Source organism: Diadema antillarum, unplaced genomic scaffold, assembly GCF_040938485.1.
Source record: "Diadema antillarum isolate AM-2024a unplaced genomic scaffold, OU_Dant_1.0 scf00000139, whole genome shotgun sequence".
Lineage (NCBI taxonomy): Eukaryota > Metazoa > Echinodermata > Echinoidea > Diadematoida > Diadematidae > Diadema > Diadema antillarum.
Window position 1 is genome coordinate 1,551,162 of NW_027271028.1, and position 144,179 is coordinate 1,695,340.

General features: G+C 39.6%; 2 protein-coding genes across 4 annotated transcripts in view; one reads left to right on the forward strand and one right to left on the reverse strand.

Moving 5' to 3' along the window:
- The first annotated feature begins 9,067 nt into the window (after window positions 1-9,067).
- LOC139721165 (uncharacterized) lies at window positions 9,068-101,905 on the forward strand. 3 transcript variants are annotated; one of them, XM_071632493.1, is made up of 5 exons: window positions 9,068-9,183; window positions 39,925-40,047; window positions 86,351-86,476; window positions 98,203-98,360; window positions 99,654-101,905. In XM_071632493.1, exons 4-5 carry the CDS (start codon window positions 98,254-98,256, stop codon window positions 100,732-100,734), a joined length of 1,188 nt encoding a protein of 395 aa, XP_071488594.1. In that variant the 5' UTR covers window positions 9,068-9,183; window positions 39,925-40,047; window positions 86,351-86,476; window positions 98,203-98,253; the 3' UTR covers window positions 100,735-101,905. The 3 variants fall into 3 exon arrangements, with proteins under 3 accessions (XP_071488594.1, XP_071488596.1, XP_071488595.1); XM_071632495.1 differs by lacking the exons at window positions 9,068-9,183; window positions 39,925-40,047; window positions 86,351-86,476 and adding an exon at window positions 97,725-97,774; XM_071632494.1 differs by lacking the exons at window positions 9,068-9,183; window positions 39,925-40,047; window positions 86,351-86,476 and having other exon boundaries at window positions 98,202-98,360.
- Window positions 101,906-129,413: 27,508 nt separating this feature from the next.
- The window catches only part of LOC139721131 (synaptophysin-like), a 21,305-nt gene continuing 6,539 nt past the window's right edge, over window positions 129,414-144,179 (reverse strand). Inside the window, exons 3-6 of the mRNA XM_071632461.1 lie at window positions 140,075-140,187; window positions 135,894-136,083; window positions 131,215-131,418; window positions 129,414-129,557 (exon numbers count right to left, since the gene is read on the reverse strand). Of these exons, the coding sequence (XP_071488562.1) occupies window positions 129,414-129,557; window positions 131,215-131,418; window positions 135,894-136,083; window positions 140,075-140,187 (651 nt within the window). The remainder of the gene's footprint in view (window positions 129,558-131,214; window positions 131,419-135,893; window positions 136,084-140,074; window positions 140,188-144,179) is intronic.

Consider the following 144,179-nt stretch of genomic DNA (forward strand, 5'->3'; position numbering starts at 1 on the left):
TGTATGATGTTCATGATTCTCATTAGACTGTGACGAGTTTAAAGAGATAGCTTAACTGTGTGTAAAAATAAAGCAATAATAAGGAAATTTTAAGGGAATTTGATAACCATGCCTATAATAATTTCATACAGGTACTAATAGCTGCCTCATATTCGTGTGATTGATCGTCATGGCAATAGCAAACTGACAACGTACGATTAATATATTATACATTAAACAACTGTCTTTCAAATCCATATCGATGTTTTCTAGTTTGATGACGTCATCATACTTTAAATTGTGATAAAAGTAAAGACACAAAATCGGACAAGTTTACGTGTTATGTCTATGGGAGGTGATTTTTTTTAAAACCATGCATTGACTTGACAACGTTTAAGCACCTCTATCTCAGCTGATTTTGCTTCATTTCCTCTGAAACTTTAGTATGTTGTAGCTGAGACAATAAGCTGCAGTAATCATGCATTTTATTCTTTGAAATTTCCTCATCAGATTGACAATTTTGCAGTTTAAAACTGAAAATGAAAATGGAATGTGGACAAAACGATTCCTCATGTATCTTTCACATACATAAGTTTACGTTCCCCATATTTTCTCGTCGAGACGTATGGCCGAGTGGCTAAAGGCGACGTCTCAGAGACGTAAGGTTGCGGGTTGGAACCCCACAAGATCACGAAACAAAATACTTAGCTATTTTACTTTTTTTTCTTCAATTTTGTATTACATATTCGTCCATGTAGAAATCACGTTCGTATATAAACGCACCTATACACACACACAGACACACACACACGCCATATCCCTCTTTTTTGTGTGTTGGAGACCACATTGCTTCGACTGCAGCACAATTTTGCAGGTTGACTTTGTCAAACCGATCATAGTATGTAATGATGACGACTGAGGTGTTGTACTTTGAACAATTGTCTTTCAAGACGATGTCATTGTTTTGTAATTTGATGACGTCATTACACTGAAAATTGTGATTAAAGGCAAGGTATCAAAACCAGCCGATTATAGGTTTTATGTCTGCGGGACGTATTTTTCCCAAGTTGCCAGAAATGGCATAGCGACCTCAGTCGTTACAAGGCCGCTTTTCCGTCTAGCAATGCAATAGATGTTCACATACCACGGCCACGTTGGTTGAGTGGGCATTGACTTTCCCCCTGTTATATCTATACATTGTTTTTTTTTTGTCTTACCATTTCCGTGGATGACCCGTGGCCGAGTGGTTACAGAAACGGTTTCGCATGTACGTTCAATATAACTTTAAGGTGCCTATAGATTATCACATTCTTTTCTTTGTCGATCACAGATGACTGTCATCAGCTGATGACCACAAGCGTATCACCTAACTCGTCCTCAATGTGACGAGTTTTCATGTCTCGTTCATTTTATTTTCCTTTTTTTCTTTGTTTCTAATGGGTCATATCATTTCTGTCGCCTTCACTAGAATTCATCAGTGCACATTAGATGTCCCTAAATCAGGCGAGACACAAGCGAGTGGAGGTCATTGCCAAGGATGTATTTAGAAAATACGAAAAAAAACAACAAACAAACAAACAAATAACCAACCGACCTGTCCAACCAACCAACCGAAAAACATGCAAACACACACACACACACACACACACACACACTTCATTTTTGTGTTTGTATTGATGACATCCTCCTAGCATGACATACCATATGCAATTATGTTGTGTGTGTGTGTGTTTGTCAGTTGAGATTAGGAATATTTTGTATATTGTGTAAGTGCCCTCTTCGGCAATGCCAGTCTGCACATCACATTTAGTATTTTCTACCTGCCGAATTACTCAGAACACCGTAATTCCAGAAAGGTTTTAAGTCAGTTAAAATGTCGGGGGAGGGGGGTTCAAGGTCAAGTTCAAGTTCTTTATTCGTTTTTCCACAATAAAGAATATAAACATAAATCTCACTTTCTTGAGTGATAGAAACAATGCATGTAAATTTGTACAAAGAAAACAATAATGGGAAAAACTAACAGTATCAATACATTGCAATTGTCAATATGCACTGTGTGAAAAAACGGAGGGACCCACTAAAAAGACAATGCTTGTAGAGTGTACCAGGCCCCTCTTGTATTAAAAGCTCGATGCAAAATTTGACTGAATATAGCAACAAAGCAACATGGTGAGTTTGGCATTAAAAGTTTAGCAGCCCACTAAGAGACAGACGGACAAACAGTTACACACAAAACAATAAAAAACAAAATAATGAGCATGAGACAAGACTAGGACAGCAACAAGACTACTTATAGGGAATGAAAACTGACTTGACGACAAGACAGGAAACAAGACTATAGCGCGACGAAGAGGTAACAAAGTAGACAGGAATATGCAACAGAGACAACGATCCTCGAAGGTTTGAGGAAGAGAGAGAAGAAGAAGAAAAGAAGAATATACAACAAACCCTTCAACTGCGAGGTATAAGTTAAAGAAGATCTTATCATAATCAAAGCTTTTATAGGCAAAAGTATAAAACATTAATGAAAAGAACGGCAGTAAAGATTTTGCGGACGGGTAGCAAAATAAGCCTATGAACTAATCTGATTCTGGGGGTCGTCCTCATATTGGATTGCAAAAGAAAAAACTTCAATCTCCTTTTAAAGGGTGGGTGTTAGACTTTATTAAAATCTTCAATAATTCGCTATGATTAGCTATTTGCCTCGTGTGAGAATATATTATCGGTCGGAGCTATAACAGTTGCCCTTTCTGTTTATGAACAAATTCGAGAGTGTAGGCCGATATGTCATTTTTCGATTGGTTCGGTTTGGTTTGGTTTGGTTTGGTTTGTTTTTATTTCTGCATTGTCTTTCTCCATGTACATTGACAAATTGATATACAAGTTGCACAGAGTATATGGAAAAACGTAAAACATACAAATCAATACAGAAATTATCAATTCCATAACAACATTGTCCCTATACATAAATCATAAAAAGCAACCTTACATAATAATGCATACTGTCGTCGTATGTGTGAAAAAGAGAAAAAATACAAAACAACTGGACATTATATTCACATATGATTATGGAAATGAAGTATACGACAAAATAATAATAATAATAATAATTGCATTTATATGGCGCTTCATACTGACGTTTCTAAGCGCACTTTGCTACTCATACAAATAGACCAGAAAACACAATAACATTAACAAAATTAACGTTAACAGTAACAAAAGAAGAAGAAAGAAAAGAAAAGAAGAGAAAAATACATGTGATACAATGGTACAATAATTGATAACTGTGTGCGCCTCCAGAAAAAAAAAAATATATATATATATTACAGCTGATTAAACAGGTGAGTTTTAAGAAGAATTTTAAATGATTCGACAGATGAGGCATTCTGAATATAAAGAGGAAGTTTATTCCAAAGAGTGGGAGCAATGGTATGTAATGATTGGTGGTTAAAAAAGACGCACACTTTGCATAAAGGATGTGAAATTCAGGAAAATAGTGACATAGGGTGGCAACAACTAAGAACAATAATAATTATGATAACAAAATCATCAACTACTATACAATTAATCATGAAAAAAAAATGAATCTTAGCGGTCTGAGCGGAACCAAAACAATTCTTTGAAAAAAAGAAACACCCAACATGATTAGGCTATATCTTATTTCTTTGACTTCGTTTCACTTCATCAAGATGATTGTCTGAGTCACGTGATTTCACAAAGCTATACAACTAAGAGAAGAACTTATTCCTATTTGATAATTTGATTTGATGAAATTCTCTTGCTTAATATTTTTTAGAATGTTTCTCTTAATGACTGTAGTATGCAGTGTTTCTGTTCATTCACCATGCGAAACAATATTCAGTGTATTTTATGGTTTGTTTGTTTCTTGTGGATTTATAGAGATTTTTGTCTTGATGACGTTTTAACTGAGAGTATATGCGGCTTTTAGAGATACAAACTATGCTATATAGGGAGAGTGAGAATGTGAAAAAATCTATCATCCTTTGTTTGTTTGTTTGTGTGTTTTCTTTAAGCGGAAGCTGCTTGGTAACGTGTTGTTGTTGGTTTTGGACTTCGATGCAGTTGAGTATCAACTGAACTTTGTAACAACCGGTAAAGAGTCTTATAAACATCGTTTATATAATCTTCTCAGATGAACATTTGTAGGCCCTATAGACGTTTTTTCTCGGAAAGAGAATCCCACACACACGTGTATATCCATACATCTTGAATTCACTCCTTACAGTATAACAATGAATAATAGTATATACAGCCAGCGTATATGTCATATAGGCCTATTAATTAACAAAGTTATTCACTTGCAAATTTCCCTCGAAAGATGAAATTCAACTAATGGAGGGAAAAAAGAAGAGAGAAATAGAGAGAGAGAGAGAGAGGGAGGGAGGGGGGGGGGGGCGAGAAGGAGAGAGATAGAGAGCTATATTATTTTGATTGATCGAAAATTTTGGAATGCGACAGAAGTTGTTCATCCAATTTGATCATTGCAGTCCAGAGTGCTATCGCTTGTTAAAATAAAAAAGTGTGAGTGAATTATTGATGAAGACCGCCGATGATCTATTTTGACAAGAACTCTGTTCCGCTGTAATGATCTTGGATGGGTGAACAATAACTATATAAAGAACGGAGGCCTCAGTATGGGGCACTTAATAATAAGCAAGTGGAGAATCTTTTCTATATATACTATGCATGAATAAATTCTTGAACAAGGATGATTATATCAAGCATTTCCATCTCGGTTACAGTTGGTTAGTTCGCGCCCTCTGTTCATTTTCGGACTAACGAACCTTCGGAATAACGGACCTTATTTCATTTTCGGAATGACTAGAACCTTCGGAAAAATGCCACAAAATATTCGAATAGATGAACCCCTTTTCATCTTCGGATTAACGAACATCGCATAGGTACAGAGTCAATATAGGGAATTTGTGTGTTTCGGAATAACGAATCTTCGGAATAACGAACCTTATTTAATTTTCGAGTTAACGAACCTTCGGAAAAACGGACCTTTTAATAACGAACATCATCTGCAGTTTTTAGGCCCTTGCGTTGTTACTCATTAGCTCAAGTTCACCTTGAATTGCCAATTTACTACTGGTCTCTATAGGGCAGAAATTAATGTCAATAACTGCTATAGAGTAAGTTGCTGGTATACAGTGGTTTTCAGTAGATTGGGAGGCAATTACAGTTTAAAGCGATAATGTATCAATATATGGCGTATTTAATCCTGGATCTGATGGATGATGTACCCTGAAAAAACTCTCGATAGAGTATATAACACTCAGCACATGGTGATGTGATGTCTTGTGCAACTAATCACAGCGCAGTTGGTACTGGAGCGCATCCTTGAATGTATTGGAATTTAAATCTGTTTAATAATAATTACCGGGCAGTGCATTCCAGTCCATCACTGTTCTGTGAAAAAAAAACTTATAGGTTGCAAGTGTATAATAGTTGAAGAGCCATGTAAAATAGAATAACTGTTATTAGGATGATAATTATTCATTATATAATCATTCAGGTTGTCATGCCTCTCGGTGCTTGAGTTCGTTGGGCCGATATAATCCATTATGGTCCTCCAACTTTAGAATAATGTTATACCGTGCTCAATCTTATGATTTATGCATTTTTGCATTTTTGATGGGGACCATACATCAGGACTAACCGGAACCGCTTGGCATCGGGTGGCTGTAACGCGAAGCGCTTGTCGTGACACACTGTGTATATTCATATCGAAAATCAGTTTTGGCGGAAGTGCAGAGGCTGGTTATTTCACAGTAAGAATACCAGCAAGTAACTGTGTCCCAGTATAGTGACCCCAAAACTCGAGTCAAGAGAGATCATTGAGGCCATATCCAGGGTACTTGGGTCGAGAAATTCAGTAAGGCGTTCCCACTCTTTCTCGAGGAAGTATAAATCAAGAGCACAGTAGAGAAGTTTCTTGTGTCGCTTTTCAAGCATATTTCCCCATAATACTCTTGCTTATACTCGACCCAAAATAGAATCATCAGAGACTCGCGCAGGTATATGGGTATAGGATCATTGTCAAAGCCGCGAAATGATCCCCACGTTGAGCTCATTAAAGAGAAAGGATGAACTCGAAGCGATGGTGTAAAACTAGCTGCGCAGGCTTACTACAACAATATAGCACGTCCACGTTACCATGGTTACCAAGGTATACGGTCACATTGTAAGACAAGAGACGGCTAGAGCCTGAACCAGACCGTACGGGAATCTTCCCAATTTTAATGTATAAATGTTGGCAGTCTTGTAAACCACCCCTCCACACGTTACCAAGGAGGTATCCAATGAACCTTTATATGAAGATGAAGCTCCTCCACCTGCATGTATTTTAAAAGACTCATCGTAACGTGATCGTGAACACCCAATAGAAGACCCATGTCATGATGACGCAAGATGAAAGATCTGTTTAAGTCTTACTATCTAATCAGACTAAAGATAAAAAGAAAGTAAAGTACCCCAAAACACATTAAATCCGAGGGGGTTTAAATATGATCGCGACTGAACTTTTTTTTTAATGAAGAGATATAGATGTGGCATGTCGTTCACTATTATTATTTGAATAGTTTCATTGCAAAACAGATTAAAGCCATTTCGCCACATTTTGAAGAAAATCCATCGTCAGATAGAGCAAGATAAAACCTTATTACATAGCAATGAATATCATGGGAGCTAAATTAAAGATTTCCCATGCATTTTCTTTGTAGCTTCTCTGTTTGTTTCTCAAGTTTAATCGCAAATATATTGTCGTAGTCCGGCTTTCACGTGGGACGGTAAAACCACTACACTTTCACTCTCATGTAGGATATAACTGAATAAGCTGAATTTATTTACAATTTGAAAACAACAAACTCTGGATCAAAACTTGTAACACAAAGACCTAAGACTGTGTTGACGACTGTCAAACATAAACTGGTAAACGCTGTGGTAAAGTCTGTTTCGAAGACTGCAATGGACCGCTTGAACACTATGGTAAACACGTTGACCTCTAAAAGAGACCACGTCCACTAAAGGAGATGATCCTCTAAAAGAGATGTTCCTTTACACAAGAGACGACGTCCATTTAAAGACTGCGTCCTTTAAAAGTTGACATCCAAAGTTCTCGTCCACTAAAAGACGAATATAAGACAACGATCACTAAAAGAGACCATGTCCACTAAAGGAGATGATCCTCCAAAAGAGACCTTGTTCACTCGTAAAAGAGATGACCTCTAAACAAGAGAAGAGACCTTGTCCTTACAATAGACCCCCAACTGTCTCCTCATCGCTCTGGTTTTCCAACCAGCTGAGTAACCAAGTCCTTCATTCAGCTCTCCTGAGCTCCCATGGGAGGTTCCACCTCTCAGTACTTGGCTACTACTCAAGCTCTCCCAGTGTTCCATATTACTCCACAGAGTGAACAGTTCATCTTGTACAATTAAACTTCTTTGCATTGTACTCTAAAACTCCACTGTTTCATATAAACTCTGTAATATAAATCAACTATTGTATACAGATGAATCATTGTTTACCAAACAATAATTCTACAAACTTATGAACACACAACCAAAGAACTTAGTTTTTGTGATGTATGAACATTTATGTTCACACTTGAATGACTACCCTGGGAGTCATGCATATTCATGAGGATGATGAATATTCATGCATTTCATATCAACACACAAATTCAGTAGTCAGCTGATATAGGTGTAGAAATGAAGAGCACACTATGCTTCCACTAACATGAATATAACTCACAATTATATCTTCCCCAGAATATAACCAACACTTTTCCTTAATGGGAGAAACAAATTTATCATTCTATTACTTGTACTCCTGGATGGCAAAATCGATCAACCATTCATAAAATTGTCTTGTTAAAATTTGTGAAAATCATTCACATTACCACAATATCTCAAATGGAGAATGGGGTTCAAGCTTAAACTCTTCACTTAGTTTCACTCTTTTGCCCTCATAATAATGTTCAAAAGGACTTTATGATTACACATTCACAATAAAAACAAAATGAATAAGAACGGGCATAATAGACGATATAAGACTCCGATATTTCCAAGACTAAAAGAAAAATCACTAATTTTTTGTTTTTATTTAATTTTTTATTTGTTTGTGTGTGTGTGTGTGTGCTTGTTTTTTTCAATGGTAAGAATTGGTGAACCGTTCTTCAGGACTCAAGTTAGCATGAAATGTAATGATATGAGTTTCTTGGAGGGAAACTTTGCTTGCATGGTTTTCCAACGCGATTGTGTATAATTTTTTGCGACAGTTAACTTGAAATGTAACATTATAAACATCGTGCCTATCAGAACTTCTCGACTTCTTGAAACGCGCTCAAAGCGAGAGCGAACATTGTCGAAGAGGGGCCCACACCCTACAAGACTTGTCTTTTTAGTGGGTCCCTCCATTTTTCGAATTATCCACAATGTTTACTTACTTCAAATCACTTGTGTTTTATGATAATGTGTAATCATCGCAAGGTGCTACAAATATTATTGTAGGCCTATATTCTTTTCATCCTACATAGTTTTACGCACCTGATTTTCTGTTACCAAAAAAAGAAGTGAGTTTATATATTCTTGTCGAAAAATGAAACAAAACATTGAATTGAATTGAATTGAATTGAAGAGCCCCTGTTGTGTGTGTGAGCAACCGAGATGCTACTAGTATGCACCTGCACCGCACGCAAACTGATGCGTACTCATAGTACTCCCTCTCCCGTTGGCTAGCTGGCTTCACACGATACCACACGCATGCTACAAACAAACACACAACACAACCACAGCGCATACTTCCGTTGTATATATATCATTGTAAATATGAAAATAAATGTAATTTGCTTTTTTGTAAATAATTTAAAGTAGTTTAGGTTTTTATAATTAAATTTCAGGCATATCTGAATAATTATATTTTTTGGAGCAAATTGCCCACCCGGCAGAGAGCTCCACAATCTAAAACAACAACAACAACCACAGCGCAGCCGAGACGAGGTAAGCCAAGCCCATTAGCAAGGTTCGTAAAGCTCACACAGTATGTAAAGCCAAAACCTGAGCGAAATGCAGTGCTAGTTGCTCGTCAGCCTGGACCTACAATACAAAAGAGTGGACCGAGTAAGGTGCATCTCCTAGTATACGAACTCTTTTTCCACGGAAATACTGTCTTACTGAGAAGGTGAGTAGATCAGAGTGCTTGTGATATTCACTTTGAGGGATATGTACTAGTATGTCTTCCTTCAGTAGAAGGCAAGGTCACGAGCTCGAGGTGGTACAGCAGAGGGGAGATGCTGCCGCTGTGAAACCCACGGCCAAGGCTAAGGATGGCTTATGGCTGCTGCTGCAGTGCTGGTTGACCGGGCAATAGCGAGCGAGTGAATTGCCTCACGGAGCGCAGAGAGTTTGCCATGGGGGTCTTCCTGCACAAGCTCAAGAGACAGCTTGCGTTACTCATAGCTACATGCTAGCATGGCCCGATGCACTGTTGATTTCGCTTTGCGTTGGCATTGTGTCGTGATGTTTACTTTGAATAGTAAGACTTTTGTAAAAGCTTGTGATGCTGGATTAATGGTCGTTGCGCTCTAACATGTTAATGTAAATTTTATGTTGTTGTCACTCTTCTCTGTGATGTAACTGGTTGTTCGGTGCTGCATGATGAGATTTCAACCCAGGATAGGTTTACCACGGGGAATATCCCCGCCATGACCCCTGTGTGTTGACATCCCTGGCTGGGCTGGGTGTGCACCGGCACCTGGGTTGTGTGCAGTGCAGTGCATCTATGATATTATGTAGCCTGCAAAGTGTAGAAGTCAATCTACAATTCAAATGTGCCTGAGAAATAGCACCACTTCAAATAATCTACCATTGCACTATCTAATCTAGTAGTAGGTATGTGGGCTGTGATGTTGCATTTTATACAGTACCATCATCACACACCAGTGCAGTGACCCTTGTGAAAGTAGTAGGTGCTAAATGCTTTTGAAATCCTTTTATCTCGATGATTGACTACACGCCGTACATGCCGTACTGGTACCGGTTTATTAGATAGACTGCACGATTGCGGATATAGATTCTAGCAGGTGCGATAACATGAAACAGTGAGTGAAACCATACAAAACATTATTTGCTGTAAAACTCTGCTGATCTCGTACTGAATGGAAATAGAATTTTAAGACAAAATGCTGAGTGCTATGCCCTTGAAAGGTCATCAGAAGGATAAAACGAAATGAAAACTGCTATTATGCATATATTTCAGCATATAAGGCCAAGTAAAAAAAGAAACCAGTTTCTCGTCCTCGCGCGCATCGATTTTGGCCGCCGCATCGATTTTTTTACTATTTACTATTTTCAAAATGGCGCTGAAAATACCAAGAAATTCATAATTTCCGTCCCAGCCCGCTCCCCGCCCGCATCGATTTTCAGTTGCCGCATCGACTTGTTTGATATTTACTATTTTTTCGGCCGCCGAAAAAAAAAATCAACAATTCACCTACCAATCGTGATGTCTTATTTCTAATTACGCCTTGCGTCCTCTACTTAGCTGTAGTACAGCTGTAGTTTCTGTAGTGCGTATGTAATAACGCATGCATTTCACACTGCAAGCTCGGCAAGAAGGAATGACCCACAAAGCAGTTGAACTGTCGTTGGATGGGCGGGCCTGGGCTGTTGTGATGTACAGCGCACTCGGTACGTCGTGATGTTGACAGGACGTTGAGCACCTTCGGTACATTTCTCTCGTGCTGTTGCCCGCTTCATGTGCTGCTAGATTGATTGCGCAATGTAACCACAAACCCCGTTATAACGAGATCCGTGGGACTGGCGATATTACCTCGTTATAACCGGTACCTCGTTATAACCGGTACCTCGTTATAACCATACTCATTAAAAATAAAAAAACATAAGCATGACGTCGTACACCCATCAATGAAACTTAAACATATCCTTTGCGTTGTTATTACACAATTATTGAGCGTTATTATTGAGAGAATAAAGGGAGATTATTTGTGAATTAGACGAAGAAATAGAGGCTGAAATGATAAGTTAATTCTTTATTGTAATTCTTGTTTGTTAAGCTTTTTCTAAACACCAGCGCAAATATGGGGGCAAATATATGTAGAGTAACATACAGGCCTTGTTTACCGTAACTTGCTAGGTATTTTTACGCTGTTGGTGCCCACCGGGAATGCGATGATTTCATGAATCATTTAGGCTGTAATCTTGTACACATGTACAATGTACACCTGTATGAGCGTTGCGCCCAAATGGATTAAAAATGCGTTCTTTATTTTCTTCCGAAAATCTCTTCGCGTTTTGTACGACCGTTCTTGAAAATATGTGACAGGATTGAATGTGGGAGGTTGCTTATCCTGTTTACGCAAATCTGTACCAGATCTATTCAAACTAATAAATGCGTTTGTTTCTTTTTCTGATTAAGGTTAACATGCGTCATTCAACTTTGTTTTACGCTACTGTCACCTGGCGAGATCGCGATGATTTCAGAGTAAATACGTGCGTTGTTTACCGCTAACTTGCGAGGTATTTTACGCTGTTGGTGCCCAGCGGGAATTCGATAATTTCATGAATCATTTGGCTGTAATTTTATACATGTACAATGTATGATCGTTGCGCTCGAAGGGATTAAAAATGCGTTCTTTATTTTCTTCCGAAAATCTCTTCGCGTTTTGTACATCCGTTCTTGAACTGTTGAATGCGTTTGTTTCTATTTCCGAGCACCGATTAAGTAGGTTAACATGCGTTATTCAACAATTTTTACGCTACTGTCACCCGGCGAGATCGCGATGATTTCACTCATTATTTCGGCTTTAATCATACACACTCATATTTAAATTATCATTCGTTAAATGATAATGAACACATCCAGATCTATTCAAACTAATACATGCATTTGTTTCTTTTTCCGATCACCGATTAAGTAGGTTAACATGCGTTATTCAACTATTTTTACTCTACTGTCACCTGGCAGGATCGCGATGATTCCACCATTTCTGCTTTGATCATACACACTCATATCTAAATTATCATTTGTTAAATGATAATGAACAAATCCAGATCTGTTCAAACTAATAAATGCGTTTGCTTCTTTTTCTGAACATCGATTAAGTATAGGTTAACATGCGTTACTCAACTATTTTAACGCTACTGTCACTCGGCGGGATCGGGGCGATGATTTTATTATTTCGGCTTTAATCATCCAAACTCATATTTGCTCAAAACCAGCAAAAGAACTGGAAGTCGGAACTAAAATTGGAAAGGATATAATGATGAGTTGCACACGCATTCCAATTGTCCATTTTTGGTCAAATTTTATTGTCGCTACATGAAAAGTTTTTGAATGCGTTATCTATTTTTTTCTCGTTGCGCTGTGGTCTGACATCATATCACGCACGCGTTTCTCGCGAAAAAGAAAAACCGAATGATTATGTTTAATAATTAGTAGGAACATCGGAAGGTGTTCCTGTGTCTTATCGTGTGATTAAGAAGAAAACATGGAAGGAACGGTTCTCTGCAAAACGGGAAAAGACGTGGATAGCGAGATTTCGGTTTCCAATGTTTCATTTGTCGCGTGTTTGAAAGCGGCAATTTGGTCAAGAAATGGAACCTCGTTATATCCGATCAAATTGCTTATGTTTTTCTCTATCATGATTTACCGAATTGTCCTCGTTATAACCGGAATCTCGTTATAACCGAACACGTTATAACCGATTCGTTCTGCCATTACACGCAAAGGAAAACGGGACCGACGCGATCACCTCGTTATAAGCGGTTCCTCGTTATAACCAAACTCGTTATAACGGGGTTTCCCTGTAGGAGAGAAGACCAGCCAGCCAGCATAGCATGCGTTCTGGAGCTCGAAAAAAAAATCGTGGAGTGATGGAGAGAACAGATCTCAAGCGCACGTGTGCACAGCGAACGGCTTTAAATAGTGAATATAGTATTCAACTGGTTCGTATTCTGTCTTTCAGTAAAAAGGAAATCAGGTGGTTGTTTCACAGGGTTGACAATTGGCAGTACTGTCTGCGGCATTTTAAATTCTTGAGCGAATACAGCTGTAAGTTTTCATATGAGAAAAGATCTAACTCAGTAAGTTTGTGTTGTGATGAAAGGCAAAAATAATGCTATGCATTTCCCGAGGTAATGGTTGGATTCATAGGTTCAACAAGTGATGCATAAATGTGTATATTTTATGTTTAAAAAACATGTTTTTTTTTCCACACCATTGATATGACTGAATGAATACAGTCACAGTGCAGTTAAATTGGTATACTTGTCATGCATAAACAGCAATATACGCAGATTTGGTATTAAATTGTGCATCACTCAAATGATAAGTGGTTTATATCACACATATAAACACATATTACTTTCATTTTGACAATCCTCGAAAAAATAGTAAGATATCAAATAGTAAGGACCTCCCTCATCGCCTTGCTCAAAAAACCCGGACGAGAAACTACTTTCTTTTTTTACTTGGCCTAAAGTAAAAGATGTGTAGATCTAGCTATTAATATTTTTTTGGGATGTATTGTACACACATGTAGGATGGACTGACTTTGCTACAAAACGCATTACCCACAGGCAATTGCCCAAGTATACTCGGGACTCATCCTCAACGGGTTAATTTTACGAGTGCTAATTGTGTTTACTGTATTGAAAGGAGCTGAGCGGTGCATGTAGACGCAATAACCAAGTATTTCAAAATCTGAGTCAAAAGTATTAAATGCAAGTAGACCCTAGAGTTTTGATAGTCTGCTGTGCTTGTGAGAAGATTGTTATTAAATGTCTTGTGATTTCTTAGTGAACTTGACAGCAAATACACCGTACATTTTACAAGAGTACAGCCGTCGTATGATGGAGAAATTGATATCATTTATCATGGCCTCCGTATCAGTTTGCCTTGTGATGTATATGTACTGTACTGCTACCTGTCTGAATCCAGCACTGTAAGAGACTTCTGTTATTTTTTTGAGGGTTTAATTTTCACGAATTTGCAAATCACTGTTGGGCCATGAATTTAACAACACACATGTATAAGTATTGCAAATGCAGAGGCAGATCCAGGGAGGACCGCAACCGGCGCACGCCCCCCCCCCTTTATTTTTTGTTGAAACAAAAAAAAATAAAAATAAAAAAAAAATGGGGGGAGGGGTGCGTGCGCCCCCCTTTAATTTTGTAAACGCGCCCCCTCTTTACGGAATTCCTGGATCCGCCCCTGAAATCGACAGGTATTAGTGCACTTAATGATAGCCTTGATGTCAAATAGCAAAAACAACATCTCACAAGAACGTCTGTGATCTCCCCATTTACAAAAATATCTGTCCCGGTACGTGAAAATATTCTTTGAAACAGATTTTACAGTATTGTGTGACATTCTGGTTTATAACGCTAATTGGTTTAACTCAGGGTTCATACGGGTCATGGAAAACCTGGAAAGTCATGGAATTTGGCCTAGTCGTTTTCCAGGCCTTGAAAGTCATGAAAAACTGATATTTTCATCAAAAGGTCATGGAAAGTCATGGAATTGCAAAAATTATAGAAGTTTATCTGTTGTTTGTGTGAGATGTATGTATTCCCTTTACTTCGTTTTGATTTGAGATCATATTTTCAGTTTAATGTGTTAAAAAATAAGAATTATGTAAAAGTCATGGAAAGATCATGGAATTCTGGCTACAAAGGTCATGGAAAGTCATGGAATTTACTTCATGAGAAAGAGTATGAACCCTGTAACTATACATTTAGGTTCTTTCCAGTGGGTGACCAAAACTTACCAAATCTCGGCCAATATGATTGTAGGTTGAAACACCAGTGTACAGCATACAAAATGTACATAGGCCTACATCCCCTCCTAACATTTTTGTTGAGATACTTTGTGTTTAGCTTTATGAATACTGCCTTGCTGTTTAGGCTGAGAAGATTCATAGAAACACAGTTGCCTGGGCATTTAGTGATGTTTACAACCTAAGTTTGTTACCTCCCTATGTCAAGGAGTGTATATTTTTTTACTGGCTTTTGTTTGTCTATCTATTTGTCGGTTTGCAAAATAACTCCAAAAGTTGCACAAGAATTTGGATGAAATTTACAGGAAGAGTTGATAATGAGACAAGGGGATGTTTCATAAAGCTGTTCTTAAAGTTAAGAATGACTTAAGAACAACTGGTGATCAGTTCTTGTGCTGAATTATGGAAATTCTGATAAGTATAGCACATCAGAAGTGATCACCAGTCGTTCTTAAGTTGTTCATAACTTTAAGAACAGCTTTATGAAACACCCCCAAGGAACAGATAATAAATTTTGATCCGGACCATGGTCTGGATCCATCCAGGATTTGTTTTTGTTTTTTGTTTTGTTTTGTCTTGTTTTGTTTTGTTTTGTTTTGTTTTGGTTTTTTTTGGGGGGGGAGGGGGATATTTTTGAAAGAATTTTATATTGACAAATCGGGCCAATGAACGAGGGAATTTCAAACTGTGCGTATTTGAGGTGCGCATGTGTACACTGAGTGCACACAATAAGAAGCTAAGGTAGAGACACAAAGGAGGATTCTTCATCATTGGTGAAAAGGCCCATTTTGGGCATTATATGGGTGGAAATGAGCTGCTTTGTGGAAGTCTGCACTCTCTGAGTGCTTTTCTTATAATATGTGAATTTACTGGGTTGGGCTGACAACAGAAATCCAAATGCTACGCGCCAGTGATGGAGTCAGATAAATGTCCTATTCATAGTGACCTTGAGTTTTCATGAAAAGGCATCATTGAGCTGTTGTAATGTAAGATGTACACTGTAAATCATATAGACAATATAGGAAAATGGGGGGGGGGGAGAGAAAGTTTGCAAAAAATTTGCTGATACTGATAATACCACATCAAAAATGATGCAGAGCATTGAATGTAATAGAAGATTAACGCTTTTTAAATGTACACCTTGTACATAATTATGCTCGGTTACTCTAGGGACGAAGCTTGCATTTGGTGTCTGGATAATTTCAAATGCAGTATACACCTGTACTGTACATGTAGGTGTTTAAAATCAGGGCACACTTTCTCTTCTTTTTGAACATAAAAACTTTGGGAAAAGACGTATAAGTTACTTTCATGTATTCCATGTTATGACATTAGTAGTACTTTAGTATTCATAAATAATTTATTTGAGCTGATATTCTATTCCATTCACAATTTTCTTTTTTATTAAACCATGGCAACAAACTTTGCTCAGACTTTGCAGAGAGCTGTAACCTTTATGACTTTCAATGAATTGACTTGTTATTGTATTTTTCACCCAGACTTCTGAAAATAAAATCTACCCAGTACAGTCATATCAATTTTCCAGGTCATAAAGTTGCATCGATTTAATTACTAAAGAACATGTTTTTGGATTCAGAGGGGAAAAGATATTCAACCATCCTTCCAAGGTTGCTTCAAGAATGCTCTACATTCATCACTGTATATTTAGTCATGTTATTTTCAAACACTGTTTTCTTGACCTGAATATGATCGTTTGCTTTGTGATGGGTGTGTGAAGTTTTGCAAGGTCAATGTTATCCCCAGGTACTACATTGTACCAACCCAGGGGTGTATCATTGCTCTGTTGATAATCTGTTGTTTGGCGGTACCTTGGCCTCATCAATGGTATGACTTCAATGTTTGTTTATGCCTGGGCTCACTCTGTTCCAATGCTGGAATGGGAGCTGAAAACAAAGAATCAGATCTTTCCCAAGTGGGAAGTAATCAGTGTATATTGCAACCTACAAATCGGAGAGGATTGGTTTACGCTGAAACAGTCAAGACTTAGACTCAATAAAGGAATCTTGGTGTGTGTTATCAAATACAAAGCCTTATTTCATAGTGAATGTTTGTATTTGATATAACTTGTGCTTATTTTGGGGAGCTGTTCAGAAGCATGATCTTAATGTCTTATATAAAATGATCATTGAAAAACATTAGTTGTATTACTGCATTAAAGTCTGTGTCCCTCAACAATCACTGCTGAAATGAATGATATGTTTTTTTTTCTTGTTTTTTTTTTTTCTTGTGCCAGATGCATCAGTAGTATCTGCAACAATTGCTTTAAAATTTTTTTTTTCAGGGAAAACCATAAAATAATTAGAGAGCATGTTTATAATTTTCAAGCTTATCAGGCTGGTATCAGAAAATATAATGTGCATTTTTACTTCTTACTTCTTATTTCTGATGAATACTGGTGATTGATGTGTTTAATTTTGTTCTATTTGAATTCATTTAAATGATATTTATAAATAAATGCACTACATACTGAGTCAAGTGTATCTGCTGAACTTTTTGAAGTGGCGTGATTGATAACTGATAGGCCCTACTCATCAGTCTTAGGTATACCACTACATGTATGAAGTATGGAGGCTTTATCAATTTTAGATTTGAAGTGGGTAACCAGATATCCATCATTCATTTTCGATGATCGTACTGAACGCAAGATACTACTAAATGAACAATGAGAGATATACGGAAGCAGGAAACTCTTGAAATATTTTTGCTGGTACCTGTAAGCGTCATTCATATTGAAACTATGGAATCAATTAAAAATAGTTCATGAAAGGGTAGATTTTTTTTTTTTTTTTTGGTACTGACTCAGATTAGTGTTCATTTTCAGAGCATATGATACACAAGTTTGTGTTGCCGCTGTTACTTGACTGTTCAGCTTATATCCCCTCATCCAATCTTGGATCTTGATGGTCGCATCCATCCAGAGAGCCTAATGCTTTTGAGCTGTTAAACATAACCCATGAATTATGCATAAAGTCCAATGGTTTGAGCACATCGGGAGGCCAAGCCCAAGTTTCCCTTTTCCCTAGGGGATGTATTTATAACGATCATCAACCAAGTATGTCTAGTAAAGCCCTTTCTGAAACATAATAAAAGAAGACAACTCATGAAATCCCATATCACTAAACACATTGATACTCATGTTGTACACTGTAGCTTCCATTCCTTTGAACAAACTTCTTTCTTAAAATCTTGTTACCAAATAATAATGTCACATCTATGACTATGATTATTACCTTCATATTAATGACAGTAATCCAAAACTTGAGAGATTACAGAGCTCTACACTGACTTCTTTTTCTGGTGGCCAATTCAAGCCTCTAAAACCTTTGAATTTGAAATTTTGGTGATCAGAAAATAAATGAAATGGCCTGAAATAACTGGAAATATAAAAATCAATTTTAAATTTTAGGTAGCTGATCAGGCTACCAAAGGTTAAACACCCTGGGTGCTGTCATTCTGTATCCATCCCTGGGTTTGTACAAATGTACAAGCCTTGAAAAATGATTAAACTTTATGATTTCTGCAAAAAGTTTTGAAATTTTATCCGAGGTCTGGAATATACACACTGTAGAAAAAGTTTGGCACAAAATGAAATACTCATGAATAATCCTTAAAAAGTAATTGATTTTCAATTCCTTGTACTTAAAAAAACTTATGGTTTTATGATTTACCATGAAGAGTTGATGACCGTCATTATTTTTTCCCTCAAGCAATGGCCATAAATTTTTGAAGTTTGCATGACCTGGCTTGTTTTCACTGACCTTTCCGTTATGTTTATTTATAGGGCATTTGTGCCATGTAAACTTCAGTGGAAATTTCTCCTTGGAAATTCTTTCAATAACATGATGGGTTCAGTTTTCCATAAGCCTTCCATGAGTCTCGAGTCTCTCTCCAAAGGGTTGGCACAAAGTAGTGAGGACAGTTACATTTGTAAGGTCTATTTTATTGAAGTATTAATTCTTTTGCATAAATGTCACATCTTTATTGCTCTCATGTTAGTTCTGAATAGTGAGGCACAGTCAACCTCAACCTCGACCTCGCTTAAGTCAAATAATCGCGTAAGTCAAAGTTGTCTTTTCAAATTCTCTTGTCTTTATATTCCACTGATTTTAATCCCTTATAAATATGTACATGCATTTATAAGTCAAATTTTCTCCAAGTTGAAGTTTCTTAGTCCATCTTTGGCTTAGGTGGGGTTGACTGTACTATGAGCAATCATTGGGAAGAAAGGTGTAAAATATCAAATTCAATTACATCATCTTTATGTTGTATGGGCAGACATTCACATGCTGTGTGATTGCTCAAATGTTGAAGTCCATTTTGAATTCCGCATGTACAATTATATACATAAATGGGCTCAGGATGCCCCCTAAACATACAGTAGAACCTCAGTGTACTTTTGTTCACCAAACAGAAAACTGTAGATTTAACATTTTGTTTTTGTTACTCTCTGATCAATATAGGCTTACAATTTTCATGGCTTGTTTTCTCACTTCTGTGATCACGAATATTTTTTACTTTTCGTGTATTTATAGCCAACCATGGGAACAACAAGTCTTAGTACTTTGTTGTAGTGTTTGCATTTTTTTTTTTTGTTGCAGTCCCCTTTTTGTACCATAATTCACTTGGCCATAAAAGTTTTCAGTTCTAATTGCTGTGCTGCAAGGTCATAGCTGATACCAGGTCAACAAACAGACCTTCTAAAGTTCTATATGTTATTCTGCATACGTACTTTGTGAGAGCTACAAACAACCAATGATCCAGTATTCCTTTCATTTCTTTGCGGACAAAAACATGCCGAGGGGGAAACTCCAAATAGATTTGTATTGCTCTTCTGCAGTATGGAATGGCATGTACATTATATTGTAACATCAGACCTTGTGCATGATGCATGTTCCTGTTTTCAGGGAAAGAAGTGTTTCCTACAGTAGCCACTTTGTCTGGACAAGAGCCAGATAGGTTGCTATACCTATTGGAACATCACTTTGTAGCAGAACAAGAAGACCCACGTGTATGTCATATGCAGTGATAAATCTCTGTGTCTTTCATACTGAATCAAGTGAATTTGATAACCTAGCACAGTTTGTATTTAATGTACAGTACCATGGTACCCATTTCATGCATAGCAGTTTTCATCTGAGATCTCCCGAGAACTTGCAGGTAATGCTGTAGCATGAAAGGTATCGTGGGTAAACTCCCAGGTGAAATGCCAAGTGACTTTTGTGAAATCGTACCATCGAACCAACCCTGGTAAACTGGCAGGCGTCCCCGAGAATTCCTGAGTGACGCTGTAGTATGTTATATTATAGGCATTGTGGGTAAACTCTCGGGTGATAAGCGATGACATACAAACAATGTCTTGCTGGCTGTTTTGGGCATGTGCCATAATGTGTACTTGCTTTGCAGCAGAGTAAAAGGGAGAAGTTCAGGTGGGAGCTCATTTGCTAGCGTGAAAGAAATTTTTTGTGGGTGTTCCCCGTTGAATCTTCTGGGTGATCCCCCTCAGTGACTAGCATGAAAGGGGTACCACAGGACTGATACATGTACCTCAGGTACAGTGTAGCGTTCAGATAAATCTGAATTCAAGTCTGTCTGTTCATCCGTGAACTTGTCTTGTAATATATCTGCTCACTTTTGGTTTTCATATCTTGTTGTTGGCAATTGACATTTTACACCGTTGTGTGGGGCATATTTAAGCTCTGATCATTGGGTGTTGCGTCTCTCCTGATGTACAATGTACACTGTATCATATACAATGTTGTGGCTACTCGGCCTTTATACTGAATTCCATGCTTATTCCTACTGTACTGTAATGTTGCAGCTTCACCAATGAGCATTTCTATGGTATACAAACTTTGAGTTAAGTGATTTTATCTTGCTCTGAAGTTAATCTCCCACATCGGTGAGCAGGTACAATGATTATGGAGAAGAAGAAAAAGAATAAGAAAGAGGGTGGGGGAGAGTCCAAACTTTGCAAAGGCAAGTAATACGTTTTCATAACAAAAGAAGAAATTATTTGGTTAGGGGCATTTCACAATGCACCCCCATCCCTTTGTAGGTCAACAATTGGCACAAATCTGAAGACAGTAAAGTGGAGCCCTTAGTGGTGTGTTACATATGTATTCTCATCTAGAATGTCCTTGTCCCTTAAATATACTGAAATATACCCATTAGGCCAGCCAGCTGATAGTGGCGTAAATAAAAAAGAATCCCTCTTCACTACTCTACATTTTCTTTCTTTCCATAGTAAATTGTGTTCCTCTTTGACATTTAATTTTCTCTTTGTCTCCTTGTCTGGTTTTGTTTCTTTCTGTTTTTTCCCCTATAAAAAAAAGGGGGGGTGGGAGGGAGGGGGAACAGGCACATTGTCATATGTGGAATGGAAAGGGCCCCCATAAAGGGTGGTCCTTCTTCGGTATGCTTGCGAGTGCAAGGAGAGTCCTTAGCAGCATTCACACACAAGAGCTAACGGTTTTTGCATCGCAATGCAAAACTTGAATTTATTTGCCACTATTCACACACACACTGTGCAGGACAAACTATCATGATGTTTCAACAACAACAACAACAGCAACAACAACAACAACAGCAACAACAACAACAACAACAACAACAACAAAATCAACATTAATGGGAATGTGACCCTCAGCTTCCAAGTGTGTGGACCTGCTGTGATGAGTTGCATTGTGGGATTAAAAAAAAATTGATTTTTTTTTTTTTAGTACTATTCACACACACTGCTCAGGGGAAATTAGTGCGACATTTCCCTCGCCCCCCCCCCCCCAAAAAAAAAAAAAGATTGGGTGGAAATGATTTTTCTTTAATGATGCGTCCACACACACACAAATTCAATGGTTTTTGCAATTCAATGCAAACTCAAGTTTGAGAAAAGGGTTCATTCTGGTGTGTGTGAACATTGCTTGTGTTTGCCCATAGTGGGGGAAATTGGGAGGCAGCTGGGGGAACCCACCTCCCTTGTCCAAAGATTGATCAGAGATCCAGGGTGCATTTATCAACTCACTTTCTAGCGTAGAATTGAGGTTACCAAACGACTTTCCGGGAGATTTGGACAGTTGATAGATGCAAACCAGTTTTGATTATGGGGTTAGAAACGCATTTCTGAAACACCGAAAAAGGTGTGATTGCATATTACTGCATTTGAGCCAGAAACATTCTGTGGAGATGATAAACGCAAAGTTGCTTTGAAACATGTTTATAGCCCAGTCCAACCCGAGCAAACCACTGCCAACTACATGATCTCCGCCACACAGGTCAAACTGTGCAATGAAGCTGCGCAGTGACAAGGCCTCCCTCTCAACTCATGACAGAGATGATGAACGCAACAACTCAAGAACCGAAAGGCCTTTGCAAATAGTTTTGTTAGTGGGCACTAAAAAACATGTGTCAAACATGGGAAAGATGATAAGTGCAGGCCAAGCCTTTCAAATTGTTGCATTCCCTGTGACCATTATTGATATCTTCCCTGGTAATGATGAAGTATTTGAAATTGTTATTATTGTCTTACAGTATGAATGTCATTGAATACCCAGTTATAATGTAAATTCCACAGACATTGTAGAATTTTGAAGGAACATGTGAAAGAGCTGCTTACATTCTCTGTAGAAAGATAGGGCAGTGACAGAATCTCAGATTGTAGAGATAGATTGTGTAGTATCATACAAGAGGGGCTTTTATTTAAAGAAAAAATCACTTTCAGAAGAATCTACAGTACATGTATATCATTGTCTCCCTGGAGTGCTGTTATGATACCACATTTTAGTACTTTTGAATACATATGTTTTTGAAATATTCTATTCATAAAGTCTGCTATGTGCCACGTTCAGCATACTGTACCTGTGTATTACTGTGCAGTGGCATGATTGTACAATGTACATTGTACACTGTAGCTCCCATCATAGAAGCCTGTAGTGAATGCTTGTTTCCTCATTCCGAATGTCTAGCACTGTTCTTCCAGCCGTCCTTTCAAGGCATAACTACTGCCTTTGTGTCCTTCTTGTATCATGATTGAAGGATTATCTGGCTCTTTGTTCAGCGGCTCGACAACAGATCTTGCTTTCGTTTTCGTCGTCACCTTAAAGAAATAGGGATCTTCTTTTTCAATTTTGCAGATGCAAGGGTGTTTTGCATAGTGTGTACCTGGTGTAGGAGTGTTGAAATATTTTCTGTTTTGTCTGAATTGATCTACAGCGAGGCTCTTTGGCCTGTTAAGATTGCTGTTAATGTCTCGAAGAAATATTTGTCTGATTTCATTTTATCTACTGTACAATATATAGTGAATGGTCAGGAGTGCAGTGGTATTTGTTTCGATTTTCTGCTTTGTCTGTTATTGTTTCACAGCAAGGCTCTTCGGCCTATTTAGATTTGTGTCTCCAAGAATTGTTTGTCTGTTTGTCTGATTTTACTTTATTTATAATATGCAAATAATGTATGGTCCGGAGGTCAATGGTACAAGAACTCACACAAGGTGACAAATTGGGCACTGTTTTCAATGAGTCGAAGTTGATTTGAACATTGTGCCTTATTGAATGCGATATCTTGTTCCATTGAACAAGTAAAGACCATGCATTATTTGTTTTATACAACACCTTGGACATCAACGACTGTGGTCCACACAGATTCTTGAACGAACGACAGAAATGGCAACCATTTTTTTTTTTCATGAAAGACGAATGGTCTGTACATGTACATGGCATTGTGGCACGGATGTATGTGAAAGCTGTCATTTGAAGTTCCTGACAATAAAATGAGTGACTGAATGTGCACAGTAACTGATTGAGATTGACTGAGCAGCCAAATTACCAATATTGTGATGTCAGAGGTGTGCAATGGTGCACAAAACTTTGAGGTAACTATGAGCCTAATATAGGAGTAAATGTACAATAAATGGGTTGACGTCAGCAATATCCACAATTTATCGACAAAAATTGCACGCTGAACAACGACAGCGTGCGGTGGTGCTTCTACAACTAACTGCTTGTCTCGTGAGGAGCAATCACATGAGCAGTGGGAATCTTATTTGGTCAGGTTTGGTCTATTGAGTCATCAAGTGGTTTAGGTTCAAGTCATCAAATGCCTCTAGATGTCCACAAAATATGAAGTTACAATCGGTGAAGAAAAAGGCGTTGGCTCTTCTTTCCTCCTTCCTTATGACCATGATCCCATCTTGCCTGTGATTCCCTTCATTTTTATTCACGGAGAGAGAAAAATAGAATTACTGATTTTTACCCATGGGGGAGATGATGTGTCACAGATTTCGTCAAAAGAAGCTGATAACTTTAGAAACCTGAAATTGAGTTTACAAAGGAGTTGAAAAACTGTGCTGCAGGAGGACTTTAATAGCAAAGTGCATTCATGGTAGAGCCCATATTTCTCTCCCCTCCCTCCTCAAGCTTTGCCCTATTTTCTCCCTACTTTGGTCTTTGTTGGTACCCATTCAGGTGTAAGAAATAGATTTTGAAATGGCAGGTGCAGACCGCAAGGTTTTAATTTTTAGGAGAGAGGAAAATCTTTTGTCTATTAACATATTTCGCTTTTTCTGTGTGTTTGTGTGTATATTTATAACTCAATGCTTATTAAAATGCTTTTGGCTGCAACCATGATTTGAGAGGGTGTACTAAGACTCCATATCCTATTAAAGTCTGAGGCTTTTTTTATGCCCCTTTTTGTTACACCTGCTGTATACGGGTCCTTTGGAAAAGCGCAAAAAGAATAATAAAAAAAAAATATGGCAGGAGAATGCAAACGCCCTGCTGTGTTAACTGCAACTGCTCTGAAGATTAGTGGTATGCCAGGCATACTTTGGAGGTAATGACTGACTGTTATGACCACTAGAGATGCCCAGGTGGTCTGGTCATAGACTCATTGGTTTGTGACAAGAGTATTGAAATTTTGTGTGCTTTTGCTTGTATTCTGCTAATACTGTACTTGGCAGTTTAGAATATGCAAAGAGTTTTAGTGGATTTTTCTGTAGATAGGTGGTGAGATATTAGGGTAATAAACATGATAAACTTTACCATTGAGAAAACAATGTCAATAAAATGCTCCTGCTACTCTTTTGGTTTGTTATTAGATTGTAAATTTGTGTCATAAGTATTCCTTATAGATTGCAAATACACATGATGCATAGAATGTTTTTTACTTACTATTACTGACAACATTTATAATTAAACCATTTTAGATGGTAATGATGTTTGTACAAGATTTTTTTTTCTGACCAATGTTCATTGCCCCAAGTATCTGTTCATCCAAGAAACTATGAATGTACATTTTTATCATACTCATAGTTGGTTGCCTGTGGCACTCAATTTGATTGAAAAGGAAAGAAAAAACCCCAACAGTATTTAAGCAGATATTTTTCACAATGGAACATTTGAACTATAAGCTACAGTGTACCTTGTTGCAATTTCACTAGTAGCAATTAGTGGGCTTGTGGAGTAAGCTTCAAAAGAATGAAAGTTAGTATTTGTAGTAATAGAAATGAAGTAAATACTGGACTGTCAATGCATTTTTGTGCTTGGAATGTTACACTATGTTTAATGAGTTATACATAAGGGTGGGTGCAATTGCATGCATAAATTTATGAAGAATAGTATGCGTATCTGCATCACAGGCTAAAAGGTAGGGTTTGAAACTTGAGGTTAATCTGGAATCTTGTGATGCACCCCTTCCATAGAACCGGGACACAAAAAATCCACTTACCACATTCTTTGCATGCACTAGTTACATCTGCAGATTGCATCTGGCACTGGGCATACCAGCTTGGAGTGGGGGAAAGGGAGCTAACTGTGGCTATATAGGGGTTACTCGCAGTGACATAGATATGAAAACCTGGAGAAGTGAACGCATCCATTTTGAGGATGACTGCCTGCGTTGGTGATCAAGCCCGGTGACGACGGTCGCTAATGATGACAGAGGTGCTCGTGTGTCCGAGTCCAAATTCGTGAATCATTAGGGCCCTTCTGCCAGCACTGGCTGAAAATAGATCCAAGAGCAACCAACCAATGCGTATACCAGAGGGCACAAAGTGTTCGATTCTGTCAACCGGTAGCAACTCAAACCGAGAGTGCATAGTGCACTGTATGATGCTGTGATGCAAATGTCCCTTTACAGGGAAATTGCATGGAGAGCAAAATAAAACCTGAATTATAATCAAACATAAAAAGGGCACGGTTCATTCTGAAGATTTTCCACAGTGTCCACATGGATACTTTTGGCTGTTTCAGTTGATAAAAGTACGTGTGTACCTTCTATGCCCTCTTTGTGTTAAAACCTTTCACAGAGGTTGATACAGTGTATCATTCTCTTTGCACGACACACTCATTCCTAAAGAGAGAGTTCATAACAACATTGGCCTGCTGCAATGTACCTTTGCTACCATGGGATTATAATCTAAACCTCTTAGGTTTTGTGAATTCTGCATTTAATTCATGTTGGACCTACTAAATTTAAAAATGATGATTCTCTCTCATGGTAAGCAGGAATGATGAACAATATCATCACCACCCCACATGTTCTGTGGGTGGTTACAAGCAGAAAATCACTCTCACTTGTGCAGAACAAATCTATCCCAAAATGAAAATCCACTGATGAGTCATGACATGACTTCTATGCAGCAAGATCATGGGAGACTCAACTGAATACAGGGGGCGCCTCTACATCAGGAGGTCAGGTATGATGATACACCTGTTTCTATGAGGAAGATACTGGCTTGTTCCTTTTTCAGTTGCATCTTGGTCTGCGGGGAGTCATTCCTTGGGCATGTGTCTATGGGAAATGCGCGTTGCAGCAAAATCAGTCCATCCTGAACGGGTTAATAAAGAGCACAGTACAAATTCATACATTGTCATACAGTATATTCTGCAGACAAATACTATAGATAAAAATCATGATAAATGCCACACCCTACAAGAGTAAAGCTAGATTTTAATCCTTTCGTTGACTTGTTGCTTAAGTGCTCTGTTCTGTAAAAATCAGAGACGTTATAATGATGAAGTGTTTGTTGGCTGTTATTCTCTGTGATTCAGACTGTACCTTTCGACCATTGTAGCTCCCAAAGGCAAGACTGTCATGCATAATGACGATGGGATTCCTAGGCTGCAGTTACAGAATTCTCGGATGTAGTGCATAATTGTTGCAAAGTTCTAACAAATCATGTGTAATCAGAACAGTGAGGTACTGCTTGGAGGAAAAAACAAAAACGACCCCCCCCAAAAAAACAACAAAACAACAAAAAAAAAAATATCAATCCAGCAGTATCAGGTATATTGCTTTTTGGTATTTTTTGAATGGTAAGTGAATAAATATTTAATATATATTTGAAAGAAAAATATTGCACACTGCATGTTTATATACTGTTGCATTGCAACTTTGAACCAAATGAAATGAGGAATGCTAAAGCTGCAAATTGCAAAGAAGAAGCTGATTTGTTCAGGGAACTAAAGCTTCAGAAATCTATTTGTTTTGATTCTGCTCCCCATGTTCTAGTGTCTGTGCCAAACCATGTCATATATACCTACATCTATCCCTCTTTTGTTTATAATCTCAATTTACATTTGTTGTTACAGGGTTCAAGCGGGTCAATTTGAAACTGAGTCTCCCCAGACTGCTTGAACGTGTCAGTTTTTTGGGTTTAAGCCAGCAAATGTACATGAGAATATGTGTGAGAGCCAAGATTCAATCCAGATATCATACTGGCCAGGGAACATATCATCTGCTTGTAGTTCCTTTTTTCTTTTGTACTTTATACAGAAAGTTTATTCACTGTAAATAATTGCAGTGCTCCATACTGTTGTCTGACCTGTGCCCCCCCCCCCCCCCTTTGGTATCAGATTTGACGTTCCTGGTCTATGTGAGTATAATAGGACACTTGTGTGGCTGTGAGTAAAATGTAATGCTAAATTTAGAATGAACATGCATTGGTGTATCGAGTAACAACAAATTATAGATTTAGGTCTATGTATATCTGGTATACATGTTACTTGAATTTGCTGTTCTGTCACCTTAAAACATTAGACATGTTGGTGTCTTTAGTGAATAGAGTACCAGTATTGAAGTGATAATATGACTGTCTTTTGTTTAATGTTATGTACACGTAGCATGGGTTGGAACCAGTTGTGTGCATAAATGCCCGGCCAGAGAAAGTTGTTTAAAACAAGTTTCCATAGCGATGAATGGCTACGACATCACCCTTTGGTACTCTGTACAGCCCTAACAACCCATCATTTAGCTAAATGTTAGTAAAGTTTGTAATCACTTATTTTCCCAACATTCTTTTTTCCAGATGAATGACAAATGCGTGCTGTATCAGCACGCAAGTGGTACCGCTCTCTGAAATGAGCAGCCAGACTTATTTTCGTCCACTAAACTAGAATTGTGTCATTGCATGTCAAATAATTGACGAGGGATGGTGCCCCAGGGATCGTGGAGTTTTTAAAAGATCCATTTCACGACTTGTGTCTCCCCCTCCCCAAACATGAGATATGACAGTTGTGATAACTGTACACAAAGTCAACTTTGGCCTCAACAACCAGTAGGAGGTTGTTATTGTGCTGTTCGCAAGGGATAGGAACCCCCTATGGGAAGCTTAACCTTTTGTGCTTTTTCACGAATTTGACCTTTAGATGTTGATTTGCACAAGAATGCAAATACAATACCAAAAAGAAAATTGCTTTCTTATTCATGGTTGAAATATGAAAATATTCTTATGATTTCTATGTGTTTTGTCTGGAAGCTAAATTTTCCTTAGGCAGCATAAGATAACTCGATTTTGGTAGTCAGCATTTTGCTATGACTCTGAATTAAATGGTGTGATGTGAACCCAACTACACCCAAATATTCCAGTCATCATTCAGAGGCATAAAAAGCATATATCAGGTTGAGACCTCCCAGGTCGATGTTCACTTTCCGATAGCAACATTGATTATGAAGTTCATTTTTCCTCATCCTCAGATTCTCAGATGCTATAAGTTGAATACTTGTATGTTTCAGGATCACAGAATTTCTTTACCGCTGGAGCTCTATAGACCAAACTATGGGAAATTTAAAGGAGAAAATGGGAGTTGGTCGAAATCACGCCAAGAAAAGTGCAACCACATGCTGGTTGGAGGTTCTGAGAGTTCAGATCCCACCACATTCCCAGCATTTGTGCCATACCTGGCTTCAAATTAGTAGTTTCCTACCACCGTGGCTGATGCTGACACGCAGGATGACAAATTCAGCTGGATGTTCCTCCCCCCACTCAGATTTCTAGGTCAGATGCAGTCATGGTTTGGAGCGATCTGTCCTTGTCGTCAACATGACTAACCTTGGGGTGAAGTGGGAGCTGTTGAGTTCTGTGGATTGTCTGTCACTCCCGGTTCATGGTCACACACAAGCACTGCACACAGGGAAGTTGCTACATTTTGTTGCCGTTGCTGTTGTTGTTTAAATTCTTATCAAAGGAAGCGTTGCTCTTCACAGTGACTTGCAGCTTGTCTGTCACTTTCCTGTTTGACACAAGAGCTGCAAATTCTTGGGAATGGGCAAGCCATCTTCGAAGACAAAATGGATGCAGTTGAGAAGAGATAGATGATGACTATTCCTTCTGAGAGGGTGTAGTTCTTGGAAGCTGCCAGAAGAAGAAAATGTTGCAAAACTTTGCTCTCTTCACCAGAAAGCTAAAGGTTTATGATGTAACTTATTAGCATTCAAAAGTGAGACCAAGTACAACTAGTACAATACTTTCTTAAAAGTTATTACTCTGACTTTCTGAAAACTAAGTCTTCATATGACTTTCTGCAAGAAAAACAACAAATTATTTTGATGTAGTCCCATCACTGTTAAGTCATTTTTCCCGATTTGACTGGCATGGTCTTCCGAGAGGTTCTGCAAGGCCATAATATATAAGTTATAGTTGCCTATTCCTAGTAATCACATTTAAAAAAAACCAAAAACACAGATTTTCTTCTTTTTCATTTGCTGTTAATACTTCCTGAATAAGAGCATGTAGGCCTACATATTTAAAAAAAAAAAAAAATCAATTAGCTGACACTACATTAATATTCCAATCTGCAATTGACTTTTGATCAAGTTTAACCATGATTTGTTGAGTACTTGTAATGTCATATGATATCCTCATAAATCCAGACTGTAGGCCTAAAGTTTACTTGACCAATGTACATGATAACAAGATACAATGTCATATACTGTAAAACGAGGAATATTCGCGTGCATTTTAATTTCACAAATATTGTGAGCGCCAAGATTCGCGAAATTAAAATGCACGCGAAAGTTTTTTGAATGCCAGTGGCAGTTCGCGAAAATTTCATGCCGCAAAAAAGGCTGTCGGCTCCAATTGGCGAAAAATTCATGCCGTGAATATATCATGTTTTACAGTATGTGTTTTACAGCGCTAACCTGAATAGTTGGCCAGCAGACTATTGCAAAGTTGATCGATGAGAGTTTTTAATAGCGTGTTGAATGATAGTAGAATATGGGTGAAGCATGTGGTCTTCCTACATAGGTAGCCCTGGAATGAAATGTGTCGTAAGCGGCCTACCACAGAAGACTCTGAATTACTGCAGTACCCCCAGGTCCCAGTATGGAAAATCCATGCGGCTGAGTGTGAGAGGTATTCATTTTGTAGGTGGACAGATGGTAGAAAGTGACCACTGTTTGTGTCAAAGCGCTCATCTTTTGACCCTTTGTGGGGTGTTTATTGAAACAGGAAGAGAGCGGTGCCGTGAGGTGAGTTTCAAGGACTCTGCTGCATCTTGTCACGAAATACTACATCCTAGCCGGTATAGATCCGGGACCCCTCGCCTTCTCCCCTGCAAGACAATCTTGGACGATTGCCAGCTCCGCCCCTGTAGTACCTCTTCCACCCTTTGACTCCTATCTCCATACATCAGGCTCTCACTGTAACCATGACCTTGTATCATATTGAGTTTCACATTAAACCAGGATTCAGAAGCCAGCAACTCCGGATGGTATAATTTTATCTGTTGCAACTAAATTTCATTCTAGGTATGCACCTTTGTAGATAGATGTTGATTCCATGCAGAGGCCATAGTTTGACATTGATAAAATTAACTAACAAACACAGAATAAATGTGTTTTAAATTTTTTTTTATTAGTATTATTTTTTTTTCTAGTCTTGCCAGTTACTTGGCGTATAGTTCATGGACGGAAAATAATACTGAAAACATAGGCAGTTGACTCTTGTAAAATATGATTCAAATAGGCCTATAAGATTCAATTGCTCTGATGTTGAGTAAGCCTATATCTTTACAAGCCTGAAATGACACGCTGAAGTCTTGATATGTGACCCTGCACCTCAAAACAAACAAAAAGTCGCCAGACATGAATTTTTAGTTAAGACCATATTCTGAAAGAGCAGACTTTAAGCTTTAAAATGATGTATAACTCAAATCAAATTGACTCTCCTAACCTATCTAAATATTGGAAAGAAAGCACAAACTCAGGAAAAGTGTGAACTGGGAAAAGAGGCTCTGAAGTACAGTGTCTATTCAAGCGCTTAATCTTTACCAAACCGTGCTGGCTGTGCGATGAATGGGACAAAAAACAGGAAGTAAACCACCAGAGTAACAACAATGAAGGCATTATCAAATTAAACTGAAATTAAGCATGCCTTATTAACACATTCTGTCCATAATTAACGCCAACTTTCAAAGCAGTAGCACTATCCTTTCGAAAGTTATTAGAGTTGAAAATGAAGAGTGTGGACAAGGTTTTTCAGAAATGAAAAAGGGATTCTAAAGACACACCTAATCACACTATTCTACCAAAAATGTTCGAGATAAACTGCTAAAAAAACACACTTTCCTGCCCATTTTATGATACCAAATTTTAGCATAATGTAAAAGAAGACCCGCTTTTTCAGAAAATATGAAAAAGTCAAGTTCGGCTAGGTTGACCCATTTCACTTATTTTCAGTCCTCACACAAAATCAGTGTGTGCGACTTTATGTTCGTTTTGAGTGCACGGTCACATATATACTATGATGGAGGGCTGTATCGATTTCATCTGGTTCACCCGAATTTGAGTTGGCGAGTCATACAATTTCAGCTGTTCTTTCCTAGATGATGGCATGCCAGCAGTCATGTAAAACCATCAGATCAGACATTTAATGTATAAGTGGTTGACCCGGTAGACGGTCTGCCCTGCCTGTACAAATGCCATCAAATCACGATTTACAATTGTATAATACATAACCACTGCAGTCTTGTGAAGAGCATTTTTGAGTAATCTGACCAGGTAATGTACAGTGTACAGCTATGCAGTCTCTCGTCCTTTCTCTAGGACGGTGTGTTTCTCTATCATCAAGGAGGCGAGATACAGCCAAGAACAATGAAATTATGCATGTCGGCTTGTATGTTGTGGGTGTGTGGGTTATGTACATGTATGGAGGCCCAGAGAATGCAAAAAACTTGGCAAGCATATCATGTTTCGGTATAATGAAAGCAGCTCCTCTGATTTATTGTGCAAGTGTATCCTGTGTCCTAGAGATATCATGCTGGAAAGAGGCAGTGTCCAAAAGGACATTATTCAGTCATTTTCCTTTCTTGTAGAGGATATTTCCATAGTAAGCAAGGATAGAGCAGCAGTAGGCCAACAGTTTGAGGTGTATTACAAAACTGACATTTATTTTTATTAGTGGAAATATGAGCAAAGAAAATGGGATTCCATCATGATTGTTTCTACACATACAAAATGTACATGTACACAGATTGTATTGTCTTGATGCTATTGTTATATACAATGTACTCCTGTATATAACAATATACAGGAGTATATTGTTATATACTGTAGGCCTATATACTGTGGATAACAATACACAGGAGTATATGGTTATTATATACTCCTGTTGAGACGCCACTTCAAACCTGTACAAATGTATTGTATAAATGTGCTTATGAACATACCGTGTGTGTGTGTTTTTGTCTTGTTTGTGTGTCTGTTTTGGTCTTGTTTGTTTGTCGTGTATGATGTTTGGTCGAGGGGGTGGGGAAGTACCAAAATGAGGTGCCTGTATTTGAAGCACAGGTGTGTAATGTTCTGGGTGTTGTTTTTGATTTCCTTTTGCCTCAATCTTTTAGCAGGTGCCCAGTAGTTTTGTTCTCCAGTCAATGACATTGCAACCCAAACCATACACCCAGACTTTGGTGAAGCAGGATAGCAGAGAGTTTCATTCCATTTGGGAATATGTTTGGTATTAATGTCCCAAGATTGGATATACAATCAGGCTTTTGTTTTCAAAGACAAGTACACCATTGTTGTCTTAAGATGTGGCCAGACCCACTGTCTTTTTTTTTCATGCACAAGTTATGGAATTTTCGTAAGACCCATGTTGTTAATGTATTTCTTTCACAAATTTCTCTAGGAGTATACCCAAAATTAAAAATAGTACAAAAGGCATGACAGGAAGAGATAAGTGTAATGTTGAATGCGGAACAAGAGTTTATATTTGAGATAGACCCAAAATGTGTGTGTGTGTGTGTGTGTGTGTGTGTGTGTGTGTGTGTGTGTGTGTGTGTGTTGGGGGGGGGGGAATTCTGTTGCCCTGGGAACTCTAGGGGAAGGCCCACTGACACTGAGGTTGATACAAGGCCAGGAAGTGAATAAAAGGGGACATCTCTCAGGTACCAAACATATGAGTGCATCATTGCAGCTATAAATGTATTATCACAACACAAATTAATTTATTTACTCAAATGAAGTACTTGTTTGTTTTATATCACAATATTAGCAAACAGCCCCTTACTGGTATGTGCATAATACTAGGAGTGTAACTATTCCAAGAGGTAACTGACAGATGACACCAATATTATAGGATGTATAGCCTATCATTAAAGGATGCTTGCTCCATTTCCATGGTGAAGAGGGGATTTTTAATGATATATGGAACAGTAACATACACTCTTTTTAATGCCATGCAAGCACCAAAAATTGTTAAAGGTGTTTTGGTAATCAATGCAATGAAAATTAATGAATTGAAAAGAGAAATGCTTCAATAAGCAAACAGAAAATATCTTACATTCTGGAATCATGTTTAACGTATTCTTTTCACCTAAATGTACATTTCTTTACGGACTGAGGTGATACGTTTGTATGCATGGCATAAATGTGGATGTATTATTATTGTTATTATTGCTATCTTTTTACTCTATTCGCTGAATATTTCATTAGGTTTCTATTTTTGCAAATTTCGCAAATTTAAAAACATGCAAAATTGTTAACTCTGATCTCGACATGACTGCGACATGCACGCATACATCATCTGTACAGTACATTCTCCATTCAGTACTGAATTTCACAATCGTGAAGTTAGCCACTCGCGAAATTTTCGGGAAGTCCCGATTTCGTGAAAAGATAGACTTGCTAAATATGTGGCGTATACAGTATGTGACAGTCATGATCACTGATTTTTTTTCCTGTGCAGAGTGGAACAAGATTATGGTGGAGCCCTGCATTTGTATTTCATGGTACGATAGTTTGTACTGTATGAGTTGATGATTGTATGAGTGCTCGTTCTCTCTGTCTCCCTTCCCCTCTCTCATCCTGCCCTGTCCTGTCACGATCCATACTCCTCCGCATATATGTGAATAAACGAGAGAGATGCGGGGCGATGCAGACCGCTGTCTTCCAAGAGTTAACGAGAGTCTTCGATATCATCTCATGGGGCCATTGGCAATCACAAAAAAGAGCATCGTTCCTCTCTGCCGAAGAGGGGCGTCTGAGTGCCGTGACTCATACGCATAAATTTTGATGCGGCGGCAAACGGCAATCAAATTTGATATCGTTTCGTCAAAGATCCCGGTTTTTTCGGCTCCGGTGTGTGCCCGGTTTTTCCTCCCAGGGACGGGTGTGCGTTCTCGAGATGGCGTGGTGTGGCGTGCAAAATGAAAATGGACAGCGTTGCTTTCTGGAAAAAACATAAAGTGGTGGCCGCTTCAGAATATAAATGCATCGTGAAGCCATGAATTTTACAGATTTTTCCCTTGAATGGGTTTCTTTTGCTTGCCTCCTGGCACTTTTTTTCTCTCTCATTCATGTGGGCTGCTTAGAAGTCAAATAAGTTCAATCTGACCTAGAGTAGGTATAATCGTTATATTGAAAGCTGCTTATGGATACCTGCACATACTAATGAGGTACAAGTGTATTTAGCTTTTTGAGTTTTGGAACAAGGAGAGCTGAAGACAGCGCCTGCCCTATCTCCTCTTATCCCATTATTTGAGGGAACGACAAACCAAGGGGCTTCGATCCAGCGGAAGTCATTGTACACAATGAGATGTCTATTTCTGTGGTGGTCAAGTAGCCCCCCCCCCCCCCTCAGAATACACCAAATATGATAGCCATTGTGATTGCACACCTTGATTGTGTTGGTAAAATGATCCAATCAGTTACTATAGGGCTTTTTACACTTGTAAATTTTTGCTTAGTCCCGTACCAACGGTGGGGCTGGGGGGGGGGGGTCTTAGCCCCACCGTTGGTACGGGACTATCCTTAGCCCTCTATAGGGCTTTTTACACTTGTGTTTCTTAACCCCGGACTTTCTCTGACCCAGGACTATCGTTAGTCCCGTACCAATTTTTTCAGCTTTTTACACTCGCCAATTAGTCCCGTACTATCTCTTGTCCGGGGCTAAGGAGAAAACTGACCTTTTTACACTCGTATTTCTTAGCCCCGGACTTTCCAAACCACATGAATATTCATAATTACGCTGTGTACTGTACACGTACACGCACGCACCGGCAGCACTTGATTACCTCGTTTCTGATTGGTCAGTGAGGGTCGGACTCCGTCTCCGTCGCTTAGCCCAGGATTATTTTTTCGTTCTGTTTACACTCACTTGCTTGGCACCGCAATTGCGGTGCTAACCCCTGCTATTTTGCAGGGCCAGATAGTACCGTACTATCGGTGGGGCTAGCCCACTTTGGCAAAAACGAGTGTAAACAGAAAGTGGGCTAAGGATAGTCCCGTACCAACGGTGGGGCTAAGGCCCCCCCTTAGCCCCACCGTTGGTCCGGGGCTAAGCAAAAATTTACAAGTGTAAAAAGCCCTTTTCTGTTTACACTCATTTTTGCTAAAGTGGGCTAGCCCCACCGATAGTCCGGTACTATCTGGCCCTGCAAAATAGCAGGGTTAGCACTGCAATTGCGGTGCCAAGCAAGTGAGTGTAAACAGAACGAAAAAATAATCCTGGGCTAAGTGACGGAGACGAAGTCCGACCCTCACTGACCAATCAGAAACAAGGTAATCAAGTGCTGCCGGTGCGTACATGTACTGTACACAGCGTGATCATGAATATTCATGTGGTTTGGAAAGTACCGGACTAAGAAATACAAGTGTAAAAAGGGTCAGTTTTCTCCTTCGCCCCGGACAAGAGATAGTACGGGACTAATTGGCCAGTGTAAAAAGCTGAAACAATTGGTACGGAACTAACGATAGTCCTGGGTCAGAGAAAGTCCGGGGTTAAGAAACACAAGTGTAAAAAGGGCTTATCAGACCCTGTTGGCAAATGCACTCAAATGAATGGATATTCTGCCATGAAGACAGATAACTAATCAACCAGGCACATTGTGCCACATGCTTGAATGAGCTGTAAACTAGAAAAGCACTTGGAGAGTGCATGAAAACCACCTCCAAACAGCTCATTTTTACCCATTGATATAAGACATAAATATGCTGAAAATGGCTCTATTTCCTCCAGTGATGAAGAATTCTCTCTATTGTCTCTACCATTACCTTCCTGCTGCAAATCAAGAGTGCTGTCAATGTGCATATTATGTGCACCTCAGGTACCTGTATGCGCAACTTCAGTTCCCTTGTTCGTTGGCCCTATTTCCCAATGATAAAGAATCCTTAAAAAAAAAATGGAAAAAAAAACCCCTGGAGCCAAACAGTGACCTGGATCACTACTAACGGTTAGTCATCTGTTTCTTGTGTCATCATCAACTTCTTCTCTGTAAAAATTTCATCCAAATCTGTTTACAACCATTTGGAGAACTTCATTTTGTAAACAGACAGACAGACAAACAGACAAATCAATGCTAGCAGAAGCAGAACCTCCTTGGCAGAGGTAAACAATGGAGTGTACCCATTCATCAGTTGCTACGCAATACATGTTTAATATTTGGACTGATACATGCATCAAGTGGTTATTCTGTTAGAGAAGCCTTTGGCCCAGGGTTGTTTTTTTAACAGTTATCAAGAACACCCTTTATTACAATGGTGTGCAGAAAATATTACTGTTTTAAGGGATAGTATAGTTTTGGTTGTGATCCTAATAGAAAGTGGGACCCACCTTTTATTAGGAACACTTTGTTATCTCAACCATTAATCAAAAACCACTTATAAGATATAAAAGAGCAATTGTAAGAGGAATTCAAAGTTTATATGAAGAAAATAGGTTTTGAAATGGCTGAGATATCCTAAAACAAAGTGGTCCTAATAAAAGGTGGGACCTGCCTTTTATTAGGACTGCAACCAAAACTACATGTACACCATCCCTTCAAGCTAAAGGGTTTTTTGCTCTGCTTCTGATTTTGTGGATTAATTACTTAAAGATCGTGGTCTTATACCCCTTGTATCCAGGGAAACAAGTTTACTTGCAACAGGCAGAACCAGAAAGTTGTAGAAGCCATTAATGGAGAATTTGTCTCCACAGAGAGATTTACAATGTATTTTGCTTGAATGCAATGACATAAGTGCAAGCCATCAATGAATGTTTGCTGTGGATGCAGTCATAGTAGTTTATCCAAGTTTTGACCAAAGCTGATAAAATGATTTTCACACTGAATGAAGTATACTTTGTAAAAATGTCTTGTTTTATTTTGCATTGCAGGGTGCTTTTAATATTCAATCTGAGCATTGTGCTAGGCCTGATAGCGGGGAAGCGACCAAAAACAGTGCCTCATGGTTCAAATTTTTTTTTTCACTGAACCGGTCATGCCAAATCAGTTTTGATATGTTTTGCTTAACTGGTCTATTACCAGCTGAGAATGCAGTTTGATGGATGGGCAATGTTGCTCTGCCCAGCAGTGTTGTACAAGCCATGCATGTTTACATGTTTGTCTGTTTTGTATGATGTGTTAGTGTACATGTGATGGCAGAGAGAATAACATGTCATTGAAATATAGATACCCTTCTTAGTTTGAAAAAAGCAAGGAAAAGAGAATAAATGCAAATTACTAATTGCATTTTCTCTCTCTGTTCTTCTTTTGTTGCTCTGAAATGCTTTTAACCCATCCAGGCAAGGTATGTAATTCATATCACTGACCTGGAGACAGGAGCTAACAGTGCGATGCAGTAAATTCTTTTTCTTTGGTGCAAAAATGTCATTACTCAGGAAATTAAAAACCAGGATTTGTCATGTTGTAACGTTCGGTGAGCCACGAACATGTCGGAGTCTCACGTGTGTAATTGAGAAGAGGCTGTTCAGTCAACATTAGCCTTTCCCACTGCTGACGATGATGACGACGCTAGGAAAGGAGTTGCGGAAGATTTTGTTGCTCAGGGCGGCTTTGCTTGTGATCAGGACCTGACACCTTCTGTGAGTTCATTTACCCCAATCGAGGTACCTGCCACTGCGGGGTGTTGCAAACGTTTCCTGAATACATTTTCCAGGGGCTATGGCTCATTAAGCACTCGTAATTTCCCTATGTGCGAGTAATTTATTTTCCTAAGCCCATTTTGTTTTTTTTGTCTCTATAGTGCTTGTTGCTATGGTAACTTTTCATAACTTATTCATTCTTTAAGGTGGAGCTATTCACAGAAAGTCTTCTGTCGACATGATGGATTTACATTACAGTGAGATACGAATCAGGGTGTATATTATCCGAGTGTGTTTCCCTGCCAGGCTCGTGTGATGTCAGCGATCCCAGAATGTCGGTTTTTCCGACGGATTCTCTGGTCGTTGACCTCGTGTGATGCATTAAACCTCAAATGCACCGAGTGCCTTGTATGATGCTGGGGTAGACAAAGAGGAAAAGACGACAGGCAGATTTAATTGAGTGACTCACACTTTGTTGGTATTGCAAATCGGAACCTGCATAAGGGATAGGAAATATTCCAGATGCAAGGTGACATTTCTTGTTGCTCCGGCAAACATCAAAGGATAATAAACCTAGTGATCAGCTCCCTGTTGTGGGAGTGGAGTGTCAGGGGAGTTATCCTTCATGATCCTACAAATACAAATAATGTGTCTTTGGGAAAATCTTACATCAGTGTAGCTGTTTTATATGTACACATAGTATATATACTTTATTTTGCAGGTGCTAATTGCTCATTGCTGATTGTATTATATAGACCGATATTTAGCAATGAGCAATTAGCAACTGCGCTGAATTCTGAGGGACCAACTCAGCATCTTACATTGTGCTGTGGTAAAGTTTTGGAATAAAACCAAAAATATTTCCAAACTACTGATGATCTTTAAATCTGAGCAACTTCAAGTATGAGTAGTAAAAGTTTAATGCCTGACTGAAAGTTTGTGTCAACTGTGATATTGGAGATTTGTTTCTGCAGTAGAGATATATGTAAATGTCCTGTGCTTGATCTGATCGTGACATTCGGGTCACAAGAACTCAAAAACTGTCACAGTTCCATCCCGGGTATTGGAGCAGTGCCTGTGAATGACGTGTGTCTGTCAGAATTGGGGGAAAATTTGTTTTCTCAGAGGATTATGAAAAATCTGTTCTACAAAGTCCCCTGCATGTCTCTTAACCCTGCCTCCCCCCACCCCAACCCAATCCAAACAATATTAGAAATGCGTATTTCCGCCAGGCGCAGATCAACGAAAGCTGCCGGTTGTTGATGCAGGCATTAGAGTTGCTGCTCCTTCTTTTTCACAAATGACAGGTAGACCGAAAATAATTGCCACTATTAGTTTTGAGTTTAGAGCTGCAATTTTATTCAGAATGGCAGGTGGAAAATATTCACAAATACATGTGCAAACACTGCATGGCGGGAAGTCTTTTTTTGTTTGTTTGTCAGTGATGTTGGGAAAAAAAGGAAAAGTACTGTACTGGAAAAGAAGTTCCAGAAAGTAAAATCTTTGCTCCACGTCTTTTTCACTCTTTTTGCAGGGCTTGTTTTTCTGATTGGATAAAAGGCATCGCTGTACAAACATTGCCGAGTCATCAAAGAACGATTCTGCTGTGTGCCAACAGTGACATAAAAAGTACAGGTGCAGAAGACTGTGCAGCATCGTAAGTATTCAGTGTGTAGATTTAAATCTGCCAGTACCGTAAGAATAGTTTATCATTATCACTCTTTTCTTTCTTACTGAGGATCTTGACTTCATTTTTAAATTGAGGGGGGGGGGGGGGCAGATGAAGTACTTTGCACAACTATTCGAATGGAAGAAAGGAAAACATGCGAAATGAGAAACAAAGAAAAAAAATGGGGAGAGTAGTAGCAGTTAGTGTCATGGCTGCTTGAAGACCTCCTCTGCATGTAGAAATCTTAAATGGGTATCTCATTGGCATGGAGACTGGGTCATGACCTGGTAGTGACTCGAGTCTCACTGGTCACAGAGATGTCTTTGCAACATCTCCGCAACATCTCCCAGAGACTAGCCAGGTATCCGGGAGGCTAATTTTGTTGACGACGTCTAGGAGATGTCTCTGCAACCCACTGGCGACATTATGGAGACATCGCGGCAACACCCCCACCACTTCCAGGCAAATATGTTGTCATCTTTCTCGGATGTTGCCTTGGAATTGCCTTCTTGATGAGAGCACAAGCCATTTTTGGTCTTTCAGGTTGCATGAGTTGCAGCGACTGATCAGTCGTGGCAGCGCCAACGACTCCTCCTCTTAGTAAGATGGGCCCTTTAGGGATACTGTGTGGTTGGCATTCAAGTGCATTTACATTATATCAGCAATCCATTTATCTTGTTTAAATCTGTCCAATATTTCAAATTCAAATTCAAATTTATTTTACATGTCTGCAATCTATGACTTTTGACTATTGAAACGTATCATATGATTTTGCTGGTTCAGAGTGTGGTTGTAGAATTTTGTATGAGGTTCGTTATGATAGTGGGATACAGTACGTAGTCATGTGACATTTGTTGCATGGGAACTGCATGCCATAATCCAACCAATCATTTAAGAACTGGAGATGGATTATGGAAAAACTTACAAAAGGGAGGTCATCGGGAAGAATGTCTTGTACGGCATTTATGTAGCTACACCAAACACACTGCTTCTTTACAGATCTCAAGATTTATTTAATGGATGAAATGATAAGACGTTGAATGTGAACTTTCGTCTGCATCGCACCATACTATTCATCATATCTAGTATGTGTTTGTAGGAAGTATTATGATGGCTCTTATGCCAAGAGCTATCTTTGGTTTCCTGGATAGGAACACACAGTCTTCCAGCTGATTCAGGTTGTTTTCACACATACCGAGAGTGTGTCGTTTGAATCACGATTCCAGTGATGCATCACTATCACTGGAATTGTGTTTCAAAGGATCTATTCTGGCCATGTGTATGCAAACTAGAATCATAGATTGTGCTTTGAATCGTAAATCAAATCATAATTCTAATCAATGGTTGGGCGGTGTTTTCCGGTGATGGTTCTCCAGAATTACCAAACGAAACAGCTAGTCATATGCAGAGATTTGACCTCCAAATCATTTTTTTTTTTTAAGCTTATGATGACCTTTCAAGCACTTTCGTAGAAAAGCCGCGCTCCCAGTATTAAAGTGAGTTTGGCCAAACAGCAAAGAGAGAAAAAGGGGTATTAGTATTCAAAACGTATACTACTTGCCACTCAAGAGTGATTTATGGGAACTCAGAAGGAAGCCACACCTCCTCTCCTTGCTCTGGAATTCAAAATCGTAGAATCCGTGAAACTTTCCTGGATCGTGTGTACGGACGATAACTCTGACTGCATGCTGTAATCGTAACTGTAATTCAGCATTGCAATTACGTTTCTCAGCCCATGTGAAAACGGCCACAATGAGGGGAAATGGGATGCATTTAAACCCGAGGATGTTTGCACCATTTGCATTTCCACTGGTAATGGCATATTTCCCATCATAACACAAAGATTGGGGGGCTTCAGGTCTTTAGTACCTCCAGGAATGAAGGAATGATGTGATATCATCTGCTAGCCTCGATCAATACCTAATGGTTATTTGTTAACCTTCAAAATAAAGATGCCCATTTCATGTTTCAACATTCCTGCCGTAATTATGGGCCTGTTTTTTTTTTTGCCTGATAAGAATACCACAGTCTAGTTCTTTGTTTCCTCGTGCAATACATGGTATTATTGAAGACATTTTTTCCATGTCTGTGGCCCACACAGGTATTCAGGCAAAGGCCCATATTTTCAATGGGCTAGTGCCCATTATGACTATTACAAGCTGGCCAGTGAGTTTAGTCTTTGCCGGGCAAGTCGGCAAGTGGGTTTGTAGCACCCTTTAGTACCAAAAGGGTACTGAAAGACAAGGGCCTGAGGGGTCACCCTGTTGAAGAACTTTAAAAAAGGAAAAAAAAAAAAGAAGGAAAAGAAGACCACCAAACCTATGTTTTATGTCTGTATGGTAAACGAATACTGCCTACATTAGAATTGCTGGATTAAGTTTCTCCTTTGCAAGGACATTGACATTCTGCCAATGGTCTTTCATGAAGCGTAGTACCAAAAGTGCAGTAAAAAGTGTTATTTCTTATCTCACTCAGACCTGTTGTACTGTCTGTCTGTCCGTCTTCTATTGCAGTCATAACTCTTTGATGAGAGGGATATCATGATGACTTTCACTAAGGATTCCACAATCACATGAAAAATCACTTGTTTAAAATATGAAGAGGTACTCATTTCCTGAGGCAACATGAAAGGGGATTTTTGGGATGTTATGCATCTCACTAATCTACTTGAGAAAGATATTAGACATCAAATGCTAGCCATGCTGGCGTGATACCAAATGCAGCATATCTGATGGTGTTAAAGGTAGGGAATCCCATTTGCGTGCCGTAAATGAAGAGTTGTGTAAATACAGTGGTATGTTGAAGAGAGTATCATTTTAGAAACTCCCATAAAGTATTGAAAGTGGAAGGTAACATTTAGTACATTTTTATTGACCGTGAGATTTTGATTTGAATTTTTTTCGGGGCTCACCGTAAATTCCAGTACATTACTAGGCTAGCTTTGCAGACCCATGCACTGCATGTGTGTCCATCATGTATATATTTTGTAAAGAAAGTTCATCAAAACTTACAAACATATATACATTCTTGCCACGCACTCTATATGTTATTACACCAGCTTTTATACTTTTAGATTTGTGTTTATAGATAAAAAAATACAGAAGACTACAACAAAAAGGCTTAAGTGTGGCTGATACACAGAACTACTGAGTAGTTGAGTTTTGTGCATTATTCAAATTGTAGATAACTGTTGACTTCCAAATTTCTCAGCAGTGACCTAAACAAGTCCCCTGAGGTTCATATTTAATGTTTTGCTGCATTTTGGGAGGTCTGTAAAAGGTATCCCCTACCTTTAACATGTACAGGTGTACGTGATCAACGGCTTGTGATTCATAAGAGTACTGATCAGAGAAACAACTCATCTGTATTGTATGTAGGCCTTCCTTCCAGTTCCTACTGTAGGCGAAGATGTGAGGTAACCTAGGGTCACCGCCAAGCTTTAGCTACACAGCGCATCTCTACAAGACCTTGGCCAAATTGCAGTTGGACAGGAAGCTGTCCACAATCAGAGGTCAGAGGTCAACTAGATCTCCACGGAGTAGATTCCCTGTCCTTTCCCACTTAATGTAGCGTGAATAGCCTACTTGAAAGTTCACATGGTAACAGCTAGTCGTAGGTACCCTTACCAGTACATCTCTTTGTGTGTGTGTGTGTGTGTGTGTGTGTGCAAGAGATTAATCCTGTTTCACTTCTGACTTGAGAGAGCACTTGTCAGTTGTATTCTGGGAATCACAAAACAGTGCATTCTCAACAGGGAAACCTTGACATACAGATGAACTGGTGACATGAATAGAGAGCACACAACATTAGATTCTGCGCAGAACGTTGAACACATGAAGCGAGAAACCATTATGGTGGAGATGTTCATACCAGGGAGATTAAAATAATAGCAAAGATGAAAGTCTGTGGAAGTATCAAGCACCAAACAAATCATTAAAATGAAGGAAAATAACTCAGAGAAAGAACGGTGAGCTTTAAACTTTAAACGGTGAACTTTAAACATTTTATCAATCAGTGTTTAGAGGGAAGTCATTCAAAGAAGAAGGAAGGTTGAATGCTGTTTAAGGGAAGGTCAATCCCATGTTAGGTTGATTGTCATTAAAGAGAATTGTCTAAAACAGACATAACAGTATAGTCCTGTCAAAATCAGATAAAAAGTAAGAAATGTGTACATTCATCTGTAAAAGAATAGAATATAAAGAGAAGAGAACTTGATAAGACCTTTGACTTAGGCGATTTTTCGACTTAAATGCATATTCGATTCAGGCAAGGTTCACTGTACTATTTTTTTTTTTTTTGGGGTGGGGGGGGGGGGGGGGCGGTCGCCGACAAAAAGGGGGGTACTCGAGCCGGGGGAGATTTTGGGAGGTATTTATTAAAAAAAAAAAAAAAATCCCTACCGACCTACCCTATTTCAGTAGGCGTGTCTTCATCAGCCCGAAGTTCAAACTAGCGGGACATTTTGCGGTCTTAGAAAATAGCCCGATACAGCGAATGTGCGTCTTCATCAGCTCGAACAGCCTGCTTCGGGAAATTAGTCCGAAAATTGACGCATGCGCACTTTGCAATATTACTCTGCCTGGCTCGCGGTTCGAAAGTGGATTTCCCCGCTCAAAATCTCCTGTATCACCGTATGTACGATTCTACAACCAGGGAGGTGAGCAGTACAGCAAATTCTCTCCGAAGGGATATTAATAACGCTACTCTTTCTTCTGTCCAGTGAGGCATCTTATATGAAATTAACGAATTGCAATGTTTAAACAAATCCAAAATGCACACAATCTGCAAGAATCTTCAGCTATAGAAGAAGAAGTTTACAAAAAAAAAAAAAAAAACAGCTGGCATGCACGGCACTGAGTTTTAATAGGGAGGTGAGAGAAATAACCTCCCTGGTTTTAGAGATGACAACAACAGTAGGCCTATACACACATTGTGATCCTTGAATACACCGTGCGTGTAATGTACTATACACAATCACTAGCTGCTTGTACATGCGCTTTCCATTGCCAGCTGGCTAACCAGAAGCGTGGAGGGATCGAGAAAACTTCGGGCTGATGGAGACGCACCCAAGATAGCGCGCTATTTCACGAATTAGCGCTCTAGTTGACGAACTAGACCAAGATTTTGGGGGAAATTTTCCCGATCAAATAGCGCGCTATCTGCGTCTTCACTACACAGATAGCGCGCTATTTTGACATCGGACTAGTTTGGTAACCGCAAGATAACGCGCTATTTTGAAACTTCGGGCTGATGAAGACACGCCTAGTGACCTGTTACTGTAAAAGTGGATAATTTTTCGCGCTTTGCCGGGTAAGAAGAGTTTCGCGTGTTTTTAATTCCGCGGAATCAAGACATCATGCACAGGAGCATATGGCAAGCAAAAATATTCGCGTGCTTTTATTTTCGCGCTAGTTTCTGGTTGCGCTAAATGCGCGAAAATTTCCACTTTTACAGTACTCCAATGCAACATTTTTTTTTTTGGCCTTATGATGGATGTTTTGGTGTTGTATGCCTGTTCGTACTGTGAGATGCTACATGGTGTTTGTTACGATGAGTCAGTGGCATTCAACTACATTTGTAGCCATAATTTGTTCAATATTTTTCTGATTGCCCTCTGAATCTTTAATCCATTTGTTACTCTGTAGCTTCATCTGTTCATTGCAATCATCTTGAATAAACCTCTTTGGGGGTGGGGGGGGGGGGAGGGTGCAGCCGCCTTTCTGCATCTGAAATGTCCATGCCCTGCATTTCATTCAGGGTTAAATGGTGATCGATGTTCTGCCGTATATAAGGTTACGCAGTATAAGGTTCTGCTTCATAAGGTTCCGCTGTATGGGTGGTTGCTGTTATTTCCCTCGAGACTCCCGCTCAGCACGTGGTGTGCCTCATTATGCAGTCTTGTACAACAGGCTGAACCCCTCGTCAAGCAAGCGTGGCTCTTTCATACCTATTACTCATACTTGTACCTGTATAACATTCAACAAGCTAATGTCCTCCCCCCCCCCCCAAAAAAAAAAAAGGAAGTGAAGGGAGGGAGGGGGGGGGGGGGTTATAGTAGTAAGTCATAAATGTAGACAGGAAGTACTGTGACATGGATGAAAAATGACAAAGTTATACAACTTATCTCCTAATTCTATTGACATCCCACCTGCATTTAAGAGCCTTTGTGCCGTAGAAAAAGCCCATTAATGATGTATGATTTATGAGAATACAGATACGTGAAAAACAGGACTTGAAAGAATGAGTCTGCGAGGGATGAATTCAATAGGTCTTGCAATTGAATGGGCAATAGATAGCAAGAAGCAACGCTTATTTTGTGAGAAATTGATGAATGAGTAGTAAATGTGATCGTTATCACTGTAGTAGATAGTATGTGTAACAATACTGTCTGACACTTTTTTTCCACAAATTTCAAAAGCATGTGATACAGAAAACATGCATTATGTGAAGACAAAACCAGATGAACGTGAGAAAACAAAGAGTGAGAATATATCCAATCAATCATCTGAAACACTATAAAAAGCTCATTCAAACCGGCATGACATTGATGAGTGGAGTGTGTGGAATATATTCTAGTCGCATCAATATTCACCAGTTCAAGTGTGTAATTGTAGAAAAAAGCAAAACTTCCCTGTTTTCAGAAGTAATTTGACATTTCCATTGAGGACTTTGGTATGAAAACAAAAGCAACTGGTTCTAGGAGATAGGCTTCAACTTAACTGAGGAATATTTATAAAACAAGTACTACATGATGTTGGTGGTCAAGAAATGATGTACACAGTACACACAAAGCTATATTGTTGGTGGATTAAAACCTCTCCATAGACAACTCAAATGCATCTATGATGTTCTGAGAAAATGAACAAGTACATTGAGACATGAAAAGAACTTAGGCCATGGGGTGAGCTGGTTTTTTCGCTTGTTTCGTTCCGACAACTGCGGCACTAAAATGTCTCCACAGCTACGTGTAAACAAATAACCAAAAAGGCTACAGGAAAAAGTTCGACACAAACCCTCCTGCAGTATTTTGGTAATTTAGGGGGAAACAGTGAACTTTTTTGTCACTGAGGAGCTGAATATGTACACTTTGCCGTGTACGATATTCATTCGCGAACGATCATGTGATGTATGTTATCCAATCCGAATCGAGAATTATTGTTTACGAGTCAAAATGGCCGCCCCCTGTGAGCCTGTCGACGCGTCTACGTCGTCTGCTCAGCCGAAACTTATTATGCGTTATTATGCATGTAACATCGATGAAGTTTGAAAATTTCACGGCTATGACAAACCTAAGATAGACGAAACCTATTTTGTGTGCCAAAGAGTGGATCAAATTGAGTGGGGGAGACCGTGAAATCGCAGACCAGAACGAAGTGATTCAGCTGCTCAGGGGGACTGACTGCAACCTACGTAGTAGGATAATTTACAGGTTAGTTTACGTGCGTACAGTCGAGTCGTAGCAGTCGACACTGCAGTGCAGTCTCACTCATAATGTTAATGACCATGATGACTACAAGTACAATTGTACAACGTTTAATAGCTATGTTATGAACGTTGCTTGTGTATGTTATAATGGGCGCTAATGCAGTAGCTTAGCCGTTAGCGTGTCTGTTACTTAGATTATCTTGAATTTCACCTTGGCATGGCATAGCGCCGTTATAAAATGTCGCCTAGATGTAATTTTACATGTTGTTCTATGTACAGCCCAGGTTAGGTTGATGTAGCTGATCGGTGATATTGTTTTGTAAAAGTCTTGACACACAGGACTGGATTGAAAAAGGTCTAAATTGCATGTAAATTTATATTTTCATAATCATGGCCATGGAGTATTAATATTAAAAATCCATCCTGTTTCTCTCACCCCGAAATTGGCGAATCCTCCCTCAAAACACACATTTAGCATCTCATTAAATTAACTTATTAATATTTGATATAAATAGATCTAAAAGACCAACAATGACAATAACATAATTGCAACAATTAAACTCCCTAAAACATATGATTACCATTATGTTGTGCCAAACTATAAAGCAGTGGGTGGTGGTGATAGTGAAAGGCCAAGGATTACTAGTATTAATGATGATAAGGCAGTTGTATTCATAATTATGATAATTGATATTGCATGTGATCAGGTGCTGAAAGCTGTAGATGTAATTTAAAATCAGTAATTGCACTGCAAGTACAAGTTGAAGTAGTTGATGATGACAGTGATCATGAGGTGTTAATGATTACCTGGTACCTGGCATAGTACTAGGGCATGTGTATTGGTAATTACAAGATTCAAATATTGGCAGTCAATAGTCTACCGTACATTTAATGATATATTGAGTGTAATGTTCAACCCCTCCCTCTAGCATTTAGCCTTTTTTCCCCCTAACAAAATCCAACGGCTAATCATTGCTGTTCATTTCTCCATTGTATTAAATAGGATTCCATGAAACGTGCTACAAGAGGTTTATAGATAGCAAACGCCTGAATCTCGCTAGGAAACGAAAGCTGAAGGAGGAGCCTGGTCCTTCAGCAGGAGCATCTGTTTCCTCCCCTAAGACGCTCTCATCAAGATCAAGATTTTCTTCTGGAAGCTCTTCAGGTTCTGCTGTGTTGCCTGTGAAATGCATCATTTGCAACAGAGTCAACCTGCTCATTACTTGCCAAGGGAAATAGGTTAATATGATTGATATTGAAGCATGAAAACATTGTCATGTTACTATAAGTTGTCCTTGATAAAATGGAGCAATATATAGGCCTATACACCACTGAAACATTCACACACATACACAAAGAACTTCAGTGCAAAGTTCAGAAACAACAGAATGTACTGTATATGCACCAATGCTTTGGTCAATGTGATTGATATTCAAGAATTGACATCTTACCAAAGTTGTGCATGATAAAGTGTCTTTGTAATACAGATTGCTTCCTGTATTTTGAATGCCAATGTTTATGCAACATGTTTTGACTCCTTGCCTCAGTATGTGATTGTTCGCCCTTTAGCAAACATTTCTGCCCACTATTATGATTTGATTAGGGTTGAATTATTCTAAGAACAAAGATGTTTTCCTAAGTGTGTTTTTTTTTTTTCATAAAACTGAATGACTACGATTAAAATTTGTTTCTCCCACTCTGGGGAAAAAAAATATGTAACTATTATTAATACTGAAACAGAATGTTCATGTAGAAAGGTCAGTACAATGTAGGTGTGAGTACAAAATCAGTTTGCTAAAACTAATACACACCAGCCAAATGAAAATTGTGCATAAGTTGAGTCAGGTTTGCACAGATCCTCTGATATTGGATGTCAATTGCAATGTTATCATAATTTTTAATGCCAAATCTGTTTTATTCTCTCCAAGATTTTCAGGTACACATTGCCTCCAATGCAGAATCCAACAGTTTTCACTCATGAATGGGTAAACTATAATTTTGCCTTTATTTTATATATTGGCATTTTTCAAAACTTTTACACCCTTTCAAGGATATTTGGACCATGGAATGTTCCAGGAAATTTATTAAAACTAGAAAATTTGACTGATTATCATTTTGAGCTATCTTACATGAAAGGAGGTAGTGTCCCACCATGTTGTAACCTAATGATAGCAATGAAAACTTCAGGAAATTTTATGAAGATTAAATTTTCTAGTGCTAAAGTAATGTATAATATTTCATGAACAACGTGATTGCTATGTGATCTAAGTATATTAAAGCTTCTTAAGAAGAAGAAGAAAAGAAAAACATGTTTACTGATAAACAATATGATCTGTTTAATAGTAATGTCTCATGTGTGTAAATGAGTTTGTATGTGTGCGTGTGAGTGTAGATATGTCAGCGTTTTTGTGCACCTGTGTATGTGTAATGCACTGATCAGTACATGTATTATATCATTGTGTGTGTTCATGTTTATGATAATCTTTTTTATGATGCTGATGTGATAAATGGCCAAGGCATGAAGAATAATATTTTAATACACTTGGGTATATTGAATCTTCATAACTATGTGTGTGCGTATGTGTGTGTGCATGTGAGGGTGTGTGTGTGTGTGTGTGTGTGTACAATAAGATTCTCCCACATGCACGCGGACACACACACAAACAAACACACTGATTTTTTAAAATTTTTTTTGCCTTGAATGATTAGTCATTTGATTAATAACATGTCTTTGAACAGAATATAAGGCATTTGCCTTGACCTCTGACGGTCAGTCAGTGCTCTCTCTCATAATATGGTCTTGAACCACTTTGCTCTTGTCCTCCTTTGCATAGCCAGCATCAGGAAAAGCTGAAACATGAGATATAATGCAACTATTAAACCAAAACTTCACTTTTTTTTCTAGGTATATGGCTAAAAGCAGTGCTTTACAAATGTGTACTAGTATGCATTTCAGCTTAGAAACACTATGAGAACTATACTGCGGCTAGCAGCCCCATACGCATAACTGCGGCTAGCAGCCCCATACGCATAACTGCGGCCAGCAGCCCCATACGCATAGCGTCATGGGGCTGTGAACTGTAGCATACAGGATCATGACGAATATTTTATCGCGGACAAATATCAACTTAAAATCGGGAAAAATCTTCAATTTGAAGACTTATTAATAAATTTGAAGTATTGATAACAGAGTTCGTGCAAGGTTTGCTTCTGCAAATAGTTCCTTTCTGTTCAAATTGATGACTAAATGTGACTCGGTCGAGAGGAAACTGGGAGAGCTACACCGAATTGACGGCCAGCGCATGCACACACAGACATCTAATATCCAGTCAATGGATACGAAATTTGTGCGCAGTGATGTGTGCGCCTGCGCTGACCGTCAATTCAGCGTAGCTCTCCCAGTTTCCTCTCGACCTAGTCATATTAAGTCATCAAATCGAACAGAAAATGACTATATGTAGAACCAAACCTTGCACGAACCCTGTTGTCAATACTTCAACCTTACTTATAAGTCTTCAAATTGAAGAATTTTTGTTCGATTTAAGGTTGACATTTGTCCGCGATACTTCCCTGTCATGATCCTAAATGCTACAATCCGCAGCCCCATTACGATATGTGTATTGGGCTGCTGGTCGCAGTTTATAAAATATGGATTTTCGCAAAAACTGCAGGATATTTCGAGGAGAACTTTTTACAGTATATTAAGGATGTACAAAACATCACATTTCCGCATTCAGAAAGTAGTGCCAGTGTTGCTGGAACGAAACCCATTTTCTAAGCCTCTTTTTCAGCTTCACCCCATGGCCTAACTGCTGAATTGCCCATCATTCCACTATTTAAAGGGACTGTACAGTTCTGGTTGAGGTGAGGATTTAGCTTTTAACGTTTTGCGAGATATTCAGAAACCACTCTATGAGATGTCAAAGAACATGCAATTCTAAGGGGTATCAAACGGTTTTGAAATGGCTGAGATATCCAAAAACAATGTGAAACAAAGCGATCCTAATAAAAGGCGTGGCCTGTCGCCTTTTATTACTACCATCAATTTTTTGGATATCTTAGCCATTTGAAAACCAATTTCATCAAATAAACATATTATCTTTCTTGAAATGACATGCTCTTTCATATTTCATGAGAGGTTTCTCATTATCTCACTTTATAGGAATGTTATAAACCTGAATCCCCACCTCAGCCAGTACTGTACAGTCCCTTTAAAGGAGGGGCAAGACAGGGGAATCTGACAAACACAGTAGCTGCGGTCGCTCTGGCAAACTTCTCAAAGTTTTAATAGTTCTCAGAGTTATGTCACCGTGACCGCAAACTGGCCGAAGACTTCTCTTGAAACTTCTCGCAAAACCTCCCATGAAAATAAGAAATTTTCTTTACACCTGTGGGGTTCATCTTTTTGAAGCTTGTGCACACTGAATGCATGCAGCTAAAACTTCACTAAGTTTGTCATGTGACGAATCCAGTTCCTGTTTGCCTGTTATGCGTGTCTGAGTGCACATTGCATTCATGTTGGGATCGGAGTTTATTTTTGCATGTTGTTAGTTCACAAATAGTACCCAACATCATGAAATTCGCAAAAATAAACACTCCCAAAATGTATGGCATACTGTATACACCAGTATCAACTTGAAACATGCCCAGGAAGTGTGCTTGAAAAGAAAGGGGGGGGGGGGGGTATCTTGGTCGTGGAGAGAGGAGGCCCATCATAAGATGAAGGGAAAAATGAAGATGAAGATATTTCATTAGTTTCCTCTGATGAATTTGCCCCGCGGCACCCAAGATGACAGCCTTATTAATAATTCTTCAGATCAGCCGGGAGAGCTGTTAATGTGACTCGGTCAACACTTAGACCCCTGTCCATGAGCAAAGTGGACCTGAGGATGGCTTGTATGGGGCCGCTTTCGGGGGTGACTGTTTGAGGCCGTTGATGAGCAGTTCAGCAGACTTCAATTCAAAAACCATTTTTTGTTGTTGTTTTCCTCTTGGTTTTTTTTCCATTTTAGTAATCATGATCTGGATAATGACTTCAGGTTTTACTTGTCCTTATACTGCTAATTTGTGTTTTTATATTCTTTAATCATATTTTATGTAGACCCATCTTTTGAAATATGACGCAGTTTGAGATGCAGTTTGATTAAGTACTCACAGAATGGGCATGGCATGATATCACATACAATCGTAAGTCTCAGGTGTATTTATTCGGGAGCTAACATGATATTGGTATTGTGAAGATAAATAGAATTTTAGAAATTCTTCTTGGTCATGATAATGGTGGTGACAATGAAGATGATGATGATGATAATTATTTATAGTATTATTATTATCATCATTGTTATCATTGTCATGTATTACTTTTAAATAATCTTTTTATTCTCACATAATTGGTATCACTACTACAAACATTATAAGCTGATGGTGATAATAATGATTACATGAGTAATACAGAGCTGTAAATTACTCAGGCATTTTTTTTCTGATTTGTCTTGAAGGGACTACAAGATGGAAATATGATTGAAGGTCAGAAACTTTAGAAGATTTAAGAATAGAAAATTGTAGAACTCTGTCGAGCATTAAATTTAACTTGTATTAAATTATTGTCATCCTGCACCAAAACTTTTGAGTGTTTAAGAGACCATAAAGTGGAGATCATTTTGAGGTAGGGTGCATTCAGATTGACAGTGAATCACATTGTGTTTCAGAATGATTGCTTCAGTCTGTGAAAATTTTATGCTGCAAAAACTTTTTGTTTTACAGTAATCCTTGACAGTGTAATACTTTCCCACTTCTTGTGTGCATTCATTGACTAAAGAAAGGAAACTGGAGTGGAAAACAGCCTTTGACGTTTTCACACAAGGCATATTTTCTATGCTCGTGTAGGTTGTGATTAATTATAATGCATTGTAATCAGCTCTGAAGCATTTCTAACCTGTCATGCACAAATTCCTCACAAGAATCTTCAAGAAAGTTGAAACAACAACAACATAGAGGACTGCTTTGCTCTTCAGAGATAGTGTTATGGCATTTGAATGCAATCCGATAAAGAGAAACCACCATGAATTGAGGCTAACAACTGGGCGGTGGAAAAGTCAAGATGAGCATGAAGCTCGACAGCCAAAGAAAAATCAGAAATAGTTCTCGTCATCTGTCAGGCAAAAGTGCAGAATAAGTTTGTGGATTTTCCTCAAGTAATTTCAGATATCATTCTAAACTGAAGTGTGAGAAATGACTAAGGCTTACTCAGCCACTATATCAGGCAGAATTTACATGTAAGTGCCAAAAGTCAGATTATATTCATGGATTCGTGCCCAAAGAGGCGGAATTTTCTTGCAGGCGCTCATTTCATTCATGTGCCCCAAAACGTCATGGTTGATTGGTTTGCAAACCAGCAGTAGCTCAGTCAGATTGATGCTTTAGAAAAACCTGCGTAACTGTAAAAAAAAAGCAAAAAAAAAACCCCCAAAACAGTTGAAGTGTAATGTCTGATATGATTAAAATTCTGAAAAAACAACAACAACAAAGTATTATCTGGTTTTGCTGCAACTGATTTACAAATTGCCCTACATCAATGTGAATATTAAAGCATCGGTGTAGGGCAGTTTTGTCTATCAGTTGCAATGAAAACATCTCAACGGAAGAATTTTATGAATTTGAATATTATCTGGTTTGCTAGGGTGTGAATGAAAAATGCCCCAGTGCTTGCTGACGGAGCACTGAATTGTATTCAAAGATGATATCAAATCAAATGTGGCAAGGCAAGCCAAAGAGCGATGACAACCTGTGTGTGAATGGGCCTTATATACCTCCCTTCTCTCTTTTCTCTGTCTGATATCATTTGTTCAAACTCAAGTGAACACTATAGCCCTTTTTAGACTTGTGTTTCTTTAATAACCCCGTGCTTTCTCTGACCCAGGACTATCGTTAGTCCCGTACCAATTTTTTCAACTTTTTACACTCGCCAATTAGTCCCGTACTATTCTACTAAGCTCTTGTCCGGGGCTAAGGAGAAAATTGACCTTTTTACGCTCGTATTTCTTAGTCCGGTACTTTCCAAACCGCATGAATATTCATGATTACGCTGTGCACTGTACACGTACACGCACGCACCGGCAGCACTTGATTACCTCGTTTCTGATTGGTCAGTGGGGGTCGGTCTTCGTCTCCGTTGCTTAGCCCCGGATTATTTTTTCGTTCTGTTTACACTCGCTTGCTTGGCACCGCAATTGCGGGGTTAGCACTGCAATTGCGGTGCTAACCCTGCTATTTTGCAGGGCCAGATAGTACCGGACTGTCGGTGGGGCTAGCCCACTTTGGCAAAAACAAGTGTAAACAGAAAGTGGGCTAAGGAAAGTCCGGTACCAACGGTGGGGCTAAGGCCCCCCTTAGCCCCACCGTTGGTACGGGATTAAGGAAAATTTTGCAAGTGTAAAAAGCCCTTAAATGAGATGTAGTGGTGATAAGAAATTGTCAATTTTTTTTTTTTTTTTACCCCTCAACCTTCAAGAACATTTAATAGCCAGTTCCATGCTGGAGGCACTTTAGGGGAGTATGATTGGGAGAACCCTTTTGATCTGTGTTTGCATAAGTCCGTCATGCTTCTTTGGAATATTGAGCATTGTATTCAGGGTATCACTGCACAACACAGTGCCCCGTGACCTTGGTGTGTTGTAACAGTTCCAACCAATTTTTTTGACTCTTCAAGTTTTCCCACGGAGGACAAAGAAAAATGGCCTTCGTGAGCACTCATTCAAAGTTGTCATGTTGGTCGTAAACCAGACAAACATAGAGAATGTGGATCAGCAATTAAAATCCCGTTTGAGAGCCTTGGCAATAAACACTAGAGAGGACGTCAAGTATCAATATTTGATAGGAAAGTTTCCTTTTTTTTAATCACATTCTCATTCAAGGCTGTCATAGTCAAGACCATTCTTATTCTGATTATCAGTTTCATTCATCAATTACAGCCCAACACAACTGTAGTGTTGACTTCACAAATGATATTGACCACGAAAAATATTGGTTGTGTGTTGTTATTCATTTTGGAGTAAAACGCTTTGTTTAGTTTGTATGTCGGGTCTGTATGAGATGTTTTATCAGACTAAAAGTCCCTCAGCAGGGCTTTTCATCCAAGAAAGATACAAGAAGACATTTGTTTTTCACAAACAAAGTTATGCCATTAACTTCTTTCTATATGTTGTGAAAGAGAAACGTAGAATTCAAAATCTGCCCTTCAAGCCGATAGTGATGCTCAAATTAGTATCTTAAAGTTGCTGGTCAGAATATAATTTTTCCATTAAAGCCACATCATATGGTATACAGTATGTTTTGATACAATGTCTAGATATGCATGTGTCCTTTGCTCTTTATCATAACAAAGATGTCATATCTTCATACACTGAGGGTTGTTCTCACTGTTCGCTTTAAAATCTAACATACCGAGAGAGATTGGGAGAGAGAAGAGAGAGGGAGAGAGAGTTGTAGAAGAATTATTTGAGAATAAAAGCGATGTATGTCTAGGGTGAGAAGGAGAGATGAGAGGGAGAGCAAACAGGAAGAAAAAAAATCGAGGATGGGAGGGGAGAGAGTTCTAGGAGAGAGATTCCTAGGGAGGAGGAGAAAGGAGGAAGTGATGAGTAACGAGAATGCATTGCATCATTGTCAGAAAAAGAAGAAAAATGCTGTTGGAATCAAGAGTGTAAGAAAAGTTGAGAGAAGGGGGAAAAAAAGAAAAGAAAGGAAGGGAATGAAAAGGGGTGAGGGTGAAGAGGAGAGAGGGGGGAGTCTGTTCATGGGAGCTTTGGCTGAGGCATCGCATTGCCGCCTCCTTGACGCCAAGAGCCTCATTCTCAAATCGCTGGCAGTCATGGGATGATATAGGGTGACTCAGATACTGGTAGATTCACACCCATCGCCGCTGTCACTGGGAACTTACCTGAATCTAATAAAAAAGTGGGGAGTTTGCCCCAAATTGACACTTTTCCGAGGAGCTCCGCTCGCCCTCTGATACCGTGGCTCGAGAGTGTGCGTGTGCTTGTGCGAATGTCTCTGGTGTCTCACTATGGTATGTGTGTATGTATGTAAGTGTGTGTGTGTGTGTGTGTGTGTGTGTGTGTGTATGTGTGTGCGAGAGAGAGAGAGAGAGAGAGAGAGAGAGAGAGTGTATATGTGAATGAGGCAGCAACGGCAACGGATTTGAGATGAAAGAGAGAGTGCTACCACATTCGCGATCAAATGGGGTATTGCATAGATGTGCGATATGTGAAAATGAATAAATTATGCGTGCATGCTGTCATTACAAGAGACTGTATCCCCCTCTCCCCCCCCCCCCCATGTCTCGATGTCATCTCAAGATGTGCACTGAGGAAGATGGCATTATGCTGCAATGCATTATGGGTCAGGTTAGTTGACTCATGTCATTTTACATTCATCTTACGAGGGTGAGGAGAAATTGATAGGACCCCTGTGTCTTTTGCGTGATGATTGACACGGTCGTTCAGATTTTTGTGGTTTCTAGAAGATTAGGCTTGGATTTCCACCTGTGCCTGCACACGTTTGGCTTTATACAGCTGTATAGTTCTGTGCGTCACTCATCATAAATGTTTTCAGTATTATGTTTTATTTCCTTTCTAAATTTCTTTTTCATCTGGTTTTGTTTAATGCTTTTGATTTAACAGCAAATTAACTATAGGCCCACGATGCATATTTTAATACAATATACAGTAGGTAAAAAATTGTCTTTGAAGGGCTGATGTGAGGAGATAAAGAATGAATAGGTGTGGTAAATTAATGTGCTTTAAATAAAGGATGACATATCTTATATAATTTTTCATGAGTTGACAAGTAAAGCTGGGGGGGGGGGGTGGGAACTACACAATCTTGCTAAGAGCCTTATAGCCTTAAAAGATCACTAATACAGTATAAATGATAGAACGTTAGACTGATTCACTGATTCATATAAGCAGACAGTAAGGCCAAAAAAAAAAATTGTTGCATTGGCGTAACCCGCCCGACCCTAAAAATTCTGCCGACCCTATGTTTTTTTATTATTTTTTTTACTATCGATATCAAGTATCTTCTTGACTGCGATCGCGATCGCAAAAAACCCGGAAGTGGAAACGGCTCTGGGGATATCGGATGTACGAGGGAGAGATCTCGCTAGCGCCTCGCATAGCCTCGCTTGATCAGTAGGTCATCTGTTTCCAACACGGACGCGTACTCTATCAAGATTTATACAGTGTATACTTAGCATTCAGACTGCAATGTATTGTGCACAGTTTTGCCATAGGTTTCTTGTGTGGAGAACTTACACGAATCTGTATATGTGGGACTGTAATAGAGATCGCCGTGTGCGATGAAAAGATCGTACATATGGGTCAATTTGCATCTATCTTATCAAAGTCAAAATCGTAAAATATGAAGTGAAAACATTCAGGATAGGGATTTCAACATCTTTAAATTCTGTGAAGGGGTATAATTCGAGTAATATCGGCCTCATAAATGATTTGTAGAATAGATGAACACAGCACATACGGTGCAGCAGTTGTAACTGTTTACTGAGCACGAGTTATACACGTAAAATGCAGGTAGCAAAAAAAAAAAAAAAAAAAAAAAAATCCGCCCGACCGACCCTATTTGAAAATCTCATGTTACGCCAATGCAACAATTTTTTTTTTTTGGCCTAATAGGTCTCTCTTGAGACTTTTTTTTTTTTGCGTGTGTGTGTGTGTGACGAGCTTTGTGCATACATTGAGTGATGGGAGAGTCTTTTGTTCCCTTTAACCCATGAACTGCAGAATTTATCATTGTTACATAATCGCCAAGTGGTACAGTACCTCTGCATTGCACTGTATAGCTTGGATATATAATGCTACTTATAGTATTTGAAACTGGTCAGATTCACTATATCGCACAAATAATCTAAAGAAACTTATAAATATTTGCCGGTCTAAGAGAAAAACTGGGCGTTTTTTTTTTTCTTAGATATATTGCCAATTTAAGAATCAGGTATATATTCAGTGATTAGGGGTCTTTGGAGCATTTTCTGACAAAAGCAAACAACAATACATTTGTAAACAAAACATGGGCTCACAGGAAAGATTAGTTGTAATTTAGCAGTATGAAACACCTTATGAAACAAATGATGAATAGCAAAGACTAAGAAAAAAAATATATATACAATACCAAACAAGAGGAAAACTGATTATGGGATTTGATGAGGGTAAGAAGAAAAATGTCTTTTTCTACCCATGAAATTTGTTTAGAAGACCTATCATGAGAAAACCTACTGCATGAAAACTAGCCAATTAATCAAACCATTATAGGCTCATTTGAAAATACGTTGTCCAGAGTATGACAATTTAGATTTTAGACTATATCACCTTTGACCTTTATTGTCAAAGGTGACAGAGGTGAATGCAGTGCTAACAACTTGCCGGCAAGTAGGTCAGTGCGCTCCATTAGCAGGTAGCGGTAAATCTTCCCCTTGTCATGCAGCTGAAAAGAAAGCAATTCTTCCCCGTCAGGGAGGCACATTCTTCTGGGCCCATTCATACCAACTACGATGGTGAAAAAAAATCGCTGTATTACAATGATAGTTGCTAAGCAACCATGTGAAAAGCCATCTGAAATATCACATACACACAAAAAGAATATGCACACCGGAGTGCAAGTTTTTCTAATTTCACATGAAGTTTGCTAGGTTCACAAGGAGAGCCCTTGCTGCAAAGAACTTATGATACTCATCATGTGACTTCCGCTCGATATTTGGATCAATCCCCCTGCGGCTACACATGCAATGTGAAATGCAGCTAACCGACCAGACTGTTGTTTACAAAACATTCGCAGTCGCGTGCAGACCGGCAAGCCAGTCGTGAATGTGCATTACGAGGTCAAAAATGTCGTTCGTGCATCGAAGGTAGCGTATGTGGAAAAGGTCAAGAATCACGGGGTTTTAGTCGTGATGTTTCCTAGTGAGAATGGGCTGTAAGTGATGTTAGTTCAAAAGCAATGAGTCCAACCATCCGGAGACTATGGGGCATCTCTTGTAGAAGGTGATTTAAGCCTGGCCTGCCTCATCGTTTTGTGGTGACAAGACCACAGAGTAAACCTGACTTGTTTTGGTCGTTATCCTGACCCCAATTTCTTTGACTTGTCTCGGTGGAGTTAAGATTAAAAGGGGGAGGGGAGGGGAGGGGTGGCTTAGTCATGCATCATTACCAAAGAATGTCTTGGGAAATTGTTTTATCTCAGGGGATGAGTAATGTTGTATGATAGGCAGCAGTGAATCAGAGTTGGTCTGTGTTTCATCAAGTGTGAATTTTGCCCCACTCGTGACACCTCCGTGCGTAGAGGCCCAAGGCATTTGATCCACGTAAATGAGTAAACTGCATCATTACCTTAAGGAAGAAAAGTTTAAAGATATCTAAAATATGTATTTTTTAACCCAGGAACAGGAGAACATGTCTTTTTGGATATTTCAACACAGATTGTCCTTAGGGCTTTCTTTTTAAATTTTGGAATTTCAGTATTTGGTTTTGACAACTCCATTATGATTATAATGATAAGAAGAAATTTCTTATATAGTAGCACTATATCTAGTTATGAACTACTCAGAGTGCTTGCTGCTCTCTTCAGAATCATGTTAAAGAAAATATAGAAAATAGAAAAGGTAAAAAAAATAATATAATACAATACTATACAATACAATACAATACAATACAATACAATACAATACAATACAATACAATACAATACCATACAAGGCAATACAATACAATAACAATAACTAAGAGGAAATGAAGAAACCGCTAATCATGTGATGGTGCAAAAAGATATATGCCTTGGCCTTGACATGATGGTTATAAATGTACAAATGTATAAATGTACAAATTGTTTGTAGAATTCATCGTGGACATGTCTATCTTTTTATTCCTCCTCTTGAGTGTAGTGTTAAATGAACTACCCGAATACATAAATCAAATTGATTACTGTTTGTGATGACATAGTGGCAGGCAAATACAATTTGTATGTACCCGATTGGTGAAATAATCTAGATATGAGAAAGCCAGGGAAATTCATTATGAGCATGTAGGGTTGCAAATAGAACATATGGGTTGGTGCACTATTGTATTCGTTTGCAGTGATACTCCACCACAAAGTTAATTTGCAAGTTTAGTCAATAACTAGAGTGAAGTCAAAAAGAAACTTTATTGAGATCAGTATGACAAGAAAGATGAGACTCACAAGTTTCACATCTTTGCACAAAAGAGTTCTATAACCCTGTGGAATTATGCGTTTATTGATTTACAAATTAAATGATACGTGTATGTTATCAATTTACGATTCTTGTATTGGTTGGTTGAGTATAGTTTTGGTTGATATTAATTTACAAATTAAATGGCATGTCATCAATTTATAATTTTTGCTTTGATTGTTGCATTAAAAAATCCTTGAATATCATGGTTTTGGTCCATGATTTAGCAACTAAATCCTTTTCCCCAGTAGAAAACCCTTCTGTAAAAGGTTACATGGCTTTGTAAAATAGAATGTTTTCCAAAAAGAGCTGCAATGCTTTATAGTCTCAGAATAATGTGGCACACGGGGGGATTACGTCGTGACACACAATAGTGGGATTCACATGTAGGCGAATTATAAAGCAGGATACAAATCTTGAGATTTGCATTGCGATCGCAATCTTGATATTTTTGCTTGTGTGGACACAAAAATTCCACTAATTATCGTGATCAGCATTGCAATGCAAATCCCAAGAAATCTTGCTCTTATTTCTGAATTATCACGAATAATTCACCCTGCGGTGACTGCGCGAATGCTGGACCAAATAATTTCGAGATTTTATATCCCATCATTCAAGGCACATATCACAATAGCATAAGCACCACAACAACAACATGCGCACCACACCACTGTGACGCACAAGAACAAAAGGGCAAAGAGAAGCGCACGGAGTGACGGGCACTGTGTGCCCCGGTTTGGCAGATTTCATTCGTGCACAGATTCGTTGGCAAATTATTGTGATCGGCAATTAGTGGGATATTTCGGTCCACGTTTACACTTGCAAAAAGTCTCGAGATTTGGATCGCGATTGTTATCATGCTATATCTGTCCGTGTGAAACCTTTGCAAAAAATCTCAAGATATGGATTGTTATCCAGCTATGTTGTATGTGTGAACGCGGCCTAAAGAGTTTACCAAAGTGTACTGAAACTTTTTAAAATTCCAGAGTTGGTGAAGGGAAAGAAAAAATCCACTGAACACATCATGATTCATCCCTTTGCCTACAGGACAAAGAGCTTCTCCATTATCTCTCCCTCTACCACCAGATATTGTACTTTGTTTGGATTCAGCGAGATATTACCTTCCTCTCTCCTACTGGCATATTGCGTTGAAGATAATGGAGTTTTATATCAGTGAGTTTATTGCAGTTATTCCAATGCCATTTGGTCCCTTGGCATTTTTGTCTAGTACTATAGCATGTCTGAAACATCCATTTCCTCAAACTCAAAATGCATCTACGGGAATTGTTTTTTCCCTATAGGAAAAGACAGGTTATTCTAGAATAGGCACAATACCAAAACATTCTATGCAGAGCAGTAACAGTTTGAGTGACTTCGAAGAATTTGATTAGATTACAAATACTTTACCTTTTTAACATAAATAACTTCTTTTTTTACCATAATTTAGAAGGTAATATCCTTGCCAAGTGAAGGTAAAGATTTTGCATGTGATTCTGTCTCTGCACTAAAGAATATGGGATGTCTTCATATGCGTGGTATTATTGTCTTCCATTCCAGGTAGGTTATGCTTGTGAAAATTTCTTATTTTGTATCGCCTTCATACACGACTGTAGTAAGAATGGCCCAAGGACATGATGGCTTGGCACATTGGTCATTATGGTCTTTTTTATCAGTTGTAGGAGGCCTTACGATATGACTAAATGAAATAGAAATGAACAAGGTAGTCACATCATAGAGATGAGAGAAACCTCCATGCCATCTTGTTTACATTGGTGTAAATTGACACTATTTTACTAAAGTTACATTTCATTTTTCAGATGTTTTACTGATTTCCACTGATACATGGTTGGAAATGTATTAATTCTTAGTAAAAATTAAAAAGGGATAAGCCCCGGAATAGATTATCATTTGATAAAAGGGATTAAAGAAAGAAAGGAAATGAGTAGTTTGTGTGACATACACTCTGTAGATGAAGTGAAAGATCTCAAGTCATATCCGTAGTTCCTATTGCATGTTTTGCTTGAAGTTTGTGAAAAAAAGGCGAAGTGTGTTGCATTTTTCCCAACTGTTCAATACCATAACATCTTTGAATTATCAAGAATAGGAAATATGATTGTAATTGTTCATACATAGAATGAAACAAAACAGAGGAAGAGTGATTTCAAAGGTGACTAGGAGATTGGTTAATAGAAATACTTCACTTCTCTAGCTAAACATTATGGGGGTCATGATACTGACAAGTTCGTTGTACACTGTATAATGTTGGGATGATGTATTTGTGACCCGCTACAACAAAAAGGTCCTAAAGTCGCGCACGGTCGAAGCCGTGAAAATCGAGTTTGAAGTCGGAGCATTGAAATTGGTAAAAACTTACTATTTTCTGATTTTGACATATTATTGGAGTCTGAAATGTCTTCTATCATCTGTGGAAATTTTGAAGCAAAATGATGAAAGGAAAGACCCAAAAATAGCGTTTTTCTGAGCCATGTTTTTTGGCGTGTCAACGAAGCAGAAACTGGTTCGAAAATTTGGATTGAGCGCAACAGATAAGCTCCGCCCCTAACAACGACCATAGTGATCTCATTGGTCAGTTTGCTGCTTGCTGCTAACCGAAGCGTGAAGCTCGCACACTGCCCAGTCGACTATTGCGTGCAGGCGGGGTGCTCTATGCTCAGCCGCTTCTCACATCCTGGTTACTGATTGGTCGGTGAGGAGACCGCCGACGCTGTGTTTCGGGGGTTGCTAGGGCTTACTTTCTATTGTCCGGAGCTGAAAACTGACTTGCGTGTCCCTTGATCGCGATTGCGTCGAAAGGAAAACTTTTAGGGCGCGTTTCTCGAAACAGTGATTTCCCAGACGCCTCGACATGCTCTCTTTTAAACATCGATATATCCGCAGCCGATTATTTTTACAAGATGTGTTATATATCAATTTCAAGCAGAAAGATTAGAGAATTATGTCATGCAATTTTCAGATAATCAACCTTGCCCGACTTTAGGATCATTTTGTTGTAGCGGGTCACATTTTTTTTCTCTCTAACAGTCTGGTATTAGGCTGAAGATGTTGTTTTTATGACATATTGAAAGATATCTATAAAAGGAAATACTCATGTAGATGATCAAAACATTGACGTCAAAGTGATTTTAATAGTGCCTTGCACGTGATATCCACATGTTCGGTCTTCTCTTGTCTGATGTTGTGTAACAGTGGATCTCAGCAATATCATGGCTTTAGTGGTGGTTTGTCAAGCATGTTCTCCTTGACCTCACAGGGAGTTGTGGATACCAGTTTTTAGCGAGAGCGAGACTGGTTGGAGAGCGCCATTTCCAGACGAGCCTGTTATTGCATTGTGTCAAAAGATATTTTGAGTTGACTCCATCTCCCTTTTCCCCCCTCTTGTATTCTATTCTCTTGGTAAATTTGTCTGTCGCATAACTTGATGCGAAAATGAATTTCGCGCCTGGCAAGGAAATCAAGGCCTATAATCGGCTTTCCCGTGTGCTTCCTGCATAAGTGCTTAATTATGTGCTGATGTTCATGCATGAAATAAGAGCCGACCTAGCTCTCATCGCTAAGAGATGTACGCTGCATTAATCTTTGCATCGCAGCGCATTATTACGTTTGCCGAGTGTCTGCCGCTAAACCCGCAGATGTTTACGACGAGCTTGACATTTTATTTCTCTCCCTTTCAGGGTGTATTTCTCCATCTGCAGCCATACATCGGGAGGAATCTCTCTTTCATTACGGAGAATAATTTGAGCGGCCGTGTATCCTGGCATTAATTTGATCAAGCGCTAGTCCAGCAAAGGTGTGATGGTGTTGGAGAGAGATGGTGTGGCTGGAGAGAGATGGTGTGGCTGGTAGGATGTAGTGGAGGAGATGTGAGAAGACAGGCAGTCTGTTTGATTTCTATTGGAAGTCTGGAAGAGCAGGGGAAAGTGGAGGTCAGAGTTAGAATGAGGGAGAGAGATAGATTGAGAGTGTGTGAAATAGAGCCAATAGAAATTGTTACAATGTATTTATCAATTATTTATCCATCTATTTGTCCATGAATATATCATCCATGTCTTTATATGTACCGGTAAATATACATATTTAAAATGTATGCATGTATCATTCACTAATTCTGACTTTTGAGTAGTTCAACGAATTTCATGATCACGAAGTTGACATAAATTTACGATGTTAAATTGAGTCTAAATTGTTAAACTTTGCAATCCCTGCTTGAATGCACTTTCTTAATTCATTGAGACTGAATGCATTCTTTCAGAACTTTGTGTTATATTCAACAAAATTTAGAAGTACAGCCTCAGTTATTAAACGAAAAATGGTAAAATATTTGTGTGATTCATGGTGTCATACATGTACGTTACTTGGCACTTTAATATAATACTTACCAGTACAATGTATATCCCTCAGTGAGCATTAGCAGTCATCATATTTTTGAAGGCAGAGGCCGACTCAATTTAAAAATGCCAAGGGATGCACAAGTCCATTGTCAAAGTGATTTCATAGATTTGTGAACACTTAATAATGTAAAGGACAAGTTGAAGTTATGCACAAGTCCATTGTCAAAGTGATTTCATAGATTTGTGAACACTTAATAATGTAAAGGACAAATTGAAGTTGGTATAAATTAAACTGCCTGACTACTAATTTGATGTTGACCAGCATAACATCGCATGCACAATATTTGCCAGAAGTAATATTCGAGTTGAAACATTCTGGAATATTACAGAAATGAATGTCCCACTTTATCGGCCCCTCGTTTTTAATTCCATCTCATTGTTGATATTGAGTGCTGTTGTTTGCCATACCCAGTTTAAAAGTTATACAATCCTGTGACGAAGATTCTATGCAAGGAGACACTTGCGATCGATAAGTCAAAATTTAGATCTCGAGTAAGTGAGACCCATGAGTACAGTGGTTACCATGGAAACGCGGTGCCATCAGAGGAGGAAAATGGGAGGAGTGGGGGAAAATATAACGCAAGAGGAAAGAGGAAGAGTAAATGAGAGAAGGATAAAGAGAGAGAGAGAAGGAAAGAGCTGAGGCTCATGTAATACAATCCAACGTGCTACTTTGCGCGGATGTAAGCAAACGAAACCAATGGGCAGGAGGCGTGGTTGCTCTGTTGTCTGCTCTCTCTCTCTCTCCAGCGTTGTCATCAGATCACGACTTCCCCTATGTCTGTCTCCAAGACTCTGGCGCCCTCGCTCCATAGCGCCCTCGCTCCATTCTTTCGTCTGCCTCTCACGAGGGGACAGCCAATACGCAGAACGTGATAGCGCGTTTGGTGCTAATTATGCATGAGCGTGCGATGAATATTGATGCTCGCTTGTTAGCTACACATTACCGCGGGTGAGGAGAGATGAAAATCGTACGATAATTGATTTAAGCCGAGCCCAAAAGAGGGATTCATTCAGAATTCTCTCCCCACCCCTCGTTCCCTGTTGACGTCTGCCCCATCTTGTCACCCTAGATCCATTTTGTTTTGATGGAAGTGCTGAGGAAAAGCACCATTATTCGTGCTGAAAATCAAGCACTCTGCATCTTTTGCTGGATTAGTGAATCAAACTTTCACTCCAGAACCAACGAGTACTGCAGCTTTTGTGCCGTGTGATGGTGGTGAGGGGCAGCTGGTAATGTGATGGCATGCGTGAAGGCAATGGGCATTGGTCAAATTTGATAATTGAGATGTGTGGAAGAAGGAGATACCCTCTTGGCTGTCAATCGCAGGAATGTCTGACGTGAACAACATTCTGTCCCACAGTGTGTTGGAATCTTCTAAAGGCATGTTGACCCTCTGTCTGATACTGCCAGCAGTTGTCATTGTAGGAAATCAGCTTGTCATTGGTCGCGACAGTGGACTGTTCTTGTGCACCTGCTGATGATTAGTGCTCTGAATGGTAAAATTCTTTTCTTGATTATTCAAAATTTTTCATAGTTTGTGAAGAATCTACACTGAGTTTATAAGTGGGTATCTTATTTGCCTGGTGATGAGGTGGCAACCTGGGGGGGGGGGGGAGCATTTCATGTAGCATTTTGTCATATTTTTAATGACAAACTGTTATAAGCTACTGAAATCCTTGCATCTGATTGGCTGAGCACAAATTTGTCCGACAAATTTATTGGACAAAATGCTTCATGGAATGCCCCCGTGGTGACAACTCGAGTCTCGCTGGTTGCAGAGCTGTCTCTGTGACGTCTCCTGGAGACTAGCATGGTCTCTGGGGAGATGTGAGAGAATTAGTATGTTAGATTTTTTGAAGGCTTTTTCTTGTCTCAAAGTGGTCTCAGACCCCGTTTAAAGTGGCGGGCCGGCCTTGGACTTGAATTTTTGTGCATTTACACCGCCTTGTCGAGCAGCGGCCTCAGAGAGAAATCCCCTTCCACATGTTTCCTTTTCGTTAATGTAGACTACATTACTCCAATGTTTGATTACAACATTTTAATCGTAAATATTGTAAAAATAAGGGTAAACAAATCAGATGAACATCCATAAAGATCTATTAATTCTTACCTGTCAAGAAGGAAATAATCTTAAAAGAATTAATGAGACAGCAGCCGGTTTTCTATACGCAGGTCCAAACTGCACAAAATGACACAACGGAAGTGAACGCAAAATGAAACCGAACCGGTGAAATTATGATATCACTGCAAATCATTTCAGAATTGCAAGAATTTAGTCTAATAGTTTTTAGCACTGTCATGGAGAAGCAGGACTCTCTTAAACTTTGAAATGTTTTCGATATGTACTACCAGCTTAAAGACAGTTGTAAGGCCATTAAAGACACCCAGTCGCGAGGATACATGGACATATTTCAGCCGCGGGCGGCAGCACGTAAACTCGCTTCCGAAGTTGCTACGAAGCGAAATGTGTGTGTGCGCAAGACATCCCTAAAGCAATGTATCGCGCTATAGTATCTCGATTGCTCGCGATCGCTTGCTGAGCGCGGGACAGTACGTTTTGTGTAATGTGAGTGATGTTCGCATGAGCTAGTAGCTAGCTAGCTGCGTATACTTCGTACGACTGCGCATTCTCTTCATCGCATCGTCGATCGTCGTCACTCGTCAACTATACTGTAATCATCAGATCAGATCAGATTAGTGAGTGCAGACCACATTATAATAGATAGGGTGGCCATCATGGACGATGACACATCGTCATGGGTAGCGGATATTACCGCCGAGTTGTCTATTCTGAACGCGGACGATTGGGTCGGAGACCCTGCCTGTATCATGTACTTGCCCTGGCGTGTGTACATAAATTCAGGACGGGGAAGCGACTGTGCCCGTGCAGGGCCAACGGCCAACGGCCACAGTTGCACTGCACATTTATGCAGTATTTTTGCACTCTTCATTGTTTTACTAACTAATATGAAGAAGGTGAGCGTTGTATCACCTGCCTGGAATATACTATATGTAAGAAGCAATGCCGAAACCCTTTCATTTGACTAGGTAAACTCACAGTTATAGTTCTGTCAGCTTAGCCTGGTGTGAATAATCTTTAAAAAAAAAGACACACACACACACAAAGTGAACATTAAAACTCATAGATAAGTTAAAGTACATGACAAATAAGATGTAATGCCTTCTTCAGACAGGAGCATAAAGAAATTATTGTCTATCTCCCTCTTACACAAACAAACAGAACAATATTGTCTCAACAATACAGTGTGAAGGATAACCATTATAAATAAACCTATCACAGGTATCAGTATTTGAGGTTATGTGTGAAAAATGCCCTACAAATTAATGAAAATCGCGGACAGTAGACCTTTGTCCATAGTCAACTCAGTGTAACATCGCAAAGCCATTGTAATGGGTTAGCTTTCTACCAAACACTGATTAAAATACCAATCAGAGGCGTACCTTTGATCAACAAATAAGGGATGTGCCACGGATACCAATTAATCGTACTTGATGAAGCTCATACCTGTACATATTAGCATGTTACAAACTGATAGGTTCATATTGCCCCTTGACCTATGACCAATATCTGTATTAGAATTAAAACAATGGATTCTTATGAACTGTTGTTCATCAACAACTTCCACACCAATCAACATCCCTATTAGACACTCCTATATGAAGATGTGAAGGTAAATAAAACTGTAACTTTCACGTACAAGGGTATTGTACGTACACTACTGTAACTCTGTAGTTACTACCACTGACCTGACACTGTCGGTGTAACCAAACTTTAACGAATTTCAACTGTAAAGGATCAATTTTTTTTTCTTCAGAATTTACATTTCAACATACTTGTAGAAATTCACATGAAAAGATGTACACTTCACTGGATCACTTGAATTTGGTTTCAAATTATTGGACCAAATGCATTGGAAGTTTGACTATAAATGCAACATAGATGCCTGAAACTTTTGCCAAGCTTATGAAAATTACAATCTTTATCAAAATTCCTTAACCAAACTTAAAATGTAGGGCCCCTAAATATGATGAATGAGGAGACTTTGCTATACAGTTAAATCAATGGGGACAAACAGTATTTGAATCGCAGCCATGAAATCTGGCTATGCAAATTTAACCTGGATTGTTGACGCTAGCTGCTCAGGAAAGTGACCTCTCTGTATCTATCTAGATTCTACATTTGCACATGAAATACTTTAAATTCTCAATACTGTGATGACAAAAAACTTACCACTACTTGCGATTCCCTGACTAATGACATTTGCTGCCTACTGCTGGGTCAGTTTTTAAGAAGCGATAAACTGACCCAGCAAATGTCATTTCGATTACGGCGTTATCATAATTTGACATAAATGAGAACTTAGAGAAGTTTTTCGCGGAATTATACATAGAAAAATAGGCCTAATTGTCGATGAAACGCAAAGGCCCTAGCAGTTAAAGATAGATTAGAAAAAGTCATTCCACTTCAATCATTGATTCATGTAATAGACTTCTAACGTTACTTACACATCATCTGGATCTGGATTCCTTGAAGTTGTTGACTTGGTCAGCTGGGGTTGCTTGATTGGCGTAAGCCGTGGCATTACAATTCCACCGTGCATGCCGTAACACGAATTTGCACATTCTAAATTCCTGCAAAACTGTTCATGCAACTCCAGCAAGTGGAAAGCAAATTTTTCATCGGCACGCTGACGCTGAAGCTTCCCCCTCTGCCACCGGTCTCTTACTTGTCCTAAGCAGGGAGGTGAGAGGAAACCTCCCTGTCCTAAGCATGCTAAGAACACGTCTCTCTGCGTTCTCCACTCGTCGATAGCGTCAAACAAGTAGATACGTTTTACTCGAGTTGGACGGCTGTTTTGATCTCCATTGTGAGGTTTCATTACTAAACCAAAGCCAAGGCTAATCCGAAACAGTACACGCATACCACACACATTATTGATATTGACATACCGGTACCGACGACTTTATACCAACTTTGTTATGTTCCGATCCGGCCCAACATACTGTAACACAGCTGACGCAGCAGACAATTGCCAATGAGATCAAAACAACCCGCCATATGGCCATGAGCATTGCAACTTGCTATACATGAAGTTTAGAGTTTTAATATTTCTTCATCAAAGCATATTTATAAATACCAAATATTAAACAACGTAATATATGAATGATTTAAAATATTGTTATATTATATTTTCAGACATTTTAAAATATTATTGCTTAGATTGCTGAAATTGGCACCATAGTGCAAATAAACAGAGACTGCAGCCAGATACGTACGTACGTACACCACACAGCTCTACTGTTGTGTCGCGACGGGGACCCGTAGGAGAGATTTTCATGCACATGGCTGTTGTGCGGTTTTGTGCGTGCACCCATTCGGCCCCATTCGGTAGGTATTCGGGCGTCCATGTTGAAATTACAGTGGACGGCTCGCACGGCTCTCGTGCCCCATCTGGTTTTCGCTGGTGCGCTGCGTAGCGTCGTGTTCGGCATTCGGTACGTACGGGAGTACAATAACGGGAGGAGCAGCTTGTCGTGCTTTTCTACTGAGCTGCGAATCGCCTGCGACGACCGATTGCCTTTAAATCATAAGTGTATTCAATTTATATGTGTGTGGTTTAGGCAAATAACACCTTTTTCATGCTGACATGTTACATTTTTAGAATGAGCGGATAACCTCCATATTTTTCTCAATATGAGCCTCGTGTACGTGAAGCTTATTCATAATGATTTAACTTCACTCGTATTTTGACAGTCAACATCAACACTGGTAATGCTACGCTTGAGTGAACATATGTGTTCCACTGATCGGTCCAAAAATCTATGCAGCTGTGACATGCAGAGTATCAATACGCCTCCTCGCTCGTATTATGATTTTTTTTTTTTTTTTGGTTTTGTCATTTCTGGTATCTTTTCATGCACTGATTGCTGGGGCAAATCATCCCCTATTGTCCAGTCAGTTAGCTCACTGATGAACCAAGAAAAGGCGTGAACTTTGCTCCACTAGCCAACACCAATGAAGTCATGCTTTAAAAAACAAATACCGCTTAAAAAAAGGTGTAAGTGACAGGTGGGATTTCAATGAGATGTAGAACTTGTTCTGGATGGCAAGCTGTGTGTACTGTGTGTGCAAGAATGCTGTAAGTGATGGTACAAAATCAAGTAGAAAAAAAAAAGGTCATAGCTTCAGCTAGAGGTTTCTTCCAACAGGAGGTCATGGACAGTGGCAATCATGGGATTTGAAGTAGATTAGCAGAATTGGTGGGTGAGCATAAGCCTGTTTAAAGGTTTTAAAGGTAAACCACAGTTTTGAGAAAGGCTCAAAATTAATCTTTCATCATTTGGAATTGGCTTGCAATCAAGAAAGGGTCTACCAAGAAATGTGTTGGGTTGACATGATTTGCTGGTGATAAAGGATAATGAGTTGTTATGGAGTATTTTTGAGATAAAAATGTAAGATACACGTACAATTGTGCTTTTAATCATAGGACTCAACTTTCATCCGTCAATGAATGATCTAGCACCCTTCCGTTCAGGAGTGGGTACGTAGAATGGTGTGTGATGATCAGTCGTGTCTCCGTGTTGGTATATGTATTTCCAAGAAAGCTGCATGCGATTCACTCTTGCGCTGAAGAGTGATCGATGCTACTATGGTCTGATTTGTAATTGATTATGAAACATTATGTAGCAATCACAATCACATGTACTCTGAGATTGCAATACATACAAATGTTTGCCATACCTATTTGGCTATAAATATTTGGCATTTATTTTTTGTCATTACCCAAACATTGCTACAATATGCATACTTGTGTCCATTTTAGAGCTGAAGTTGACAGTTTCTGCAGGCATATGGAAACTACGATTTTACCTTTTAAGTATTGCATTCCTGAACCAATATGAAGGGCCAGCACGGTTCTATATGGTTCAGGCTTGCTGATGCAATCCCAGCTCCAGTACGATACAGAGAGTCTGTCGTATTCTGCAAAGGGAGAATTGTTGCCGGGGGCAACCAATACTTTGGCTGGGGTCTCCTGCATTGTAAAGGGGTTGGGGGGGGGGGGGGGGGAGATTGGAAGGGGTTTCTCTATGCGTGGTCTGATTACAGTTCTGTGTGCACAACTGTGTTATTTCATGCATGTGTGATGAGCTTGTAGGAAAAAAAATGAAACCTGCTTACCCTGGTACTATCGTGACATGCACAGTATACATTGTACTTCACATACATTGTACAGCACATACCTTGCCCTGTACATTGCATGCATGCATGCCCAGACACATACACTCATGTACTTTTCAGCAATAGTATGGTGAGCTAGCTGTTATCTTTTTGTATACAAGTTGTTGTTGTAGTAGCAAGTGTATCTAAATGCAGCTTTTCTTTTGTGGTATAAAGGAAGGAGAACACATTTTACTGTGACACTATTGAAGGTAGTTTTTTTTTTTTTTTTTTTAAATATAAATTTGCATGCTGAATGTTTAGGCCTGCCTGTACTTTTTTGCAGACGACATTTGAGAACTCATCTCTGTGTAACCGTATACTCTGATAGTACAGTGAAACGGAAATGCTATGGATCGATGTTGTGTGTATGATTGATCTGTCCAAGTTTATGATCATACACAGTAAAACTGGCAAGAAAGACCCTTTCACAAACAAAATATTCTCTACCTGAGTACAACAGTGATTATCAGTGTATAGGAGGGCAGAGATTTATACATAAATGATAAATCGTAGGTCTTGCAATTTACTATTGACTGACACATGTATGGTAGCTACTCGATAGCACAATATTGTAGAGGATTTAAACTAAAGTCTAGTAGCCCTTTCTGTGCCAGGAACTTGGGATATGTACAATTGTATGGGCTTTTCAGTGCCAATCGGTACCCAAAGCACACAATTGATCTATACCCATCTGCTTTTCAAATGTAATGAATGACAAACTGCCCTGAAGGTATTCATCAGTCAAACTAGGGCAGGAGGGCAGGGTTCAGAGAGCTGCTGGGTTAAAACTCTCAGAATCGACTGTAGGCCCATGGAAAAAAATGTGATTCGAATCTCGATTCAAATTGCACATTCCCCCCCCCCCCCTTCTTTTTTTGCTCTTCTTCACATGTACATCCATGGCAAAAAAAAAAAAGAAAAAAAGAAAGAAAGAAAAAAGTTGTGATCCAAATCGCTGTATGAATGGACCGGATGGCCCTTTCAGCCAGATGTTTACACAATTGTTATTCGTTAAACAATTCTTATTTTTTCCTTTCATTTGGAAATACTCAACCCAGCTATAACTTTTATTATATTTTGGATCAAAAATTTATCCTCTGGTGATTGGTTGAAAGAGCTTCACGTGATTATAGGTATTTTCAGCTATGTCAGAAATGTTACACTCCATAAAGTACTATTTGCAAAATGATGTCACTTCTATGACGACATTTTTGCAAATACATGTAGTATACTATTTGCAAAATGATGTCTCAAAGCAATTCTGAAATTGTGTGCAGCTTTGTATCCGTCACTCTGTGAAATGTAACATTTTTAAACAAACAATTGTGACATCACAAAGCAATTTTGACATTGCGCACTGCTTGTACCGCCACTCTGTGAAATGTATCAATTTCTAACAAGACTGTTGTGACGTCATAAAAACAATTATAACATTGTGCATTGCTTCGCACCGCGCGTCGCGCTTGTCAAATGTAACATTTTTAACAAACATCACAAAGCAGTTCTGACATCGGGCACTGGTTACTAATACCCCTTTCAGGTAATCGTGGATGCGGATAATAGGAGCAATAAGTCGTAAAATTTGATTACATGAACCGGAGAGGAGTAAAAAAGTGCGCATTATTTTGATGCTGCTATTATGCGCATTATTGCAGCATGAGGAGTTGATCGAGAATACATGAACGCGTTTTACGACTTATGCGCACTAACATTCCACAGTTCGGTCAAAGGTCACTCGATTTCCCGCACAACCGCTGATTGCTGAGCTTGAGCGAGAGCTGTGCCAACACACGTGAGTATATATCACCGGAAACATTACGTCATTATAGAGTCATGCGCAGTAACCATGACAAATACTCCCGTCTTTCGCACCGTTATATGAACGGGCGCTCGTAAAAGTAGTGCGCACTTCATGGGATATATGAACACGATTTTGATTATTTCATCCGCATTATTTGGATGCGGATAATTGAACCGTGATTACCTGAAAGGGGTATAAGTATGCTGCATCTTTCTTATGGTTGCCAACGTACATGTAGGACCCCTTCACAAGATCGCATCCACTATCTCTCGCTTTGCATTTCCGCCATTTTCCTTTCTTTGTTTGAATTTTTGATCCAAAATTTTAAACAAATATACTTTTGCTAATTTCAAGTTTCTTGTTTAAACTATAGGCCTCAAAAAAAAAAAAAACCTACTCTACTATTCACTTCGGGGCTGCGCCCCTTAGTGAATGGTTCTTTTGGAGTCACCTCTGCCCATCGTTTTAACAAGAAACTCTCAAGGCAAAGTATATTTGTATACTATCTGGGTTATATGATTCATGGAGCTCTGTTGTTCTGAGAGTCACACTCAGTATTTCTTAAAATCATTGGTGCATATTAAACAACATTTGATGCATATTTACCTATATGTAAAGTTCCCCCCCCCCATACTATTTATACCCCCGCCAAACGAAGTTTGAAGGGGGTATATAGGAATCAGCGGACGGTCGGGCGGTCGGGCGGTCGGGCGGTCGGGCGGTCGGGCGGTCGGGCGGTCGGTCGGGCGGTCGGTCGGGCGGTCGGTCGGGCGGTCGGTCCGTTGCAAATCTTGCGTCGCGAACTACTTCCTCAGTTTTCAGCCGATTCCCATAAAACTTGGCACAGATGTGTGCCTTGGGTTGTAGATGTGCAAGACGTATTTTTTGACAGTACCCAAAAGTACGTTGCCATGGTAACCGCATATTATGGGCAAAAATGGGTACAAATCTTGCGTCGCGAACTCCTCCCACAGTTTTTGATCAATTTTTATGAAATTAGGTACAGATGTTCATCTGAATATGTTAATGTGCAAGACACATATTTCCGCAGTGGCAAAAAGTGCGTTGCCATGGTAACGGCATGTTAGTGGTAAAATATAGGGCAAAATGCTTCATGGCAAAACTGCTTCATCAGTGTTCTTCCAATTCTCATGGAATTCATATTGAATGTTTGTCTTAGGATATAGGTCAGCATGACACATTTCTTGACAGTGACAAAAAGTATGTTGCCATGGTAACAGCTCACATATTATGAGCCAAAATGATGGAAAATTTTGTGTTGCAAACTACTTCCTCAGTTTTTGCCCAATTTCCATGAAACTTGATACAGATGTGTGCCTTTGGTTGTAGATGTGCAAGACGCATTTTTCGACTGTACCCGAAAGTACGTTGCCATGGTAACGGCATATTAATGGCAGAAGATCAAGGAAAGATCTTGCGGATTTAACTACTTCCTCAGTTTTTTGACCAAAGCTTATGAAATGTTGTTTGGCGGGGGTATAACCAGTCGCTGTAGCGACATTTCTAGTTTTTTTCTGCCATGAATTGTGTGGAGGCATCAGGAAAAAATGTATTGACAGAAGCACAGTTCAGCTCTAGTTAGCATATAGGACCACGCTTACCGTGACATCTTTATATGACGTTACAAATGGTGATGTTTGACTTATTTATACGCACTGCAGTAAAAGCTTTTTATGCACAAGAAAATTACAAGTTTTAGCCATGGTAATGGACGTTTGCAATCCAGTATAAAGCATCTGACTTTACGATAGCTCGGTAAGCCAGCTGCACATTGTGCATGTGACATTTATGTAGCTATGAACTGAAGTCACATGGCAAAAGTGTGCATTTTTTTTCTTCTTTTTCTGGTCAAGGTTCTCATCACAACTTTTTATAAGAAACTTCACACTTATGGTTTGAATAGTCACACTGTGGTAGGCAATATCTCTGGTGAGTACCTCTGGTGGTTTTTGGCATGAATGCTTAGCAAGTTGCACCGCAATGTGATTTTTTTTTTTTTTTTTACTTATAGTGTCAATATAGCCCTATTGTTGTATGAGGACCATTTGATGATCTTTGTAATAGATGACAGGAGAGATATTAAAGGCAAAATGTGGTGGGGTGGGTTGAAGGATGAAGGGAGGCCTAGTTATGGTTTACATTGTCTTGACGTGCTTCGTGCAATGACGTGCCGACCATACATTATTAACTCCCTCGTTTCTGTGAAAGACATCGTATGAGCTTGGCAGTGGTGGGCTGCATTTTCCATCTCAATAAGTCGGTGCATGCTTGTCACACCCGACTACACGATGATAAAGACCTTGTTATGATCATTGTGACAGGGCACCGCCAAGAGCTTAACCCTTGAGATTCTAACAATGGCAAGGGAGGAAGCAACACACAGGCGGGTGCTTTGAAGTCCTAAGTACCTGCGTGCCTGGCGCCGGCAGAACTCCGTTGGGCAATTGAAATATTAAATGACAACTGCCTTTTCGATGTCAGCCTGCGTGATTGGGTGAGAAGGAAAATCATTTTTTGACAAGGGCCCGATGAAACAGCCAAATTTCTTCTATTCTTGGTGTTTTCTTGTAATTGTAATGCTATGCAGAAAACTTTAACTCTTGCTGAAAGACAGAGCTTCGTGTTTTCTTTGCCTTTTTTGTTGTGTACTCAATCAGGTAACAAAAATGTTCCAAGGACATGTATACGTTAAACCGTGCTTTAATGTAACAACTTTGAAGAAAGACATTTCCTATTTTCCAAAATTACAAAATACCATTGTAAATTTAACTGCCAATCTTCAGAAAGTAAGACGTAGAAAAAAAAAATCTGTGTGTTTTATGTGAAGATGAAGATGTACCTTTCGGTAATCCATCATGTCTTGTGATTGTCGCAAAATGAAGTCCAAGGTTCATTTAGGCTACAATTTGTACATGTAGAGTCTGTAGTACTTGGTCCAACTACAATGCGGGGCACAACAAAACATATTCACATTCAGGCAAAGGCACAATAACTGTTCTTTGAATAGGCAAGTTTCCATGTGTATTATTTGCTTGACAGTGAGTTTTAGTTGCCATAGGCAAATTCGTTTGTAGCATCTAGCAATGCATAAATTGGTGCAGTACATGCTGCCACAATCACCCCCATAACCTAGTATCCTGAAATTTATGTACGTGAAGTGATTCAGCCAAATACTTTGTCTTCGCAGATGTTCAGGTCACGATAACCACTTTGCTTCCGACTCGATGAGACAAAATATTTATGAGGCCAGCCATGATGTTTTACAGTTATTTTCTTAATTAAGTCAGGCTCTCTTGAAATATTCTATCCAGCTTCTTATCAAAGTATATCAGGGAACTGTGTCTGTCTGACAAATATGAACAATTATTCTTGTGTTTGAGACATGAATTTATAATTGATTCATGGTGAAATTAAATAACAGTTTTATTTCACTCTCAAATATTTTGTGTCCACTTTCATGTGTACATTGGTCAGAAAACCTTGTGACCAATAAAGTGTCCGATATGAAAAATTACGGATTATCTTTTTTTAAAAAATTTTTCTCAGCCAGTTTAAAGAGATGGCTTAATGTAAACTGTGGTACACAATATTCTGAGTCAGTTGCTGTCTCTGTATGTAAAGGAGAAGAGATTGAAATCAGCTCTGACGAATATATTCCCATGCCTTGTGGATGAGGACTATGGCCTTTAAAAGAAAGCAGAAAACTCTCGACTTAGCTTTTGTCTAGATATGTTTTTTGTTTTTTTTTTCTGTACTGTGCCTCGGATGGCCTGACATCCTCCTCTGAAGTGGTTTCTTTCTCTTCCCGGGAAATTGCGGAGCTTTTGAGTGCGCACATTTTTTGTTTACCTAGCCAGACACACAAACTACTTTCCGCATCTGCCTCTTTTCCAACCGTAATGGAAAAATGACAACGTGATACATTAGCGGCTTCCATTGTAGTCAAGTGATTTTTTTTTTTTTTTTTTTTTAAAGTGCCCCCTCGATGCGGCAGTGCTACATCTGGAAATGTCATTTGTTGGATAGGACTGTTCATGGAATGTATGTTAACGTCATGTTTGCTTTGCCTAACGTGTTTGTAATTTGTTTGTAATTCATATCTGTTTCGCCTCGTTTTTTTCGCTTCTGTTGAGCAAACGCTGGAGCAATCCAATTTTCAAATCTGCAAGAGTTATGAGATGTTCATTGCGAGCGCTCGCTCGAGTGACAAATAGGGCATAAACAGGGAGATCGAAGCAAACATTTACAGGTTGGCGCAATTTAGAGCTTGTGACAAGTAGCCGGTCATTATGTATTCCATCAAGCAAAGATATGAAACACTTTAGTCCCTGCCGGCACGCAATGATTATTGCATGTTTACATCTTTGAACACTTCCCCCCTCCCTGATCACCCCGTGTGTAATAAGGACATTACAACTGCTGTCTTGTGTGCACATACAAATTTGATGAAAATTGCCCCCTTGATTTATGGCCAATCTCTTTTTGAGACATCTAGTCAATCGTAAATATGGGCATTTTGAAATATATATCTTGATGATAAAGTTCGTGACTGGAAAACAATCAGGGTAAGTGACTGAATGCAGCATGTGGATATTTCCATGTGTACTTCCGAGTGTATAATATACAATGTGTAATACAACATGTATATTGTGAAATGATTTGAAAAACTGGTTATTGTGAAGCTGTCAGTAGGTACACAGTCAGTGTCTCTCATACTCTGTCATTCTTAAATTTCTGTGATCACTGCCATTATACCACTTACTGGGGCATTTAAAACAAATTTGTACTGGGTGTAATACAATAAGAATATATATACATGAGAACAAAGAAATAACATTTGGCAAAAGTTTCTATAACCAAATAGGATTTTAAATCTCCCTGTTAGGGCAATAATGTAGGCTTATAGGACCTATATTTTGCAAGGTTTTTATTTTTGCCAACTTTGGATGTCAGATGCTAGGTTTTGAATTTAAAGGGATGGTACAGTATTGGTGGAGATGAGAATTGGGCTTTTAACTTTTTGCGAGATACCAAGAAAACACTTATGATATAGTACAGAGCATACCATTTTAAAAGGAATTCAAAGTTTATTTGATGAAAATTGGGTTTGGAATGACTGAAACATCCAAAAACAAAGTAAAACAAAGCGATCATAATAAAGTGTGGGTCCCACACTTTATCAGAATCACTCTTTTTTGGGATATTTCAGCCATTTCAAAACCAAGTTTTATCAAAAAAACGTTGAATTCCTCATAGAATTACATGCTCTTTCATATTTCATAAGAGGTTTCTCATTATCTCACAAAAAAAAATGTTAGAAACCTGAAATTAGGTCTCAACCAAAACTGTTTAACAACACATGAAAATATTAACTGTGATCCTGACCTAAATGCATCGGGCATGCATACATTTCTTCATTCACTACTAAACTCAATGATCAGGAATTCAACGTCCTGATTCGTAAAAAAGTTAGACTTGCTATTCGAAATATATGGCGCATACAGTACTTTACTCTGTGTTTTCTGTTTCAGATGAATAAATGAAAATAGAAATCAATGATTCTGGGTCTCACTGCCAAACAAAAAATTTCCCGTGTGTGCCATCAAGTACAAATGTAATTGCTCCATGGAGTATAAAGCATGTGTGAGCTGAAAAGCTTCGTGACTAATGGAAAATAAACATTTGCCGCTGAATAAAAGATACGGCTGTGAATATTAACCTGGGGCTCATAAGCTATTGCGTCTTCAATGTCTCCAGTGAAAACAAGAAAATGACAGCAATGATCAGACTTGTATATCTATGCCTTTGACTGGACCCCCTGAACATTTTGGCCATGCTGTGTCTATGGCTGTGCAACGGAAGGATAGATCTCAATATTCATGGAACAAAAATAGCTTGTGAACTATTTACCCTTCCCAGTGGCAGAGTTCAATCTCGCCTGCTTCCTCTTCATGCATTCAGTTGTAAGAGATGAGCTGTGTCGCTGAATTTCAGACAGCAGGTCTGGAAATATTCTAAACAGATATATTCGGTTTCCTTTTTTTTTTTCTTGAATATATTTTTACAACAGACCACTCAAAAAAGTTTAGAATGCTCATGTGTTTTTTCAAAATCATATGTTTTGATTTTTTGGATAAAAACTATGTATCTCTTCTTTGTCTCTCAACCTTGATGTATTTGTGTATTAATACATGTATGTATACATACATATGTACATAAAAGATATCATTTTGTCCCTGGGAGAATGATGCAAATGCACGTATAAGGCAGGTGTTATACACATGGGCCTTGCCAGCGTTCGCATCATTCTCCCAGGCACACCTTCCTTGAATCGCGTGCGTTCGCGTCGTTCTCCTGGGTGTACCTTCCTTGAATCGCATGCCTTCGCGCCATTCTCCCGGGCACACAATGATATGAATGTACCTGCTGTAACTGTGTTTGGTATTAAGTAAGACTTTGCATTGGTTTCATTTCAATTTAGGTAATCTGTATTCCCTATTCAGAAAATGTATGATTTTTCATTTGTATCGAAACAAGCCCGTGTTTATGCTTCCCCTTTTCGGGCCAGAATCAGCGTTTTGAAACGTGATTAGTGCAAAACGCTGTTGCGTTCGTGCTCACTTCGATAGAAATGCTGATTCAAAACGCCGATCCAAAACGCACAAAAAGGTGCGTTTACGATCAGCATTTCTGACTAATCACGTTTGATGGGGAAGCATAAACGCAACAGCGTTTCTAAACGCATTTAGAGTGACGTCATCTGAACGCCTTTCTGGTTCACGTGAAAAAGCGCGCACCCGGCCAGCCAGCTACCCTGGCCTGTGCAATTTTCCTATGTACTGTGTATACGCATGTCTTTCCCAGCTGCTCTCCCAGGCCAGGCCACCAATCGCAGCGCGCGCCCCAATTTGACCTGCCTCTGCTGAGGTCAGCGAAGCAATCGCAAACGCTCTTTCCAAGGCTCGAAGAAAGTGAGCATAAACAGTGCTCCCATGAACGGCGTTTTGAATCAGCGTTTCAAAACGCTGATTCTGCCTTTGCAAGTCTGCCCAAACCCTGTAAAGAATGGCGTCTTAGGCAGGTTGTGTGCAGGACTGTTTAGATAGCCCCATCATGACAGACCCATGTTTGATATGATATTTTTGTGGCTTCCTTGAGTCAGTAGGTATAAAGAACAGAGAAAAGATGAGATTCCAAGGTCAGATGGAGTGAGGTTCTTGTGAGGGGATTTGGCCTGCAGGGTGACAGGATTGCTATAATTTGTCACACTCCATCATCCCCCATGTGCCACCTACCCAAAAAGGGAGACCCATGACCCTCTCCGCTCACAGGTTTTTCTACGTACCCTGTCAGCTTGGGTGGATAAAGGAGAAAGGGCAACCCATATCCAGGAGTGACAGACAAGGGTTATCTGGTTTAGAGAGGATGCCAGCCTCGGTTGAAAGGAGGATGAGGAGGAGGAGGAGGAGGAGGAGGAGGAGGAGGAGGAGGAGGAGGAGGAGGAGGAGGAGGAGGAGAGGAGGAGGAGAAGGAGGAGGAGAAGGAGGAGGAGGAGGAGGAGGAGGAGGAGGAGGAGGAGGAGGAGGAGGAGGAGGAGGAGAAGAAGAGAGAAGAGGCGGAGAAGAGATGTAGAACACAGTATGTTTGTGTGTGTGTGTGTGTGTGCATGTGTTCATAAATGTGTGTATGTGTGTATGAGACAGAGAGAGAGAGAGAGAGGGAGAAAGTATATATGTCTATGAGAGGTAGATAGAAAAAAGAAGAAAGGATAGAAAGAGAAAGAAATAGAGAATGTATATAAGAGTTAGAAAGAGAAAAACAAACAAACAAACAAACAAATAAAGAAACAAACATACTGTGTGTTTTTGTATGTGCCTGCTCATGGAATACAATGTAGGTGTGTGGGTGTTTGTAGCGTTATGTTTATGATTTCAGTGTCTCTATGTTTCCATGTGAAAATGACAATACAAGAACCAGGAGGAAAGTAAAAAGAGTACAAAGAAATTTACGGAAAGGGGGGGGGGAGAAAAAAAAGGGACAGATTATTGAAGAAAGATTAATTTTAGTCATGTTAATGTAGGAATAGAGAAAGGTAGAGTAAGAAATAAAAAAAAAACATGAACAGTTTGACCTTGATATAGAGAAGTCAATAGCATGGGACAATGAATTACTGAAGCACCAAAATTTCTCCCCCCCCAAAAAAAAAGGGTGAAAAGAAAATATGTTTTTGTGTTAATGGGGGGGGGGGGGGGTATACCATGGAGTATGAGAGAATGTAGAGTCAGAGGAGATTGGAGGATGCAGTGTGTCAGATGAGATGCACTCTTTGAGATGAGGAGGAATCAAAAAAGGTTGGGGCCATCATCCTCAGATACTGTACATGGGATTCATTTCTCAAGAATCCGTCTGTGTAATTCCAAAATATCCATTTTGACGGATACTATGTTGCATTATCACAGACAGTCTCATGAGAAGAACTTGGAGTTGTATAGCAGCTGTCAGAATGCAAACCCATTTAGTTTTGTGACACATTCTTTTCAAAAGTCGAGAGCATCTTGCATGTTTGATATAGCGGAATTTAAAATAAAATTCCCAATTTTTTTCTGAAATATATTTGTTTTGTATTCCCGTGAATATTAGTGTAGAATGTCGCTTTATAGCATCATATGTACATAGATAAAGCTATATCTATATTTTTGTGGCAAATATTGATGCTAACCTTTACACTCATATGCAGTGCATCATCTTTGAAAGCAAGAAGGGCTTAAATCTTTCCATGGACTTGTAGCTGCAATACTGCCTTTCTGGAACTCAACTGTGGTTAATCATACCATCACATTTGCACACTGATTTGTATTTTCATCAGAGTCCTAATATAGAGGTGTACAAGTCAAGGGTATTATGGATGTCTTTTTGTTGTTGCTCCTTGTCGATGAATGCAGTCATGTGACCAGACCTCCCTCTGCTTTCACTATCGGTAGCCACAGCGGTGGGGCAGCAGTGGCCAACGGCTACTGACATGGCGTGCACATCATCCCTCACACTTGGAGAGCTCTGTTGACATTTACGTGTACGACTGATGCCTTTCAGGGTCAAATCGGCATGGCATTGTTGCTCTTGAATCGGAGAAATTATATCATGCGGTCGTGCAGTCGTCAATACCAGTCGCGCAACTCGTGCCTTTGAGATGGAATGTTTGACAGGCAAAGAAAAAATCCATCAGTGGAAGGGGGAGGGGAATTTTCAGAAATGACTCGTGTATTCCAACTGTCATCCCTATGGAAACCATCTTTCTGTTTTGTGTTGTATGCATGCATATTTAATTTTGTTATCACATTAAGCAATGTGTGGAATCTGTTTAGTTGCTCTAACTAATTCTATTTGTTAGAGAGATTGTAAAGAGCTGCTAGCTATTACCGTGGTTTTGAAATAAGAAAATATGTTTTTAAGATGAAATGCATCACAATTTTGTTTTCTTTTAATCTTAACAAGTCGGCATCCCTGTATGTAGCTACATCTCTTCCAAATTACGTCCCTAAAAGTATGTCTGCTCCAGTCCGTTATAATTTTATAATCAGAGTAACTCTCTGTGATGATTTTGAGTTGCCTTTATGATACTCTGGTGGGAATGTGCAGGGAGGTGTGTGTAATTTTGTATGGTACAAAGACACGTACACCTTGTGTATACGTCTTGGTCTGAAAGTGCATATGACTGAGGGGGGAACCTACAATTTGATCGTGATGTAACCGAACAGACCTACATTTCCTGTCAAAGACGAACAAGGTACAGCTGGACAATTACGAGCTATGGCAGTGGAAATGATAGAGTATTGATTGAATTAGGTTTATGCTGTGTAGAGATGGGTTTGTGATGATTTGATTACTGGCAGACTTTCATCTACAAGGCACAAATGTCCTCTCCAACATGGAATTTGGAATTTGATTTGTAGACATCAGTTTCAACTGTGTGTGCACTTTTATGATTTGAGCAAGTTAAGAGGTTTTTCTGTCCATCAATGTATTAGGCATCCTCGGGATAGTTAATAGATTTGAGGGTGCAGGTGTGACCTTTAGAATGCAGGTACCAGTGAAAGATTCTCATGGAAGTTAAAGTAAAATGCGTTACTGGTATATGAATTAGATATTGAATGTATCACACATCAGGTAATGGCAGTAACTTCTGAGAGTTTTGTTAAAGAGCCTGTTTGCATCATCTTTCTATCTTTTTGTTTCATTTTTTTACGTGAAGTTGTGCTCATAGTCGTCATTATGATTGTCATTATTTCTCATCCTCATCAAGGTCATCCTCCACATCATCATCCTCAAACTCATCATCATCTTTATCCTCATCTTCATCATTATCTTTACCCACATCGTCATGCATATCATCATTATCATTATCTTCATCTTCATCCTTATCCTAATCCTCATCCTCATCCTCATCTTTATCCTCATCCCTATTCTCATTTTCATCATCATCCTCATCCTCAATCCTTATCACTGTCCTGAAACTCATCTTTATCCTCCTCATCATAATTTTTATCCTCATCTTCATCATCATCCTTATCCTAATCCTTATTTTCATCTTCATCCTCATCCTTATCCTTATCACTGTCCTCAAATTCATCCTTATCCTAATCCTCATCTTTATCCTTACCCTAGTCCTCATCTTCATCATTATCCTTATCTTCATCATCATCCTTACCCTCATCCTTTATTTTCATCTCCATCCTCATCCTCATCCTTATCCTTATCACTGTCCTCAAACTCTTCCTTGTCCTCTTCCTCATCATTTTTATCCTCATCTTCATCCTAATTTAATGCTCATATTCATTCTTGTCATCATTCTCAATATCCTCAAACTCATTGTCATTCTTGACTTCATCTTCATCCTCACCATCATCCTTATCCTCATCATTACCATCATCCTCATCTTCATCATTATTGTCATCCTCATTCCCATCATTGCTACATGCCTATTGTTTGTGTACTTCAGTTCTTTTTTCATCTTATGGTTGTGTTATCCCTGCTGTCTATCATGGAGATTTCAAGTTTGATGTGGTCTTCAAACTATTCAAGCTTCCTAATATTTATGAGTCCAGATTTATATTTGTTTTTCAGTTTCATTCGTTCAGACTTTCATTTTCTAGTCCAGACAAAACTTATGCATTTTGTATTCAGAACACCAGTTCAAGTAGAAGTGACTAATTGTGTTGATACAATCACACCTTCGTTAGTGACCACCTATCTGTAAAATACCATCTGTTCATTAATGCCATTGAATTTCATTGCTTCAGAGCAGTTCTGATTAACAGGTGTGGAAAGACAGCTTTTTATACCTCTCTTTGGTTGGCTTTGTAAACACATTTAATATTGTATTAAATGTCATTGCTATTAAATCATTGTTTGATATCGTAATGCTTTGTGCAGTCAGGTATTCTTGTCAAAACTGGGCTTTCATGGTTGACGAGGTGTTAATGTTCAGACCACCGTTTCTGCACACGAGGCAGTGTGCACGGTCTGACGCAAAGTTCATTCAGCTGGAAATGTCTGCAAAATGCTACACTATATACCTGACGGCTGGCCTTGCTCGCTAATCAGTCTGTAATAGCAGTCCCCAGTGGCAGGCCAGTGTGATGGTTAATGAAGGCCTTCGCCCACCCTGCGTGACAAAGGACCGGCCCAGGGTAATTCGCACTCACCCTTACCAGCGCAAAACGGTGGTCCATTACATTTTCAATCAATACTCTGGCATCTACTTAACCCTGACTACGCCCCTGCTTCCGCTGGGAGATGGGACAAATGGGAGACCCGTGAAAGATGACCTCCCGATATAGCTCTTCAAAGTGTGGGATGTAATTACGACGGTGGAGACACATTCTCTATCTCTTTTGCGACGAGGTGGCAGCAGAATGATTTATTAGTGTGTATTAAACACCTACATTTGTGTCACCTTCTATGACACCGCAGAAAATTAAAAACCAACCCATGCATCCTTCGCTAACAGTCAGTTATTCTGCAAGCTGTGTGTCTTTTTTTTTAAAGAAGCTGTTACGTGCATGAAAATGAGGAAGGCTCTTTTTCACTTTGCAAGTAGATGCTAATGGAGATTTTCTGTTCAACATTACAGATATTCAAGAACTGGTGTTCATGCTGATGGTATCGTTTCCATGACGATATATGATGTGAGGAGCCAAGTATACCACACCCTCTGTCTCCACAGTCTGCTTCTACCATCCCCAGCCGACGTGTGCATGTAAGTTATTACATACGCTGGAGTTCATTTTCTCATTCTTTCATCTCCTTGATGATGTAAAAATGTATGAAATAATGACAATTTACATGTAACAGCTTGATTGTGAAAAGAATAAAGCTTTCATTCATATTTAGCCATTACTGTGTCTACCATATGTGAGATCCAAGTTTAATGACTGGAGTGGGAATGTAAAGCTGTTGGCTCTTTTGTAGTAGTGTTTCATGCATTTTTGTTTTTTCTTTTCTTGCGAGATTTTGAATTCATGTCTTTAATTGGATGGATGAATTTTGGAGCTGCATTTTAAGGCCCGGTCACACTGCCCAAAAGTCGCGTAAACACATGAATCAATTAAGAAATTCGAGCCTTACGCGATACATGCGCGATTTGCGCATTTCATGAGTTTGTCTGATGTGGAACCTTCGTAGTTGTCCGCCGATGTGCGGCGGATCGGCACTTTATGCGATTCCAGGTTTTGAGCCGCTAAAAACTCGGCTTCGCGTAAAAGTTTACTCAGTATTGCACTGTTTTACGTAATTTTTGCGTAGTTTGTGTAGTTCTTACGCGAACAATGCACGAAATATACGTGGAATATCAGTGATGGTTCGCGAAAATGTTGCCGCTATCGTGTTCATGCGCGATTCATACGCGATTCATACCCAGTTCATTAGTGATTAAATGCAGATTATGTGTGGTTTTCCGTGGACCTCAGTCATCGCGCACAACCACAAATTTGCTCTATTTGGGGTCTTTGCGTGCCTATGCGCCGAAAGTGCGTGGTTTGTTAGTGATTTTTGCGTGATCTTTCCGTAGTTCTTTCACATTTCATCGTTGATTTTCATCGCATAAATCAGCGAAAATTCTTGACGGACAAGCACGCACTTAAAACCAAATTTCTTGCGTGATTCTTGCGTTTACGCGACTTTTGGGCAGTGTGACCGGGCCTTTGGGAGTCAGTTGGTCTGCCGAGTGTGAGTGTGCACCTGTGAGGCAGAAATGTTGATAGATAGTTAAATTGTATTTTATTGAGAAATTTGTGTCTTGCTGTGATAAGACTGAATTGCATGAAGAATTATATTGTAAAGAAGACAGCAGTGGTAGCAAAGCAAGTATTCATATTAAAGCAAGAATAAAGAACGCTACACACATGAATAAAATGATTTGTGCATCGTGCATGATTTGCTACTCTTCCACTACTCTTTTAGGCTGGTGGGGGAAGGATGATGGTTTTTGAAAGTCTTGCAGATTATTAGCAGGTAGCGTTTTCATTTGAAGGAGAGGATTGGCACACACATATACATGGACCCACACCCACACCCACACCCACACACACACACACACACACACACACTTGCACACAAATTGAAGTAGAAAGCCATCTGTTCTTTAACATAGGCACAACTTTGTGGGTTTGGTTGTATGCACGGTCTGCCATGCGTGGTTGGCGTTGCGGTCCAGGGATTGCAATGGGCAATTTCCCATCAACATCTGACATTTTAGGGCCATTTAAAAAAAGCTCATGCACTTCATAAAGGAGTTTATCTTTTAGTTTTCTTTTTTTTTCTTTGTGTCCTCTGCCCTGGGATGTGGCAGATCAGACTTAGGGTACTGTTATTGTGGATGTACTCAGTAATACACTAGTGTTGTGTGAGTTCCTTGGGATTTTGCGTTCAAAGAATATGAAAACAGCACAGACACAAGACTTCCTATAGCCTTATGTGTGGTTGTGTTATGGGGTCTGAACAATACAGTGATCTTTTTCTCTTTGTTGTCTGTAATCAGAAAATTTGCTGACATGTTGGGATCAAACAGGGAATAATACTTGTAGTGGGTATACTGCAAATCTGTTTTTAGTATAGTCATATTTGCTACATGGTGACATTGATTTTATCTGTAAAAAACTTGCAGCAGATGATACATTTTTGGAATTGTCACGGTCCTGCTAGGTAAAACTTGATGATGATGAATCCAATATGAAACGGGTTTTGACCACTTCAGACCGTAAGTACATGTAGTCAGAAGGAGTGCGTGAAAGACATTTACACAGTGTATTCCTTGGGTCAAATTATCACAAAGCAGCGTTTTATGGCTGTAAAGAAGTCCTGAAATTCCCAGTTAATAGGGATTTGTTAAATCCTCTTAATCCCTTTTGTATCACTGTGATCTTTTTTTGAGGGACTGCCCTATTGTAAGGCATTCACAAGGTTGCCTGACAGACACAGTACAGTTACGTTTTATGGGGCACTAGCAACTTTATAAAAAGTGGATGGCCTTTTAAACGTTGATAAGAGTCTTTACTGACAAAATGACCTCAGAAGAAGCCAACATTTTATGTGGGCTTGGTTTCTCTCAATTTCTGAAAAGTTTTTCCATATAAAAACCTTATACCTTGTCGATAATGAGATGCCAGAATGCTGGAAACCTACTCCCCACTTGCTTCAGGCTGCTTTGATTCTCTGTCTAATAATACCAGGCATTTGCCTGTTAATCATATGGGCTCCCTTGCCTCAATGCCAAGTTGGGCAAGTGGGGAAATATCTTTTATGCCCTGAGAAGCCATGTGGCACTACCAAGGGCTTTATATGTAATGAACCTGCATGGGATCCCGGTGAAAGTTGACTATGGCTGCGTTTACCTGGTATCCTCTTTTCCCTGTTTGAAATGGCTTTCAAAAGCCGTTTTCAAAAGCCCTTTCGAAAGCCCTTTCCAAAGCCCTTCAGAAACACTTCCAAAATAGATGCGTTTATCAACTCATCGCGAACACGAAAACTGGCCTCGTCACTTCGCAGCTACAATTTGACCCGAGGAGAAGGGGTCATATACCGTAATTGCAGTACAAAGCTGTTTCAAAACAGCTTTGCATATCTTACTTCAACGGGCTTCTAGAAACAGGTTTCTGGAAACCTGTTTCGGAAACCTGTTTTGGAAAGCACAAAATTTGCGGCTTTTGAAAAGGCTTCCGAACCCCATAATCATTGCTTTGCGTTTATCATCTCGTAAAAATTCCCTGAAAGCCGTTTGGAAAACCTGTTTCTGCCGAGAAAAAGAGTTGATAAATGCACCCTATTATTGTGTAATATTGTGATGGAAACATAGGTGCATCACATGCGAATCAGGTAGGCCTACAAGATTTATGAAATTTTTTAATGCTAGAAATGATGAACCCCTGTATTACCTCCACCAAGGGAGGAGGTTATGTTTTCATTACCGTTGGTTTGTTAGTTTGTCGTTGTGCAAAATATACTGTAGCTCAAAAAGTGGTTAACGGATTTGGATGAAACTTACATGAAAGATTGAGAATGAGACAAGTAACAAATGATTGAATTTTGGTAGTGATCTGAGAATTTTTTTGGGAATTTATGAAGGATTTTTGATATTTTGACAGTTAGGGTCAATGAACTTGGGAGTTCAAGCTGCGCATTTTTGAGGTTTTCAAATGCGCACTATTTAAAGTGCGTGCTCTAGTTTCTGCTAGGGCGAGGCGCTCCGTGCAGCTGAGGGTTTATGATGTAACAAAGGCTTCTATATTGGGAAATTGGGCAATTTTTCAGTATGTATACCTGTGGGTGGAAATCACTGATCTCTATGGAAGAGCCCAAAGAGCTTTTCCCCAGTGGTGGAGAGGAGAAAAATCTCTTTGGGGAGAGCAAGATCATCGGTGGAAAAGGTAGCTGCTTGGTGGAGGTCTGCGCTCTCAGTGCTTTTCTAGTTACCTCCGCCAAGGGAGGAGGTTATGTTTTCGTTACCGTTGATTTGTGTGTTCGTTCGTTAGTTAGTTTGTCCGTGTGCAAAATAACTCAAAAAGTAGTTAACGGATTGGGATAAAACTTGGAGGAAAGGTTGAGAATGACACAAGCAACAAATGATTAACTTTTGGTGGTGATCCGAGAATTTTGGGGGAATTTATGAAGGATTTTTGATATTTTGGCAGGTAGGGTCAATGAACTTAGGAGTTCAGGCTGCGTATATTTGAGGTTTGCATGCGCGCACTAAGGTGCGTGCTCTAGTTTCTGCTAGGGCGAGGCGCGCTGTGCAGCTGAGGGATTATGACGTAACAAAGGCGTCTATATTGGGAAATCGGGCGACTTTCAGCACAATATAAGTACGTATGGGTGGAAATCACTGAAATCCCTATGGAAGAACAAGATCAGTGGTGAAAATGATTTGCAAGCTTGGTGGAGGTCTGCGCTCTCAGAGTGCTTCTCTAGTTTTTATTCTGTTATATTCTTGTTTTGAATATATATTTTTATCAGCTCACCTGAGTGGAAGTGGTAGGGGATTGTGATGGCTATTATGGTAGCCCTGTTCTGATGGTTTTGTGAGCAGTAAAAGGTCTGATCTAGATTTTGGGAATTTTGTACAAATGTGTAGTATTCGAAGTATCAGTGTGGTAGAGAGCACTGCAGAGCTGCTGTGTAGATCGGATGATTGTTGGGGTCAAGGTGTGATATGTGTAGTGCTCTCTATTTGCATGGATGGGATTACCTGCATGAATGCAGAGAAATTACTTTGAGGAGAGAGTGTGCTTGTAGATCTACGTATGTTTCTTCTACTGTTAGTCTCTGTGGGTAAAAGATCATATTGCTCAATCTGTATTGAACACCAATACAATGTAGAGATCCATACCAGGTGAAAAAGAAGGGAACAAGCCTCTGGGATTCAAACCTGTCACCTCCTACTTGTAAACCCGGGCAGTGGCACTACAGACTGAGCTGAAGCCAGTGAATGACGGGGATAGAGGGGATAAAGTTTGGGCCCTTTTCTTGTGCGGGCTTCCTTCTGTTTCATGTTCCATTGGGGATCACCATGATCTTGCCTCAACCACAAAGAAGAGATGAGCAGGGCTGGAGCAGTGCTCACTGAACCAAAGAGACCAGGAGGTAAAACTGGCTTGGGTTTCTGAGAGGTCTTTGCCACGTGGCTGGGAGATTTTTCTGTTTCGAGATACGCCGTAGGTCATGAAGTCTTTCTTTGCCTTGCGATGAGAGGAAGAAGACACATCAAATAATATGTGTTTTTGTGGGTGGAAGACTGTAATAGGAGAGTATAACGCCATCATCATGTTGCACAAATTGAACAAATTAGTGCCTTTAAGATAGACCTGTAGCTGAAAACAACCTAGACTTCTGGAGTTCTTTCTAAACTCACCTTGTTAAACATCTTGGTCAAGTGGAGTGCAGAGTTGTTTCTGCAAATGCCGCCTGTCAGCATTGGGCAAACAAAAAATGACTGGTGTTCAAGAGTAACTCTTGCAAGAGTCAATACTTGTACCAAAGGCAGCAGAGTACATTCTATTCACAGGGAAGACAAACAGGCCTGTTTCGTTTCCAAACACGTACAGTATGCGCGCTCTCCAGTTTTTGCTGAATGGCTGGTACGTGTGCACACGGTGACGCCAGGTTAAATTGAGGCTTAATTGAATTTTTGTTTTAGTTACAGTTCACAGAAACTGACTGCACGGCCATGCCGCCGTGCCTACAGGTGCATTGTGAAGAGAGGTTGAAAGGGGTACACAGGGCTCTCCGCTGTCTGTAGAGTGGTGTTTGTTGTTTGAACGATAAGTGAATAGCATCTACAATGTTCTCTTCCCCCCCTTTTATAAGGCAGGGACGGTGCTTGTATATCACACCTGTCAATCACAAGAGGAACCTTGGGCTTTCGTTGGAGTCTGGAGCTTGATGTGGAAATCGTGACTCTGAAAGCAGTTACACTGCAGCAGCAATTGATGATTAATGCCGGTCTTGAGTTTTCAAAACCACCACCAGTAATATTTCAAAACTGTGTTTTTATTTCTCCAATATATGGGCAAAGGGCTTATGAGATATTATTCAATCAAGATGAGATATGAATATCATATTTTAAAAAATGCAAACGAACATCTAGCACCATTTCTCATACCCTTTATCTGTGTTGAAGGCTCTGATACATACCTGTATGTTACCAGGAGTAACATGAGTAAGTGTAGACACACTCCCCTGCAGTAGTATTGTATCATTAAATCATGTTGGCTTCATAACTTTATTATTCAGCTGATGTCTTGAAAACAGTTTGTAGCTTTTCTATTAACTTGTTAACCTCTGAATGCTGGGGGGGGGGGGGAAATCTAAATTCCCAAACAAATATTTAAGATATCTTTTCAGCAAAAACACATATAAGTCGTGCACAATCAAAGAGAAAACATACCATTTGATACAATATGATGCAGTGTGTTTACTAGACTACGATGCACCAGATTTCACCTTAAATATAACAAGAGTCATATCCCCTCCCTGATCCAATGTATTCAGCTTCAAAGGCACCCACTGTGCGCAATGATGATAATGATGGTACCTAATATACGTTATGGCCACATATATTGCCCAATTTTGCAATACCTCACAACAGTATCTCTTCCCAGGCTGGTATTGTGCTTTAGTAGTCTGTCATATATTATATGTGTTTCAAGAGACCAATACTTACTCATTACATCTATAAAGGGCAGGAGAGGCCCAAGAGCAATAAAAAAGAAAAAGAAAAACAACAACAACAATAATGCCCACATCTTATCAGTGTGTGCACACATTTCCATGTGTGCTTGTTTTGCCAAACATACATTGTACCATGTGGTTCTGAGACTGAGAGTGCATTCATCATAGAAACCAGGTATTCAGTACAAAATGCTCCGCAGTCTGTGGCAAATGTGTGTTATGGCCGAATGAAATCGTGCCGCAATGGGTCAAAGTGGCCCTGTGAGCCCGCCCGCTAATGCCAATGTCAACGTGGATCTCATGCCCAAGTTTGTCCAGCTAGTCAAACAGCTCACACACTTACCCCACAAACACAGTTTACCCTCCCCATTAACCCTGTCAGTCTCAAATTTGATTTGTTCCGGTCGCTCTTCACAATCGTACTACAAGATGTGGCACACTGCACAGCTGTTACTTTGATAGAAGAAGGGACTTCAGTGTCCACTCACAAATACAGAATTAGTTGTCCTGCTTGTATTTTATAAGGCGTGATAATTTGTTTTCTCCCCCCCCCCCCCCTACTCATTGATGATATCTATTTTATTTCCAGATTTGGGATGGGAGTTTATTCCTGAAGTAAAACTGTAGCAGAAATATGTAATGATCATTTCCTGTTGTCAAGCATCAACAGCAACAGCCAACTACAACAAAACCCAACCTTATATTGAAGGGTTAAAATGTATGTCGGTTATCAGTAAGCCTGATGTTCTCTTTGACCATGACTACTTACAGTACAATCCACACCATGTTCAAATTTACTTTTAGAAGCAAGTCAGATGAAGAAAATGGTAGAAATGCAATCCATAATGGAGGCAGAATAGGATATTTATCAGATTTCACAGGTTTGCTTATTGATTTTCATTGCATAACATTGAATAGCAACCACACACTCCATGCCCATAGCGGGAGCATTGTTGTCACCATCTCACAATTCTTTCATAAATTGTGTATGATAATTTTGTTTTCTGGCCATAATCAATGAACTACATTGTTTATGTACTACCCTTTCCCCCAAAAGTAGTTATTTTTGCTTTGTTTAATTACATGACAACGATGATGAAGTAAAGGACACAACTAAATTTTATATCAGAAAAAGAAAACTGAATGAATATGATATGAGTACAAATTGTAAATAGGCCAGTGGGAGATATGTGAGGTAATAATATCCTCACAATCTCCAGTCTGTTAGTATGTAGGCCTGTATGTTTTTGCCACTGTTGTCACTGTGTTATATAAATGAAAACTTTTCAAGTTTCAAACTTGAAAATCTCACAAGTTTCTTTCTTAAAAGTTTGGCATCTCTACCATTCTGTTTGCCTGATTTTATTCTTTCCATGTTAAACGTAGTGTGAAATTGCACATTAAGTTGTACTTAGATGGCACATACATTGTAAGTTTTGAAATCTAGCAAGTGAAGTGCTGCAGTACTTGTCTACCTGTCCATTGAATAAAACATTCACTGTTGAACCTTTATTTTCATTGTTAACAATGACACCGGCATCATGTGTGCTATAGAAAGTAATTTGTTTCTCATTAATGAGTTTGTGAGAAGTAGCGTCTTCCTGGGTTTTTTGCGGCATCTTGAAAATGCTTCATTCTAGTCTGTGGCGTAAAGTTTCTTGTTCATGCCGTTAATTGCGAATTGTCATAATGCATCGGTAGCAAACTGTTTTAGAATGTGAAAAAAAAATGTCATTTGTTGAGCACTGCTGATTACAAATTGAACGTGCTATTTGTAGCTTGCTTTGATCACTGAGTTCAAAGTTAGACTTTGCAGCCATTGTTGTAGACTTGCATTTCTGCACATTTTATTCTGGTCCCACTTCTAACGAAACAAAATTTGCCTCCTCTTTTGGAGGAAATGATTGATTTCATTTATAGCCATTCTCAATTCGACCGCTGGTGTTATTTTTCATAGTTTACATCATCTGTCCCTTTTGTATGCCGCCACTGCACTACCCATTTATGCAACTAAAGTGTATCGTGATGTAATTTGCATCGGTATCAGTTGGTGCCAGTCGCTTGATGTAGAGCATTCAGTTGAACCAGGGCAGCAGTTTGAACTATACCGCATGAATGTTAAACGATTGCTGCAGTGTTTCTTGCTACCGATTTTGCTGAAAGCCATAATACAATACTGTTGCAGTTGTAATTAAAGGGGAAGGAAACACGGAAAAAAAAATATATGTACAAAATGAAATGAAGACAGCGAATTAATAAAATGAAAATCCTTAACACCCACTATGTGTTCTTTTATATGGGATGGGGTTAAGTATAAATTGGGCTTGGGGATTGAAGAAAGGGGGCGGGGGTGTTGGATTTAGATGGAATGAGAAACCTGTTGATTAAAGGCATTATTTACCATTTGCAGATGAAACAAAAACCCAGCTGTAGTGCTTCAAATTAGTTCTAAAACGTGAGTTTGGGTTAGAAACAACCAACGTAAAAATTTGATTCAGTAGTCAGTGTTAAGTATTGTTGAACATAAAATGTGAACAATAGTTAGAATAAAAATGTTTCTAGACTAAACCATCTACAGTTATGGTTTATTGAGAGAAAAAATTATATTTCCGTATATTTTAGGATTTATCGCAAAATTTTTATAACATCCTATAGTAGGATGTTTTGTGATACAACTGGCCTACGGTGTACACATTATGCATATTATGCTGTAATATCTCTAATGTTTTGAAATCTCTGCTCCCAATGGTAAACAGTACCTTTAACCGGAATAACTTTGTGAATTGGGCAAGATGACCCCTGCCAACCTCATTTGAGGCAGCGGAATTACATTTGGCTCTTACATTGTATGTCACTGAGGGTACTTACAGATATGTTTTTAACCAAGAGCTGTAATTCTTAGTCAAGGGATCCTTTTGAGCAGAGCAGAGTAGCCATCAGAATACATTTTCCAACATCCTTAGAGATGGGGAGAGCGGATGTTCAATCACTGAAATTGGATGTTATAGCGAAAAGGCATCACCAAACACTCTTGCATGTTGTATACTAATGTACAAATTGTACATGTATGTGCAATCACTGGCTGTCAAACGAGTACCACATACATTTCCTCTACATAATGGCACAGTCATTGCAAGAAATGCTTGCATTGATGATTTTTTTTTTCTCCTCGTAGATATTGCAAGATCTACTGTATTTAGCTGAGATTTTGACAAAGCAAAACCAAAATAGCTATTATTGATTGAAAAAACATAGTCACTTGAGAATTAACAGTAAGCTCAAGTATAGGCACAGTCTTGAAATGTTGGACTAAATGCTTTTACCCTATGCAACTTCAAGTAATTATATATGGGGGCGCTGTGGCATAGTGGATAAGACTCTCGACTCCCAATCGGAGGACCCGAGTCCGATTCCCGCCCAGTGCTTACGTCCTTGGACAAGATGTTTTACCCACTATGTCCCTCTCGACCCAGGTGTATAAATGGGTACCTGGCAATGCTGGGGTAATAATAATGACAGGGCCCTCTGGTAGAGCAGTGGCAACACTGAAGAGGCTACCCTGGATAAATAAGACCATATTATTATAATTATCATATATTGTTTTTCCTGACGACTTCAGCACATCTTGATTCATTTCACCTTTGTATTCACCATTTAAGAAGAACTCTTATAAAAAAGCAGAAATTTGATTCAGACAAACAAAAACGTGACAATTTGTTTCCATGTACAGTATGACTGTAGAGAGTATTCAAAACAAAACATTAACAACAACAATAAAAAATGGATGAAGAGATATCCCAGGGTATAGGCCCTCCCATTCAGAGTTGGAATGACCACTTCTCTTTTTTATTGCCACTGAGCTTGCCAATAGTGTCAAGACTCGGTAGAAGAAGTAAATGTCGTGTTTCCAACGGCCGTGTTTTACAAGTTTGGCAGCAGACTTTTGCAAGGTGTTATTTGAGGGGAGCAGCATTCTTAACAGTGTCGGAAAAGGGTAATTGCATGGCCTCCCCCAACAAATGGCGAGTTTCTGGCGGGTCACCCGAGATCCAGCTCGCTCATTGTCGGTGTGATTACATAGACGCTGAGGGTGCTCTATGGCTGTTGGATGGTTCGATGTACTCGAGTAAACTGTTCCGACAGTAAAGCTTCTCTGACATGTGGGGAGTCCAGCATCCTCTGTAGACAGGAGAGGTAACGGTGTCAAAGGGGGGTATCATTTCGGAATTTGCGTCTTTATTGATCTTCAACTTCAAAGTTCACTGCAAAGCTGACTTGAGCTGTGGACACGTCACAAATCCACAAACGCACACCCACCATTTTTGTTGCATTTGTTGTTGTTGTTGTTATTGTCCTCAAAGGTGGCTCTACATTCTTGAAACTGGACAGACATGGGGGGGGGGGGGGGCAAGACAATAAAGAGATAAAAGCTCTCTCCAAACGTGTATGTAAACTGCTACTGCTATTGTTTGACTTCGGGATAAAAGGATTACTTCTTTCTAACTTCACTGAGTTTCATCAATGGTATTAAACTCACTTAAATCCTGGTGTTCTCTCTCACTCTCCCTCTCTCCCTCTCCCTCTCTTCTTTCTGTTTCTCATTCTCTTTGTCTGCAGCATGTTATTGGTAGCCCTGATTTGGGAGGTGTATTAGGAGTACTGTCTGCCCAGAATATTGGCTTTCACATCAGCATGTCTTGAGTAGGAGGGACCCCTTTGAATTCAGACACTGCTGGCTGATCTCCTTACATTGGAGTATGTTGGTTGGTTGTCTGCCTGCCCTACATGTAGGTGTGAGCGATGCAGATTTGGCTTTGCAGCCCACAGATACGTGGTAATTTTTCTTTTTTCCAGCTGTCTGCTTTGTCTTCTGTTTTACTTTCTGGTAGAGAGGCATGCATAATGCACTGTTGTTTTGGGAGTCTTATGTCATGCATGAACCACTCCAACTCATAAAAGCTTCTCTGAGAAATTTGTTCATATTTTGAATTCCTGTGTGTGTTTATTGCCCCATCCTATCTGTTGAGAGCGCACTGCAGCTCTGTGACAGGTCTGTTGTAAATTTCGTATTTTGACAATATGCTATGCCTGTAATTTTGTTGTTTTTTAAAAAAACATGTTTAATTGTTTTTCTTTCAGCAGTATCTTCACATTTTTCTTCCACCTGTTTCATCCACCTGCTATATATGCCCACTGTTAATCTGTCTATTTTCCATTTATGTGACCCCATCTCTCTCTCTCTCTCTCTGGTTTTATGTCCAGGTCGTTTGAAGATTCGTATTGTGAGCAATGTAGACCAGCAAGGCAAGCCCCATGAATAATGTGCCAGTGCAGAAGATGAAAGTCAAGCGTTACACTGTTCTCCTCAGTCTCGCTGCTCTCTGCCTCATCGCCCTGTGGACTGTCTACCAACAATTCAGGTACGTCACTCGCCCGACTCAAAAGGGTCGCCCCCGACATTTCGCGACAGGACCTCGCTCGCAAGCAACGAGTTGTAGGCGATTGCAACTACGTTACAGAAACGTCAACTGCACTATTCTGAATGCCCAATTCTGAGTGGTTATGAACATACTGTATAACCAGAAATGTTTGTGGCATGAAATTGGAGCAGACAGCCTTTTTCAGGACATGAAATTTTTGCGTATTGCCACTGGCATTTAATGCATATAATGTAGATGAGCACTTTTGCATGCTTTTCAATTTTTGCAAATTTTGGCTCTTGCAAAATTCGTGAAATTAAAGTGCACGTGAAAATTTGTGGTTTTACAGTAGTCGGCGTGTGCTTTGATCTTTGAACAGAAGCCTGAAATCAATTTCATTATTACCTTTTTTGATAACAATAATCCTTGCTCTTGATTTGATGCGATTCCTTCTTCATGATTGACTATGAATTAATGATGAATGGAGTGAAATCAAACGAAGAGAATGAATGAAGAAATGACAAAGTGTTCATCAAAATCTAACATTGGATGAGAAAGTCACATTGGTATCCATAGCAACCACATGATGCCAAGCAGATGGGATGAAGATGGCCATGATTCTTGGGTCTCCCATTTTCTAGCACTAAAGGAATTTGTCCTCTGAAAAAGGAATTCAATCAGGAAAGAGGGGTCATATTCCTTGCACTGAATTATGGTAGAGGTGTTTAGCCAATGCATTTTTAATACAGAGAGGGTTATAATGATTAAAAGCACAATATCTACAACATCATTGTGAATAAACTAATTGGCAAAGATTGGGAGGAGATGACATGTATTTCACTGTATCTGTTGTACTGCCACCCAATAGGACTGGATCATTCTGTGAGAACATTATGAAACTGAATCAGTTCCAGCCAATGGGGCTGGATTATCAGTGAGAATAAAGAAATGGATGATCCCGTATTCAAACTTTCCCATTACCATGTCGGATTCTTATGAGACTTTGGCTGCTGTATATATATATGTGACTGCTCTACTTTACAAAGTCAACTAGGATGATATTTGATGAACTTTTTTTGCAACGTTAATGGACATGCACTCTTCAAATAGAAAGTACAATTTTGACGTTTCATTTCCTATGGAAGCAACTCCGTTTAGCTTTGTTATTGCTTAAATTGCATTGTTTTGAAATAAGGAATTAACTTTGTGCGCATGTTTTACTTCAAAAATAGATTAGAGTATTCTTAGTGCATTTTCATTAATTAATAATTGTTTATTGTTCATTCTCAGTAGCAGTCACCCAACATACAACTGGGGCTACAATGATGTGAAGCGCCATCGGAAGATAGCCACTGGCCACACCCCAGATGTTCCAGGGTCGGAGGGCTTTGATTGGCCAGTGGTGCGTCGTAAATACTTGCCGAACTATTTCCTGATGTGGGACCGGCCTCAGAAGACGGCGAGTGTATTGTCGTATCGGGATGGCAACATGGTTTTTCTGCACCACAACAAGGCTGGAGGCTCCAGTATCAGGAAGTGCTTGCGAGAGATTGGAAAAGAGAGTGGATTGAACGTGTCCAGCAATGTATTCAGTTATCGCTATGCCGCGCAAGAATTCCATTACTGGAAGCATGCACCGAGGACTAGAAAACATGTCGGGTTGTATGGTGGGTATGCCTTTGGGGTGTGTGATGTCTTGAACGATGGGAGACCGTGTTCGTACTTCACCATGATACGGGATCCGTATGATCGTGCCATCTCGGCGTACCTTTACTGCTCGAAGAACACGAGCAAGGACCAGCTGTGTACGGCCCTCAAGGCCAGCGAGGTCAGCGTGGTGGACTGGGCGCTGCACCACGGCAGCTTCTTCTTCCGCCAGCTGCTGATGAACCCCGCCGTCTGCAACGGCTCGTACGACGACACCGAGTACCTCAGGAACCTTGATGGCTTCCCCCACAAGTTTTCACGCGACATCATCCCCTGCTGGTTCCAGCACAAGGTGCTCCTGCAGCGCATGTTCACGGAGGAGGAGCGCGACGGGTTCCTCCGGCACGTCATAGACAACCTAGAAAACTACTTTGCCGTCATAGGCCTCCTGGAACACTTCGATCTCAGTCTTTCAATGCTGCAACACGTCTACCACGTCCCCTTCAGGGACAAGTGCTCCGACACCCACTACAACACGGGCAAGTTCCGGAGGGTGCAGCAGAAAGTGGAAGCCGAGAGGTTGGTGGCTTCGCTGAAGCAACAACTTCTCGCTGACCCGCGAGTCAACGAGACCCTGCGCGCCGATCTGCTTCTCTACGAGAAGGCCAAGTCCATTTTTGCAAGACAAGTTGAAGTGTACAGCCATTTGACTGGCAGGGATTCGTAGCTCTTCCTGCCTCAAGTCTTACCATTGCAGGTGGAATGGTGAACCTGGTATATACATTATGACCAAACACCGAGGTATTCCTCGTAGTCCATGAACAGGCCCTTGATCATTTCCGTGATAATGTTGAGGGATTGTAGACCCTTTTTTTGCACAGGTGTTGTAGTTGATGGTGCTGTCACCGACAGCCACGGGTGAAGTACATTACCTATACCTTGCCGTAGGTTTCCAAAACGATAAGAAAAATTGCTGAATGTGGCAGTTGTGGGGAAATTAACTTCCTTTGTGCTATAAACCATGTTGTCAGTCTGTTCAGTCTTGTTTGATTACGTTGTGCGATCCATCAAAACGAAAGATATATGTACCTTCCACGATTTCAGTAAACCAAAGACTCTCAGTGATTTGCAGGGATTTGGAATTAAAACGGTACCACATGGATAGGTCACATTTACTGTCAATTAATACTTGCACTAAAGCATGGACAGCCCGTGCAGCATTATGTTCAAACTCATGGGGGATACTCAGGAGAGTACAAGAAAAAGGAAGTGATAATATCTTCTGGCCAATCGGTATAATCTGATTTTACAGATATGTCATTTGTCTTGTTGCTGCGCCTGACCTTTTTTCTTTGAAAGCAGATATGACTTGCAGGAAATAATTTTCCAACTCAAATTTGATTAGCAATTTCAGCTGATGAACAATATTTCACATGGTATCCTGTACATTTCTATGGAAGAAAACTGCTACACAAAAGATAGTTTGTGTAGCAGTGGTGTAAAAGTGCATAGCAAATTGCAATGCGATACCAGGAAAATTATTCCCTGACTTGAATGGAAAGTCCTTATGTGTACCGTACAATAGGTAACTTCTGAAGGCAAGCCTATGACACGGTTCAGCTGTGTCCTCCCCAACACCCACCCCCAATCTGCGCCATGGCTTGTCATTTTGTGGATAATAGGCCATACATTGTCTGCAGGTAATAATGCGCCCAAGTCTGGGATAGCAAGTGATCCCCAGCTTATCCCTGTTTACAGTTCTTCATAATAGCTTGAGTAATATTCACAAATAGGGAGAAAAAGGCATGCAATAGAATGATGAGGTATTCAAAAGAAAGTAAAAAGAGAGAAATGGGGTTTTCATGGGTGTTAATGGAGAAGATCTGTCGAACGTTGATACATGGGATTACATTGTGCTGCATTGAAATGTTCAATTCTTTCCTGTCGACCTGCTGTCAGGTTTCATCTTTTTAAAGTAGACGTCTGTGTCAGTATGGTTGGTTTGCAATGAACTCTGCATTGCGAATGTCTCCATCAAGCTATATGATAAAAAATGAAAATACTGTAGTTTGTGTACTCAATTCTGTAACTGTTAAATTTTTTCTCCTGAATTTTTAAAAAGAATCCAGGGTAGGGATAGAATGAAGCGAGTGTTCTGAATGGTATATCATGTAGTACTACTGTTCCAAACCATAAATATGAGGTATAGCAATTGAGAGAAATTTTAAAGGATGTGTTCTATCATCACTATGTCCTTTAAATCCATCAAATTGCTCATGAAATCACATTTTGCTCGTTAGGCAGAGATTTTTTCTTGCTTTGTTTTGTTTTGTTTTGTTGTTTTTCCACATGACAATAGTGTACAAGTGTGTCAATCAAATTAAGGTGATTTTTGTGTTTGATAGGAGCTGCACCTATTTGTATGGTGTGTATGTTTTCACAGCTTGACAAGGCACGAGCTACACTGTCAACAGAATACTGTCAAGGCTATGATTTCATGAAATGTGTGATGTTGTAAATGAGCTGCTATTGAAAGTGAAGACAGTACTTGTACATGTTGCATCAAAGTGAAGTTACAGACTGCTTGAACAAATATACTCCACCCACAGTAATAATCATGGGGGTATTCATTTGCCCTAATTGTCACGAGTTGTTTTGCCTGAGTGGCATTGTCCTTGAAGTTATCTTTATTGTGATACTTCATATTGCTTTCATGATAGAGTTGTGAAAGAAAGAAGACCTGAAGTAATATGCAATGTGGATAAATCCACTTTTTTCCCCTACTTTATCAGAACTTGTTAGAATAGGGTATTTTTTCATTGTACACTTTGTGAGTTTAGATAAAATCATGCATATCAATTTTTTTGTATGTTTCTTTTGACTCCAAGAAAATCAATCCTACGGTGAACACACATGTCTTTTGAAGAAATCATGCACTAAGAAAACTATCCCTGTGTAAAACTCTTCCAAGGTCTTGCCATGTTTTGTTGGTGAATGTCTGTATTCGAGTCTGTCATAAGTTGTACGCCCAGCTGCGTAAAAACAGATTTGCAAGGTTGGGTGAAGAAAGAACATTCTTCCAGATATATCCACATTTCAAGAGAATCATGTTTGTTCTTCACACACTTACTGTACACATTTTATATTTTTTGCTCTGTAAAGATATGTGTGTAGAGCTGATTAGGATGATAGTTGTGACATACACCGTAACATGGAACAACAGGTCTCGCAGGGCATGCCTCAATGTTGTGAAGCTTTCAACAATAGACTGATGATATGTGCATATTTGTATGTGAGCCACTAAGTTCCTTGGCATTTCTTTGGAACATAGTTTCTTCTAAGGTAAACACTGAGTGATAGCTTTCAAACTAAATCCCTTTCAACCAATATTGGATGTTGCCATTTGGTAAATTTTAAACTGTCAGTAACCATGTCGTAAATGGAGGAATAACTTGTTGGGACCATGGAACAATAGCCCTTGCAGGAGTCTGATTATAACATGCATGATCCATCTCGCCTGTCTGTGAATATTCATTTGTCAACAAGTTGTTTGTCCCATAGGACTCATGCAGATATTCAGAGCTGTGGCGCACTTCGAAATTTCAAACAGAACACAATAAGGGGAACCACTTGTGAGATATTGATGTGTCTGGGATGTATCCTGCCTTTAGTGGGCTTCGTGTCATGACAGAGCTGCCAAACTCTGTGAGGAATCTTGTCGAGAAAGCTTTGCCTATAATTTGTGTGCTGTGCAGCAGAGTAGTTTCCCAAATATTTATATCGAAGCACATTTAGAAGATACATAGTGTTATTGTCAAATTGCAGAAAACATGACTGCATCTCATCGATACTGTCACAACGCATATCTGTCCCTTTCCCGTCTTGGATTTAGGGGGAGCGTTTTCTGCTGTTGAGCACCCCTCCACTTAGTCGTAAATGGCAGGTGAACGTAGACCGGTGTAAATCCATGTGATGTGTCGAGTGCACCCGGGCAAATGCTACCTCAAATGTCACTGCCCAGGTTTAATGTTTGCTGCGGGAAAGGATGGATACATGTATCAATTTCCCGTTGGCGCAGTCAAGCATCCAGCACATAAACATGGAGTCAGTCGCAGCCCTCAGTATGAACGACCCCTGAGTGAAGTGTACAATGGGAGATAAGCAAATGATCATGGGAAATGTCAAAGGTCACGGATACATACACGTGTATACAGTGTACGATGCATGTAATTATGGTTTTATACTGAAGCTGTGTATGAACCCACACATTCCTGTTCTTGATCCCCAGTATCAGATACTAAAATAATACAGTTATCAGTATTAGAAGACTGGCAGAGGGGGGTGCTGATACAAGTATTTGATATTTGTGTATTTTCATTCTCTTCCCCCATCTTGCCTTCATTTGGCAGTCTTGTTTATATGTGTTGGAAAATGTTTAAAAGACAGAAAACAGAAGGGGGGGGGGGGAAGGAAAGAATATTCCTGTGATTTTTGGACGGAGTGTTCTGACTTGATGAGAGATTTATTTGGATTATCGTGTAAAGCTTGAGACTTGCCTTCCATTAGAAGATTAGAAGTGTGTGAGGAAGTTCCTTGACACGTACCGACCCCTCACAGATGCCGCCATATTTTTCCAGCATTGCTATCGCAGCACTCCCATGGCAACACAATTTATTACTGTCAGAAGAACCGCAACTACATAGTGTACTTGTATAAATATGTGGCACATCTGTAATTGTATCATCTGGCCAAAATTGGGGTTGTTAGCAAATCCTTGTAAAGTCTATTGACAGCTTAATATTTCATCATTATGCACGCCAAAGCCTTTTTTACCTTGGTAGATTTCAAGCCATGTAATGTGTGTATTATTGCTTACCTAAAATATGATTATGTGCACAATACTTAGTATGTAAAATATGTGTTTCTTTAGAAGCTCTGTAAGAGCTTGGCATGGGTTTGCACACTATGCAAATGCTCTGAGTGATAACCATTGTAAAATCATAACACTGTAATGACTTGATCCCTTTGAAGAACTTTTTAAAATAATAACTTTGTGTTTATGCAATGTCTTTTGTTTATAAAATTTGTACATCAATATTTCTGTCCAATGAGAGCCATGTGCGTATGCTGTAAGCACAAGGTACAAAGGACACTGCTGGTTTTTGCTGCAGTGTTTTACTCCTTATTTTGTATTTCTGATGCCTGCAACAATGGCAATGAAAGAAAATGGGGGTAGGGGTGGGAAGGATGAAAAGTCACTCTTGAGAGAAGTTGTCGAGAAGACCCACATTTTCCTCCCATCCAGCGAATAAATACACATGTCGGCCTGATCATGTAAATACTGCCCTCGTGTGTTTACCGAGGCCAGAAACGCTACTGATGGATGGGCCTGTTTGGTGGTTTGTGCAAACAGTCGGCCACCGACAGCCGCAGAAACTCGTCTGCCCTAGCTGTCCGTCCGTCGTGGAGAGTATTGGCTGGCTGTCTCTCTCAGGGAATCTATGGTAAACAGCGTCACCCTCCGTATCGAATTTTGGGCAAATAACGTCGGGAGGCTGTAAGGCTCCTCCAATATGGAATGCCATGCAGTTTTTTTATTCCATGATTCGCAAAGAAAGATGATGGTACTCAATGGAACTGCAGTGTGCATCAGTTTAGGAAAACAAAGTTGAATCTGACCACTCAAAAAAAAAAAAGAATTATGATACATAAATAAATTAAAGTATAAATGGGAAACCAGAATTAGTCAGTATGGTTGGAAGTCGAGATGGATTTGTTTATAATACAACCACATGATTTGAAACATATGCACAGGAGTATGTTCTTTGCAGTTTCTATCTTTTTCATAACCTGTGAATGGCCAAGGATAACTCCTTGGAATGACTGATGTATGCAATTCTTGGAATCATTTTGTTATGAACTTTATGTCTTGTGATACTCGTCTCTCAGACGTTTTTTTTTTCAGATATACAAGGTGTTGTATGACTACATGAATGAATGGTACAGAATGAGATTGTGAATTACAGTAGTCATACATCATATAGTCTTGTAGAAAAAACTCGCTCTCCTGAAAACTTTGATGTGTTAAGGAAGAATTCTGATTGCTTATTATCCCTGTGATGTGAAAGAAACTGAGTTACGTTGGAACACCTTACACGATAGTTGATCACTACAAGTATTTTTTAGAAGTTACAGCAGTGACTGTGTGGAGGTAAATGGAATTGAGGAAGAATCCCAAATATTTTTGATAATCACAACTGATTGCACTGCCAATTTGATACTTTTGCTCTGGCAGTAATACATGATGCACAATGTGCTTTAAGCTAAATTCATTTTTTTTTTGAATGTTAGTTTGGCAACCTCTAAAGAGCAGGTATATTTATTTCCTCCGTCTGAGCTTGCTCAGTCATACCTCAGAATAACTTCCTCTCCAGCGGGGGCGCCATAACTACCTCCCAACAAAAGAGGCCACAATGAATGTATATACACCAATGTCTCGAGGGGAAATGATCTGAACGTGAAGCTGTCAAAATACCAGCGTATGGTACATCTATAAACTTTGCAGAGAAGTTTTTCCCTCCCACAAACTATGGTGGATGTTGCGTGTGGCTCCATAACCTTTTGTCAGACCGTCATGCTTGATTTATCAAACTGCAAATCGAATTATTCTGGTGAATCTATCTAGGCTTTTTTCGATATAGGCTTTTTTTTTTTTCTTTAAGTGCTTTTTGTCTGTGAAATGACAGGATGAATGTTTAGGGATTTTCACACTCATATGTGTTGCAGATATTCCAATTCTGATTTTTTTGTAAAAATCCTTTTGTGAGATAAGTGTGGGGGTATTGGTGGGTGGTGTTGCTTCCATTCTTATCTGATCTGACTTGATTCGTGTTGAATGCATACAAAACTGTATGTCAGAGTTATTGTTGTCTACTTTCCAGACACTGCGAAATCATTTTTGAGGGCACAATTTTCATGATATGCTGGTATTGAAGTGTTATTACACTTTGCTGGCAGAATTGGTATGATTTGATATAGAAAAGGAAAAACAAAATTGAATTGTTTGTTCCTATATATATATGGGAAAATATAAACAAGAGAATTACTTTATATTTCAACATGTTGTAACATTTAAGTTGGGTTTAATTATCAAGACTACATCCAGTGGTAGCAGTGAACTTCTAATTCTGCTCTGTGCACTGCGAATTGTAGATCCACAAGCTCTAAAAAAAAGAAGAAAAAGATTCGTTATAGAATCACACCATTCTTTGTGCAGCAGGATTCTTTTCGATGTAAATATTTCTGTCTTCAGACCACTATGTGGATGTGTGGCTTTGTTTCATATACGATATTCACTCATGTAAATATGACAGTGTATAACAATGTGTGCATGTCAGTATTACTGCTATTCATTTCGGGTAAAACATTGAGAAACTGATTGATGATCTATGAAAGAAAGGATCACAAAAAGTTTATATGTGTATATATATTATATAAATGTACAGTATGCCTGTTTTCATTTTTTTTTGTTAAACATTCAAAGTATATTTGCACACTAGTGTTTGTGCTCATGATTTGTATGGCTCATCATCAGATGCATTTGTTGAGTACGTCGTGAAATGACAATTAGGATGGTAAATATGACACATTTTTTTGTATTGCAAGCCCCTATCACAGTCCCAACCCACCTGGGTGTACACCCAAATGGATGCATCGTTTCATCTCGGCCCCTATGAAAAGTTCCATCTAGGCTTTGAGTCAAAGAACAGGAGACGTTTGATTTGCAAAAGATTAATCACAGTGAGAAAAGCTTTTACAGATAGGTTTCACAATTTTTTCTAGTGCCCCTTTCATGCTTTAATAGCAAATTTTACCCTGATGCACACTAGTGAATCCGGGAGATCTCGTATGAAAGGTCTCTCAGGTGAAATTGTTGTACCCCTTTCAGTAACTCCCCTGGCTAGCGCCAGGCCCGAGCTAAGTCGTAAAATTTTGAGTTTATGAATGGGTTGGGCCAAAGTGGCCCACGCCAGGAGCGGACTATTTTGGCACTGCTGAAGCTAGCACCAGGCACGGGCCAGGCTCGGCCCTGGTGCCAATCGAAGAGTTTATGAATGATAGCAGCACCAGGCTCGGGCCAAAATTTCTTGCACGGTCAAAGGTCACAATTACCTGGCCATGCCCTCCGCCGGAGCGCGCGTTCAGTTGCCATTGTAGTTATCCCTCATGTGGCCGAGTTCGTGAATGGGTCATCGTAAAAGTAGCGCGGCTCTGCTGGAGTTACTGAACGCAATTTTTACTGCTTGGCACGGGCCAAATTAGCTCAGGCCAGGAGCTGGCCAGAAATGCATGAGTTACTGAAAGGGGTATCAGTAATATGCTTGGTGACTCTCCAACCGTCCTTGGTAGATTCCCGAGTGTCCCCTAGATGGAACTCCTTGGCGATGTTGTCGTGTAAACTCCTGGGTGAAAAGGGAAGGTTAAGTATATACCAACAATGTTGTTACGGGCCGTTTTGCACATACGCCATAACATGTACTTTCTCTGCAGAAGAGCGGACGAGAGAAATTCTCTCGTCTGCTGGGGTTCCAGGTTTGATTCCCTGTTGGAATTCTGCCTGGTGATCCCTGAGTGACTAGTGTGAAAAGGGTATAAATCGTCTTTCTTCTAACTACCCCATCTCACCTGTGTTGTAGTCACTTGAGCAGTTTTAATATGCCTTCAAGTGTATTTTCGATTGTACCTGAGAATCAATGTCAATCACAACACAGTGCTATTTATTCATGGGAATCTGATGCTGTATTCTCTATTCGTCTGTCAAGTGCCAAAGTGTGACGCAGCTGCATGTCATTCTGTTCAATAATCTATCACGACTGGGGGGATGACTTCATCACAATATATTTCTTCCCTTAGGCTGCGTTCACATAGAAGTATACTATTCGGGTATTCGGGCTTGTTTTTCGAGGGCACGCGAATAGCTTGAATCGAACGATAGGATTTCCTCACACCGCTTCACATAAGAGGGCACTATTCGAAAGTACCGAATAGCTGCGAATCAGTATAGCAAAGTGGGAATCTAGCTTGTTCAATTTTCTTGCAGCGTATACCATCTCTCGTTTATGAAATAATGACACTTTTGGTCTGGATTTGGCCTTTAGCAAAAATAAGCATGTAGACTGACATTATGATGCAGTTTAGAAATTGTTAATAAGATTTGCTGGGATGTGGGAGGAAGAAATCCTCACTGCATGGGATGGTGAGTTGACGGTGCGGGTGATGGTGTATTCGGTGCCCGAATACCGAATAGCGAATAGCGAATACCGAATAGCGAATACTGAATACCGAATACTTCTATGTGAACGCAGCCTAATACCTACTTGGTTATCGATGAATTTCTCTGTTCGAAGGCTTGCTGTGGTGCATGTGTTGACCAAATCACTGCATGTAATACTGTAGATTTGCCAGTGATTCACGGAAGATAACCATCCGAGCATTGAGAATTTAGGGTTTCTGGGACAAACACTCTGAACTAGGGCTTTCTATAGCTCAGTCAGTAGACCTCCGGGCTAGCGTCCAGAGGTCTCAAGTTCGAATCCTGATGGAATCCTATTTTCTTTTCTCATTTTTCCACTAAAAAGATAAATTTTCTAAGACCTGCTGTCAGCATTTGCTGTTCGGGATTGCCAACACACAGCCATGCAGAGCTATCAAATTTTCTGTTTGTCCCAGATGCGATAAAGCAAGGCTTACAACGAAAAATGTTCACGTAGAGTTTACCATGCCTGTTCAGCTGGTGTCATTGCTGAGGTCCAGGAAAGGAAAGAAAGAAAGAAAAAAAGAAAAAAAAAACCAATAAGGAAGAACACACAGACAAAAAGTGCTGTTATGAGTTTTGCGTTTCTGGGACTTCTGCCAGACACCTTGACAGGAATATCAAGAATCGATCCTGTTTTCCGCATGAAACATTGGCTCAGTCCCAATCTATATTGTATTTCCAAGGAGCTACCTCAGCCTGACGTAATGTGGCCACTTCTCGCATGTCCATATTAGCAGTGCTCTTGTATAATGTAAGACCACATTTACAGCTGTAGTAGTGTTCAGTCTTTTTTGTTTTCCCCCTTCTCAATGGAATACCGTGCATGGATTACCAAAAATGTCTTGAGAATTGATGAGTAGGAAAAATTGAATGCTGCCTGGTGTATATGTGCTGCTGCCTAGATTGTGGAAACTTGTGGTACTTTGGTGTTCACAGAGGGATGATTGCAGGTACCCAGTATTCAGAGTACCCTAGTCTTTATCCAGGCTTTAGCCCTTGTGATTTCTCCTTTTGTACTCATTGCTTGTCTTGATTATGTTTCTGTCTTTGATTTTTTTTTTTTTTTTTTGTGGGGGGGGGGGGGGGGGGGCAAGGCATTTTTTCCCCCGGGTGTTAAAATTTGAAAGGCTTCCATTTTATGTGGCAACAGTGCAGGTGAAGTGTACGACTACGGAACCCTGGACAGCCTCTGTTTTGGGTGTGGTATTTTTGTATGCAATGATACCACTCGAACCAACCAGTTTCCCCCCTCTCTATTTTTTTTTTGTTCTATAATTTCCTGCCTGGAGGAGGTGGACCAGACCTTGCATGCAAACTGGGATGCTCCATCCACAACGAATCTAGACTGAAAATGGGACTGATGATGGGGAAAAGGGAAAGTATGGGGGAAGTAGGGAGGAGGAAGGGAAGATGGAGGAATAGGAAGAGAAACGAAAGGAGATGAGAGAGAGAGAGAAGGAAGAGGGAGGCACAGATAGAGTGGAAAAATTCACTTGTCGCTGCTGGTGCTTTTTTAACCGAGAACCAGAGGAGTGTATTCATGTAATTTAAGCAGCCAGCCACTTAGCAATAGTAGCTTGCTTGTACCCGGTAACCGCGGCGAATTAATCTGAACGGTGCTTTTCTTCCTGTGGTGTAAAATTTCCCCACAGGTCGCCTTTTTTTTTTGCCTCCCTTCCCCTCTCCCCTGTTCCTCTACCTGCTCGGCTTCGGTGAAATTGTTTGCTGTTCGCTTCCTGGTTTGCCTACATCTAGTTCTCTCATACCCTCCTATAAAGAGAGATGATAACGATTTCAGAATGTGCATCCTATGGGCAGCGAAATTCAACAAGTATTCTACACATACAGCTGTAGAACGGTTCATGGATTTTGATGTGCTGTAGAAGTGCCATCATTGTCTTGTTCTCTGGTGGAATTCATCTGTTATAGTAGCCAGTGTAGTTTTGTTACCTCTTGTGACTTCTTTCTATTTTTTTTTTGGGGGGGGGGGGGGCAGTGGGAGGGATGATGGTTGCAAAAAGTGTGTTCAAAAACATCAGCTAACATTGATTTTATTGACTTGGGTAAAGTTTCAAGGGTGTTTTTGTTTGTTTGACTTTGTCCTGTTTTCAAACATTCTGAGCAGTGATCTTCTAAGTGTTCAATACATGAAATCTGAGCGCTCTCTCTCTCAAGAGAGAGAAATGTGGCTCAGTACTCACAGAAAGACTCTTGAGGAAATCGGGGAGGAAGTTGTGATCTTGTTCTCGATCAAACACTGAGACTAGTTTTTGACCTGTCCAGGTTTAGCCTGTGTTGTGCCTTCCCCCGTTTTCATCTGCAAACCGTATGGCTTTCCCATTCGAACGGAAAAGTTGACACTGGTGCTCGTCATCGAAATCTGTTTTCAGTATTGAAACTGCTATTTTTGGCTAGCACAGGCAACACAAAGGCAAATGACCTTGCCTTTTTTTTTTGTTTTGAATTCCTTGTCAAATCAGGTACATATTGGAGTTGTTTTGGTTGTGAGCTATTTTGCAATCAAATACCTATGAGTGGCAAAGTAACATAAAAGACAAGCAGTCTTTGTAGCATGAAATGTTTTGCATTAAAGGAAATGTATAAACTTTATACCGGTAATGACCTGCTTTGTAATGGAGCTGGGGGGGGGGGGGGGGGGGGTGTGTTACATGAATCAGCGAACATATCAAGTATCATTTCTGAGTACTTCTAAAGACTAGTTGTAAGAAGAATTGTAAGCGTTGATGCCAAAGAATGGAATAAATTTAGCAGTCATCACAATAAGCCTTTCTAAACCTTCAACAGAAAAAAAAAGAGAAACCTATACTGTCACCTTGCCTTGTTTATTCAACACCTCTGGTATTCTAATGTATTGTTTGTCCACTGATATGTGTCAAAACTGTGAGTAACTACCTTTTGTCATGTAACTCCCTTGCAGCGTATTCCCACAGTGTTTTAATCACACTGATCACAGTCATCATCTCTTACTACTTAAATCTCCCCATCCCTCGCCTTTAGTATATCACGGTCATCAATCATCATCATCATCCTTATGACAATAAGAAATTTAGTTAATCATTTTGCCCTCTTCAATATCTTAACCCCTGTGAAGCCATTACCGAGTACAGAGAGCAAATGGTCTCGTAAAGTATGGAGACAGTGGCCACAGTTTGTGTACATTGCTACGCAGGGGAGGTATTCCACCTTCCCACAGTATGAACACTGGGATGTGTGCATATAAGCCCTATATGTTTCTCTCTTTGTTTCCATGTGTCTTACAGTATGATGACATAAGGTTCCAATAGTCTCAAGACAAGTAAAATATCTGAAATTAAAAATGAAATTGATCACATTGTATTTCTTGTTTACAGTTGTAAGGGGGGAGGGGTCACAATTACACATTGTTTGTGTGAGTGTGTGCATGTGTGTAAATGTGTTTGTAGGTGTAGTAAAAGAGTGTGTGTAGATCATAAACTCGAAGGTTCACAAGGTTAATTGTATGAAATCTGAACTTCTTTTCCCCTTTGATTACAGTGTAATGAGTTTACAAAGTTATCACCTGTGTTGCTGCAGTGTGGCTCTTGTGTGTCCTTGTAGGAGAGTGAGGCATGTTCACAAGGTTTACTGTTTGAATGCTTTAAATACTGTAGTCAAGAGGTACTGCTCATTCATTTGTGAATGCCTCAAATAGTGTAGGAAAGATGCACTAGTTCTTCTTTTCTTGTCCATCAGAATAGTCAATTTGTAGTGTTTTCCAAAATTGTGAAGTCCTTGAATATTAATCTAGAGCCTCGATGAGGTGTAAGTGTAGAAATTGGGAGGCACTCCCCACCACACTGCTCCTTATCCCTGGCTTAGATGATATACATATATATACCTCCAAGGAGGTATATATATGTATGTCTATCTATGAGTGCATAAGCTCTTGATGTTTGCCTACCACCATGTTTTGGATGTCAGAATAGATTTGGCGTGTCGGCACGATGCCCTGTCCTGTTCTCGTGTAGAAGGGATGCGGCGATTCTCATCGAAAGCTGCCGGGAGTTGATGACATGAATGAAAGCGATGAACGTTGACTTTTAATGAGCTCACAAACCATTTTTGACATGCAGGCCCCCTAGCCCTGGCTTCATTTGAGATGACAGTGCAGGATATTACGAATCCAACTTGGAGCAATATTTTGCTATTAGTTATGAACCTCTATGGAATATGTTTTGACATCCACATATAGCAATATTTCGCAATTAGTAACAAGCGTCCATGAATATGTTTTGACATCCACACAGCAATGAGAGATGCACCACAAGAAGAAACAGAAAAAAAAAAGTTCTCTTGTTGGGCGTTGTTTTTGCATTTCATGTTTGGATCGAGGAGACATTAAAGGTCAGAACATTCCCTTGTAGGTTTCTGTGCATTTGTTTTCCTCTGCATGTCAAAGAGATGTCTGGGCTAATTGATTTTGGCAAGTTTGACATGGTAGTAATTTGAATTACACCATAGAAGGTTGTGACTGATTAAAATGGAACTTAAGCCCTGTATGTGCTCAGACATTATAGCCAAGCTAATGCTGTATGCATTCGCATATTATGGTCATCTTTGTAAACTTAACCGCATTAGTTAGCAAGGCCGTGCAGCTGCAGCAATGTTTCTCGGTCCAACAGAAATGTCACGGTGACAAAATAGGGATTAGGGGGATTAGTTAGTCTCTGTTCATTAACAATTAGTTTCAGACATCTGAGCCAATCAGCGAAGCAGGCACTCCAGTGGCTGTGCCAGTGGGCGAAAAAAGAGCCGTAAGGATTAGGGACAGGTGTTCAAATTCAGTGTCACTCAGCAATGGCTTTGAAGTACATACCTTGACATTTTGATAGTGCTTGCATCTGAAAGGTTGCAAAGGTCTGATCTATTAGGGTGAAAATGGCAGCTCCTGAGCGTCGCTGATTATTTGCCTTTGTTCTTTTTTTTTCTTTCTTGTAGTTGTAAATTTGCTTTCTGTTGTGATCTACGGTGCAACATTGGAATAATAGCACTTCCGTAAATCTGTCAGCATTGGTTTTTAAAATCATTTATCTGTTGTGTCATGCAGTTTGAGGTGAAAGACTGAATGAAAGTGAAGACAGTGTCATTTATGATGATTGATACCACATAAGCTTGTATTCCACAATGTTTTTTCCATGTAGAATTTTGTGTCATATGAGGATGGATTATACTCAAGTCAACTCAGTATATTAGCCATGGAAATTTACCACATCAGTGGGGAAGTACTGAATGATGACCCGGAAAACAAACAAAGTATTTTTAAAAATCTTTTAACCTGTTGGCCCAAATCAAAGACTTGTATACATGATTGAAGGGGGTTTAGTCCCTGTACTGCTCCTCCTCTTACTCCAGTGTCCTTTCCAAGATATGACAAGAATCATCTCTCCCCACTTAATTTCTCCTGCTCCACCCCCCCCCCCCCAATCTCCCCGTGTGTGTGGGACTGTCCTAATGGGCTGAATTTCAAATAAAACAGAAACTGTCTGAAAACTGATGCACCTGACCGCTATGTTTTAGTTTTGCTTTTGCAGACGATAACAACTTGTATTCACAGGATTAGTTTGTACTTTCTTTTATCCCCTTGATGTAAGTAAACTTTGGCCTATATGTGTTGTGAAAACAGTGAAACTATAAACTCATGCTATTGCATGGGGATCAAGTAAGGGGCGTGAGTCATGGAAACTACTTGGATGGTTCAGTTGGAATGGTCAAAGTTAGTTGGGGTTCCACCTTTACTTATTTCACCTATCAGTACTTGCCGTTCTGATTCTGAAAGGTATTCATCTTAACCTATTCCGTATGGGAACCTGGTGCCCGCGTATTAAAGTCTGTGGGCTTATCAGATTTCAGTATGAAATGGGTTACTGCCATTGTGATTTGTCACCGATAAATGTGACTCCTTTATCTTTACCATTTCAATTTGGATCCACGATTATCATAATTTGGAAGACAATTCACTCCTTGCAGGGCAATGCTCTTTGTGTGGTTATGGATGAGAAAAGAAATAGTCACTTTGTTAAATGGCTGGATGTTTCTTTCCTTCTGGTAGAAAGTCGCGTGCAGATAAAAAATGTCTTAGCTCTTGATATTGTCAGGACGGGAGTGATATATTGGGGTCCTGTTTCTCTTGGTAGTGATGCGCATAATGAGCCAGATATTCGATTGGGGCATCCATGGGGAAGACCCCTGGATGAACGTGATCAGACGAAATCAGGCAGTGAACCCATTTGTTACCATGGGGGTGGGTGCTAGAGAACCTCATCTGCAACCTCAGAGACTTCATAATGGGGGGGGGGGGGGGCTTTATAGAGAAAAATGATGGCTGAAGTTCTTACCCATCTCTAATAGTTCATCTCTCTCTCTGTCTCCTACATCTTGTTTGTCCCTTCTTCCTTCTCTATTTTCTGTGGGTTTTTTTTTTCCTCTCTCATTTCAATTTGGGCTTCTGTCATTTATTATGAATTCATCATTAAGTATTTCTCATTGGGCATATCGGCGGCAGGGGCACCAAAAACGTGACCAGAAAAATGCACGATATAAGCCGGCGTCTGTCATATTGCAGAGAGATCGATATCCCCTCTGAGGAAAATGAATCGGAGAAACTTTAGATGATATGAGCGGCAGTTTTTGTACCCTGGATGGTTGTTGAGCGTTGTGATTGGAAACCACAAATTTTAATGCGTGTTCTTCTTTTTATTTGCTTTTTGTCCCTATATATATATATATATATAGATTTGTTTATTTCTAATTTGTAGAAGTTGCTTTTCGCACGTACACCAGACAGCACTGTGAAAATTTTGTGTAATTATTTTGCAACGATGTAGAAGATTGGAGATACGCTCCTTTCTCTGCCTTCATTAAACCCGTTGAAAAGTAGTCCCGAGTATAATCGGGCAGGCGTCTATTATGGGAATGCGTGTCGTAGCAAAATCAGCCCATCCGCAATGGGTTAAGATTGAAGTAGAGAGGACATACAGTGTTTTCCATGCACGCACTCGTACTATTCATGCATTCATTCATAATGTCTGGGAGATTACATTTTGTGTTACCTCATGCTTGGAGCAGCTATTGTGTGACGTGAAATGCTAATTGCTGCTTGCAACATACGAGTCTCCTTCCTGGCAGGAGATATACAGGTTATGATACTCACAGATATCATATACCTGCCAGAGGTATAGTCAAATGATTTCAAGCGTTATTTTTGTTTGCTTTGTTTGTTTGTTTTTTTTTGAATAGGGAATGAATCAAGAAAAGTACTTGATAAGGAGACTATTCTCAATTTGAGTGTGATTTATGTCCACGGGTTCTATTCTGTTTTGTATTATATAACATATGGCTTGAATCCACATCAATAAGTTGAGATACCAATGGTTGTCATATCAAGTCATGTTCCATCTGAATATGACGTGTGTATTTTTTGTTTGTTTGTTTGTTTGTTCTTGGTGTAAATGCTCACTTGTACTGGCACAAGGTGATAGTGTGTACATAACAAATAAACGTTTGCAGTTTGAAATTCCATGCAGGATCTTGGTGGTCAACATGGCTGTGTGATTCATGTCACCAATAACTGTTTGAACCGGCAGAGGAGGATCTTCACTCGTAGTTTTATGGCTATAGTGCACCTGGCTGCCATTGTCCACCAGTTCTTGTGGTCATATGTCAGTTCTTGCAGTCATTACATGTATCTTACTCTCTCTCACCCTTACTCATTATCACTAACAGGAGCAGAAATATGGCTCCATTTGACGTGATTTTGGCCACAACCAATTCATGATGTTTGAAAGGGGGAGTGACTATTTTTTAAGGTTTCCTCCAAAAAAAAGAAGACAAAATCGTGTGCTATTTTGCACATACAGTGAATTTGCACGAGGGATATATATTTATTTTCATATACTAACCCGTGAAACTTGTATTTCATAAATACGACATAATACTGTAGCAAACAGTAACAATCGTCTCTCTGTCTTTTTACCTGTGAGGAGAGGCTATGTGTCAGTGAATTATTGGTGTCTGTTGATTAGACTATGTGATAATACCGTCTTGTCCGTAGTGATATTTGGGCACAGATTACTGCCCATATGGTATTGTGCAGTTTACTAGGCATTAAAGATCTCTTTCATAATGTGTAGAAACGAGTCTGTCATCCGTCTCTTATTTCAAGGTGTTGTTACAGTATCAGTGTTGCAGCTGGTGTGAGATGTGAGAGTGAACATGTGTTGAGTGAATGAAGCCTTTGTCGAATTTCTAAGGGGAAACCCCCTCCCCTCCCATGTTCAAAATGTAATAAACAAATACAACACTGAAATGATTCAATTTGACTTCAAAACAAAGTGAGAAGGTCATGAAAATTGAAAAGATTTGCGCACTTTCATTGAACAAGGAGACAGAGAAGGCAGAAACAAGCAGCATTTAGAGCAAGAATCCTGGAAATTATACAGATTTGCACGTTTTCATTGAGCAAGGAGAGAGGCAAGGCAAAAACAAGCAGCATTTAGAACAGGAACCAACATCAACAGAGTAAAGACGGGTGTTTTCTATGTGTGTGTGTGTCTGTGTGGGGGGGGGGGGGGGGTTCCTGTGGGGCATATAGCATGTCAGAATTCGGGGCAGTTTTAAATCTCAGTATCAAATAAATAACCATACGGTTTTCTACCAGAGGGTATCATTGACAGCATGGCATGTCCTTTTCCCCGTGTCTTATATCTCGGAGATACGAAGCAAAGCTTTCTGGTTTCCTGTGAAAGCCACCGGATCTTATTGCGATGCGCCGCCATTTGGCTAGCAGAGAGGCTCGCTCCTCTGCGAGCTGACAGATGTAGCGGCCATCTCTCCACCAGCTCCGAGATGAGAGACGGGGGTAAACGCAGATGCGCAAGTCGTTCTATGATGCATGGGAAAGATATTGGAAATGATGACATTTGTCATGTCCAGAGATCTAATAACAATAAGTTCCAAGAGGAATGGGCCCCCGAGTCTGTCGTCGAGGATAATTTTTGGCGGTGAGAGCCAGTGATCCGTAGGACCATCTGTCAACGAGGGCATCAATCTTGAGCCGATCTTGGCCGTTTATAAAAGGAATGGGTGTGGAAAGAAGAGGCGAAAGAGAGAGAGAGAAAGGGATATATAGAAAAAAATGAAGAGAGACGGGAGAAATGCATCGTGGTGGAAAAGAAACAAATAGAGATGAGAAGTAGTATATAGATGAATAAAGAGAGAGGGGGAGATGGGGGGGATATAGGGAGAGAGAGAGGGATGGTGGAGTGAGGGAGAGATAGGAGAAAGGGAGAGATGAAACATAGAACAAAAGTGAAGGTAAAGTGAGATATATAGGAGGGAGATGAGGATGGGAAGTAGAGAAAGAGATGGGATAGAAAGAGATAGCAGAATGGGAGTGAGAGAGAAATTGTGAGAGAAATGTACAAATGAAGAAACAAACCCGTAATGCATTTTTGGCATTATGAGTTTCCTGAAGACGGCGTAGGACACTGAAAATTTGAGTTGGATAAACTCGGGCATTATTGGCCAAAAATGCATTACCAGCTTGTTTCTTCATTTCTTTGTGGAGCCAATACGTGACATCTCAACGTGTTTGGTAAATGTACATGTATATAAAAGAGAGAGGGGAAGGGCGAGAGAGAGGGGGGGGGGGGGGGAAGAGAGAGGCAGAGATGAGAGAAAGAGAAGGAACAGATTGTGAGAGACAAGAATATATACATAATAGTGAGGTATAGAAAGAGAGAGAAAGGGGTGGTGGTGTGGGAAGCATCGTCGGGTATCAAGCCAGTAACACAGGTGAAGTATTAGAGGAAACATGTCATCATCATAAAGCCCCACTCCAAAGCCATATACAATCAATCCACACAACACTGGCTGGAATTGTGATATGTCCATCATCGCAACTTTACATATGACTTCATCCACGCTCTTAGCCTCAGTTCTACACTCACCGAGGATTGCTTTTAATACATGTCAATCATCCCATTAATATTTTCTCCCCCTCCATTTGTCAAATTCATACTTATAAAGACAGAATAAACTGACCAGAAAGAATATAAATTATTAATGGAAAAATGAGCAAAGAAAATGGGATTCCATCCCGATGGAATCCCATTTTCTTTGCTCATTTTTCCATTAGATTCTTACTTCTTACAATACATGTATTTGCTGGAGCTGTGAAAGCTTAAGTTGGCAATCTTGTGCTAGGGGTCAGAACTGTGTGTTCACACTCGTATTTCTCATTTGTGTGTTCTTTTATGTTGTGACTGCACCTATATGTCCCATTAAACATGAAAAATATGACATGCAGTGTTGTGTGAAATGGAGGTATCATGATATCAGTCATCTGTTCAATGTCATGTCATGCTGTCCACGATTGTTTTGCTCCTCTACAAATGCAGCCCAAGGAAATGAAATACCAGCAACAACTTGTCTTCGATTTCAATCTGTGTCGCTCACAAGCATTCCTATCCAACACGTAGGCCCAATAAATCACGTACGCTGAGTTTTAAAGGTTCAGCATCACCGATGGCCATAACGATTGCTCGGCAAATTTTCTTGACATGCAGAACGCATGTGAGTGCATGAGGAATATTGAATCATGTTAGTTAATTATCTTGCCAAATCCCTTCATCAGTCACAAAAGTTATTTTCAAACTAGTTCTGTTCATCTACCAATGATGAAGATAATACATACATGTGTACATAAAATGTGTACATATAGGGGAAACACAAATACATATTATGCATTGATATGTTTACGTATGTATGTATGTATGTATGTACACTTGTATGTATGTATATATGTATGTATGTATGTATGTAGGTATATATACATATATACATATATATATATTTCTGTACAAATGCATGCAAATTGGTTGCTATTTTGCTTTTATGTTTATGTCTCATCAAGCCCTTGAAAAAGGCTGGTTACACAGTCGAAAGCTTGGGAAATAAAGGCCATAGTGAACATCACTGCAACGTCTAAGCGAGTCATTCTTCCATCACATATATATATATATATATATATATATATATATAGCGGGATTAGAGGAAGAAAGAACAGCAAATTAATGAGCATCTGAATAATACACAGAGACATTATTTTGCACAGCAGTAGGGAGCAGCCAGTAAAGTTACAAGTTTATTACGAAACCATGTCTGGTGTACTCGAGTGTGGGTGGGAGGGGGCATACAAAATATTCTTCATCAGTACATTCAGTTTCGCAGCGCAGCACAGCACATTAGCCGTTACAGATATAGTAATTATTAAGACTGAGGGTATGGAACAGGGTACACTGCAATATATGGAAACTGACAATGGTGCAGATTTGAGGTCAGGGTACAATAGTTAACCACTACTAACATAACCCTGATATTATGCGTACAAAGCTGTGAGGTACAGTTGAAATATTGGGAAATGCCCGCCACTTCTACAATTGTACACAAGGGCAACGTTTGCTGAAAAAGAATATAATCACAATTTGTGAAACACGGGGAGCCCTACAGCAGGGCCTACCTACAATACTTGTATGTGTTGTCCATTACACTAAGTGAAAACCTGAGGGGGGGGGGGGGGGTGAATCGACAAAAGTGTGCTATAATATTCTGTACACATCATGCTGAGGATTCTCTGAAATGGAACCGATATGAGTGAATACACTGATAAAAATGATGAAGAGGGTTAGATGAATTGATAAACTCTGACATGGGACACAAGGTACAGATAAATGCAGTAATTAAGTCTACACAGAAACTGATGTACAAATTACCATCTCTCTATACTAGTATTAGAGGAAAGATGAGATTTCTCCATGACAAAAATTAATCTGAGCAGGACAAACTCCAAAGTTCCAACCAAGATCCTGGAGCGCAAACAACAAAACTAGTCTGCAGAGTATAAACAGAGTTCATTAATCACTATGTGACCTGCGCTTTGGCAGAAGTCGAGTCTGTTACCAGACTCTAATGATGATATTGGAGAAGAGATATTTATGGGCTATTCAAAAAAGATCATATGACATCTAATAATAACTCACACAAGTAAAGCTAAACTGGCAGCCATGAAATTGGAACTAAATGAGGTACGCGGCTTATATATACAGAGGTTGTGACAACTCATTAGCAAAACAATATCCGATGCTACTGTTACACCACAGACCTGTTTGGTTTGGGTGCTGTTTTTGTTTCTTTTCTTTTTAAATGACTGTTTTAACCATAACTGGGGGGGGGGGGGGGGGGGGCTTTCAGTATGCCCCAGAAAAGTTGATTTATGTACTGACATAGCAATGCACCTGACTCATTGCATAACACAATTAATCATCTTTCCTTTTCATTTTGGTAGGACCCCTCTAGTCATGGCCGACATACAAACGGTATGTCACAATTTTAAAACTGAACAGGTCTATGATATCTTAGTTTTCATGAATACTGCGAGTCAACTTATATTTGTGAAATTATCAACTCCCAAATATATAGTCCCTGTAATACAAATGCAATGTACATCGTCTCCAAGGTCGGAAATAATCAAGTTTTCTTCCCAAAAAAGAATAACGCATATTTCTTATCCTGTCACTTCTCTTCTTGATCGTGAAAATCCAACTACTTGCGAAATTGTTTCACACAAGTTCCAATTTGCCAAATATATGATGAATACTGACAGTTCTTTATTGAGAGAACTATGGACATTAGACACTCAAGGGTTCTAAAAAATTGCTTAGAAAGAGTGATACACGTGTGATATTTTGCGAGTGTGAAAAAAAATGAAAGCACATTTTAACAAAAAGTCGTTAGACTTGCCTTTGATAGATGGAGGCAACTATGTTGTGTGTCTGTTTTGTATTCTTTAGAGGAGCACATTCAGGAGAGACAGAGAGAGAGAGAGAGAGAGAGAGAGAGAGAGTGGGAGAGAAAGAATGAGGGAGAAAGAGGGAGAGAGGAACTGAGACGAAGAAAAGAAGTTTGTCAGCTTGTCTAAAGCCATTCCTCAGAATTAAAGCAGTATTTAAGTCAAGATGCAGTGATGTAATCTTGTGCTGTTGTCTAACATCATGTTCCAATATTAAATGCCTTGATTCAGCAGAATTAAAAACATGCGAAATCCACCTTGACCAGAAGAGAGTGAAGAATTATTTGCGTGAAATGACTACTTCTACAGTAAACTTGACCTTTGCAGAGGAATTCCAGTCCAGTTATACATCTGGAAGTTAGTCTGATAAGAAAGAGTAAAATCTTAGGACGGCAGTGAAAATTTGATAAAACTGGATAAAAAGTAGGGAAGACGTGAGGTTTTGCTCATTTCTGCAGAACAGTTCTCATACAATAACATGAATAGGCAAGTGAATTAGCTGATGATGTCATTACCTCACAATTTCCAATGATCATTACAGAAAAAAAAATGATGAAAATTTACTGCTTCAGGGGTTGAAGTGTAGAACATGATGTTATTCCTGGTTGAATAACTTCAGAACAATGATCAGTAAGATATATCAGGATTTGAGTGAAAAACTGTAAATCTAAAAATGTTTTACAGGTGTAGGCCTATGTACAATGGCAAGTTGTGAGGGGATGACATCATCACTTCAATATTTGCATATTCATATTGACTGTTTTAGAACTGTTTCCTGAAAAAAAAATAGTGAAACTTCAATATGTCATAACTTCCTAATTTTTTATCCGATTTTGATCAAATTTTCATTGTGCTAAGAAAATGTTTCTCTTTCTTTTCAGACTAACTTTTAACTGCACTGCAATTCCCCTTTAAGGATTATACATCAATGTACCTTGACTAATCACACAGACATAGGTCGTTTAACCATAGGTGTGTGTGTGGGGGGGGGGGGGATCTATCACTGATGCCAATTTACATCAATCTGTGAAAATTCTCAGGAATTTCAAGGATGTGGGACAATGACAACAACAAACTCTGAAACCCTAAATAGAGACAATCAATCCAAATGCCAGTAATAGGCAGGAAATTCCACAACATCTGCACAGCTGAAGAAAGTGTGGTTGAAATTGGGCTGTATAACTGTCACCTCTAGAGGGCACTATTTCACTAATATATCAGGAATAATACCATGCTACACACTGGACTTTGCAATGACAGAAGACGTATCATGTACAATTGTATAATCAAGATTTGCAGGACAACATGAATCTTTAATCTTAAAGCAGGCATGAAATAAAGCATCAAAAAAAAAAAATGTGATAATAGGGTTGCATAGGAATAACAGAAAGATCAAAATATATAGCCATGAATATACAAAAAAAAAAAAATGATAGTTATATCACAATATATCATCCATATCAAGATATATAAACAGCTAAATAACAATAACATCACTCTCAACATGACACAGTTTCACTCAAATTTCCAGTTTGCTAATATACAAGTATTACATCATTGAATTAAATTATTTCAGAAGAGTAACACAATACATTGGAGAGTAGAGCCAACCAATATGCTTGGATAATGAAGGTTACTGTGCAATTTCTGTATGTTTCAATATCTACAAATTCAAGTCTACATGGGAACAAGGTTATATGTAATGATTACTTAGTTTTGAATAGAGCTACAAGCACACAGATATGCCTAACAAGTGTACTTCCAATCAAAGATTAAAATGAGTAAGTTCACAACATAGAGGAAAAATGTCAACTAAGCTCACGAAATGTGAGCTGCCACAACATAAGGATCCAAAAGTCACCGACGGCTGAACCGAGAAAATCGAGTTTGAAGTCAGATCATCAAAATCGGTCAAAACCATCAAATTTCTGTCGTTTGCATAATGCTGTAGTCTAATGTTTCGTCTATCATCTGCTGAAATTTCGGAGCTAAATGATCACAGAAAAAGCAAGAAATTAGCGTTTTTCTGGGCCATGATTTTCCCACTTTCAACGGAACAGAAATGGGTCCGAAGATTTGGGTTTAGCGCCGCAGATAGACTCTGCCTCTAGCAACGAGGGAGTGATCTTATTGGTTAGTGCGTGGCATCCTGGTTACTGATTGGTCCTGCGTAGACCGCTGGTGCTAAGCTTGAATGAACATCGCAAAGGTTGCTATGAATGGACCTTCTATTATCAAGAGGTGAAAACTGTCCTCCCTTGATCACGATTGCGTCGGAAAGAAAACTTTGAAGGCAGTTTTCTTGAAACACCAATTTCCTAGACCACTCAACGTGGTCTCATAAAATCATCGATATCTCCGCAACCGAGTACATTTATGAGTCGTGTTATATATGAAATTAAAGCAGAAGAGTTAAGGGAATAATGTCATGTCATTTTCAGAAAATTGTCCTCCCCCGACTTTCGGATCCTTTTGTTGTAGTGGGTCACAAATGATAATTAAGATCATGCGGATTCAAACACACTAGCTTCAAAGCATTTTGTATCATTGCCAGACTTGAGTCTGAGAACAGTCAAGATGGTCAAATTTCGCAAGAGCTTTATTTAAACTGGTCAAGACCGTCCAAGCGCGACACATTCATTGCAACCACGGTCAAACTGAACAGACTATGGCCCAAGAATTAAAACCATGAGTTCCAGAACTAAGAAACACAAGCAGACGGAACACACACTTGTGTTGGTGAAAAAAAAGAAGAAAAAGAGAGAAACAAAATGGAGTATCTGAGATTGTCAGCTATTGAAATGATAATATTTTGCAAGGTGACCACAGCAAGCAACTGTTATGTCCTTTTTTTTCTTTTCTTTTTTTTTGCCAGTGGACATGGACTATTTCATCATGCCACATAATTTGGCCTTAGCATACCTTTCTCAAAAGAAAAGAAGTGAAAAATCCGGTCACATTGCATCATACCACAGTCAAGACCTGGCGCGAGAAATAGCTTCCACATGCATAAATAAAAACAAACAAAAACCCTAAAACTAAAGAGAAACCGTGCATGGTACACTCTGTATCACTTTTGAATCTACTCACCACACATTTTCAAATGAAAGTGTGTATCTTTGCATTCTCTTATCTCGAAAAGAAGAGGAGATATTGAAGTTTTTAGGAAGCTTTCACCAGGATCTGGGGGACTTGTGAGCTGTGCTGGAGACACACAAGACAGACCAGTGTGGGATCTATGGGTGTACACTGATACATGATGAACTAAAAGCCCCAATGCCTTTTTTATTCTATCATGTACATGTACTTTTGCAGATTAGTCTAAATCAAAACAGACAACCTTGCAGGCGGTTTACATGTATTGTTGTCACAACCAATCATCAGATAGATAACAGTACCCATCTACAATTGCTACGTGTATCTATACAAGTCTTTGCCGGCTGCGTAAATTTTGAGAACCTACAGTATATACACCGTAAAACAGCTTGGTTTTACTTCCTGGTTGAAAGGTCACAGCTCTCTTCCGCAAAGCATTTTCGGGAGAGTGTCATACACAATACATTCCTGGGCAGCTGTACATGTCAGCATATACAGCCTCTTTCAATACATTTATTTTGTGGTCACTACGCTTACTCGTGTGATGATGAATTACACTTTGTACGGTCTTCAAAGTAGCTGGAGAATGTGTTCCATAAAAACTGTGAATGAAATTCAAAATATACTCTCTCTTTGAAGGAAATAAAGCACATATTTGTCAATTTGGGGCTCAAAATTGCAAAGTACTTACAAAGGTTATCTGCAGATTCACGATGTTCTGATAAAAAAAAAGGGGGGGGGGGCACCTTGCAACAGAGGGTTAACATCACACTCACGAAAACTAAACAAAACAAGACCTAATTTCATCTTAACATTAGAGCAGCAAAGTTGTTAGCAGAGACTCCCATGTGAAGCCTATACCCACCAGCTCTCACCATCCATTAGCATTTGAACACAAACAACAACAAATTAAATGAAAATTACACATTTATACATTTTTAGCACAACATCTGGAAGAGCAGTTGGGAGGAATTCGCCACTGAAGTGGGATGAATGTGACATCAGGGATATGTCAAACTTAAAAACTTTCAAATGAAAGCTAGGAACCCTTTCATGTCAAACTTTTCTCCAAGCTCATTTTTGTTTTGTTTTGTTTTGTTTTGTTTTGGTTTTTTTCAAAATATCACTGCATTATATCTTCTTTTACAAACGTACCAACCAACAAACAAGCGCTATACAATTCTACGAGATACAAGTAGATCACAGATATTTGTTCTCATTCAGCATCAAGAAAGGAGCACCGTTATCTTATTCAAATGTGAGATAAATCTTCGTTGTTTTTTTTTTTGGCATTTCTTTGTGAAGAAAGCAGCATGCGAGAGGTGACTGTAGAATACACCAGTAGTCATGAAGAACTGCCGTGGCTCAGTGGTTAAGACCCTGGTTTATCAATTCAAGAGGTCCCTGGTTCAAGTCCCCTCACTGCAGCGGTTGTGCCTCTAGGCAAGACACTCTCTTCATGATTGCCTAGTCCTTCTGAGGCAACTTTATGCTGTCAGATGCATGGTTGCTTGCTTACATACATTCCCTGCTTCCTTACCCGCCACAAGATAATACAAAATAAATCTTAATGAGATCATAATCTGAATTCAAATTCAAAACAAGCATAAAACATAACACTAGATGCTTCACTGATATTTAGATAGTGACAACATCAATTTTAATATTTATTTTCTATTTCTTTTTGTCTACACCAAAATGAATAGTCTTTTCAACGGGCAGTCAAAACAATGCTATAAATCATGTGACCTTCTCTACAAAAGGTGGAAAACTATGCATGCTGAGCTCACTGCACATGTGTGCACTGAGTTGAGAATGAGCTCAATATTTAGCCGAGCTAAATCGTTCACAATGCCACATATGATACAAGCACACTTGCCTGAGAATCCCTGTAAACTATTTTGCACAGAACAATCCCGTCTACTCCCACAACACGTCACCCACAACTATTTACACGTTCGGGATTTCCCCGAGCATGGAGGCAGCACACGTAGCCACCAGAGCACTCATTATTTATAGAGCCACAGCATACGCTAGCCACTTCTGATCGGGCAACACAGAAAAGGAAGAAAAAAACAACCTAAAGAAATCCCTGTAAGAAGAGTATTTACATCACAGCTAAAGATCTTGCAGAAGTCTACAGCTCTTTATTCATGTTATTAAGTAGTTTACCACATTATTCAAAACATCACAATGTCCACTCATGCTCATATAAAATGCCTATATTGCCTGTTACTCCATGATAATATCATACGTCCACCGTCACAAACAGAAAGCCCATGTTTTCCTACATGAACTATTACTCTAAACTTCTTTCGTCCAGAGAAAATTGATGAAAACTAAAGTTCAGTCTCATTCAAGTGTATAACTGTCATGTATGAAACTGCCCTGACTTAACATCTACCTATTATGTAAAGGTCCAATGACATTTCTTAACTATCAAAAATGGTGCGACCTCAAGCTCATTACACATTCCAAGTGGGACAAATACCCAGTCAAAATCAAACAAGTCCTAACGCCGAGTGAAATCAAACTTGTGTATTTGTGGTTTGATTGTTAACGAAAGAGACACAGAGAGAGAGAGAGAGAGAGACAGACAGACAGATGGACAGACAGACAGACAAACAGTAGAGTGTTGTCGTGGATACTGGCCCCAAGCAACTGTATTCTGTCAAAGTTGCCTGTCGAGTTGGCAGCGACTGTCCACAGACGTCGTCATTTGTGACTTTTCCAAGGCTAGGATCAAATTGACCTGGGACAAGCTCTTGTTGGAGGAACTGAACAGCACAAAATGCCCCATTCACATAATAGAAAACATTTCTTCATGGAGTGTTCCTGATTATCTTCACATAAGGACACCCATTTTGATCTCAGATTTGGTGCGATGCTCTACGTGAGTATTTGCATCCACATGCACTTTGAGCTCCACAAACCCGTTTGGGTTAGCAGCCAGGTTTTCATACAAGCTGCACGTCTGCATCTTGTGCGTACAAGTGTCCTTCAGTGAACAACGACAGTCATCCATGTGGTAGATAAGGCATGTTCTACGTAAGTAGAACACTTTCAGCTAACTTGTTCTTACAAATTACAAGCTTATCGTAATGTGTCACATCGCTGGCTGTAATTTGTTCCTAACCTGCACACTTTATAACCACATTTCGGGCCTTTAAAAAAATTGTCTGAAACCAGTAACCATGGCAATATGTCATCACTGATTGCATCCCAACTCAGCTTGCCTGTCCAGGGATCAGTGTCAATATCTTTAGAAAAAGAAGGGGACACGGTCAGTTATTACCTTTTCACTAGGTTTAAGACTGATCACAGGAATCTGTCACACACAAGACACTGGAATCCCATCTCTGTATGTATTCCAGTTTTCATCCATCACCCGAGATTGGCTTCTCTACTTGTATACCATGACAAATAGAAATAATCGCAAACTGGTCAATCACCAGAAAGGCCATAATGAAGATAACTTTCCCAAAATTTGTTGATACTTCCCATCCAACTTAATTTTTATATGCTTCCGTTCCGTTCTATCATATAAACAATCAATCAACAATCTTTGCATGTCCAAGCTGAACTAATTTTCATCGCTGTCCCACCACTATGTGAAATAGAATACAGATTATGTCCTTTCCGCCAAACTTTGCAGCATTCCACGTACTGCAAACTACTTTCTGGTATGACTCACTGCCGTGTACATTCTCCCAAAACCACACAATACTGTCTCTTCACCATCCATCAAGTGAAACGCAATAAAACTCTCATGACCTAGCATCACAACACCCGGTAAGTTGAAACATTTTCGAACGAGAGAGATACTAATCTGGAATCTTTTGAACTAGAACATAACTTAAACAAAATAAGATCTTCCTTTGAGGCATCTGCTGGATCATCTGACATCTTTGATCTTCCTACATTTTCAACTTTACTTTGTCTTGCATAATAGTCATAATTCCTTTGAATCTACATATTGACACCATTCTTTCTCTTACAACAACAAAAAAACAAAAACAAAAACAAAAAACAAAAAAAGAGGATGCCATTCTCAGACCATCTACTGTATTACAAATATTCCTGCACTCGGCTACTACTAGGTGCAACCCTAGACTGTGTTGGGATCCGTTGGCAAGGGTGGTTTTGCGGCAGCCGGCTGGTTCTGCTGCTGCCGTTGTTGGAACCACGACGTCTCCTTGTAGATGAACCACAGGTTGCCTCCCCATACTACGGTGTTCAGGAATCCGAAAATCTGTCAAAGTGAGCAGAGATGAACATGAAGAGTACGGGAACTGTTTACCGGCAAACACTACGTCTGTTTTGTCCACAATCACAGATAAACTCTGCATGATTTTGATTCATATCCACCACTATTGCAATGACAAAACCTAGCAGTGGAAGGCTGAAACCATGGAGATCTGGTGCAATGATTTACATTTGACTATCAAAGCGGTACCACATTTTTTTCTTTTCTTTTCTTTTTATTTGTTCGATGTAAACCTTACAAATTTCTATTTTGTTGCCTGTAAGGACACAATTGTCATTGGCAGGTCACTGTATCCACAATGCTTCCTCATATCCATGTGTAAAGAAGGATATTTGGTAGGAAGCTATATGGCAATGTGTATGGATGTAGCCCCGTTCTACCTGTTAGCCCGGCTGGAATTCTTCCGAGATAGTAAAGAAAGGGCTGATTTCGCTGACCACAGGTATGACATACTGCGAAAGGATTTACGCAGCATGACATGGAGAAAATGATCTCAATCATATACAGTATGGATGCAGCATATTTTGCTGTATTTTTACTTTGCAAATTTTACGAGTCTACTTAAAATCGTGACATGAACAACTTGCAAAACTACTGCCTCCTGTAACACAAATCATGTGCCATGTATCATCTCTAAAGTGGGAAATCACAAATTTTACTCCTAAAAGGGGATAACAATTCTTTCAAATCCCATCACTGCTGTTTTCGATCACAAAATCAACTGCTTACCACAATATCTTACAAGTCGCAACTTGTAAATTGCTATACTTGTGAGAGATGGCATTTACGGCAGATGATGACCGGTGTGGGAGGGGGTATACAGAGAGAACTATAAAGCCCGTTGTAAAAGAACATGCTGCACATGCCCATGAATTAACTAACAGTCAAAGCCATCACTTTGCAAAGTTTCAAACAGTGTAGTATGGAACAGCCACGATACTTTGCAAGAAATGCATACCTCCGACTTAAATTTGGGGTCCCTTTAGAATTAATCACTTCTCACTCCTGTGCCTGCCCCCAGCTTGCTAACTAGCTAGCTCTGCACAAGTGCAGCTACCACCCGAAATTCAATTTTGCATCTGCCCACCCTAATATTGCACATCACACTGCTTCCCCAGTCTCCCTGACCAATGTATTCTCCTATGAGGAACACTTCAAACTTATACGCAGTCATGTGATTATTTTTACCCAATCCATGACCTGCATTTGACTAACCCATAAGACACATAAAAATACAACTGATATCATTATCACTTTCACTATTATTTTTGGTAGTGTTTCAGCTCACTAAAAGTAACAAAGTACTTTGTGGTGAGAAGAGAAACAATTCATTGAAGGTCTAGTCTCTTTGATAGTTGTAGCTCTAATTGGTCTCTCAATAAACTCAGGAGGTTTGAATCAAAACAAAGTGCAATGAATAGGAAAGAAATGTGACTGATATCAGATACAAATTGACCATTTTAGAAGCGAGGCAATTATCTTGCATTGGATTTTAATGGATACTTCAATTGTCAAGTCTGACCATAACATGGTAACTACAATATGATGAGCAGTCACAAAGTAGTCGCTGCCTATATCAGTGGAATCATACGACTTTCGATCCTATCTATCCATAGTTATATCAACAAGTTTGATATGTTACCACAGAAACGTTGAGGGAGGCATAGTTGGCCCTCCTTTCAGCTTGACAGGTGAACGCGGGATTGTCGCATGTGGACTTGTAGACCAGCTCATTCTGGGCCAAGTTGTCAAAGTTGGTCCAGTGCTTGACGTCGTTCAGACCCGCCGCCCAGGCGCAGGATGAGATGAAGAAGAGGAGCACAAACACTCCGGTCACGATCAGATCCTATGAGTGGAAATTGAAGAAAAATTTGCTTTACTGCAAGCTTCCAGTTGTTAACCATTGCATCCCTTACGACCCCTTTCTTGCTGACAGACAGATGTGCCCTGATATCGTAATACTACCGACGAAGTAGGACAGCATACTCTACACGCTGTTAATTTTGCGTACAGATATTTTTGCAGATGAGGAGGTCATAGACATTTTCATGAGTTGTTTTCGTGAATTGACGCCGACACTACAGTAAACGCACTTTCACCCAAGCGCATTGAAACATTTTCACATGTTGTTTAATTTGCGATCCACCTCTGATTTGCTAAATTCGTGAACATTAATCCCTCGCGCTAATAACAGCTTACACATTAAGCCTCATCTCTGTTGTACCATAAATGGTCTCAGTTTTGGACTGTAGAATTATTTATAGAACCTAAACATGTATGCCAGCCATTTGTGTTATTCTGAAAGTTTAGCTGTCTTTTCTGTGTTTTTGTCTCCTTAACATGAATGAATGAATGAACGAATGAATGAATGAATGAATGAATGAATGAATGAATGAATGAATGAATGAATGAATGAATGAATGAATGAATGAATGAATGAATGAATGAATGAATGAATGTAGTGTCAATAAAGCAACTTTCAAAGTCAAGGCGAAATTCACTGAAATGCAGAGTTGACAAAGCACTGCCACCAGGATTGTTTGAACTCTGCACAGAAACCAGGGAGGTGTTTCATAAAGCTGTTCTTAAAGTTAAGAACGACTTTTAAGAATGACTGGACACGTTCTGATGTGCTATACCTATTAGAATTTCAATAATTCAGCACAAGAGCTGATCACCAGTCGTTCTTCAGTCGTTTGTAACTTTAAGAACAGCTTTATGAAACAGCCCCCTAGAGAGCTGCTGCCAATTCTTCCATACTCCATAATTTGCAGCAATTGTTACCGTGATGACCCTGAGATGACCTCTCAGCCCAGACCTTCTTTACATTTTGCACAAGGATCTATTACCATGCAACCATTTTCCCATTGTCACAAAATGGTCCTGATGATGAATGATTAAGTGTCATCAGTGAAATTTTAGACCTTTCTTTCTGACACTTTCTTGTATTTTCATCAAAGTTTCCCTCCATTGCATCACTCCTTTGCCTTTTCTTTACTACTTTTATACAATCAAATTCCAAAGAATAAGAAAACGTTTCCCAAGACAATGCTATAATTACTGCAAGCCCTTGATTTGACTATGACCTTTCATCCTGCCGTAATGGGAGATCTTTAACCTGTTGAGGATGAGTCCCGATGAGTATACTCGGGCAGGGTCTATGGGAAATGCGTGTTGTAGCAAAATCAAACCGTCCTCAACGGGTTAAAAGCTTGATATTGAAACGTGACAACCCCCCCCCCCCCCTCCACTTTGAAAACAGAAAATCAAATCACATAAATCTGGTGCTTAATCATCTTTCAACACTGTACCAAATCACTGAAATTCTGACAGAAAATCATTTGAATCCTAACAGATGGACAAATGGCTCAGAAGCCTGAAAATAGTCCAAAAGCTCCAGAAGCTCTCGAATACTAGGCAAAAACAGAAAGAAGAGAAAAGAAGTTGTCAAGTAAAATCAGCGTTATGTAATACACACATCCCAATACAGAACTCAAACAAGAGACCCGCGGGTCTAGCGCTCACCTTAGTATCGCAAGTTCACCTTTCACGCAGTCACTAATCTTATTCACAGCTCTACCAAAATTTGACCAGGCATTCTCAAGTAGAAGATGAAAATGTACAATAAGGGCCCAATTTTTTTAAGATTCCTTGATTTGGGGGGATTGGGGCCCCCGGGGCCCTCTGGGTGGGGCATGGTGCCCATTTTGATAAATTGAGATCCTGACCCCCTAGGGATGCTACCTGCCAAGTTTGACAAAAATCCATCATGAGGTTTTCAGGAGGAAGATGAAAATGTACAATTCAGGCCCCCATTTGGACCCTTCCAACCACCCCCCCCCCCCTACCCAAGAGGGGCACCCCTGGATCTCCTATGAACAAACTTGAAACTACAGTCATTAATGCACTCACTCATAGTATTATCTCAGCTCTATAACTTCTGATTCTAGAGAAGATTTATAAAGATTCCTTCATTTGGGGGGTTTGGGACCCCTGGGGGCCCCCTGGGTGGGGCATGGTGCCCATTTTAACAAATTGAGATCCTAACCCCCTAGGGATGCTACCTGCCAAGTTTGGTGAAAATGGGTCATGGGGTTCTCAAGAAGAAGATAAAAATGTACAATTTAGGCCCCATAAGGACCCCTCCTCACCCCCTCCCCTGGGTCCCAAGGGGGGCACCCCTGATTCTGCCATGAACAAACTTGAAACTACAGTCATCAATGTACTAACTTATAGTATTAACTTAGCTCTATCACTTCTGGTTCTAGAGAAGAAGATTTTTGCGGATTCCTTAATTTTGGGGGGTTTGGGCCCCCTGGGGGCCCCCTGGGTGGGGCATGGTGCCCATTTTAACAAATTGAGTTCCTAACCCCCTAGGGATGCTACCTGCCAAGTTTGGTGAAAATGGGTCATGGGGTTCTCAAGAAGAAGATGAAAATGTACAATTTAGGCCCCATTAGAACCCCTCCCCACCCCCCTCCCCTGGGTCCCAAGGGGGGCACCCCTGATTCTGCCATGAACAAACTTGAAACTACAGTCATCAATGCACTAACTCATAGTATTAACTTAGCTCTATCACTTCTGGTTCTAGAGAAGAAGATTTTTACAGATTCCTTAATTTTGGGGGGTTTGGGCCCCCCTGGGGGCCCCCTGGGTGGGGCATGGTGCCCATTTTAACAAATTGAGTTCCTAACCCCCTAGGGATGCTACCTGCCAAGTTTGATGAAAATCGGTCTTGGGGTTTTCAAGAAGAAGATGAAAATGTAACAAGAGACCCGCGGGTCTAGCGCTCACCTGAGTATCGCAAGTTCACCTTTCACGCAGTCACTAATCTAAATCATTCACAGCTCTACCAAAATTTGACCAGGCATTCTCAAGTAGAAGATGAAAATGTACAATATCAAGGGCCCATTTTTTAAAGATTCCTTAATTTGGGGGGATTGGGGCCCCCTGGGGCCCTCTGGGTGGGGCATGGTGCCCATTTTGATAAATTGAGATATTGACCCCTAGGGATGCTACCTGCCAAGTTTGACAAAAATCCATCATGAGGTTTTCAGGAAGAAGATGAAAATGTACAATTCAGGCCCCCATTTGGACCCTTCCAACCACCCCCCCTCCCCCCCCTCCCCCCCCCCCTACCCAAGAGGGGCACCCCTGGATCTCCTATGAACAAACTTGTAGTATTATCTCAGCTCTATAACTTTTGATTCTAGAGAAGATTTATAAAGATTCCTTCATTTGGGGGGTTTGGGACCCCTGGGGGCCCCCTGGGTGTGGCATGGTGCCCATTTTAACAAATTGAGATCCTAACCCCCTAGGGATGCTACCTGCCAAGTTTGGTGAAAATGGGTCATGGGGTTCTCAAGAAGAAGATAAAAATGTACAATTTAGGCCCCATTAGGACCCCTCCTCACCCCCTCCCCTGGGTCCCAAGGGGGCACCCCTGATTCTGCCATGAACAAACTTGAAACTACAGTCATCAATGTACTAACTCATAGTATTAACTTAGCTCTATCACTTCTGGTTCTAGAGAAGAAGATTTTTGCGGATTCCTTCATTTTGGGGGTTTGGGCCCCCCTGGGGCCCCCTGGGTGGGGCATGGTGCCCATTTTAACAAATTGAGTTCTTAACCCCCTAGGGATGCTACCTGCCAAGTTTGGTGAAAATGGGTCATGGGGTTCTCAAGAAGAAGATAAAAATGTACAATTTAGGCCCCATTAGAACCCTTCCCCACCCCCCTCCCCTGGGTCCCAAAGGGGGGCACCCCTGATTCTGCCATGAACAAACTTGAAACAACAGTCATCAATGTACTAACTCATAGTATTTACTTAGCTCTATCACTTCTGGTTCTAGAGAAGAAGATTTTTACAGATTCCTTAATTTTGGGGGGTTTGGGCCCCCCTGGGGGCCCCCTGGGTGGGGCATGGTGCCCATTTTAACAAATTGAGTTCCTAACCCCCTAGGGATGCTACCTGCCAAGTTTGATGAAAATCGATCCTGGGGTTTTCAAGAAGAAGATGAAAATGTAAAAAGTTTACGCACGACGCACGACGGACGACGCACGACGGACGACGGACGACGGACGACGCACGACGCACGACGCACGACGGACGCCGGACGAAGGGCGATCGCAATAGCTCACTTGAGCCTTTGGCTCAGGTGAGCTAAAAAGTTTACGCACGACGCACGACGGACGACGCACGACGGACGACGGACGACGCACGACGCACGACGGACGCCGGACGAAGGGCGATCGCAATAGCTCACTTGAGCCTTTGGCTCAGGTGAGCTAATAAGAAGAGAGGTGCAAGATGCACTCACAACAATGAAATGGATCTCCTTGTCGGGGTATCGGGCCTCGTAGATGATGTACCACAAGAGGGCGCCAATGGTGTAGAGCATAGCCAGGACGCCGATGGCCACGAAGAACTGGGCAGAAGAGGATGGGTCTGAGGATGCGTAACGCTTGAGCGTGTCATTGCAGATGGACGGCAATGGTCCACTCTCCAGTCTGAGGGGAAACAATGATTGGACGGTAGGTTAATACAAATTTAACACTTTACACAAATATCACAAATCCACATGGTGATATCTGTCTCCTGTCTGCTCCTAGTACGCTAATCTGTACAGTGACTATGTGTATTTCATCCTGTCTACTTCTAGTATATGCTAATCTGTAAAGTGATTACTTTCATTCTTGGTTCTCAAATTCTTGTTGTATGATCTCTCACTGCAAATATTTTCAATCATACTGTGTCACTGCATATCAAAATCAGAAGTGCTGATCAATGCCTAATCTCCCTGCACTGTGACTTAATTGATATGAAAACTTGCACATTTGATGAGATGTGTCAAAGTATTAGAGGAAGGAGATGACAAGTTCATCATATTTGTCCTACAGAAGCACTGGTCTCAACAACATGTATATTAGTAAATCAGAGGGGAAAAAAAAAATTGTCCAATTTGGGTTTCTAATGGGCTACAAAGCTCCCTAAACCCTGCCACACTTGCAGTCTATCTATGTGATGATGGAGGTGTGGCACTTTAAAGTAAATTCAAGGTAAATTCATCACATCTCAAAACCCCCACTAATTTCTATTCACAAGCATTATCAATATCATGTTTTTGGTTGAAAATCATGGAACTGCAACTCCTTCTCCTTTAACGTAATAATTGCTGGAGGTGGTTTCAATGCAACAATATTTTGAGGCTTGCAAAGAATGTAAACTTCAAAAGTTGCTTCTGACAGAAAAAAAAAGCAGATCAATGGGATCTTTGTAGAGTGACGACATGTCACCTCACTTGTTTACAAATATGTAATTGTTACTAAATGACTGTTTTGTATCAAAACCTGACATGATGAAGTCCATAACTTTCTTTATTTACATCCAAGTTTGATGAAATGTCCACTATTTGGTCTGTTCAATGTCACTCTACTAAACAACTTTAGTCAACTTACACATGCATATACGGAACAGAATAGCATTTGATAATAAAGACTGGCATAAGGTGAGCAATTTCTGTAAAATAGTGATATGTTTCTGCTGGAAATGGACAAAATGACTGACTGACTGTCTGACTGACTGAATGAATATAGAAAGTGCAAATGAGTGACTAGTAAATTTTGCTGGCTGTAGTTCCGAGACAACTTCCCCTTGCCCATTCATATCAACTTGGCCTACATCCAGCAGATCCTGTCCAGAAATCCTCACCAGGGTAGCACTACGATGACACTCAGCAGAATGTGTCATACAAACAGCAGGGAGTGGGCAAACATTATGACAAGTTCACCAATTGTATTACTGGACACCCAATCAACCTCCAGTATGTACTCCTGACAATTCCTTGACTGCCCAATTTGTTGCCATGGAAACATACTGGTCTGTCACATGATGAGCATGGCCAGCATGAGTGATTGACGAGCTCTCGCTTCTAAGAGTACGTAGTTTTGATCCCTGCCTTTCTTTCTATTTTTCTGGCTGTCTGTTGAGCTTCTCGCTTCAAAGATTAATTGTTTTGATTTTAGCCTCCCCTGCTCACAATTGTCTGCCTGTTTCAATCACATTTATGCTGCCAAGTGAAACACAGATAGGCAGAGTACCACCTACTCATGAATGACTGTCATAAATTTGTTGCAAAATGTGAGTGTTCTCAAACCTGTCATCTTCAAAATACAGAATCACACTTTAACAATTCTACCTATACATAATGCCATGCTCATTGAACTGAGTGCCACTCTCAGCAATTTACTTGCTCTGCAAGTCCAAGTTTTGCCAGGCAAGGAAAAAGAATACAATACAGATCTTTTTTCTTTCCTGTTAAATTGTAGCCACACAGGCATATCATGGGACATGAAAAATCAGTAATCCAAGCTTGCTAATCTTTCTTTGACAGTAAATGATAGGATTATCCAGAACTAATGGCCACACTAGTGATGGGATGGAATATTGATTCATGTAATCAGCTGCTTCTTGATCTTTTTTCTCTCTCTTTTTTTTTGTAACGGCTCATCAATTTTGCTTTTTTTGTTGTAATCTTACATTTCTACACTGCAGTTAATTCAGATATCAGTAACCTTATCTGATCCTATCAGAACTTATCAAAACTTATCTGAACCTCTCTGAACTTACCTGAACTTTAATCTGAACCTATTTGAACATATCTGAATCGATCTCAACCTGTTTGAACATAACTGTTCAAACTTAAATTATCTGACCCTGTTTGAACCTGTCTGGACTTATCTGAACCTAAAAAAAAAAAACCCTCTTTGAACCTGTTTCAACTTTAAATCCGAACCACACCTGTCTGAATGCATCTGAACATATCTGAACCTACATGTATATGTTCCTATCTATAACTTATACAGTGAAAGTTTCAGCAGTGTTTAACTACTTGTGTTACTTTGGGCTACTCAGGTGTACTGCCCAGGAAATATCATTCTGAAAGTGTGGGGTTCAGTGCACAATGCATGAATGTTTCTATTGAGAACTACCGCCTATATTGAGGGTGAAAATCATCGAGAGAGACAGAAAAAGGGAAAGAGAGAAAGAGAAAGAATAACATAGAGCAAGAGGATATTCTCTTTCTAGATTTCCTGAGATCATCACTGTGGTCAGTTGCCTAATGTATTTGAGTACCACAATCTTGGTACTTGGATATGATTTCCTGTATGTTTGGCACTTGGCAGAGATCATGGCACCCATCCAACCATTGCCTACTGATCGACTGGTTCATATCAAACCATTCATTCTTTCATTCATTTTAGAAGCCTTGATGCATTGAGGTCGTTTCACATTGAAACTAGAAATGTCGCTATGGCGACTGGTATACATATGCCAAGTTTCACTAGGATACCACAAACATTTTTTTTTTAAAAGTTACGTTGTCCACAAAATTGATTACGGACGGACGGATGGACGGACGGACAGACAACCTGAAACCATGATACCTCTGGCAACACTTTAATAGTGGCAGAGGCATAAAAAACAACAAAAAAATAGACTGACTGCAACTGAAAAAGCATAATGGGTAATTCCAAAATGCATGATCCTTGATAAATGACTGCAGGCAAAGATATTCCAAATGTCTCTTAAATTCATACAATAACTTAACTTTTCTGCCTACGAATGAACCTCTCAGTTTACTACTGCCAAGGAATGATGAAAATTCAATGCTTCATCGTGAGAACTGACTACTGGATACCTATTGAATCAGAACTTGATCAATACCTATCAAACTTTATGCAAACCAAATTTGTCTTAAAAGGGATAGGCTTCAACTGGTGAGATGCTGACACTCTACAACCAATGGGACATTCGTTGATGCATATTCTAGGCTTTAAAAGTGGACTCAGTGTATACTATCGTCAGTTAAGATTGAGAAAAATCAGACAAGTACTTCAAAATCATGAATTTTTAAAGTATCATTTAGATCCATGAACCGTCATTGCTGGATAAGACGACTATTAAACAGTTTGTGATGTTATCTAGTGGAATAATGTAAAAAAACATGATGGGAAGTCCACAAAATATTTCACCTTTTTCGATAAGAACACATTCTTTCAACTTGTTACTGATAATAATATCTTATGGGTTATATTATTTCCCCATGCTCTCTGAAAGAAGTCAAGTCAAGTAAAAAGAAAAAAAAAAGCTAAAATACATTGAATTTTCTGAATATTCATTTTTCAAAAATATATTGTTCCTTGACTATGACATCACAAACTATGTAGCCTTCTTATCTAGCAATGATGGCACATACACGTAGATTAATAAAAATTTACTAATTTTGTAATTTCATAATTTTTTTCATAGATTGTCCAATTTTCTGCAAAGTTCAGGGCTGTGTTTTGCTAGTACATGGATTTCCACATTAACTATGGGGAAAACCCACATTAAAAAAAAAATGAAGGTGAACTACCCTAAAAAAAAAAGAAAGAAAGAAGAAAAAATAGGCAGTTTCCAAGATACTGTTGAGTCACACTATATGCAACTTCTACCAACCTGAATGGGTACTCAACCTTCTGCTCGTACACATGGCCTGGGGCACAGCTCACGGTGAAGGTGTAATAGGTGGCATATCCGGCTGTGGTCGCAAACATGCAGACCGCAAGCACCTGCAGAGATTTGATAGGGGACGGTCAGACACAAATTGACATTATTCACCAGAAATCCAGGCAAATGGATGCAAGAAGGACGGAAGTGACGTAGAGTAAGTGAAAAATGGAGATGTGGACATGGAGATTTTCTTTCAATTTCAATTCAATTTATTTTCGTATTTCTCGATGGAAAACACATGGTATATTATATATATAGTGCATGAGGCTGAATGCACTATAACAATATAAGCACCGACAAATTCTGAATTTGCCCCGAAGGCCAGTTATATTCAATGAGGCCGCAGGCCGAATTGAATATAATTGCCTGAGGGCAAATTCAGAATTTGGAGGTGCTTGGTACTTGTTATAGTGCAATAAGATGTCATGCACTATGTGATATATAAAATAGCATACATACCCAGTCAAGATAAGCCTAGATCATTTCTAACAGTTGCACGTGTCTACACAAGCAATAATACCAGTTTCTTTGAACCTGTGTAGACAAAATCCTGAAGATCCAAATTCAACTATAGAGTCTAGGGTCTACGTGGTTATATCTAACGTTTTCTAGGCCCTACGATAGGTTAGGCCTAGGGCCCTAGGGGTCCTGGCCTAACGTTTTTATACTAGATCTACGTACACTGTACTGTACGTCACTAACGAGCAAACAGAGCTAGTTAACACTTGACCCTACAATAGGTCAACTAACAGTAACACGTTAGACGCCCTACTTACTGCACTGTGGGTCCAGGACCAGGACTAGATGATGTTTTGTAGGATTAGGGATCTACTGGATTTAAACACAAGGCTCGTGCCAGGCCCCATTGCTGCACATGCGGATTCCGAGAGTGTGTTGTGAATGTCGTAGTAACGTTCATAGCGTAGCGTGATCAAAGAGCGCGTAGCGTATACTGTACACACCACACGCTGCCCATTTCCACGGCGCACTTCCACGTAGAATGTACGGAGAAGGCGGCACAAATCTTGGGTTGACTTGCTCAGTAGGCCTAATATCCGTCGGATTGATTCCTTTTTCAGAACAGTAGGAGTCCAAAATTCGTAGGGCGTATTTGATGGCATCCTTTGTGTCCTTATTGTCTAAGATACTGTTTATATAGATCAGTCTCTCTAAAAGTAGCGAACCTGTTCATTTCAGCTTCCATGTTTAAATTTACCGCTGAAAGTCAAGTCCCATCACACAGATAAGTTGCTGGCATAGCCAGCCTGCGAGAATTGAGAATAACGATAATATCGAGCAAAACATATCGCGGTTGGGGCGCAATCGCGTTGATAAGGTGCGGGATTCAAGTACTCGATGATTAAAATGAGGGAGCAAAAACCGATATCAAATCGATAGTGGGTTATCGTTTGCAATCGTTATATTTTGCGTGCACTATAACTTTTGTCGTGCACTGCCGGCCTGTATTATAAGTATGTATGCTATTTTATATAACAAAATATAACACAGAATGTCCAGCTTGGATATATACATGAAGAAATAGGAATACAAAAGTAATACATAACGGTCGATGTGTCATTTTCAATCAAAGTAAAGGATGCGAAGAGAAATTCGATGGAACCTACTAAAAAGCAAAGCTTGTTGAGTGTAGGTCCCAACAAAAGCCTAGTGAGGGGAACAGGATGAGGAGCACGGGTACAATTAAGACCAAAAGTAAGGATAAACAAAAGAGAATGACTATTACTCGGGGCACAGAAGATTCTTCTCACATGTATTTATGTGTGTGATAAAATGAGAACAAGTAACCACATGCTGCACACTATAGCAGTTGCTCTAATAGCAATTTTGACATGGGAGTGATAATGACGTGAATACTTAAGTACTATATAATTTTAGGGTTTAAACATTCCGGCTTCCATAGACACGGGGAAAGATTTGAAAAATGGAGAACATGAATCAATTGCAATTTGAGATGGGTAGAAACATAAGGAATATTGTGATAGGAATGACAAAAAATAGAAATGCATCTAGATATGACACCACAGAGATTATAAGGGGGGAGGGTAGAAAAACAGAGAAAGATAGTAAGAAAAGATAGTAAGAAAAGAAAAGACATAACTAATAGGTAGAAAAGTTTGAAAAGATTGAACTATAATACATACACACAACTATAATGCTATCTTGTTGATACTGTGTATCTATAGTGCATTTTAAAATCAGTTGAAATTCATGTGTTTTACAGACAGAATGAAAAAATTGATGAAGTGATCATCTTCTTAAAATCTTTAACAATACTACCAACTTGGAAAACTACATCAGACTCACTGTCAAAAGTATTTACATATTAAGTAGGTTATACTTAAAATGTTCTCAGTGCAAACTCCACCTATGGACGCATCCCTGAAGTCTTGCTTACATTATAATTACCTCCACCAAGGGAGGAGGTTATTTTTCGTTACCACTGGTTTGTTCGTTTGTTTGTTTGTTCGTTCGTTAGTTAGTTAGTTAGTTAGTCCGTGTGCAAAATAACTCAAAAAGTAGTTAACGGATTTGAATGAAACTTGCAGGAAAGATTTAGAATGACACAAGTAACAAACGATTAACTTTTGGTAGTGATCCGAGAATATGGGGGGGGGGGGGAATTTATGAAGGATTTTTGATATTTTGGCAGGTAGGGTCAATGAACTTGGGAGTTCAAGCTGCGCATTTTTGAGGTTTTCATACACGATCTAAAGTGTGTGCTCTATTATCTACTAGGGTGAGGTACCTCAATTAAATTACCTATGGAACACTCAGAATGCTTTTCAGCAAAACTTTTCAAATGTGCAGTCAAATTCGAAGACTGGAATCTCATTTTGTGTTTTAAATGACTTCATGGAAAAATCAGTTGTAATGTGTGTAACTGCCAGAGCTCAGCAGACAACACTAGGGTGATCTATGAAGGGTTGCACTGTGTCACAGCAGCATGCCATTTGTTACCTCCACCAAGGGAGGGGGTTATGTTTTCTTCAACGTTTGCTTGTTGGTTTGTTTGTCTGTGTACAAAATAACTCAAAAAGTGGCAAACGGATTTTGACAAAACTTACAGGAAAGGCTGAAAATAACACAAGGAACATATGATTAAATTTTGGTAGTGATCGGGTAATTTTTGTGGATTTTATGAAGGATTTTTCAATATTTTGGCAGCTAGGGTCAATGAACTTGGGAGTTCAAGCTGCGCATTTTTGAGGTTTTCATACACGCACTTAAGTGTGTGCTCTAGTTTCTGCTAGGGTGAGGTGCGCCGCGCAGCTGGAGGTTTATGATGTAACAAAAAGCTTCTATATTGGAAATCGGGCGACTTTCAGCATGCATACGTATGGGTGGAAATCACTGATCTCTATGGAAGAACAAGATCAGTGGTGGAAATGAGCTGCTTGGCGCAGGTCTGCGCTCTCTGAGTGCTTCTCTAGTTATGTTTCATTTTCTGAACTGTTAAACAATGACACGCGGAATAAAATAATAATAATGATAAAAAAAACTGTCAAAGATGTGTATGGCAAACTGAAGTAACGTGTCCACTGTGACTGAAGAATTCTACCCTTTTGATTATAGATGTAGCTTTGCGCCAGTGGTCAAACAGTAAAAAATATTAAGATTGTACCAGCAAATCATGTTGGAACACTATAGCTTCGAAAGCCCTTAGGTAGGCCCTAGACCTCAGCATCAAGGGACTGCATGCTTTGCACATATGATTATAACATGTACACCATTACAATTTTTTTTTCTTTTTTTTTTCTGTGAACGTGCAAAGATTTCAAGTTGCGAATCATCCTGCTGATGTGAAACTTGGAACATGTAACACTGCTATTCCTCACACATGAAACACACAATAAAGCATATTCAGAGAGGGGGGGGGGGGACCCTGGTGAACATTATGTACACTCTCTCAGTTTCACCTTGCTTCATACCCATCCTTCACTACATTTTAAATCAGTAACATGGAAAGTTATCACAGAACCTGTGAAATATGCTTTCTACTCACAGTACATAACCCTTCCAGGACCCAGTA

Excerpts from the sequence above, each read along its gene's own strand:
- LOC139721165 (XM_071632493.1), top strand. The coding sequence starts at position 98,254 with ATGAATAATGTGCCAGTGCAGAAGATGAAAGTCAAGCGTTACACTGTT. Across the intron at positions 98,361-99,653 it reads ACTGTCTACCAACAATTCAG|CAGTCACCCAACATACAACT; the intron begins GTACGTCACTCG and ends CATTCTCAGTAG.